The 144,179-nt window shown below is 35.8% G+C and overlaps 5 protein-coding genes across 8 annotated transcripts; 1 reads left to right on the plus strand and 4 right to left on the minus strand.

Annotated features, from left to right (window-relative positions):
• Nucleotides 1–1,340: 1,340 nt before the first annotated feature.
• LOC145582020 (pentatricopeptide repeat-containing protein At1g79540-like) lies at nucleotides 1,341–8,834 on the minus strand. 4 transcript variants are annotated; one of them, XM_081639058.1, is made up of 9 exons: nucleotides 6,032–8,834; nucleotides 5,550–5,619; nucleotides 4,054–4,183; nucleotides 3,295–3,380; nucleotides 2,826–3,006; nucleotides 2,652–2,727; nucleotides 2,176–2,244; nucleotides 1,858–1,922; nucleotides 1,341–1,751 (listed from the first exon to the last, which is right to left on the minus strand). In XM_081639058.1, the coding sequence occupies exon 1, from the start codon at nucleotides 8,481–8,483 to the stop codon at nucleotides 6,099–6,101; it is 2,385 nt and encodes a 794-aa protein (XP_081495184.1). In that variant the 5' UTR covers nucleotides 8,484–8,834; the 3' UTR covers nucleotides 1,341–1,751; nucleotides 1,858–1,922; nucleotides 2,176–2,244; nucleotides 2,652–2,727; nucleotides 2,826–3,006; nucleotides 3,295–3,380; nucleotides 4,054–4,183; nucleotides 5,550–5,619; nucleotides 6,032–6,098. The 4 variants fall into 4 exon arrangements, with proteins under 4 accessions (XP_081495184.1, XP_081495186.1, XP_081495185.1 ...); XM_081639060.1 differs by lacking the exon at nucleotides 4,054–4,183 and having other exon boundaries at nucleotides 3,295–3,349; XM_081639059.1 differs by lacking the exon at nucleotides 4,054–4,183 and having other exon boundaries at nucleotides 6,027–8,834.
• Nucleotides 8,835–20,499: 11,665 nt separating this feature from the next.
• Nucleotides 20,500–27,401, minus strand: LOC145582022 (uncharacterized). Its single transcript, XM_081639061.1, has 11 exons — nucleotides 27,121–27,401; nucleotides 26,996–27,043; nucleotides 26,742–26,912; nucleotides 26,586–26,652; nucleotides 25,750–25,814; nucleotides 22,515–22,593; nucleotides 22,100–22,218; nucleotides 21,921–22,000; nucleotides 21,136–21,205; nucleotides 20,801–20,878; nucleotides 20,500–20,685 (listed from the first exon to the last, which is right to left on the minus strand). Exons 1-11 carry the CDS (start codon nucleotides 27,370–27,372, stop codon nucleotides 20,620–20,622), a joined length of 1,095 nt encoding a protein of 364 aa, XP_081495187.1. The 5' UTR covers nucleotides 27,373–27,401; the 3' UTR covers nucleotides 20,500–20,619.
• Nucleotides 27,402–42,455: 15,054 nt separating this feature from the next.
• On the minus strand, nucleotides 42,456–54,677 carry LOC145582023 (protein phosphatase 2C 70-like). Its single transcript, XM_081639062.1, has 13 exons — nucleotides 54,391–54,677; nucleotides 52,089–52,275; nucleotides 51,203–51,388; nucleotides 50,904–51,079; nucleotides 50,640–50,798; nucleotides 49,874–50,017; nucleotides 49,709–49,770; nucleotides 46,315–46,450; nucleotides 45,642–45,736; nucleotides 44,661–44,776; nucleotides 44,378–44,507; nucleotides 43,607–43,661; nucleotides 42,456–43,484 (listed from the first exon to the last, which is right to left on the minus strand). The coding sequence occupies exons 1-13, from the start codon at nucleotides 54,526–54,528 to the stop codon at nucleotides 43,326–43,328; spliced, it is 1,743 nt and encodes a 580-aa protein (XP_081495188.1). The 5' UTR covers nucleotides 54,529–54,677; the 3' UTR covers nucleotides 42,456–43,325.
• Nucleotides 54,678–59,465: 4,788 nt separating this feature from the next.
• On the plus strand, nucleotides 59,466–60,616 carry LOC145580926 (serine/threonine-protein phosphatase 7 long form homolog). The gene is made up of 3 exons (XM_081638007.1): nucleotides 59,466–59,604; nucleotides 60,088–60,196; nucleotides 60,295–60,616. Exons 1-3 carry the CDS (start codon nucleotides 59,466–59,468, stop codon nucleotides 60,614–60,616), a joined length of 570 nt encoding a protein of 189 aa, XP_081494133.1.
• Nucleotides 60,617–66,073: 5,457 nt separating this feature from the next.
• On the minus strand, nucleotides 66,074–80,011 carry LOC145580928 (uncharacterized). Its single transcript, XM_081638008.1, has 5 exons — nucleotides 79,946–80,011; nucleotides 79,256–79,476; nucleotides 77,148–77,236; nucleotides 66,270–68,264; nucleotides 66,074–66,168 (listed from the first exon to the last, which is right to left on the minus strand). The coding sequence occupies exons 1-5, from the start codon at nucleotides 80,009–80,011 to the stop codon at nucleotides 66,074–66,076; spliced, it is 2,466 nt and encodes an 821-aa protein (XP_081494134.1).
• Between the last annotated feature and the right edge of the window lie 64,168 nt (nucleotides 80,012–144,179).

Genomic DNA, 144,179 nt, shown 5'->3' on the forward strand with positions numbered 1-144,179 from the left:
ATCCACTCACAATATTATATTACTCTCCTAAAACTCCGCGTATCACCAAGTAATGCAAATAAAAAAAAAGCGGAGGGAGTATTAAAATTACATATTAATAAAATACACATTAATACGAATCCAATAAAGCCGCATTTGATATATTTTTCCTTTATAGATTATCGTAAACCTAAAGTTAAAGTTTGGTCAAATTAGATCAAAATTAAATAAGCCCTAAGTCAATATCATCTACTTTGTATGAATCTATGATATTAGTATAAAACAAATAAATACGAAGTATATAAAAGTATAAAACATAGGCAACGTGTGCAATGAAAACTCTTCAAAAAGCAAATATTATTTTCGATTACTTTTATATGCAATTTTAGAATATTTTATATTTCTTAAATAATACTTCAAAGCGTATAAAAGTAATCGAAGGGTAGTAGAAACAATTTATGACATAGAAGAATTATTTTATTTCATCATCTCTTGTTGGTTAATTTTATTTTTTTTTTTTGAAAAAACGAAGAAAAAAGAAAAAAGGTTCCAGCCAACTATTCACGCTCTCAAAGTCTCAAAGAAACTTCATAATCTTCTTATGGTAATTCTTAATATGGCCCCAAATTCCTTTAGGATTCTCCAAGCTTTAGATGAAGCTAATCAAGCATTGATTCCATATTTTCTTCAAATACGAGGAATATAAAACCACCCCTAATGTGCTCACCATCACACTCAAAGAGCAGAAAGACTCTTAAAATTACAAACTTCAGATAAAACTAACTTCCAAGTTAAAATAAGAAATATCACTTCAAATGCAAGAGGCTACAACTAGGGGTGTCCATTATTCGGACTCCAGTCCAAAATCCAATCCAAATAAACTATTCAGATTGGACTTTTTTTTTTTTAATTTGGATTGAATAAGGACTCAAAAATTTTGAAATTCAGATTTTCGGATTGGATTTGGACTCAAATTTTTTAAGTCCAATCCAGTCCAAATAGTCCGAAATTATATATAATAATAATAATAATAATAATAATAATAATAATAATAATAATAATAAAAAATTAAACCTCAACCCATATAATATTAGTAAGCCCAAACCCAATACTTGCCCATTATGAATTTCTTAGGAATTTTTTTTTATTATTATTAATTCGTATTTGTTTTGTTTGTTGGAGTGATGATTCTTATGAATTTCTTAGGAAAATTTTTATTATTATTAATTCAAATTGAATCGAACTGGATTCGGATTATGAGATTTTTTAATTTGGATTGGATTGGATTTTGAAAACTTCGGATTTGGATTTGGACTATAAAATGAGAGTCCATATATTTTTCGAATTGGATTGGACTAGGCTTCACTCCAATCCAAAGTCCGAACAGACACCCCTAACTACAGCAGCAAACAAAGATAAGTTCAGACTGCAAAATAGGCAACCGCAACACTGCAATTATTTCATAATCTTAATTTCATTATGTTGACTATCAATGACACATCACGTCATTACAAATTGTATCAAAGTTATGCTCAAATTTAAGAAACAAGAAAAAAGCGATTTCGATAATTATTCCAAAAAAGAAAAAAGAAAAAAAAAAAAAAAAAGTTGCACATCAAGTCATTTTCCCATTTCATTCCCAAGAAGCTACCCTGTGTTAAGTGTTTCAGCTGGCTCTTCTAGCTTCATCAGCAAAAAGAACCAAGCAAAGTTTGATACAAAGCTCACTTGAGACCTTAGCCTTTCTGCAATGCCCAGTCAAACACTGCTTCCTGTTTTACAAAAGGTTCAGTAGTTTCAGAAGCGGACTTAACTACAATGATATTGCTTTGTCACTCTTCCATTTGAAGAAATAAACAATATAAAATGAAGATATACCTTTGATCTGCTTGTACAGCTCCCGGCCTCCCTTGATAGGGGCAGACCTCTTGTGCATTTTTTCCCTGATGAATTAGCAAATATCACTACCAAAACTGAAATATGAAATTTTACTTGCTAAGGAGTGAAGGCTCAATGAAAAGATATGAACAGGAACAACAATTCTAATCCCTTTTTCTTATAAAGATGAAATCTGTACTCCAATCTTAATGCTTGCAATCAAGCAGGAATGGACAGACTAAGCAACCAAGCAGAACTTATCAATGAAAGAAGTATATCCCAAATTCCCAACACACACTAATTATCATTAGACCTTACCTTTAATTTCTTGTCCTTCTGAATGCACTCTTTCAAACCAGCGAGACAACCAATGTGATCAAAAGGTGCCTGAATGTGAACCAGAGCTATAAGATTTGCAATTTGCATAATCTCACATTCTCACAAGTGACAAGACAATTTAATATGCAAAAATGGTTGAAAACAAAGAGTTCAGTTATAATTCATTGAGGCCTTCCAAATATGCTGAATGCCTGAAAGGAGAAAAAATACACAACTCCCACTTGTAGTATAAACCAATAAAAATAAATAACTCATTGAGCAAACCAATATCATCCTGCACAGTTTTTTTTTACATTGCAAGGTAGCATGAAACTAATTATAACAGCACAATGATGAAATAGCACATTACTTTTAACCCTATTTTTTTTATAATCAAGAGGAAATTATTTAAAACCTTTGTCAAATCTAAGTATCTAACAGCAACTAAAAGATTGAGATATTATCCAGAAACACACCTAAAAGCAGGTATACAAAGCTCAGATGACTTGAAAACTTCACCATGCTCTGCAGTTCCAATTGCATAGAACCACCCTACAAAGCAAAATAAACATTTTCAATTGAACGGAACAAAAGAACTAATAAGCCCTCTACAACTCTTCGAAACTTCGAAGAAACAAAATTACTAGTACCTCAAATGAGTAGTTTTCAATAACGGAGCTCAAATTTGAAGCATATCACACTTATATCCCTAGTAGATGCCCTCTTCTTCCTAAGGAGTAGTAGACTGGACACTGGACAACCTGGTGGAATGTCCCTTCAAAGGCCACATGATATCATGATCTTAGCAGCAATACATAGTCATAGAATAGTCTGCAAACAGGACCAAGGTGTAATGCAAGGATCAGTAACCTACTCTCAGATCACGCATAATAATTGTCAATCAACAACAGAGAAGACTAGCTGCTATAAGCATCATCAACTTGACAATTTCCTAAATATTATGAAGGAAAAAACTCGTGAATTTAATAAAAACCAAGGTAGTTAATTTGGATGGTGACCGAAAGCTATTACAGATATCAAAGACCGCAGACAAATTTATAAAATTTAAAGATTCAGAGATGCTAGATACGATGAAAGAATTACATAATGAATTAATACCAGAGCTCAATTATGATCATTCTCCATTGCTACCATGAGTCCATGACCCTAAATCCTGATCCAAGAACTTTATTAATGACAATATTCTGCAGCAAAGACAAAGACATAATTTAGAAGCATAAAAAAAGCCATGCACTTTGAAAATTGAGATCTTATTGCTCATTTTGAGATGTGCTGATGAGATACATAAATACTTTTCATATATCTTCAACAGTTAGCACCCATACATCAGACATTCAGAGGGGAATCATAAAGAAGTCAAAAATGTATGCAACCTTAATTAGTAAAATGTTTGTTCCCAGTAAACCAGTAGACATGAGGTCAGATAATGTGTATCTTCCTAATGCATCAGATGTGTCCTCAATTTTCACTTTATACTTGCAGAAAACATTTTGGTATTCAATCAACTGAATAGTTAGTACACCACCCAATCTTATCCAAATAACATCATGCATCATCTAAAGAGCAGTTGAACAAACACATGTAATAGTGAAAGAGCCGGGAGAGGCCAGATCATTTAACAGAAATGGAAGGCTTTCCTCATGATCGAGATCCTATTTCCAGACACCAAAATTTCAAACAAACTAAATTGCCGCAGACCACCACAATCAATATACATTTGCATTAAGTTAGATGGGTGAAACTTAGAGTCAGACATTTGCAGAAGAAAGAAAAAGATAGATATGGTTCTTCTCCCAGCTCTACATGCTTGTTTCTAGGGAAGTAATTCTAATTCCCAGGATATCACCTACCACTCACCTTTTTGCTATTCCCCAGACAACGTTTTGTGTTGGCATTCTTGGCAATCAATTGCCTAGATAAACTTAATACCTCCTGATCTTCCAGGCTTCTTAACTATATGTCAAACATCAAATGTACAACAGAAGACCTGCAGCACTCAGCACATGTAGCAACATGCAAATTAAAAGGGACCGGTATAAAAACCACAACTTTGACAAGTTTCAATTCCAGGAGCTAATTCACAACAGCCAAAGAAGACATTCTCATCTTTGTTGCACTATGCCTTCATCATTTTCAATCTCTAATTATGAATACAGTAAGATCATATGACTAATATTGAAGCATTGAAAGCTAAACACAACAGCCTTTTTAAAAGGACTTCTAGACCGATCCCAGAACCAACTGTACTGACATAATATAATCTAAAGCCTAAAGTTGCATTTAAGAAGCATGCGTCTATCGTACCATAATCTAAGTTGTAAAAAGACAGATTGAAGATGGATGAGGGTTGTAAAAATGCATGATGGATATCAAAGCAACAGGGAACCTAGCAACTAGGCATCAGGTGAGAGGTGAAGCCTTCGCAAGGCACAATTATTATCTAAAAGAAATATCCATTGAGAATCTTATGTTACTAAATAAGCAGCAAAATCACAAAACTTCTCCATAGCATTGTGTAGAATCCTACATACAAAGAGCACTGAAATTCCTAAACATTATAAAGGCAGTAGCAACATAGCATAACAAGCTACCAAGGTGCATATCTTTATTAACCAGCCTCAAAGCACCATAGAGCTAATCATCCTCAGCAACTTAGCACCCCATTACTGAAAAATTATTTGTTGCACCAGGGACCACACATGCTTTATGGTTCCGAATGGACAAATAATATATAACAATGAACATTTAGTTAACAAAGTTATGAATATGTAACTGGTATAATTCAATATTATGTACATTTGGTTCATATATTATGAACAAATAGTTAAGAGATTACGAACACTTTTGTTATTACTTCAGCAATGAATCGAAAATATAATTCATAATTATGAAAATTGAAAATATGGTCATATCATAATCATTGAAGTATATGTTCAATATATTAAAAGTTGAAACTATCTGTTCATCCAGGATCACAACATGATCTCAGGTGCAAGACATAATAGCTGCTCCATTTCTTATCTAATACTCCCTCCGTTTTTTAACAAGTATATGTTCAATATATTGAAAAACTATCCTCTTTCTTATCTAATACTCCCTCCGTTATTTGAAAAGTGCTCCATTTCTCTTAGGCGCATATGCCAATGCAAATCTTTGACCAATAATATCTTTAATTATCATTAAGTATAAATTATAACAATTGAAAATTAATAATTTATTCACTAATAAATTTATACATATTTTTTCTTATGTATAAATTACAAACATGGGTCAAAGTAGGTCAAGTGAATATTGCAAAAGGTGCTAATGGAGCACTTGTTAAAAACGGAGGAAGTATTGAGCATATAGCATACCTCATCAAGACCACATCTGATCTACCCAATGCAACAACAGAGCTGGGAGCTTATTCTTCCAAAGTCACACCTGTTACAGTTACCAAATTTGGAATAGAATTATATATCAAGACTTATAACTGATCAATTGATCAGATGCAGAAAACTTCCAGCACCAGTTTATCTATCATCATGAACAATGTTTATTGATACCTAATTTTTCTACAAAATTTATATAGCACCTGCACTTATGCAGAAGCTCTTAAGTAATATGATTCTCACTGGAAGTCCTGCTCAACAACAAAGTAGTGCCCTAAGCATTAGCCAAAGTAGCCCTTATAATGTGTGTACTAACTTAAGATTACCAGAAGTTTTATTGTAATTACTAGAAGTTTTATTGTAATTACTATAAGTTTTATTCTAAGTGTATGACAAAAGCAAAGTTTAAAAGCAAAGTTTAAAGATCAAGCATGAATAAGTATGGACTTATCAAAATACCTTACCAATTCAAAACACAAAGCTTCTGTTGATACACCGAACCTTCATTCGAGTGAATCCAAGGGGAACAAATTAGCCAGCCACCGCTGATTCCTGCATGTATAAATGATACTGCCAGAGTGACTTTGTTCTTTGTTCAAGATGAGTATCTAGGTCATAACCCATCGAATCCATTTTGCCCAGAATATCAAAAGCATGATTCACAAAGGCTTTAGAACGCAGGAGAGCGCAAAGTAATCTATTGCAAACTGATGGCTCCACCATTGTCCCTTTTTCTAGAGTATGAAGGAAAACATTTACAGCCAGATCCAATTTTGATTGTGAGCAGAGAGTCTGTATCAGCTTCCTACAACTCGATGAAGCCACAGTGACACCAAATTCTAGAAGAACATTAAAAATCTTCATAGCGTCATCTACTCTATCAACTCGACATAGCCCTATTAACCATGTTGTATATGGTCCCACGTCAAAGTTGTTCAACTTAAAATCCATTTCCAGCAACCCTCGGACTGCTTCCTCCAATTCTCCTCTCTCAAATTGTTCTTCAATCAGTTTAATTGCTTCATCATCCCGATTTTTAAGGCTTCTAAGGTAATCCAGCCACAGAGAAAAGGAAATTGAAACCTTCCTCTTGCGGGATAACCAAGTCATTATTGTCTTATAGACATCAGATTGGGGCAAACACCCACTCTTCATCATATCATTTAGCAAACGAATTGCTTCCTCTTCTCTATCAACTTTATAAAGCCCATCGATAAGGGTTCCATAAGTTACACAATCAGGAGATAATCCCTTGAATTGTAATTCTTTAAGAAGCTTGAAAGCTCCGTTAATGTTTTTATTCTTGCACAGATCATTTATGAGGATATTATAAGTAGTAATATCAGGTAAAACACAATTATCAGTCAGCTTTATTAAAATTCTATATGCCTTTAGATACAACCCTGAATCACATAACCTAGCAATCAAGTTCTGTAGGCTTTCTCTGTCCAGTGCACGGTCAGTGCATTGAGAAAGATGAAGAAACAAAGAAGGATTTGTACCTATCTCCATCTTATAAAACAAGAGACGTGCTTCCTCAAATTCTCCAGCCTTGCATAGCCCATCAATGAGTGTATTGAATGTTATAACAGAAGGAAAGCATCCAGCTTTCTCCATCTCTTCAAAGATTTGCTTAGCTTTCTCCACCTTTCCATTTCTGCAAGCGCCATATATGAGGTGGTTATAAGTACATGTGTCAGGGAAGCAATTGTTCTCTGACATCTCATGCTTAAGGGACTGTGCATCCTCCAAGAGACCCATTTCACAGAACCCTCTGATCAATGCATTATAACATTGAGTATCTGGAACTACACCTCTTTCCGTCATCTCTTGAACCATTGTCCAAGCATCCTTAATCTTTCCTGCCTCTGTAAAACCTTGAATCATAATAGTGTATACTTTAAGATCAGGAGTTATATTTTCCTCACATAGTTTCCGAAACCACGAGTTAGCTTCCTCGAATCTCCCAACTCTAAACAAAGCGTAAATAATACAGCTATAACTTTTAATCCCTAATGTATACCCTTGATCCTGAAACGACTTCAATAGCCCGAATACTTCATCAATCCCACCCGTCTTGCAAACCCCCGAAAGCATAGCATTATATGTAATTGAATCAGGAAGGCACCCACTACTTATCATTTTATTCAACAAAACTTGAGCATCATATGTCCTATTAGCTAAACACAAACCCGAAAGTACAATCGTATAAATTATGGTATCAGGAGATATCCCACTCTCTATCATTTTATCAAACATATTAAGGGCATCTTCGATCTTCCCAAGTTTACAGTAACAATCAATCAAAATGCTATAGGTAGCTACATTAGGACTACAATCTAACTTCAACATTTGATGATACAAAGATAATGCCAACAAAAACACCTGTTTTTGCACCATAATATGAATAATCGCATTGTAAGTATGAACATCAGGTTTGCAATCATAATCCTTCATCTTACCAAACGATTCGACCGCCTTTTCTGGATTGCCCGCCTTCCAATAGCCCGACATCAAAACGAAAAACACCTCAGCTGGGACATCAAACCCACATTGCTTAACCTCTTCTAGGGTTTCCCAACAAAGATCAAACCCACGATTCTCCTTCAAAATCATATCAATGACCAAATCATTCAAACTCCTAGCTCGAAGCGACCTCCGATTCATTGCCCAGATATAAAATCGAAACCCCACTTGAAAATTTGGGGGTTTTGTCATGATTGAAGACACAATACGATGATTGAGAATGTGGGCAACTGGATCAAGAAATTGTTCAATGGGGTTAGAATTCTCAAGAATTGAGATAATTTGGGTCAATGGGTCGGATTTTTCAGTGGATAAACGTGATTGAATTAGCTTGCTGAAAGATGCGAAATGCCCGAAAAAGGGACGTTGAATCAAAGTAGCTACTCTCATAGTAGAAAATCTAGGTTTTTGCAGAGGTTTTGGGATTAGAAAATTGATGAATGAGAGAAATTAGGGAAAATGGGGAATAAAGGTTGTTGATTCATGTTCGATTTCTGCCACCGAGAGTGAGCATTGCGACGGCGGTGGGCGGTGGGCGGTTGTGCGACGGTAGTTGGACGGAAATGGGGGCGGCGGAAGGTGGTGGCTGAGGTTTGGGGCAGAGAGCAAGTTAAGTGTTGGTGCTATTTTGGTAATGGAGAAGGGGGCTGGCCTTGTTCTAATGAAATCCTTGTTTTTAGCAGTGAAAGTAAGCCCATTTCAAAAAAAAAAAAAATGTAATGGAGCACTATTTGGAGTGGCATCTAGTTACAAAGGGGATTTTCTAAACCTCTAATATTGCGCGTACTTATGGACTCTAATAACCGATATTTTTACAGCTAAAGGATAGTATTAGTAACTATTAATGTTTTCTATGAAACTCTCTTCAAGCCTATCTTTCTCTTGTTTCCTACAATCCTTTATATAGCAAAGGATTCACACTCTCTATCGACACTCTATTATGACTTAGGACTTAACAGTTGCAAATTTTAAAACATGGCTATGTTATGCTCTAAATGCTTTGTGTTTTTCTATTTGTCTTCTCCTCTAGAGTCCTAGTGGACTCAAGTAGTTATAGTCCCTTTTTTTTTTTTTTGCATTCAGATTTGTCCTTAAACGTGGTTGACTTATCCCTTTTGTTAATGATCGATGAACGACTTACAAGATCCTTACAAGACTTGTTGGCGGCTACTATTTTATCCCTTGTCGCTAATAGTATTAGTCAAGACCACTCATATGCTTTCTGATAGATATTATAGTTGTGATAATATTTGTCAGATTAGGATAATATTTGTATATATTCTGTATTCTTATCGTACTAGATTTACGATATTTGTAAAACTCTATATATATTGATTAATGGTACATACTCCAATTAAGGGGTTTTTCCAAAATCCAACATGGTATCACAGCTTAGGTTTTAGATCTCAATTTTTATTTTTTCCAATTTTATTGGTTTTTTTGTTTTTATTGAGACCTTGCCTTCATCAAGCTTCTGCATTTTTAGTTTTGTTCTCTATTTCTCGCTGATTTCAGTATTCATCCTTGTAGCCTACGACACTTTTTTTTTTTTGTTCACTGCTACATTGAATTGTCATGGCCAAGGACGATGACCCCACTCCTCCACCACCCACGTCGGATTTTCACCCCGCTTTGGCAGTGAACAATATAAAAAAATGCAATTCCTCTTGTTCTTGATTATGAGAAGGTCCAATATTCTAATTGGGTTGAGCTTTTTGAGAACCATGCTTGCGCCTACAATGTGTTAGATCACGTTGACTCCACTGTTTCCCGTCCTTCGGATGTCTCGGACTCTTTGTGGACTCGTTTAGATGCAATTGTTAAACAGTGGATTTATGGCACCATCTCTACGGACCTCCTTGAGAAAATTTCTTCTAGGAAATCCACCGCTCAAGAAATTTGGAATCGCATTAAGGAGATTTTTCAAGATAACAAGAATTCTTGGAGCGTTTATCTTGAAACTCAATTTAATATGCTACATCTTAGCAATTTCTCTGCTGCAACGGCTTATTGTCATTGAAGAGCTTATCCAATAACTAGCTAACATTGATCACCCTATGTCGGAAGATAAGCTAGTTATTCAACTTGTCTCTAGGTTAGTCAACCCGGAATTCGACACCGTCGCTACACTCATTCAACAAACAGACCCACTACCTTCCTTTAACAACGCGAGATCTCGGTTGCTTTTAGAGGAGACTCGACGGGATAATGATCACAGTTTCGTATCAGACACCTCGTTTGTGGCACAACAAGAGCAATCCACAAGCTCTGGCAGTAATACGGCACAACAGCAGTCACGGCTCTGGTGGTGGTCGAGGTGCCGAACGTGGAGGTCGGACTCATGATCGGAGTAGCAATGGCTATAGCAAGGGCCGAGGACGTGGTCGCGGCAACAAGCAACCCAACAACACACAACAGTAACACCAAGCACCGACCCCTCAACAAGGTAAGTGGGCCGGCCCACAATATTGGCCTAGCTATGCAGCCCCACAACAATGCCAAGGAGGTTGGGCTTCTCCTCCTTGCCCTTACCCCACTACTCCTAACCTAATTGGGTAGCCCATGTGACAGCAAGCTTCTAGGGCTCCCCCACCAGCCCGTGGCCCAATGCAACAAGCCTACATGGCTAGTCTAGCATATTATGGTCAGCTATAACCACGGAGTTAGGATCGGCTTTCTCATTCATGAATTTGACAAATACAGACAACGGATGGTACATGAACTCGGGTGCGACCTCGCATATGACTCATAACTCAGGTACTCTCATGCCCTTGTTTAATTTCAGCAATAATTGTAATATTTTAGTTAGTAATGGTCATCGCATTCCAATTACTAGTTATGGTCACACCACTCTCCCAAACAACAAATTAGCTCTCCGTGATGTTCTTTAATTTTAGCTCCCCAAATCATTAAAAACTTATTTTCAGTTCGAAAATTTAATTCTGATAATTCAGTTTCTATTGAGTTTGACCCATATGATTTTTCTGTGAAAGACCATCAAACGGGGAGGATAATAACGAGATGCAATAGTTTGGGAGACCTTTACCCAGTCACCACCACCACTTCACCATCATCATGTCTTGCGTCAACTCTCATGGTCACTTCACCAACCACTTGGCATAGTCGTTTGGGATACCCCGGTGCCCATTCTTTGAGTTATCTTAGGAGTAATAATTTTATAGATTGTAATAAGGAGCGTGACTCCATGTTTTGCAATTCTTGTCAATTAGGAAAGCATGTTAGACAACCTTTTTATGATTCTACTAGTCATACTTCTTGTGCTTTTGATATTATATATTCATGCAGATTTATGGACATCTCCTATTTGAAGTATTGATGGTCATAATATTAATTATTTAGTTCTTATTGATGATTCCACTCACTTTGTGTGGACCATTCCTCTTAAATATAAATCTCAAGCTTTTTCCAATTTTGTTAATTTCCGAACTTATGTGCAAACACAATTTGAAAGACCCATTAAAGCCTTTCAAAGCAATCATGGCCGAGAATTCGATAATGATCCTTTCAAAAAGCAATGCTTAGATATCGGAATGGTTTTTAGGTTCTCATGCCCACATACCTCATCTCAAAATGGAAAAGGCCGAGCGTATGATCTGCACCATTATTAATAATGTCAAACGTATACTTCTCTTTCATGCCTCGTTGCCACCCATCGTTTGGATTTATGCTCTTGAGACCGCTACATACCTATTGAATATATTACCCACAAAAGCTCTCAAAAACATAAACCCTACTCATGCCTTGTTTCGAAAACAACCCTCATATGACCATTTGCAAGTGTTTGGGTGTCTTTGTTTTCCTAACCGTTCGGCTATTGCTCCACACAAGTTAGCTCCTCGTTCCACCCCATGTGTGTTCCTAGGGTACCCCCCGAACCATCGAGGTTATAGATGTCTCAACCTCACGTCAAACAAAATTATTTTTTCAAGGCATATCACGTTTGATGAAAGCACATATCCTTACACTAACTTGAGCAAAGTTAGTTTGGTGGACTATAATTCTTTTGGGTCATGATGACTCCTCACCATTACTCACCCATTTCTTGATGAGGTACAGTATGCCCAATAATCCACAAGCCCACCCAACTTCTCCATTAACTCCAAACAAAAATCAAACCCATTCACCATCTCACGCAACTACAAGTATACCCCGCAGGATACCTGCGGTAATACCTCCCCTGCCGCGACCCTACTACCACTCACCACTCCAGCCACCTCCCCTCCTATATACAGCCCACCCCCCATGTTTGGTATCCCCCCTCCCCCCTCAACCCACACGCACACCACCTCCCTTACCTTGAATTGCCCGTAGTCACCACGGGATATATAAGCCAAACCCAAAATACAACCAAGCCAATATTGTCACATCGGGTCCCCCTTTTCACAAATCTCCTCTTGTGAAAAATTATAAACAGGCCTTAAATGACCATAACTGGAATACGGCGATGAATGATGAGTATAATGCTTCAATTAAAACAGGGACATAGGATTTGGTGCCTAGGCCTGCGGGGGTGAATATTGTCAATTGTATATGGCTTTTTAAGCATAAATACAAGTCTAATGGTAACCTTGAAAGGCACAAATCTCGTCTTGTATGTGATGGCATGTCTTAGGAAATTGGTATGGATTGTAATGAAACTTTCAATTTGGTAGATAAACCGGCCACTATTCGTAGTATTCTCAGCTTATCTATGGCTAAAAAGTGTTCGATTCATCAATTAGATGTCAAAAATGCCTTTTTACATGGTGATTTGCAGGAAACTATTTATATGCATCAACCTTCAGGTTTTGTTGATCAGATAGCACCCTCTTATGTATGTCGACTTCGCAAGGCACTCTATGGTTTGAAACAAGCTCCTAGAGCTTGGAACCAACGATTTGCAAACTTTCTCATCAAATTGGGGTTTGTCATTGTTAAGAGTGTCAACTCTCTCTTTACTTTTTGGCAGGGTGATGATATGGCATATTTGCTTCTATATGTTGATATTTTATAAGCTACCTCCCCAATCATCTAGCAAGTTGCATGTAGGGATCATATCTCAAATGCAAACTGACTTCCTGTAGACACCTGGTTGTGTCTCCCCAAAAATCAAACACAATGGTGAGTACTTTTCACGTCATTGATTATCAGACAAGGTGAAATTTTGAAAAGTCTCGTGAATTTCCCTTTTTCTAAAATGTTTTAAATATTTCATTTCATATTTCGAAAATAATTCATTTCACGTCCTATTTATGAAAAACGTCCAATCCAGTTTAGTTTGGTCCATGATATGAGTCCAACAATTGTGTATTTGGATGGGGTTCGAAAAGAGGTTCCCAACGATATATTATAAGCCTAATTCCGAGTTATAACGAGGAAGTTATGGCCAAAATACTAAACTAGGCCTAAATCAAGCTTTATATGTGGACCCAATGATCATGTGGAGGGTCCATTAATTATAATTATATTTCTAAAATCATTAGGATTTGTCTTAATTTTCTAGAATTATCTAGAAAGTTATTTTGAGTTCTAAAGGCATTAGAATTGATAATTATAATTATTATTTATTTACTTTGAAAAGATAATGATCAAGAATTCTACATCGGATAAAACAAGTGTTTTAAAAAGGATTTTAAAACTGATTTAATAAAGATAAGTATGGACTTCGGCTAACCCAATTTGATTGGAAGTCGGATTCCGTACGAAATCTTATCATACGAAATCTATCGCACCGCGATAAGCTTATCGCTGTGCGATAACGCTATCGCGTCTCGATAACCTATCGTTCCGCGATAGAACCTGTTTTATTCCGAGTCGGATTCAGACTAATGATGAGCGTCGTTTATGGCGCTCAAAAGAATATGATTTAGGTTCATTTTCTTTATTTTCTTTCATCATTTTCATATAATTCTCTTAGTTTTATTTGATTTTCCATTTTTATAATTCACTTTGGTTCTCGATTAGTTTTACGAGTTTTTCATATTTTTAGTTGATAATTCATAGTTTTAGTTTTAGTTTTACTTTGTTATGCTTTCTCTCTTTGTTTTATTTGTGTTTTGTAGGTGAATAATCAAGTCAATTTGCTCATTTTGGGATTGCCTTGTTCGCGGGCATCATCTCGAGTGCACTGATGATGGGGATGCTCGGGAGCGCGGAGTTTGATCAAGCAAGCGAAGGAGCCAAGGCCTCGTGCACCACACAGGGGTGCGCGCGCGGCACAGGGGTGCGTGCGCACAGACCCAGCTGTGCGCGCGCGCGGCTGGTCTGTGTGTGCGCATGGCCCTGTGCGGCCCCCTTCGCTCGATTTTCCTATTTATAGCTTTTGACTTTCTTTTTTATGACAACTTAACTTTTGTACTTGAGAGAGAATTTTCCAAAAATAGTAGAGAGAGAAAGTAAAGAGAGAAGCTTAAGATTTACTTGTTTGTACTTGAATTTGATCTTAGATTTCAATTTGATCTTGAAATTCCTTTCAATTCAATGAAAGTTTGTAAGATTTCTTTCCTTTGATTTACTTTTAATGCAATTCCTTCTTGTTTCTTGAATTATTGATTGAAATTACATTCCTTGCTCTAGAATTTGTTGATTAATTGATTTTTTTTGATTAAGCTTGAATGAATATGAATTTGATTGAATTTGTTTTGTTCCTTAATTTCACCATGATTAGTGAGTAGATTAGTTGTTAGGGAGAAGGGGAAGCATGCTTGATTGATGATTTTTGCTAGTTGATGATGCTAAATTGATTTGAATGTTGCAATTAAATTGGTTGACATAGTTGTGCATGTGATTAATTAAACTAGGAGTGATCAACCTATAAGATTAATCTAGATTGCATTGCAAATTTCAATGACATGAACCCTTGATTTGAGGATTGCTTTAATTGATTGAATTTGATTGTGATTTTCCTTGTTAGCCATTCATAGTGAACCCTAGCTTGGCTTATAGGAGATAGCTTTTGGATTCCTTTGATTGCAACTAATGTTTGTCCCTTGTGATGTTGAATCGATTGAGCGATCTATAAATTAGCATAATCATCGAGCTTGCATGTGGAACCAATATCCCTAGTGTTTAGCATATTGAATTCTTCGATTTGTTTATCTTTTTGACATCTTAGTTACCAACCACAACCATTTATATTCTTCGAATTAGCTTGACATAGGCTATAGCATCGTTCCTACTCATTCCTTTGGATTCGACCCTTGACTTACCATATACTTGTATTAGGGTTGGTCGAGTGTTTACAAATTAAGTTTGGCTCTAGGGAGAGGTAGATAACGACCTACATTTTCCTCTTGTCAACTCATTTTTTTTTATCTTTTTCGTCCGTTTTCTCTATAAATAGGGGCGATTTTCCCCGTTTTCAATTCACCCACAATATCATCTCTTCTCTCTCTTTAAGCTAAAGCTTATTCTTTCTTTCTCTCTCTTTGATTTTCTATAACCATACAAACCCACATTCTTTTTGATCACGATTCCTCATTCACGAAATTTAGACACACCTAGCCAAGCTTGAAGTTGCCTTAGACCTCGACGTGAAAGGTTGATATTTCTAAGGTTTGGTCCCAAATCTATATTTCAATTAATATTATTTTAATTGTCTGATTTAATATTTTTATTGAAGTTACTAATTCGTGTATTATTTTAATAGAAAGAGGTACGAGGCATCAAAGTGAGTAATTTAATTGCTCTATTTCTTTAGGAATTATGCTTAGAATATTATTTTGTTTCCTAATATCATGTTAGGATGTCTTATTGCTTTCAAGTATCATGTTAGGATAAAGCTTTGATTTTTATTATCTAGTGACATGCTAGGATTTTTATTATCTAGTGACATGCTAGGATAAAGCTTTGATTTTTATTATCTAGTGACATGCTAGGATTTTTATTGTCTGATTTTTAATCATGTTAGTATCATGCCTAGGATCTCGCTCATAATATTATGCTTTGATGAGATTGTTATGATGATTTGTGGAGTTAATATTATCAATATTATTATGTTGCTTGATATTATTGTTATTGCTTGATCATGCCCTCTCTTGTAGGTTTAAAGGGAATCCGGACTTGAAATCACGCTTAATAAGATAATTAATAATTTGAATTAGGCTAACATGACTTTAATTCAAGTGAATACCAATAATAGATTTATTTGTGCATTAATAATCAACCAACATAGATTAAATATGTTTAGGATTAATTTATTGATTGTATGTTGATCGAAAAGCGCACATGAATATGAGAAAAACAAAGTAAAGACCTATTTAGGGCGAGTTCAATCTCTTTTAGGTTGGATTCGTACCATCATCCATGAATATCTAGTCATGGTTCAAGACCACTATGGAGTTAGCGATCTCTGTGATTGTGAATAAGGTGTAACCTTCACCTCGTGGACGGTTTACAAGTTCCTAAAACTTGTTGACGACTCTTTTACTCTAGCTTCCTTCCCTTTGAACACCACCATGCTTAAGTGCATGATCATAGTGGGGCTCAAAAGTTGGGTGCTTGAAATATTCCCTACAGTTCCCTATGACTCATTTGGGTCCTTTGAGCTACTTTTTAGGAATTGCGGTGACCCGTACTCCCTCCTATTTGCTACTTTCATAGGAAAAGTATGCAAAAGAGATTTTAGAGCATGCAGGTATGGGCTCTTGTAAACTTCCAGCCACTCCAGTTGACACTAAGTCCAAACTTAGTGTAGATGCAGGACTGATAAGTAACTTTTATGTCACTTTTAGGGGTGTTTTTAAAGTCGTTTTTCGGCTTATTTTCCAATAACTTTCCTTGTTTTAACCTTTATTTCACTTATTTTCATTCTTGTTCGCATCTTTTACCCTTAAATTTGGTCATTTTTGCATTTTTATTAGTTATTAGCTTAATTTTAGTTAATAATTTCTCATTTCTCTCATTTTCTTATTTTATTTTACTTTAACCTTTTATTTTACTTCGTTTTATTTTATTATATTATGTTCTACCCTCGTGTTTGTTGGTTGTAGGTGTTTTCGGGTCCTTGATCGAATTTCAAGTTCAAATCGAGTTCAAGGTCCAAGGTTTGAGGCAAATTCACTATGCTCCATGCTACTAATTGCTCCTTGCTGTCGCTCTTACCTACACCACTCTATTTCCCTATCCTACACCACAACTCCACCACGCATTCCAGCCCACAAAACCAACAGCAACAATCTGCAGCCCTCCACACTCAACCTCCATCTTCTCAATCACATTCCCCTACTCCTAATAACCATCGACCCACCACCAGACCACCTCCAATCACCACCGCAGCAACCCAGATTCGCAACTCCGACAAATCAAATCTTCGGCCTCACATCCCCTGTTCCCTCGCATCACCACCAACCTGCAACCGAAATCACCAGCACCGTCAGCCGCCAAAATCGTCAGCAGCAACCCCCAAAGTAGTGCAGCCCGTAATTTACCTCAAATCAGCACCAAAGTAGCAGCAAGGAGAAACCCATAGGCCATCGCGGGCGCGGACATGCGTTGTTCCTGCCCTTGCAAACTTCCTGTAAATGGCTGGGAGATGCCTAACCACGGGCACGGTCATCTGGTTGTGTAAAAACCGTATCACGAGCTTCTCACGTGATAATTAACGAGATTGAACGGTCAAGATTGATGCTGATTTACGGTGAAGATGATGGTTGATAATGATTAAATGGTGATGCTGAAAGAGAGCAGCTACGAAGAAAAGAATCAGGAGACTAAAACCCCTATTGGATTAGAGCAGCACGAAAGAAGAAAGAGGCTGATGGTTTTGGGGATTTTAATTCCTTTTCCCTTTTTAATTTATTTCTTTTAGTTTCTTTTCCTATTTTATTTTTATTGTTTTTATCTTTTGAGGATTTTTATTATTAGTTTGTAGTATAAATACCCTCTTTTGGGTTAAATACTGGAAAATCAACTTTCATTACCCAAAACTAGATTAGGATTAGTTTAGGCCTTTTTCTCTCTCTCAAGTTTAGCTTACTTTTAAGCTTCTTAGTTTTAGAGAGAGAAAGCTTGGATTTCAATGGAGATCTGAGATATTGAAGAAGCAACTTTGTGGACTCTATTCTCATCTATTCAATGAGCTTTTCTAACTTTCTCTCATCTTTATTACTTTCATTAATTCTTGTTTTTGCTTAATTGTTTGTTGATTTGAGTAGTTAATAAGTTTACTAGTTTGATTCTTGCTTTAATTCTTGTTTTAGCTTGTTTTTCATGTTTTTGTTCATTATATTTGCTTAGATTTTGTTCTAGGGAAATGAATGAAGGTTATGTTGATGAACTGAATGATTGATTGTGATTTGTATGCAATTGATTCTTGATTATTGTGTATGGATGATGCTTATATGGATTAGAATCTTTCTAGCTAATTGATTCTATGTTTATCATTGTGCTTTCAATCAATTGTGCGAAAGTGAGTTGGTTGAGAGTCTAGATTCTTCTGTACCTTTGCTAGGCTAGTTGTGCGGGAGTGAATTGGTTTAGTAGGATAATTAACATGCTTAATTACGCGGGAGTGAGTTAAATGTGTTGATTGTTCCTAATTGAGATCATGCTCTTCTAATTGCAAATTGGTGTTGAATTCTTTAATGTAATTGGATTCCACTTTCCCGAGTTTTCGTTGTTTGCTCTAAGTAGTGTTTTAGTTGTACCTCTCTCTATATCACGACCATCCTACTAGTTTAATTAGAATAAATTGATACACTTAGTCTTCGTAGTCGACCCTACACTTGCCACTAACTAGCTTGGTGTAAGTTTAGGTTTATAAATATCTAATTTGATTAGGGTAGTAGCCCAACGACCTACTCTCCTGCGATCAAGGACCAACTTTTCAGGATCCTACTTTGTATCGCAGTTTAGCAGGTGCTCTTCACTACCTCACTTTCACCAGGCCAGATATTGCCTATGCTGCACACAGGTGTGTCTTTTTATGCATGATCTCCAGGAATCTCATTATGATGCTTTGAAACGCATTCGGTGTTATGTTCAAGGTACCATTGATCATGGCTTACATTTATATCTGTCTGCTTCTCATCGTTTGATTACTTACACTGACGTTGACTGGGAAGGTTGTCCCGATACCCGTCATTCCACATCGGGTTATTGCTGCTTTCTTGGGGACAACCTCGTTTCTTAGTCATCTAAGCGTTAACATCCTTTATCTAAATCGAGTGCAGAAACAGAATATCGAGGCGTCGCAGATGTAGTCTCTAAGACACGTTGGCTTCATAATCTTTTACTTGAGTTTTATTGCCCTCTTCGATACGCTACTATTGTTTATTGTGATAATGTCAATGCTATCTACCTTTCTGGCAACCAAGTACAACACCAACACACCAAACACGTGGAGATGGATATTCATTTTGTTCGAGAAAAAGTTGCTTTGGGACAAGTTCGGGTTCTGCATGTTCCTTTTAGATATCAATTTGCGGACATTTTCATAAAAGGCTTGCCACAAGACTTATTTTTGGATTTTAGATCCAGTCTTAGCGTACGACCTCCTCCCGCATGACTGTGGTGTGTGATAGATGTTATAATATTGGTATATATTCTATATCTTATTGTACTAGGTTTACGATAATTGTAAAACTCTATATATATTGATCAATGGTACACACTCCAAATTGAGGAGTTTTTCCGAAATCCAACACTTTCAATTTAGCATAATGAAGCTTATCGTCTTTCTTGCTAAAGGTGCTAATGATACTTTTGCAGGTGGTAACATTATTGAAGCAAGAGATGATAATTTTTTTAAACATATTTCCCCTTTGATATCCTCTGTTTGTAATAACGATGTTCTATCTCTAGTTTTGCACCAGCTTAAAAAAAATAAAATAAAAAATATGCTCCTCCTTTGGCACCATAAATCCACAATTATGATCAACCAAGAAAAGGAAAAGAAAAAAAAAAAAGGAAAAGGACAAAAGGAAAATATTTCTGCTTAATTGTGTTAAATGTTTTTTTTAATTGAACCACCTTTAATTGATTGTACTTAATGTGTTGGAAGATGACCCTAAGACTAGCGACAAGGCAACAAGATTTGTTAATGCAGGTTTTTGGAAAAAGGTTGTTGATGAAGAACTTCGATCCTTAGTAATAACACTAAGGATGCAAGCCCAAAAATTAAATAAGAAATACCACTTCAAATGCGATAGACTATAGCAGGGATTCAAAGGATATCATACTACAAAATACGAAGTATGTAAGAAGGTAGCTGCAAGCCTGCAACACTGCATTAAGTTGAAACCTTAAGATCTATTAAATTGACTGTAAATGATGTCCACCTAAATAATGTTGCAGATACAATGCATCATTACAAGTGTAATCTCAAAGTGTAACTCAAATATAGGAAATAAGAAAAGCCTGATATTGATAAATATACAAAAAATAACCGTCAGATCACCAAGTTGTTTTCCTACTTTAACCCAAAACAAGCCGCCCGCACTGTGTTAAGTGTTTCAGTCTGGCTCCCCAGCTTCTTCAGCAAAAGACCGGAAACAAGCAAAGTTCAATACAAAGCTCACTTGAGACCCTAGCTTTTCTGCAAAGCCCGGTCAATTGGTTCTTGAAAATATTGAAGTGCTATAAATACTGCTTCCTGTTTTCCAAAAGTTACAGTTTCAGATGAAGAATGAATAACTACAATGATATTGCTGTCACTCTTTCCACCTTTGAGGCTTTGAGCAAGAAGTGATGGATATAAATATTTTTACCTCTGATCTAATTGTACGGCTTCCTTGATGGGGGCATAAATTCAGATATGAATGGAAGACCTCTTTTGCATCTTTTCCCTGTTGAAATGGTGATTAACATTACTAGAAATGAGATATGAACTCTTGCGTGCAAAGAAGCAAGGCTCAATGAAAGATATGAGTGTAAACCCAAGCTCTAATTTATTTATTTATTTATTTTTGTTTTTTGATGGAAACCCACACGCTGATCTTAATGCTTGCAATCAAGTAGAAATGGTCAAACCAAGCTAACAAACAGAGCTGATCGATGAAAGATATATATCCCAATACACAAGTAATTATCATATAGACCGTACCTTTAATTTCTTGTCCTTGTCAATGCATTCTTCCAAACCAGCGAGGCCACCAAATGTGATCAAAAGGTGCCTGAATATGAAACAGAGCAATGAGATTTGCATAATCTTACAAATGACAGGTTTGCATAATCTTACAAATCTGCAGACGTCCGTTCACCCAACAGCGTCCTCTTCTGAATTTTTGTTGGGTTCCGTCTCGTCTCCCCGTCCCAGGTTTCGAAGGAAAAATGTCACTCTGCAAAGTAGGTCTTCCGTGTTTTTTACTAACTCTTTGTTTTGTCGGTTAAGCGGCTCTAAAAGAATAGCATCTTGTCCCATCGGGTATACTTGGTTTCCTAATCATAAGAAGTTGTATGGTCCGACCCCCAATGTTCTATCGTGTAATCTTGCTTTCTTTACTTAGTTTAGGTTGTAATTTTGCTTTTCATTTAGATCTCTTTGTCAAAAAAAAAATAAATAAATAAATAAATAAAAAAATAAAAAAAAAAATCTTACAAATGACCAAGACAAATAAATAGCTGCGATTGTTGAAAACAAGAAAAGCCAGTTAATAATCATTGTTCCACATCCTGAATCGAAAAGAAGGATACAAGTACCATTCTTACTATCAGTTTGTTTCACATTGCATGATAAAAAGAAACCAATTATAAGGGTACCAAATAAAAGATGAAGTAGCCTTTGCTTTTATCCTATTGATTGCACCCTTATGATTAAGTAGAAGTTCTTTAAAACCTCTGTCAACTCTAAAACAAATGAAAGATTAAAAATCGAAAAAAGAAACACACCTAAACTCAGGTATACAAAGCTCAGATGACTTGACAACTTGGCCATGCTCTGAAGTTCCAATCACATAGTCATAACCACCCTACAGGCAAAGATAGAACGCAAACAATTACGATGAAACAAAAGACCTGATAGGCTTCCACAAGACCACAACTCTTCAAACAAACATAACTAGCAGTACCTCAAATGAGCAGTTTTCAATAACAGAGCTTAGATTTGGAGCATATCGCACTTTATATCCCCAGTACATGCCCTCTTCTTCTCTAGGAGTAGTAGATTGGACAACCTGGTGTAATGTCCCTTCAAAGACCACATGGTATCATAATCTTAAAAGCAATACATAGAAAAGTCTGCAAACAGGACCAAGGAATCTACATGAGCAGACGACTCTAAAAGCATCATCACCTAGTGATCTGACTAATTTCCTAATTATTATCAAGGAAAAAATTAATCTAATTCAAAGATGACTAAGGTAATTAAATTGCATGGTGACAGAAAGCTATTACAGATATCAAAGACCAAAGGCAATACAATAAAATATAAAGATTCAGCGATACTAGGTACAATGAACGAAAGACTACACAATGAATTAATACCAGTATTCAAATTACGGTCATTCCCCATGGCAACGGTGACTCTTATTCCAGGTCCAAGAACTTTATCAATGACAATATTCTGCATCAAAAACAGAATTAAATTAGAAGCATAACAAAGCCATGCACTTTGAAAATTGAGATCTTATTGCTCATATTGACATGCATCATTGAGATACATATATATATTTTTAATCTTATATCTTCAACAGTTTAGCGCCCATACATCAGAGATTCAGATGGGGATTCTAAAGAGGTAAAAAAATGAATGCAGCCTTAATTAGTAAAATAGTCATTCCCAGTACAAAAGAGGTCAGACCACAGAGTATATGTCAAGATCTTGCATCACATGTAGTCTCAATTCTCAGCTTATGTCAAGATCTTACTGGAAACATATGAGTATTCAAAGTCAACTGCATATTAGTACACCACCAACTCTTATGCAAATAACATCATGCATCATCTAAAGAGCTGTGAAACGAAGACATATACAATAGATCATGATCGAGATCTTATATTGAGGCATTAATTCTTCAGACCAAAACTAAATAGCCCCTGACTACCATAATAAACCCACAATTGCATTCAAATTTGAAACTTAGATTCAAACATATGCATAAGAATGAACAAGCTAATTATGGTTTTCCTTTCTGCTGTCCAGGCTTGTTTCTAGGGAGGTAATTCTATTTCCCAGGATATCACCTACCATTCACTTTTTTTGTTCTTTCCTTATAATGCACAATTAAGCTAAATGATAGCAAAAAAGAATTGTTCTTTCCTTATTCACCAAATTTGCACTTTTGCAGTGTGTAAATGGTATGTAAGTCAATAAAATTTTGAGATTTCACATAATTGATCTCTATGATAGATAGATGTTGAAAAAATGCGGTTGAGATTTGTGGTGGTACAAGGCCTCAGTACAGTATCGTCCTCTTGTTCAATACTGAATTTGCAACCATTGTTTTGGATCTTACATTGCAATGGCTATCCTACGATCACTACCTACAGCGGCCATTTAATATGTGGGATTAAAGGGAAGGTAATGCGAATCATATCCCAACATGACAAATTTCTTTGTTTGTTTTAAGGAAATGGTATATAAATCCGCCACCCCCCCCCCCCCCCCCTCAATTACCACATTCTATTACCTGGGGGTGCTGGTAATTGGGAAGGGAATTGAGAGGGTTGGAAAATGACAAAAATGTCATCAATGAGAAAAGGTGGAGGAAGGGGAAAGATAATTAGTGAGGGAAATGATGTAAATTTCTTATGAAATATCAATGTATTCCTAGCAACAACCAACAACCAAACATTGGATTTTTACTCACCTCCATCGATTCCCAATAACCAATTTCCATTCCCACTTGCCAAACGACCCAAAAGTGTCCACAATCTTTGAAAAACATTAATCTTGGAATTAAGTAGACAATAAATGTTGTTTCAGGAGTAAGTAAGCCAACATCATGCTAACAAAAATTATGAAGCAAAACTCAATGTCCTCTCTTCTTTTTATTTTTATTTTTATTTTTTGAAAATGTGACTCACTGCGGTCTAGCGCAACGTACTGCAAAAAACTCTGAGATGTTGGACTTATGTAATTCTTTCAGAGACATAGAAGCCACTATTTATAAATGGAAGGTTGTTTAGAGGCCCTTAAAAAGTTTGTTTTGATGACAATTGGCCTGATATTCAAATGCATGTTCCTAAGGGTTTACCTTAGAAGCTTAGTATTAACTTCCTTTAAATTTGCCTTATATATACTCCTATAGCCTGCTTTGTACTCAGATAGTTTTACGGTTTTTAGAAATATAATTTTATTCTCCCACTCTTCCAGGCCCCTTAACTATATGTCAAACATCATATGTACAACAGCAGACCTGCAGCACAAAGCACATGTAGCAACATGCAAATAAAAGGGACCTGTGTAAAAATCAAATTCACATGGAGAATGCAAAGTTACACACACCCACAACTTTGAAAATTTCACTTCCTGCAACTAATTCACAACCTCCAAAGACATTTTTATCTTTGTTGCACTTTGCTTTCACCATCAAGACCGCTTAAACATCTGTAGTGACAAAATAAAATTAAAAGCCTAAAGTTGCATGTAAGGTGCTAAAACATCCATCTCTCTCATAACACAATCCTAGTTTTGAACAAAGATTGAAGATGGATACGGGTTTTAAGATGCATGAAGCACATCGAAACAACACGGAACCAAGAACCTAGGCAATAGAAGAACAGTGAAACCTGGCAAGGCACAATTTGTTGCGGAGAGAAATAATCATTGAGAATCTCATTTAGCTAAATAAGCAGCTAAATCACAAAACTTTCCATAGCATTGTGTACACACATACATACAAAGTATACTAAATTCCATTTTATTTTATTTTTTTATTTTATTTTTTGTCTTTTTCTTTATTTTGGAACTTTAAAAAGGCAGCAGCATAAGAGGCGACCAGGGCTTAACGAGCATCAAAGCACCATAGAGGTAATCATCCTTAGCAACTTGGTACCCATGAGTAAAATTTTATCTTGCACCAAGGACCACAACACGCTATGTGGTTTCGAATGAAAAAATAGTTCACAAAATTATGAGCATGCAATTTGTGTAGTTCAAATAATGAACATTGGGATCATCTATTATGAACACATAGTTCCGAGATAACAAACACTTTTGTTATTACTTCATTACTTCAGCAATGAAATTAAGCATACAATTTTAAATTATGAAAGTTAAAGAAATGGTCTTGAAGTATATGTTCGTTATATTGAACTATCTGTTCATCCAGGATCACAATGGCATCGTGATCTCAGATGCAAGATATAATAACTGCTCCATGAAGGTCTTAGGTACTATTTTAAATATATTCTTCACAAAATTGGTTAAAACCTAACTTTTAATGATAAGATGTCTATAACTCTTCCAGTAATGGAAATAAAGTGATTGCTAAAGAGTAAATAGGGGAAAGAGGGGCATCACATCTATCAATGAAGATTTCGTAGCTAAGAGCGTCAAGTCTATGGTTTGATTACTCTTAATGAGCAACAAGATGTATTACTATGGTGTACAGAGAGAGAAAAGGCAGTAAGGAACAAAAGGCCAATGAAAAATCGCAGTTGGTAGAATTATGAGGCCTGGAGTAAAAACATGAATGCATAGTCAAGAAACAAGACATCTATGAATATCATTTTAAAAAATTTCTCCTTATCTAACTACATTGAACATAGAGCATACCTCATCAAGACCCACATCTACCAATGTACCAAAAGAGTTTGGAGCTTTTTCTTCCAAAGTCACACCTGTCATAGTTACCAAATAGAATTATATATCAGGAATCATATATTAAACAGCACATATATGAACGCAGGCATGCATACCCCCCCATAAAAAAAAAAAAAAAAAAAAAAAACACACACACACACACACACACAAAGACAACTCCCGGAGGCATAGACATGCCTAAGACAGAATCTTGTCACTGCAATTTGATCGATAAATCAAAGCAAACAATCATGAAATATGTCAAACTTTACTCAATATATCTAAAAAAGAGATTTAGAATCACATCTTCAAATGTCCAATTTTATGAATCCCAAAAGCAGCAATATTATCTTCATCACTTTTTTGCTGATTATGTGTACCTCTCTCCATGACTCCTATAGTTGAACATATAGGAATATAATGCCTTCTTACTACCCAATGCAACCTACATTAACATGATTGTCTTGGTTACACTCCTAACTACCCCTTTTAAACTATTTATTTGCAATTATCACCCTACTCCAAATGTAAACCCTTCTCAGAAACACATTGCAAGTATGACAAAGAATGCCAAGCCCATATCAAACAACTAACAACCATATAGAAACGGCAAAACCAACACAAACAATTCACATGAAATTCAAGATCAAAAGCATTTCTGCAAGTTAAACGTTTACAACATCCATTCTACTAAGTTAAACAACAATCACATATCCTCCAAAACAGAACAATCCAGAAATTCATGCAAAAGACCCATCTCAATTAAAACTTTTCAAATTACAAGATTACATCAAAGGCAATCCCATTACCTTCTCTATAGGAAGCCCATTCGTGCTTGCGAAGATGATGCGGCGCATCAAGTGGTGGTAACAAGCCCTAATCAAGATCATTTCATTTAGACAGCTACTTCAACAACAAATGCAGGTGCAAACTATGCAATGACAATCAACAAAAACAACTCTTACCACAAATCTTAAGCAACTATGTCTTGTAAAAAGTGTCTTTCTAAGATACTGTGGCGTTTCGAGGTAGCGTAAAATTCTAATAAAAAACGCTGCATTACTTTTATCCCCTTCTGAAGTTCCCACAGTAGTAGGATCATCCATTGAACTTCCATTATTATCAAATACCACAATCTATTCATACAAAACACAATTAAAACACCTAACATTCTCAATTAACTCGTAAAAAAACTCGAAAAATACAGGATGATTCAAACCTCATCAATTCGATAAATCGTGGCGGCTCGAGCAATTTGTCCTGCAAGCTGAAAAATACCCAAAAAAATTAGAGAAAAATTATAGTGAGACAAAAAGAGAACTATAGAGTAGGAGAAGGGAATACCCGAGTGGCGAGCTCGTGAGATTGAGCGTTTCCAATGATTGTACTAGGAATGGCGATGCTAACAGTGGGGATGGTTTTTTGTTGATGGGTATTTTGGATGTTGTCTTTCTTCCTTTTCTTTTTCTTCCTCTTTGGTTCTTCTTCAGGTTCGAAGTCGCCATTGATGAGCTTGGAGGTACCATTAAAGGGGCTCTCTTCTTGTTGTTGTTCAGCTTCATCTTGGGAATGGAGTTTTTCCTTTTTCTTCCCCATTTTCTGTTTACCTAAGAATGTAGAATGAATGTTGCAGTTTGAGTTGAGCAGGGGTTTTGGGTTTTGGAAACAACTCAAGGGGTTTTGGGGTTCTGGAGTGGACTTGATGCGATGGGCTGTCGAAGGGGGGAGGGGCTGGGGGGCTACGTGCCTTTGCTGTTAATCTGACGTTAAATAATCCCCTTAGTGGTTAGTTTATTAAATTTTTTTTTCTCATTTTGCATGTGGAAAAAGGTTCTTTTCAGATTTTAGGGGTCGATTTAGTCCTTTAATTTTCAAATTGAGCTCTGAATTAACATAAAAATAGCATAAACGACAAATAAATGACAAAAATACTTTGGTTTACGTGCCCTAAAATCGTCATCAAAGCTTTTATTTGGCCAAGGTTTTAGGGGTCATATTTCCATTAAGGGTTAAATTTGATCATAAAACATATCACTTTGCGTGCCAAGAAATGTATCAATTTGTATGTCATAGGCTAATTAGGGTTAAATATGGTCATTGAAGGGTTAATAGGATAGTTAAATGCTAATAAAGAATTAATAAGGTTAAAGAAACTAAAAAGAAAAAAAAATAAGGTGTCGTTTTCGGCTGATTAAGTGGTCGGCGATGTCATTAATGACACATGTCATAATACCCTATTATTTTTTTTCTGAATATTTGTGCCTCAACTCATATGCATGTACTTTTTAAATTTTATTTTTCATGTACTTAATTATTATTTGTATCTCACTCACATTTCTTGTACTTTTCTCCCTTTTTCAATGTACTTCATCTAGCTACTACATCCATTTCTTAATTTTCGTGAATTTTGGGAGAATGGAAAATATTAAGGGACAGAAAAAGTAAAAAAAATATTCTCAAAAGACTACTAAAACACTCATAAGTTACATGAAATTCATCTTTTGTAAGAACAAGGTACATTGCACATAACGAGATTTACTTTACACGGAAGTTATGGTAATAAAACTTATTGTAACCGCTAAAATATTTCAATCTTGAATGTCAATTTGCGCGCGATTTTACAAGTTTGCAAAATCTAATTATTGAAACTAATAGTGTAATTAATAGTTTAATTATTGAGCTAAAAAGTATCAATATGCAACTAATATGTGTAATCTTAAGTGTATAAGACCCTATTCTTTAAAGTTGCTCTGCGCTCCCTTGTTGAAATCTGCTCTGTTTTGCTGAAATCTGTTCAAAAGAGCAGGGCTAAGTGTATTATTGTGTAATATAATATGGACATGTGATTGTTGATATGTCATATGATGTACAAATCATATAAGATAAGCAAAATGAGTCATATTGTATTGTTGGCTAATAAGATAGCTATAATAGGTTTTACCTTTGACGAATTAGACAGTTTCAATACTCTCTTTGATCATATCGCATATATTTTGGTTATGGAACTAATTAACCACTACACAATTTTAAGTGTATTATTGTAGAATTTTCCTTGATTGCCTATTTGCAAGAATGTTGACAGATCTCCTAAACTCTAGCCTCTATTGTTAATTTTGAAGGGGCTTCCATCGGATTACTGGAGAAAAGCCCCAATCTTTATTTCTTTTAAGCTTTTTGTTTCTTAGGTTATCATAATGTCGATGTCCCTCGAAAAAAGGGTTTATTTCTTTCGAAAGACAAGGTTTTTCCGATCTCTATCGAAAGACAAGTTTTTTCGAACTCCTTCAAAAGACAAGATTTTTATTTGTGTTTAATTTGGTCTCCAGTTGTGCGAGGCTAAGATTGATTATGGTTTGAATTGAATTACGAAATCAGCACAAAAATTTTCTTTCTCATAAAATTGCGAAGCAACGATGGATACACTCAAAAAATTGTATGAGACCACGAATCAAGAATGTGCCGAATTGTATATATTTATGTATTTGGATTCTTAGCCCTTCCTTGATTAATTCTTGTTTGGTTTTAGTAATATCTGCACCAATAAAACCAGAGGAATGTAAATCAACCGATCAAGCCATTCTGGCCGTATTAATGCTTGGTCAATTTGTAGCTTATACGGAAAATATATATTGTATCCTTCGTGTCTATATCATTCAATCATACCCGACTCCAGGGTGGTCCATTCGGATCCACTGAACAGAGCTCCGAAATTTTGAACCTATTTTTTTTATTTGCTAAAGCCCAAATACAGTAATAAGGAATTATTAACCTTCTTCATCACATTCCCTCTAACAAATTAATAATTTATTAACCTCATTAAACTCTTTGACTTATTAATCTAATTTTTCATGTTTTGATTTCCAAGTAAGCCCATCCTAGTTAATATACTTTCATAATAATCATTTTTCTAAAACCCTTTAGTCAACTATATATATATATCCTTGATTTACTAATTTATTTTCTTATTCAAACTCTTAAATTCTTCTTAAGCAATCCACATAAATTAGAGTTTTCAATTGCCAAATTTTCATATTATATTATCAAGATATTTAAATCACAATCTCCTACATTCTACAAATTTGTTTTAGTTATTTACAAAAAGGATATGATCACTGCACTTTATCTCTTAAATTTCTCCGATTCCGGACAGTTTTTCAATTAACTTTTCATGTTTTTTTTTTATCTATTTTAATTTTAATATGTTTTAATAGTAATCGCTATTGTAAATTTCTAAATATTTGTGTAAGTTTATTAATTTTTTCATGTTAAAATAAAGAAATACTTCATATGATTTAAATCGTAAATACAAAATTAGAATAAAATTGAAGTCTTTTAAGTAAACACAAGTTTCTACTGAAAAATAACAATGGTGATATGGATCGGAGGATGTTGTAATTTTGAAATTAAAATTATTCTTGTATTGCTGATGACATGATTTTTATATTAGATAATTGTCTTTTAAATTATAGGGGACTCGTTAAAGAACATGATACAGGATATCTAAATATCTGGAAATAACTCATCATTTAACCTTTGGTTTAACAATAGCTTACTAGCGTCTCGAATGCCATGCTAAACAAATTTCAAATTAAACCAGAAGGATTACGGAGTAATAAGAGATTAATTTATATATAAGTCAATAACATAACACTTTTTTTTAAAATGTAAAATTATAAGTTCATGAAACATGAAACTTCTATTAAAATAGTTTATAAATTAACAAATTGCGTTATATATATATATATATATATATAATATATATATATATATATATATATATATATATATATATATATATATATATATATATATATATATATATATATATATATATATATATATATATATATATATATATATATATATATATATATATATATATATATATATATATATATATATATATATATATATTGTCAAATGAGAAGGGTCTTAAAATAAAAAGGGTGAGAAGGAATCTGACATGTTAATTTGTTTTGTAATCAATGGCCAGGATTTCATAAAAAAAAACCGGGTAAAATTTTTCATGTGCTATGTTCTTCTTTTTATTTCTCTTTCTCTCTCCTCTCCTTCTCCATATTCTAGCATATTCTAACATTCTCACTATATAATTTGCAAACAAGGAAGTGATTTTGCCATAAAAAATCTTTAAAATGCTCATCAAATTGGCTTCTCCATCCTTTTTTCGTGCTTCAATCCTTGAATTCTCGATCTCATCGTTCACTTTTTGAGCTCATAATTTAATTGGTAAGTGAATTTTTCTTCAATTATGTAATTTAGGGTTGAGATTTTGAGTTTTTTTTTTTGTTGTTTTTGTTGTAATTAATGTTTATATTTGCCAATCTACAAGTTTATTTTGTTATTTTTTACTTTGATTTTTCTAATCAATTTGTAATTGATCATTACGGTTTTTACATTTGTTTTTGATAATGATTTGTTTGAATTTCTCATATTGTTTCTAACATGCATATATATTGAGTTATATGTGCATATTTTTTGTACTAAAGGTGCAAAATTTTCCAATTATATGTGCATATTGCTAGCTGAACATTCTTTAAATAACGTCGTCGGTTGATTAATCCTTTTAATTAGGTTTTCATACAAGTTGTTCATGACCACTACTACTTTCTCTTCTCTAAAATTATAAGTACAATTAGAACTATTAATAAGCATTGATAATGGAGAGGGAGTGTTCAACACAACGAAGAGGAAAAACAATGAAAAAAGAAAAGTGAATTATGAATGTGCATAAATTTTGAGTCAAACATGCATAATTTTTAAGTCAAATGTGCATAATTTTTAGGAGAGAGAAAGAGAGATAAAAGAATGTGTATGAATCTAAGAAGAGAGATGTCGAGGAGGATAAATAAAAGGTTAAAAGTATCATATAAAAACTGAAAAAGGAAATGTGCATAATTTTCGAACTAATTGTGCATATATTTTAGACTAAATGTGCATAATTTTACAAAGATGAAATTTAACCGTTGGATTAAATACATGATCAAGATTCCTTCTCATTCTTCTCATTGGATCTCAACCTTATATATATATATATATATATATATATATATATATATATATATATATATATATATATATATATATATATATATATAGGGGAGGGATCCGGTAAGAACCCCTCCTTATATAAGAACCCTAGGTTATATAAGAACCAATCTCAGCCGTAGGATTAGATTGGGATAAGCGGTCAAGATTAAAAAAAAATTAAAACCAATTTAATATTTCCTAAAAAAAAAAAACAACCCACTTTCTCTCTGTTCGATTAATGTTCATGACTTTCTCTCTCCTTACCATAGAAGCTGCAATTTGAAGGATTTTCAACTTTTTTTCCTTTAATTTTTTTCATTAACTCAACAACAAGGATCACAAAACAAGTCAAATTGTTCAAGAAAAGTATAAATTTTTGTAATAAAATCCTAGATTTCACAATTTTCAAATTCAGGTATATATTCCTTCGATTTCGTTAGAAATCATTGTTTTTGTCTATACATTTTTTAGATTTCTTCGTTTTTTATTTTGATTTCTTTGTTTTTTATAGTTAGATTTTTGTGCGATTTTTTTAGGCAAACGATTTATGTGCGGTTTTTTGGGCAATTTATGTTTGATTTTTTTTTATTGGTGGTGTCGTTGTTGTGTAGGTATTGCAGCTGCTATATATGGTGGTGTGAATTTGGTGGTGGTTGTTCGGTGTGATTGGTGGCAGGAATGAGAAGGATAGTGATGTTGGCAGAGGTGGAGGGTTTTACATGAAGGAGCAGCAGGGGGTAGGCCGAATTAAGGTGGTTGCTAGTGAGGGGTGTGGATTGGAGATACAATGTAGGATAAGAGAGGGAGTGGTGAAGATTAAGTGGCTGAGCAGCAAGGAAGAACATAGAAAAAATTTTAGAGCACATGTTTTGAACATAGGAAAAAATTTAAAGCACATGTTTAGAACATAGGTAAAAGAAAATCTGAAGCATATGCTTAAAAAAATTTAAAACATAGGAAAAAAAAAATTAGAGTACAGGTTTAGAACATAGGAAAAAAATGTTTAGAATACAGGAAAACATTTAGAACATAGACAATAAATTAATTTAGAACATTAAAAATTCAGAGCACTGGTTTAGAACATAGGCAGTAGGAAATTTAGAACATAGGAATAAAAATAGATCATAGACAAAATAATTTAGAACATAGGAAAATAAACTTTAGAACATAGGTAGAAAAAATATAGAAGATAAGGAAAAAAAAAAAACACTCTAGAACATAAGTTTTCTTCTTTAGTAATAATAAATTGTTATTTTTTGCTAATATTTTTCAGAATTTTCTAAACTTCCTTGACCTTGTTGTTTTTCATGTTTCTGTCAATGAATTTTATGATTTATAAGTAGTAAAGTTAACTAGAAATTGCTAGATACAATAACCATGACCGAGAATATAAAATAAATTTGTATAATCATATACAAAGTATTATCTAATTTTTTTCCCTAATCCTATGTTCTAAATTTAGACTATTTATGTTCTAAAGTTTTTTTTTCCTATGTTCTAAATTTAAAGGTAAGTACATAAGTTTAGAACATAGGAAAAAAGCATTAAAATTCAGGTAAAAAATTAGAACATAAAACTTTAGAACATAGGTTAAATTTAGAATATGGGAAGAAAAATATAGAACATAGGGAAAAAAATATTATTGGAATATAGGCATAATAAAAAAATTTAGAGCATAAGTTTAGATTACAGGGAAAAAAAATTTAGTGCACAAGTTTAGAATATAGAAAAAAATTTAGAACATAGGTAGAAAAAATTTGGAACATATAAGCCAAAAAATTTGGAACACAGGAAAAAATTAGAATATGAGCAAAAAAAAAATTTAGAACATAGGAATTTTGAATATAGACAGAAAAAATTAGAACATAATAAAAATAAAAATAAAAAATTAGAACATAGGGAAAAAAATTACAACATATACATAGGGAAAAAAAATTAGAATAAGGAATAAGTTTAGAACATAGGAAAACTCTCAAACATAGATTTAGAATATAAAGGAAATTTTTTTTTTTAGAAAATATTCTTAACATTTTTTAGAAAATTGAAAAAAAGCTTAGAACATAGGGTTGAATTACAATACATTATTTAATCGTTGGGCATGCTAAAACCTATTAGCTCAAGTGGTAGAGCACTATGCAAATGCATACAGATGTAGGTTCGATTCCTACATAGTTATCAATGTCATGCGATAATTCCCCCCGAAAGTTAAAATTTTTGGTTGGCGTGCTCTTCACAATGGGCTGCCTATTCGGAGCTCTTTAGCTAAACTGGATATATGTAGTGATGATATTTGTCAGGTTTGTGGTGATGCTCTTGATTCTCTTATGCTAGAAATGGTCTTACAATTGCTGTTGAGGCAGGCTTGTAGAATATTGTACTTGAAACTGATTTGCTGAAGCTGTACTCCCACCTGCAGAACAACATCAGAGAAATTTGGCCCTTTGGTCTGATTGTGAACGATATTTTGTGCATTGCTAATTCTTGTTCTTCTTTTTCTGTCAGCCATGTTGGGAGGGAAGGGAATAGGGTGGCACATAAGTTTGCCTAATCTAGTAAGGAGTTTGATTGTATGAGAGTCTGGATTGAGGAGCTCCCTGCGAGTTTCATGTCTGCTGTTCTTTTTTATGCTCCTGTTGGGAGCTAATCAAATTCTGCTATGTTCTCCAGTAAAAAAAAAAAAAAAAAAACAAAAAAACAAGGAATAAGTTATACGAACAAAAAATACTTATGGAAACTATGTTAAAACAAAACTCTTTAAAGTCAAACATACACTTCTCTCCACATTACACAAATCAACCTACGTGGGATTTGAACCCACGTTTTTTGTGCATTTGCACAATACTCTAGCCGTTGAACTAGTAGGCTAATGTATATAAAATATTCAAATAAATATAAACCTTGAGCGTACCTAATGTATCAAATAAAAAATAATATAAGCAATTGTTAATTGGACAACAAGAGATTGGCCATGTTCGAGTTTACATCATGTAACTTCAATTTCTGCCAGTGGAAGACATTGACAAGGTTTATATTAAAAGCTTAGACAATCATGAGATTAATGACAGTAAAACATGTCTAAATATTTATCTTTATATGTGTCATTAACTCATTATCACTTTATTATCAAGTCACGCACTCTGCTAGCAATGCATCAGGTTAGTTAATAGGGAAGGTCACATTTAGGAAGTTCCTAATTATCAATATCAAAATCATCATCTTTCTTCTTTGGAGTATTAATATTATTCTATTTTGTAAGTCTTGGCGAGAAAAGACATAGGGACATGAACACAGAAATCATCACATACAAAATCCCATCACATCATAAAGGCAAACTGATATATAGTGTACCATACTTACACAAGTATGAACTAGCAAACATAAAACTAGGTTGCAGCTCTCAAATCTCACTAGGACAATGGATTCTAATTTGTTCTGATCATAAAAGGATAACTTTAGAACCTTTATAACATAGGAGAGTAAACTTTAAAATGAAAACTTTAGAACATAAAAGGATAACTTTAGAACCTTTGTAACATAGAGAGTAAACTTTAGAACATAAACAAAAACTTTAAAACATAAAAGGATAACTTTAGAACCTTTATAATATAGAGAGTAAACTTTAGAACATAAAGGATAACGTTAGAACATAGTAGATTTGATCCTATGATAATATTCAGAACCCAATCTTTTGTTTTATGAACTAGATTAGTTGTCCTTGTCCTTGGTCTCAAAACTCGAGCCGTCATTTGGCTTTCCCACTTTTGATCTAACATGAGTGCTACATGTTTAACATTTGTAAGTATTAGAGTTGGAAGGGATGACAAACTGTCTAGGCCATCATTATTATCTAATAGGGGGTTAGTGCAGAATGCATAGGTAAACTTTAAAATAATGTTGGAAAATTTAGAACATAGAATAAAAACTTTAGAACATGTAAGTAAACTTTAGAACATAGGAAGTAAGCTCAAATTAAAGCATTAAAAAAAACTAAAATTACCCGAATGAGTAATAGAGGAAGAAGGAGAATCATGTTCAACATCATCTAAATACATCAAAATGCAAATACCTAATTTAAAAAACGCAAATTGTATTTAAAAAAAAAGCAAAAGAAAAGAAAAATCACAAAATTAGGGAAAAAATATATATCTTTAAAGCAGGTCCTCGATATCCTTCCTATCTTTAAAGCAAGTCCTCGATATCCTTTCAATTTACTACACATATCAGGTAGTTTATTATAGCTTTAAATAGAGTAAAGATATATATTTAAATACATGCTATAATAAACTATACATATCAGGTCCTCGATATCCTTCTCATATATATCTTTCAAGCAGCAAGGAGCAGCATCATGAAGCTTGCTACACATCTCTAACTCATTCATCAAAAAAGCTCCACAATTCATTTAAACAGAGTATAAAATAGCATGTTCATGTTACACATAGAGAAGGTGTTTGGAAGCAGCTAAGATCTTTGGTTGGTAAAGTTCATAAACAACTAGTAAAGGCACATCATTATTCAAATGAATATCACAAAAATAAAATAAAAACAGAAAAAATCGAACATAAATCGTAGCAAAAAATTGAGAAATTAACGCATCAAAATCGCAGCATACAAAAATACAAAAAGCTGGAAAATTTGAGAAAAAATCGCAGCAAAATAACATCAAAATCGCAAAAGAAAACCAAACAAAAAAAATCAAAATTAGAACAAAAAAAATCAAACAATCGAACTATTAAAAAATCTAAAAAAATAAATATAAATCAAATAGAAAATCGCCAAAAACAAAAATCGAATAGAAAAATACCCAAAAATCGCCAAAAATTGCAAAAGTATTGACGAACACTTGAATTAATGAAGAATTTGCACAAAATTCTTGAGTTCCAAGCAAATTTGAATGAAGAATTTGATGAATCTTGCTTTGAAAGCTTTAAATGAATCCAAAAAGAGTTGCGAATTTGGGGAGAGAGCTTTAGAGAGAGAAAAAAGCTGTACCAGTTTTTAGAGAGAGAAAGAGCTGACAAATTTTTCTAAAATTTCTATTATACAATAAAAAGTTCATTAATTTACAATAGTGCCATTATTTTGATCCGGGTAAATGTAGAGCGTTAGATCTTAATTGATCAAATGGCTGAAAATGGTTCTTATATATAATAGGTTCTTATATAAAGGAGGGTTCTTATATGAGTCTTCCTCTAGTGAGAGAGACTCTAGTATTTTAGAGATAGAAAGTTACCTAATATTCAATTTCATCATTTGTAATCAAGATTTCTTCAAGTTTTCTTCAATTCAATGCAAGTATTTCATGCTTTCTTCATCAATTAAGCTTCATAGTAGTAATCTCTTTATTCATTATTTTTTGTTTGGTTTAATTGCTTTTGATAGTGTTGATTTCCATCTATTTCCTTGATTTTACTTGTTTGATTGTTTTTCCTTTGAAGTTGAATCATTTTTAATTAGCTTTGTTAAGATTGAATCCATGCTTAGGGTAAATAAAACCAAACAAAAATTAAACTATACACAAGAACCTAGCCTCAACACAAACTAATGAATGCCTTAGTCCCCGGCAACGACGCCATTTTGATAAGTAGGTGAAGGTTAGGTCGTTGACTAACATCCTGATATCAAACAATATTTATAAATCCTAACTAACCACTAAGCAAGCAGAGAGGCAAGTCCGGAGTCGAACCATGAGGACTAAGTGTATCAATTTGAGCTAATTAAACTAGTAGGAAAGATTGTGAGATAGAGAGAGGATCAACTGAAAAACTACTTAAAGCAATTAACAAAGTACTAGGGAAAGAGGAATCCAATTATATTCATGAATTCAACAACAAATTGCAATTAGATGGTCATGATCTCAATTAGGAACGATCAACACACTCAACTCAATCCCGCACAATTAAGCATGCTCATTATCCTACTAAGCTAATTCACTCCCGTGCAACTAGCCTAGCATAGGCATGGAAGAATTTAAACTCTCAATCGACTCACTTCCGTACAATTGATTGAAAGCACAATTATAAACATAGAATCAATTAGCTAAAAAGATTCTAATCCATGTAAGCATCATCCATAAAACAATATAATCAAGAATCAATTGCATACTAATCACAATTAATCACTGAATTCATCAACATAACCTTCATCCATTTCCCTATAACAAAATCTAAGCAAACATAATGAAGAAAAACATGAAAAAACAAGAATTAAAGTAAGAATCAAACAAGTAAACTAATTAACTATTCAAATCAACAAAGTATTAAGCAAAAACAAGAATTAAACAAAGCAATAAAGATGAGAGAAATTTAGCAAAGCTCATTGAATAATTAAGAAGAGAATCCACAAAGTTGCTTCTTCAAGCTCTCAAATCTCCATTGAAATCCAAGCTTTCTCTCTGTAAAATTACTCCTAAACTAGAGAGAGAAAATCCTAATCTAAGCCTAATCCTCATTAGAGGAGAGAGAAAATGTAAAAACTTCCTTTTTAAAGTCTAAGAAATCGTCCTATTTATAATACAAGAAGAGAAAGAAGGAAATCTGGAGATAAAACGCGAAAAAACACCCAGAAAAACCGCGCCCGTGGCGGCCGGATGCCAAGGAATACAAATTCTACTCAAATAATTCGTTCCCATGCAATTACTCAAGCAAATTGATGAACTAAATCAAACCTAAACTAGATCATTCCCATGCATCCAATTTAGAACTCAAATATTAGAATTAAAGGTGCACATCAATAACTCCAAGCAATTTAAGCACAAAATCATCAACTCAAGGCTAAATCCAATCAATCATCAATATATATAATCTCAATCAATCACGATCTTCACCCCCCTTTCCCTAGCTATATATATATACTTATAATTTTTTTTTGTTATCATTCGCATACTAAATAATTTGATATTTTTTCGTAAATATTCAACGCCATAAAGCTATGTTTGGATAGGAAACAAGGAAGGAGAGGAAGGAGAGGAAGAGGAAGGATAGAAGAGGAAGGGAAGAGAGAAGAAAGGGAGGGGGAGGTGAGCTCCATTTTCCCTCCAAATCTCTCCAAATTTGGAGAGATTATACTTATTAAAGAGAGGGAAAATGGATCCCTCCCTCTCCTTTCCCTTCCTTTCCCCAATCCTTTATCCAAACAAGAGAGTTTGTCCCCCTTTCTTTTCCTTCTATTTCCTTCTATCCAAACAAGGTGTAAGTAAAAGCTAAAATCTTATGTTGGCTAATGAAAAATAAATAAACATTTTGTTTTATAAATTAAAAAAAAAAAACAATTTCCATGTAAACAAAATTAACAAATAAAATTCGATAATTTAAATTCTATTATCACTTAAAAAAAAAAGAATAATGATTCAATTTTAAATTTATTTTAAAAATATATTTCGATATTAAGGATTTTAGCAAATTTTCCGACGAATACGATAAAAAATTTACAACTTATTTTAATTTAATAGATTCAAGTGTAACTAATAAAAATTATCATTTTTCTAATATTTTAAAATGTGCTAGAGTTATTATTTCAAGAAATGAAAAAAAATTGAGAGTTTAAAATGAAGTGTCACTTTAAAAATTGACTGATGATTTAAATTTCAATTTTCTAAAAAATATATAAAAAATAATCTAAGACGAATGAAAGAATGACTTTTAAATAAAGATTAAGATTTTATCTAAATATTCAATGAGAAAATGTTTTTAATATTAATTTAAATTTTAATAGATTCAACTACCATGTAAATAATATCAACTAAAGTACTATCTCTTTTAATAGTTATCTGCAACTTTGGAATATTTTATATCTTACAAATAATACCCCAAAGTTGCAGATAACAATTAACAGAGGTAGTATAAAAATTATCGATTTTTCAAAATATTCTAGAGTTATTATTACAACCATTAAATCGAAGTGTCACTTTAAAAAGAAAACAATATGACTGATAAGTAAAAATTTCAATTTCCTAACCATTAATATAATGTGCTTTTCTAATTCAAATGAGAATATGATTTTTAAATTATTTCATTTTTTTTTATATATATATTCAAGTGTCAATTTGCTAAAATATCAACAAATGAGATCTTATTTTTGTATTATATAAAAAGAAAAATTCAATAGCGATTTAATCAATTTTTTTTTAAAAAAAAACTGTGCTTAGCACGAACTTAGTAATATCCAACATATCAGTAGATTGTATGTCTACAACTAGACATGCATCTGTCGTAGAGTGTATAAAAGGACCCTAATTTTCATTGATTAAAGTCATATGACATCTATAATTGATGATTAACAAAAAAAAAATTGATTTAACAAAATTAAACAAGAATTAACTGCAGATGGACTAAGAATTCAAATCATATCATATCACTAATATATAAAAGCCGGTCTTGCAGGTAGGCCACGAGACAACGACACTTGGCATTCCAATTTTTTGCCAAGTGTTGCGCCACGTAGGCGAAAAATAGGTATGATTTTGACATATATGATATTAAGTACGCGATTTTTTGATAGATTTTTTAAGATAAAAATTGTTGTATAGTGTTTTATTATCGATAGTATTCTAATATTCCATACATACAAAGTTAATCATAACTTTTAATAAATATCCTAAGACTCTATTTTATTTCCATCATAAAATTAATTTTGTAGTTTCTTAAGATAAAAATGTTGTATAATGTTTTATTATCGATATACTTATAATATTTCATATATAAAAAATTAATTATAACTTTTAATATAAAATTAATTATAACTTTTAATATATATCTTATAACTCATTATTATTTTTATCATAAAATTCGTTTTAAAAAGTTCTTTAAAATAAGATCCACTTATAATACATTTTAATAATAATAATAAAAAAAATCTATAAAAATAAGTTTTAATCAGAAAATATAATTTTAATTTGGTAAAAATACTTTCAGCTCATTAGAAATAATTTAAATGCAATAAAAAATTACATCAAATTAAGGATTTTGAATAAAGTCTAAGAGTTCAAATTGTTAAATATCACTGGAACCATAAATTTAAATTACTCATCCAATTATGAACTTTTAAAGCAACAAAAGTTTCAAACGTGAATACATTTAGACATTAGTAATAATGTCTTTGAGAAAATAATTATTTTCTTTATAATATTTTATAAGTAGGCAATTAATGTAAGGATTTTTTAAACATAAAGATGTATATTGTGGAGGGAACCCAGGACATCGCCCGGGGTACGTAGTAGCACATAGATATAAGTACAATTCGGCACATTTTAGATTTGTTGTCCAATACAACTTTTTTGAGTGGATCCATCGTCGCTTCGTAATTTTTAGAGGAAGCAAATTCTTGTGACAATTTTGTATCCTGAATCAGAGTAACCAATATCAATCATAGCCCTGCACAACCTGATACTATTCCAAGCGCAAAAAGCACCTTGTCTTTCGAAGGAGTTCGAAAACCTTGTCTTTCGAAGGAGATTAAAAAAAAATCTTGTCTTTCGAAGGAAAAAAACCCTTTCTTTCGAGGGAGACAAGTTCCTCTTGAACGGAGGAACCATTATTATAAGCTAAAAATAAACAAAAGGCAAAATAAATAAATAAAATAAATAAATAAAATTAGATTGGGCTTTTCACTGAAAAAATCCGATGGAAACCCCTCAAAAATTAACAATGAAGGCTAGGGTTGAGGAGAAAGTAGAGAGATTAGGGTTTTTTTTTTGGAGAGGCAGTGTTACTATTCTTGCTTGTATACAACATTTTTTTTTTTTTTTTGAAAAAATTGTTTACATCTATTAAATTTTGTGTTTTCTTCTTCTTCATTTCTATGTTTTACAAAAATAAGATACTCCGTAAAACTATAAATATTTGAAGTTAATACATTTGGCATTAACACAAACAACGATTTTTTGGTGCAGCAGGTCACACCATGCGGCAGGGGTTACCCGAGTTTTTTTTATTAGGGGTTACTTAAGTTTTTCAGTCAGGGTTTACTTGAGTTTTTCAGTCAGGGGTTACTTGAGTTACTCGGTCAGGGGTTACTTGAGGGGTTCGGACAGGGGTTACTCGAGGGGTTCACTCGGTTAGGGTTACTCGGTTAGGGGTTACTCGAGATTCTCAGTCAGGGGTTACTCGAGTTTCTTGGTCAGGCCACATTCAAAAAATTGTGACTCGAGTAACCCATGACCGAGAAACTCGAGTAACCCTGCCAAATCGAGTAACCCTGACCGAAAAACGCGAGTAACCCCTAACTGAGAAACTCGAGTAACCCCGGAAACTCGAGTAACCCCTGACCGAGAAACTTAAGTAACCCCGAAAACTTGAGTAACCCCTGACCGAGAAACTCAAGTAACCCCTGATCGAGAAACTCAAGTAACCCCAAAAACTCAAGTAACCCCTGCCACACGGTATAATAGGCCGCATATAAAAATTTGCGTAACAGAAATTACAAAGAAATTTTCACTTTTTTACCTTCTTGGCGAAGGTGGCTCACATGGTGATAGCATTTCAAGACTCTGCTAGGCTTTACAGGAAGTCAAAGCCAAGCTGATCCAATGGAGTTGTTGATTTTGCTACATAGCGATTCTATTTTATTGTGAATTGTAAGTTTGTAACCGGAATAGTATTCATGAAAAGAATCCCAATAATTTCAATCAGGAATTTCAACGAGAAAATACATTGTTCATTAAATCACTCTTATGATTTCAAAAATTTTCATACATTAAAATCTTCTACTCGTACTTTTAAAAGGATTCCATGAGATCATAATAGTGAAACAAAATAATGTACCGATTCTCAAGGCCAAAGTCTATGGTACAGGGAATCAGTAGCAAAATATCCACCAAATTTACATTAGACTCCATCTAAAAATCAGTGTATCCAACTTAGCTGCATCACGCCAGTTAAAGGCTTATTTATGCACAGCACATATACAGCGTAACAGCGACTGAGTAGGCGAGTATACCCCATTGTAGACAATTGAAGAATTATTTCATATGGAAATCTACAGAACATTAATTCATAATCAATAAAACTCTGTTAAATTGCAGTTATAAGGTATATACCAAGCAACTCATAACTTGCCATAAGCAACTAATTTCCCATCTTCATAAATTCAGGCAGGCAATGGAGCTGTTAGGCAGGCCAGTGACAGACCATTTGCAGATGAAAAGGCCATATCCGCCTCTGATTTTCCACCATGAAAACCCATATAGCTTAATATGTTGAAGCGAGCAACTTCTTCCAGGGAATTTACATTTGAACTGGGAGAAGAATGAATCACGGAAATGTAAGCATTCCAAGCATGACTTGCTAGCCTGCATCAGTTGCCATATATTATTGACATGCATTAAGATTCTGTGCGGGAAATGCTGACTTCAAATCTCAGCAGTTTGATGGATCTGCCACCAATGTCCAGAGATTGAAGAAATACTGTGTTGCATTTATCACAGATGATGACCATCCAGGAATCAATTAACTTCTTCCGAATATTAGTAGATGATTATCTACTAAACCCTTAAATATTACATATCATGGCTCATATTTACACAAGGTTCTCAAAGCAGTGTCAAAATCTACATAAACTACGGAGGTGTTATCCTTTGTACGCAATTTTCTAGCCTCATTTAATAAAAAGTTAGCTATCTTCTGTGCAGAGCCCTTCCTATCGCTGGAGTATCTCTCCTTTGCCTGTGTCCAGCGAAAAATTTCAAGGTCATGATAGATTAAGGTTTTTTTTTTAAAATTATATTATCTTATGGTCTCACAGTCAAGAAGATTAGAAGTCATGATACTCATGAACAATATACTACCTGAAGAACAAACTGACTAGCCTTCTTTGCACTGATGACATCCCACAGACCGTCACTGTATAACAAAAGAATATGGTGAGATATCCAAAATTTAAGGTTAGTAGTTACAACGTCTACGAATTTAAGGGCACCTGCAAATGCATGTATGATTTTAACACATTTCTTTCATAAGTGATACACCATAGCTAAATGAAAAGACTTTCCACAGGCAACAGAGATCATCAATTATGTATTTGCAAATAAGACGGATTAAGTGCAGTAGCCATTTGGCCCATTAGCATATCCATATACTCCCTCCGTTTTTAAATATTTGCTCCATTTCTCCATGCGCAGAGTTTTAGGAGAAATTGGAGAGCGTATTAAAATATGGAGGTAGTGGGGTAGGTGGATAAAAAATTGTAAAAAACAAAAGTAGTTGAGTGAATTAGAGGAGGGAGAATATGAAATTTTAATAAGATATAATTTATGTTGGGTTCACTAGTTGAGAGAAAAGAATTTAATATTATAAAAGCTTTTCAGATAAGGAAAGGGAGCAAATATTTAAAAATGGCTGAAAATGGAAAGTGGAGCAAGTATTTAAAAACAGAGGGAGTAACTTGCAACAGTTCCATCATATCTCTTCAGATAGTTTAGCAAATTCAATGGTTTTTAGTATAATGATAGGGAGTTTTGGGACTATTGACTTTATATTGCAATAGTGGTACATGCTGAATTTACAAAAGGATGCAAAAGGAGAAGCTCCTGATCAAGTGTGGCAGATGGTAACGTTACCTTGCCAGCACTGCAAAGGCTTCACTTGCTTGACCAACACGGACAACTTGGCTTATATATGGCTCTGAACTAAATCGAGCATCCTGCTCCTTCAAAAATTTGTCACCAAGCATTCTCCCAAGATTAAGACCTGAAAATTGGCAATTAAGATGTTACGAAATTAAATGATATGGATTTCAACAAAAAAATACATTTAATTTTAGTTTTAGTGTGGTCAGTAAAAGAATATAAGTCATCAAACAATAGACCATAAAGATGACAGACAACATAATATTATGTTTACCACACAGGCGGGTGTCCCCATCCTTTAATGGATTTCCTGATTCACTGATACGTTGCCTCTCAGAGTAGCTAGATATCCTATGGTCTTCAGTCATCTTGATCTGTCTCCCATCAATGCTGCCAATGGATTGAGAACAAAACAATTAAACTAATAAATGAAGTTAAAAATAAAACATATTCAAGCACAGCTTAGAAAAGTCTAAATGATACAATAATATCCACCAGTAATCAATAACAATACGTAAAATAAACGCTCCAAAATAACCATCGTCTTAAATCCAAAAAATTTAGCCGAGGCTTAATTTGGTGCATTAGAAATTAATATTAAATAGGCACAATATCTTAAGACTACATGAGTGAGTAAACTCCATATTTTTTTTCAGTTTACATGTATCTATTTCACCACATGATAACTTTCAATGCCTAGTATGACTTTGTAAATCAAAAACAGAGATAAAGGGATGCATTACTTTGTGAGCTGAGTTTGACAAGGTTAAAAGCAAGCAAACTAATAAAGGTTTTGATCAATGTGAAGGCAATTACAGATAGTATCAATTTTCAAAGCTTAGCACCAAATAATAATTTCATAAAAATTCATATGGCACACAGATTTTTTTGGGCAAATTTACCTCTAACAAAAGCAGAAGAGTAAACTCAATACTTTTCAGTATACATGTAACTTTTTCACCATATGATAAAACACAATGCCAAGAATGACTTTGCAAACCAAAAATCAGAGGCAAAGTGATGCATTACTTTGTCAGCTGAGTTTGACAAGGTTGAAAACCAAACTTATAATGGCTGTTATCTATGTGACCAAAGCTAAGCATCATAACGAAACTGCATAAACACATACTTCGTGTGTGTGTATGTGTGTGTTGCTTTGGGGGGGGGGGGGGGAATTGAAGGTGGGCAGCCATGTGAAGGCAAATACATATGATATCAAAGCCAAGCACCATAAAAATATAGCATAAGGACATACTTCATGATGCAGGCTGAGTCTCCAACATTGGCACATTGAGCAAAGAAACTGTCATAACCATCACCCCAAACTAGAAGCACTGTTGCAGTACAACCCTGAAAGAACTACAGTTGTGAGCACTGAAACCACTAATGAGTCACAGAAATGGTGGATAGGATACAAAAGTCAATAACATTAATAGTTCAAGCCATGATAAGTGTGGAAGGCTTAAAATGCATACTTTATGATTTGCACGAAACCACACTAAGGTCAAGGAAGAGTAGTTCAGGCCTTAAAAGTCACATTGTGTCCAGTGTATGCCTACTGTATGGTAAGTTTGATAAAATTAGCTGATCATAAGAAAAATAAACTTGCATATGGTGGAATTTTCACAAGTGCCTCGTCATTTAATATATTAGATGCTATACAAAACATTTCCAAGAAAACTAGTGGATACAGTCATCCACAAAAAATATAAAAAATCTACAGCTTTTTTATGTCCAGAATTATATTAGATTATCAAATTGTCCTCTCAATGCTTAAATAGATTTTATTTTTATAGTAAAAACTTAATGGAACAAAAAATTAGTAGACAGAGACAGTGCGCCTGCAAGCATGTAAAATAATCCCATACAAAAATTTGATGCCTGAAAATAGTTCATATCCATGTTGAAGAAATGGCACAGAATAGAACCTCATAATAGTGATTTAAACAAGCTTCCGTTTGAAAAAGTGCTTCCCTCAGGACATCTGATGCATCTTGCCGTGAGAAAATCTTCTCCCTTCTTAATGAGTCCAATAAAATAGTTGCTATCGTCTCAGGAAGTATTCTAGAAAACAAATAGTAAAATATAATAATTAAAAAAAAACAAAAAAAAGCCATAAAAGCATGGGTAGCATAATACATTGCATTAAAAGACGCTAATACTGAAGTAGTTGTCCCATACAAAGTTGTAAATTTCTTAAGCAGCAGGCATAGGCAGATGACAGCAGTTTCACACATGTCAAATATCAACATCACTAATAATACAGGCTTAATTTAATTGATTAAAAATTATATTTGAAAAATTACAATAAAAAATAACATTGATTTGGTTTTGGGAACTTTCCAAGATCTAATTTCATGAGAGATCAATCAACAAAACCAGGCATTATGTTTAACAAGACTGAAAGATAAAAGAGGCATAGTAGCTACGCATTGTGTTTGTAATCTGGGTTAGGTGACTTAGGTCTATCCTATCTTAGTTAAAGCTAGGTTTATTTTTAGCAAGTGTAGTAGTACTGAATTAGAGAAAGATATGTTATGTCTTAACTGTTTAGAGTACTAGTTTGTCTTTCAAGTTTTAAGTTGGTTAATGTGTGCTAATTACATATTGACTAAAGTAGTTAATTAATGTGATCATAACCCATAAAATTTTTTTAAAAAGGTTGTTTGATTAGTCATTGAGAAAACTAATTGTCACACCAAAGCATAGGCAAGATTATCTGATATCCATCAATATTCAATCCAAAATTGCAGCAATTGTATATCATACGTTTTCTTATCATATACACAGATCAAATATATATCAATTTTTGTATCCGGTTATCCGATCTAAAACCAAATAATGAATTACAGAAGAAATAATAGCTACCCTCTCAAAGAATACTAAGTAACACATATAATTAGAGAAAAACAAGTGTGTGTGTTTGTGTGAGTGTGTTTGGCAGACCTCAGTCAAATGGCAAAAATTGAAAATTTAACCAAAATCAACCTGAAGCAGTAGTTAAAAGTACGAAAGAAGATGGCTGAAATGCGGATGCCAGAAGTGAGTTGGGGAAAACTAGGTTAAAGTTCAGAAGTGAGCACAACCACAAAGAAAAAGCAAGAAAGAACTAGAGCAGAGTCTGGTGGGTGGTTTAAGCAGTGAGGCTACCACACTGTTTTGAGGCTTTTGTCCAGGCAGGTGGTTTGTATAGTCTGTTTGGAAGTCTGGATATGCGAGGAAAAGTAAATGAAGGCTTGTCTATTTACTTGGGGGTAAAGTTTGGAAGCTTAATAAATCTTGAGTGAATGCCCAAGTACACTAGATGGCAAATGATTGGAAGTTAATGTTATGTGTGGATTTCCTAAAGTTCCCTTTAAAGGATTACTATGTTATTTATGTATCCATTGTAGGCCTATCTACAAAGGTCATTAGGAAATTATGGAAAGATAAGGTCGAGTTATCTTTGTATAGAAAAAGGTAAGAGGAAGAAATACAAATTGAAGATTGCTAAAAGTAGCTAAGTTTGTAACTGAGGCAATTATGGAATAGGAAGCAAGACTGCATGAGCTATGAGTGGCTAATGTGAAGAGCGAAGTGTTATCATCTCTTGCACTTGAAAAGATAACCAAATGTTTTGCTACATGAGGATTAGTCCGTAACCAAGTTTAAGGGTTATTAGTGAGGTAATAACAACTCAAGATTTTGTTTAGTATTAGCATTTAAACACCAGAATTGTTTGTGAGATTGTGTTTGTATTTTCCTCAAAAAAGTAAAAACCCTTACAGTATAGTTGACAGCAGAAAAGTTAGAGAAAATAAAGGTGTCCCAAGCTGAAAAATTAGCTGACTATAATAAAACTAATACTTCCTCCATTCAAGTAGTATTGCACCATGGGAGGAGGGCAAAATAATTTTGATAGTGGGAAAAAGGAAGAGAACAAAAGGAAAAAACAAATACAAAATTGTCCATGTGATTGTAAGCATAAACTACAGAAACAAGTGTTAAAAAGTAAGTTTGTATTGGGGAATTTAAGCTAGACGGATTTGTAAGTTACAGAAAATAAACTAATACTTCCTCCATTTAAGTAAGGGTATAAAGGTAAGTGGTGCAATTACAGCATAACGGAGGAAGTATAATAATCACAACCTAAAATATAAGCTGCTTTGAAAGGGGTGATTAAATTAACTAAAATTTAAGACAGCTGAGATGCTTGACAAACAGGACTAAAATTGATAAATTAGCCAAAACTAGTAATTAGGTCACTTGATGACATGATAAGTGCATGCCAAATAAAGCAGCTCAAGTCCAATCCAAAGAAAGCAGCTCAAGTGCATGCCAAACAAAACAGCTCAAGTGCATGTCAAACGAAGCAGCTTAATTCCTTGCCAAACACAGCAGCTAAATTAACTTGCAAATTCATCTAGCTTAAATTTAAGATAGCTAGACAAACAGGACTTAATTGAATTTAAAAATAAATAAATAAATAAATAAATAACAACAACAAGAAGAAAAAAACAAGGAAAAAAAAAGAAGCTAAAACCAGTAATTAGGTCATGCCATACAAAGCAGTTCAAGCGCATGTCAAACAAAGCAGCTCAAGCGCATGTCAAACAAAGCAGCTCAAGTGCATGCTAAATGAAGCAGCTCAAATGCATTCAAAATGAAGCAGCTCAAGTGCATACCAAATGAAGCAGCTTTAGTGCTTGCCAAATACAGGAGCTAAATTAACTTAGCAATTCATTTAACTACCGATTTCAGCTAAACATGTCATATTTAGTCAAGCTTGCAAACATTTCAGGTAGCTAATATTTCCTTCCAACTAATCGTTTTAGTAACCTTAATATTTCCACTATGCAAAACAAGCACAAACTAGCTAATTTTTCTTTTTCAGCTAAATTTAAAAGCATTTCAACTATCTTATCAATTTACATAACAGTGTAGCACATCAAATTCAGCTCATTTCACCCCGTTTTTAGCTAGATAATCACTACAGGTAATGTAAGTAAATTCTCAAAATCTGCAACTCTATAACATTTATGATTTATCCCTCTTTTTAAACAGCCTTCTCAGCTTCCAGCCAATTTTACCAAATACACGCTATCGACGAATATTTAAATTTCAATTACCAAATCCTGCCAACTTAACATCTTCAGCTAGCTTACCAAACACAGTCTAATAGTAATTTTAAGTAGCTTCTGTGACTGATGGTTAAGATTTCCAAAGAATTGACCATGTTTAATATGATCCTTATACATGATTGTACAATAGACCTTACCAATCATTTCAATCCAGCTCCTAGATAATAAAGAAAAACTTTAAACGAAAGGCATTTGTACTAACTTGCTTGCTGACAGAGCTGCAGCTGCTCCACCATGTCCATCACATATACCAAAAAGACCAAACTGTATAAAAAATTATAATAAAAAATAAAAATCTGATTACATTGATTATAAAAACTCAGAGTAGAAATGAGTCATATGACCATGACCAGCAATATTTATGCACCTGTTCTGCCCCAGGAAATGGCCATTGAAAATAGCAGACATCTTCCATCGGAAGTCGTTTTCCTCCACGCCGGGTAGACATGGGGTCTGATGCAATACCTACTCCAACTGGGTTCTCTGATTGAGTCAGGGGCGTAATTTGCACCTGCCACAAGGAACAAGGCACTAGAGACTTTAAAAAAGTGCCATTGATTTGTAATTTTCCCATCAAAAACAGATTTCATCCTTTAAAGCAACTTTAAAATTCAACAGCTTATCAAAAAAACACAAAGTGGTATGTATAGAGCAAGTGATTTTCAGCGGAAGTAATTGGCATATTGCTTACATCACTCCAAAGTCCAAATAATAGACAAATAGCTAAGCATGCCCACAATGCTAACAAGACTTGAGATCTACTAAATATATATAGCAAAAAAGCACAATAAGATACCTCCAAGTGCATTTTAAAAGGTCATTTCAAACGACAATGCTAACAAAACTAGAAGAATCGAACCAATAACTCATTTCAACAGACTATCAACATTACGAAATTTATTCGCAATTTTACTTCAATGCATGAAAAGCAATATGCTCATGGATGTTGGTTTTATCATGTTTTCCTTTTTTCTTTACAATCTGCCACCTTCATATAAGATTATGAAGCATGCACAATGTCACATACAAGGATTTGAATAGTCAACCAACAAAAGTCCAACAAAATAACTATTGCTACAGTTTTGATGTATTTACCAAAGACATGATTACCATATCACAACTGTAGAACTCACACTTATCTGGGAAGTGGTACCAAGAGTGATTACATCGCCACCAACAAGCTCCTTTGGCTCACCCCAAGTTCTGCTTCCAAAATCAGGATGATGTACAGCCTTTGTATTTAGAAGAGTTCCATTAAGACTACCCAAGTCCACTAGCTCCCACTTCAATTTCTGCAAGAACAAGCCAACAATAATTTACCCCTAAAGGAAACAAATAAAAGCAGTGCAAATGGAGGGGTAGTAAAGTCCTGTTCTTATAAAAGGAAAGAAAATTACATTAGAATTCCAGTTTATCATAGCATGCTTTCCAGAAACCTCTGAATCCTTCAGCAGCACCTCACTTGGCGGGACCCTTCCGAGAGTTAGTGGAAGCTTAGATGCATCAGTAGACCATACTGAACATCGAAGCCCACATGCAGGGCCAGTGATAACTTCAAGCGAGAGGCAGCTTCCTGCACCACTAACAGGAAGATATAATGATATGCATTACAGTTTCAATAAATTATAAATATATTTCTTTTCCAATAGTTCCTAGTCTTCTTACACATGTATAACTGGTATAAGGAACTAAGTACCTTGATCTCTGGTAAAACTATGCAACTTGACATCTTCTGGCTTAAACCTCGAGTCATGATTCGGGCCTTCCTTTGCATTGCATTTCTGCTCTTCAGGATTATGGCTAGTCAGCAAGGGACGCCTTAATGTTTGACCAACTACAAGGTCTTCTGCCTGATCACCTATGTCTAACACTAAACTGCCACCTGGAAGATGGGAAAGTTCTAAGTATTAGCTCCAGTAAATTGAAGTACGTAATTAAATAAGAAGCATAAAGGTTTGCAAATACATGCAAATTCTCTATCACAATATTCATTACAAGAGAAACATTCTCATGAAAGGTAGATGCTAACCATCTAGGTGATCTATCTAGATCAATACATAATATATTAATATGAGTGATACTTTAGGAACCCAGATTACTGGTCAATTTCAAATGAGTAGTACTTTAAGCATCACAAGTGTCCCTAACATGACATATCAAAATGAAAATTTTAGAGAAAGATACTAATACCAAAAGAAAAAGTTTTTATTAGATGATTGCTATCCTGAGTAAGGAAAAAACCATCGATAGATATCCTCTTGTTGTAACTTCCAAGTTTCAAATGCTTCAAATACAGACATGCACCAGGACTATAAATTTTACTCAATCAACCAACAGAAAGATGTGTACCAACAAAATGTACTTCAAATTCAAGAAAAATGAAAATTTGCAGGCTGATAGAAACATGACTTTACATCAAGCAAAAATCTGTACGCTAACATAATACTCGAATAAAAAAATAAAAATTAAATGTTTGAAGATGAAGAGGAAAGCAATCAGCTTTTAATCTTCTATAACATTACTATTAAATATACCAAAGCAAAAAGAGTTATTTGACAGGATGACAAAGAAAAGTAGCATGCCTTGTGTCAAGTGAGGTACAGGAGGAGGAAGCCTCTGTTTGTAAGTAAGGCTATGTGATCCAGGTGAGCTATAATTCCCTTCAGTTTGCAAATGTGAATCCTCTGGGGTGTGAAAATTCAATGGTTCATTTCTTGGGCTTGGGAGCTGATCAGAATCTTCTTGCACCAAAGGCCTCTCTTCATCAACCTATGCATGATACCGAAAAAAAATAATGTAAAAGTCAACAATTAACAACAATCAAAAACCAAATTAAACTGGATAAATATGATATGTGTCATTAGTAATAAACAATAGCTATGCAGCACAGGTATGGGTGGGCTTAACAAACATGGAGGCTTGAAGCTAAATTAGAGTACAAGGTTTTATCAAGCCTATATTGTCCAAATATTTAGCTTCGTTATTGTGTTCAGGAATATTAAAAAAAAAATAAAACCATTCCAAACTTGTTCAGGTTTCAAAAATGTAATCACAATATTTGTGATGTTTCTTTACTAAAATAAAATTAAAATAAAAAAGAGCAATCAGGGAGTTCAGAATGTTAAGGAAAGGAAGGCATCTAAATAAAAAAAATAAAAAAATAAAAAAAAAAAGACCAAATAGATAAATAATGTACATAATTAATTAGCAATAAGTGTGGATGAGATAATATGGTGCTACTTTTTAGATAATTAATGTAGCACTATCTATTATAAGCTCAAACAATTAACGAATCTATTTCAAGTATCGTTTCCTTAATATCTAGCAGGCTCCATGTTAGGAAAACCAACAATCTAAGGTATCTAGGAGGCATACATCATACATATAAGGCATAGTTTTCATACAACAATCATTGACATAAAAATGACAATAAACCGGTGTTTTCATACTGCTCCTTTGACATCCCTGCAATAATTCTAGTTTTTTTTTTTTTTTTTTTTTTTTTTTTTTTTTTTTTTTTTTTTTTTTTTTGTACCAAGAGCAAATTATAAAAACTTCAATCTTTCTTTAAAGCATTGAGTTTCAGAGGATTCTATATCTTCAATTAACAAAGGCTAGTCATCATAGAATTTTTTTTTTTTTTTTAAAAAAAAAACACAATCAGTACCTTTTCCATTTAACCATTTGGAAATGTCAATTAAGCCATACCCAAAACTTGTCTCTTCATACTAGAAAATTGAAGACAAGAATGACATTTTCCAACAAATTTTTTATCTACGAGACAGAAATGGTGACATTATGCAGATTATTTTAAGTTCTAGCCTAAAAAAGGTATAGAAGGACTAAAGGGAGCTCAATTAATCACGCCGCCAACCCTAAACATTATCACACCTATTTACCTTATAGGTGCACTCTATTACCATATACATCTAGCTTTAAGATTAATACCTAGATAATAATGCCCAATCAGAACAAATAATCAGCTCAGTAATTAAGAAACAGGCAGTGTGAAAGTGTAAATGAACTCTGGAAGTTGTTCTGCTAACACGATAACCTATGGCCTAAAAGTCTAGAATCAACTTATCCATAATGATAGCAATGCTCTTACTGAATAATTACAATTCTTTCCACTAAACGAGCTCAAACTTATGGTGTACATAAAGATAATCAAAGACTGATAACAACGAATAATGACGCATCTATATTACCATGATGATGGAGTTTTATAGAGTAAAACAGCAAGAAATAAATGGAGAACAAATCAATATTGAGGACAGCAGGGTGCTAACGCCAAGTATACCTCAGTCAAATAACAGTAACTCAATTACATCATACTCGGCGACAGCAAGAAGAAACAAATCACTACTAATACATAAGGAAATTCAGGAAACCACCTAAACACTACTCTTAAAATCAATTGATTCATATGATCCGAAAAATTTAATCTTCTTAGTGACACTGTTACATCCATAAAATCAACACCTAAGCTCACACTCAAATCGAGCAATGCTGACATGTTACAACAACATGTCCGAATACTCCAACATGATTATCCAATCCCCTCCCTCCAGATTCATGAATCATTTCACAGCTCTAAACCCCTTTCTACACACATATAAATTACTCAAAAACATTTCAAAATCAACAAAAATCACGAACAATCATTAAAAAACAAACAACAACAACAACAACAACAAAATCAAAACATCATCATCATCATTTCAAATCAACTAAACACGATCACCCTAACCTAATGCAACATCAAAATCAACCAAAAGCCACAAAATTCAAAATCAATCATTACCAAATGAACCCTAACAAAAGAAATTGAAATCAAATCAAATCAAATCAAATCAAAAAGCGGATAAGAGAGGAGAAACTGACCTTGGAAGGAGAAGGTAATTGATGACGAAAAGAGCGAGAGAAGAATCGCCATGGTTTACAAGCAAGGAGGATAAGAAGGATGAGGAGAAAAAGCATAATGAAGATGAAGACGACAATGGAGGTAGCTAGCATCGCCATCGCCTACGGGTTCTCTCTAGAGAGAGAAAGTGAGAAGAAGGTGATGATGATAGGGGGATACTGCGAGAATACCGCATTGATGAAATCGTCGCTTTTAAATCATTTTCATTTTTCAACGCTCTTAAAATACTTCATTTCTATACTACTCATACACAGGATTACACTCTCTTTTCTTTACTTTAATTGTTTTTTCTCAGTCTTGTTTATTTCTTACAAGTACATCGGAGGAAAGAGAGAGAAAAAGAGAAAACAAATATTACGTATATAATCCCTCCATTTTAAATACTTGTTCTATTTTTTTTTTTTTTTTGGTCGATTTTAAATACTTGTTACATTTTTTTATTTAGAAATCTCTTATAATATTTGATTCATTTCTCTTGAGCGATTTCCATGAATAATGTCAGAAGAGAACAAAATTCCATAAATACGTTACATTTTAATAAAATTACTGACGTACTGTCCACGTCAGCAAGTGTATTATTAATATTTTTTTTGCCAAATTTAAAACAAAACCACTAATTGAGGGCTTTTTTGGCATCATTTTTGGTTTTTAGTTTCCTGTCTTTTTCAAAACCAAAAACCAAAAACATGAAACAAGAAAAAGGTGTTTCCACTTTTCTGTTGTCAGTTTTAAAAAATATCATGATTTTAATAAGTTTAAATAATTTTTTATTCATTATGAGACATATATCATTACTTTTAAAAAACAAAAAAACAGAAAAACAGAAAACCACAGCAATGCCAAACGAATCATGAATTAGCGGTTTCATATAATGTAAAACCGCTAATTGAATTAGCGGTTTTATGTACTGTAATATTGATTGGCTTGCTTGAGTAAGCGGTTGAACAAATAAACCGCTAATTGAATTAGCAATTTAGTTTAATGAACCGCTAATTGAATTAGCGGTTTCAAACCTTTTTTTTAAAAAAATATCAGGTTTACAAAAGATGACGTGGACAGTACGGCGGGAATTTTATTAAAATGTAGCGTATTTATGGAATTTTATTCTCTTCTAACTTTATCTATGGAATCTCTCAATCCTACCGGATTTAACATAAATTATATTTTATTAATTTCATATTATCTTTCCTCATATTCTCTCAACTACTTTTGCTTTTTATACTCCCTCCGTTTTTTTTATTTGCATCACTTTTCTTTTTGGGGTGTTTTTTTAAAATGCATCACTTCTATATTTGGTAACTTTATGCTACGAGGTATATTTTATCATTTCTCTCTCTCTTACTTTAAACCCACTCAACTTATTTTATCATTTTTCTCTCTTCCATGGTCCCCATTAAAATAATAAAAATATATATCCTCTCTCACATATTTTCTCTTTCATGATCCCTATCTTACTTTTAATATAATAATTTATTCACCTACTCACAATATTTTATTACTCTCCTAAAACTTTGTGCAATCCAAAGTGATGCAAATAAAAAAAACAGAGGGAGTAATTTTTTATTTTTCCTCCTATCCCACTACCTCTATATTTTATTACTTTCTCCAAATTCTTTTAAAATTCTACGCATAGAGAAATAGAGCAAGTATTTAAAAACAGAAAGATTATATATAAAACATGTGTACATCTTTACTCACTTCTATTGATTGATCTTATTGATTATTGTTTCAACTAAGGTTTTGAATTTTTAAAATTTGGTTAGAGGTTCGTTTCAAGTTCCGTGATATTGAGGTGAACACATGACATGTTTTAGGGGATATTTAAATCTCGTCTTTTTGAATTGAAATTTAATGAATGAACTAAATTGATTAGAAATGACATAAGTAAATTATAACTCCTTATTAGTTATTAAATAAACAAATAATAATCTTTCAAAAAAAAAGTTAATAATAATAATAAAAAATAAATAAATAAATAAGTGATGAATAATAATAAATAATTATAATAACTCTTGAAAAGCTATAAGCGAGACTTTTATCATCAATGACTTCGTAAGTAGGGTATCCGTAAATCGGATTAAAATCGAAATCCAATCCAATCCAATCCAAACTAGATCGGATTGCAATTTTTTGAAAATTCGGATTTTCGAATTGGATCGGATTGATCCTAATTGGATCCAAACAAAATCGAAAATCGAATTTTAGAATTAAGCAGGTATAATATGGAAGTGTTGTTGTCTTAAGTCTTAAAATTGATATTCAATGCATGGAGTAATTGTTGTAATGGACCAGTGGTGTGGCCTTTTAGTTGTACTAGTTATTTTGAACAATTTATTTAGACTTGATGTTAAACAGTTTATGTTAATCATGACTATTTTCAAGATTTTTATTAATCTTTAGCATTAAACAAAATGTTATTTTTATAATTGCATTCTTATATTATCGTAATAATCTATTAGACGCTATAAATTAACGTATTATAATTCGAATTGGGTCGGACTGGATTGGGAAAGTAATTCGGATCGAATTGGATTGAAAATTTGGAAACCTAATTATATTTCGGATCGGATTGGATTTGGTCTAAATCCAAACCGAAAATTGAACGAACACCCCTATTCGTAAAACAAACACAATAATAAAAACCAACTTTTAAAAATGTAAATCAATTAATGTGATATCATGCAAGTAATTACTAATATTATTTAAACAATTAACCATATTATATAGTAAATTAATCATACCATCCAACATAGAAATCAAAGATATCATCCAAGTAATTACTAATATCATCCAGACAATTAACTATAGTATCCAACCAATTAATTATATCTGTGAATATAATGATACGGCTTACCCTAACACAGGTGTCGAGCTCTTATATATATATAGATAATACGTACAATAGTATAATTACTAGAATTGAATATCCTTATTATCCTCTATTACACCCACTCAATCTATGCAACCTTTTGTAAAAATGTCAACAATTTGTAGCTCAGTAGGAACATAACGAACAACTAGGTCACCATGAGCAACATGTTCCCTAACAAAATGATAATCTATAATAGGGATCGAATCTAAAGAGTGTCCTGCACCGTGTATGCAACATCACTATACTCTACTTCTGTGGAGGACTTGGATATTGTAGGTTGCTTCTTTGATCACTAGGAAATAAGATTGTCACCTAGAAAAATAGCTTAGCCAGTAGATATCATCCACATAGTTACTTATATCATCCATACAATTGATCATGTCATCCAACCAATTAATCTTATCATCCAACGTAACAATTAAAAACTCAACTCAACCATAACTTGCGAGAGAAATAAACTCTTTCTTTTATTAATACTTAAAATAATAACCATTGTTATGAGTACTCATAATTAAATAAAAAACAAACATCTCTGATCTAGGTGAAGCAAATACCTAGACTCTAATATGCTCAAATTAATGACTCCAGCTGAAAAATTCATCACTGCTTACCATTAAAGTAAACAAGGCAAACCAAAATAAAATAGGAAACACGAATTTGCCAAATATGGAAAATACATTTAAGTGCAAGATAAGTAAACTCAATTTATTAGCAAACAAACAAATCATGGAAACTTCAATGTTTATTTCAATAATTCCAATCTCATAGTTTCAAACCAATTCTCAAGTAACTCCAATAACTCAATAATTCAAATATTATTTCAAATAGTGAAAACCAATTCTCTTAAAACTCAATTCCTCTCTTAAGGATGCACACCCCCCAATTTAGTGTCTTTATATTGAAAGACTATCCTTGAGGAAAGACCCGGTCATACAAAATCCAAAGTCTTATCAACCAAATCCGCTTAGTGGGATTACTTTAATCAGAGCCCTTTCTCTAAATAATATTGGGAAATTATCTGATTCCCAAATTACAACTAATCTTTTTTTAATTCACACCGTACCGTCCACGTCACCGGTTCAGTGGGAATTTTTTTTAAAACGGGTTTATTAGAAAACCGCTACTTTAAGTAGCGGTGTGCTACTAAAAACCGCTACTTCAAGTAGCGGTTTATTAATTAGAAACCGCTACCTCAAGTAGCGGTTGGTATTTACTAAGTATATTTTTAACAAAATCACTTTCCCCTTTTCCCTTGTAAAATAATTCAACAGAATCATTCCCCCCCCCCCAAAAAAAAGTCGACACTCCTCAAACAACTTGTCAATGCATCAATCCCCCGTGCCGGAGAGTGGAGGAATCTAATGCTAAAACTGTTGTTGAGTGGAGGTTGTTACAGAGTACGGTACCAGGAACTTATGTTTTCCAACGAGTTTTTTGGGCATTCAAGCCATGTATTGATGGATTCCGTCATTGTAGGCCCCTTATCACCATTGATGGATCTTATTTATATGACAAATACAAAGGGACTCTACTTATTGCTATGGGAACCGATGCTAATTTTCAATTACTCCCCCTTGCGTTTGCGGTTGTTAAAGGAGAAAACAATGATAGTTGGTCTTGGTTCATGGCTTGTATTAGAGCTCGGGTAACAGCTAAAAAAGGTCTATGTGTGATATCTAATATACATGCTGGCATTTTAGCAGCAATGGATGAGGTTGGAAGTGGTTAGGAGGAGCCCAATGCCTATCACAAGTATTGCACACGTCACTTGGCTTCTAATGTGAATTCAAAATTTAAAGTGTCGTCATAAAGAACCTTTTTGGCAAAGCAGCTGCTGCAAGGCAGAAGAAGAAGTTTGATTACTACATCAACAAAATTGGTGACTTGAATGTAGAGACTCGTCGGTACTTGATGGAGATTCTATACTATAAGTGGTCCATGCACCATGATGTTGGTTTAAGGTTTGGTGTGAAGACTACAAACATGTCAGAAGTTTTTAGTGGAGTCTTAAAAGGGGCTCGTTGTCTCCTAATAACTGCCTTAGTGCAAATGACCTTTTTTCGAGTTAACTCCTATTTTACAACTAGATGAATTTGGAGTAAAAGAAGACTTGAAGAGGTCCATGAGTTATCAAAAAAGGCTACAAAGACAATAGAGGCCAACATGGAGAAAGCCATACACCATGAGCTTGTTGCTTTTGACTATGATGCTATAGGGTTGTATCAGGTTAGGACAGGTCGTGGAAGGAGAAAAGCTGGTAAAGGTGGTACTTCCCACACTGTGAATTTGATGGGAAAGACATGTACTTGTGAGAAGTTAAAAATATACAAGTTGCCATGCTCTCATGTCCTAGCAGTGTGTCGACATCGAAGCTTATCACACTCAGATTTTGTGGATTCTTTTTTTTAGGGCCGCTGAATACGGACTTTCATACTCGAAGTGTTTCACACCAGTTTCTCATCCTTGCCATTGGTCCACTTACAATGGGCCTAATGTTGTAGCCAACCCAAATCTAAAAAGAGGCCCAGGTCGATGGTCTACTAGAATCTGAAATGAAATGGATGAGCGTCCCTATCGTGTCAAGAAGGCATGCAGTGTTTGTCGGCGACCTGGGCATAACAAGAAGACATGTCCTATAATTAGTGGTGGTTTTGGATCATCTGGGTACGACCATTAAATAATACTAAAATGCCTAATTTGTGTTCTAAAATTTTAAAATCTTATTTATTTATATTTTTTTTCTTATGCATGCTTAAAATTAATTAAATTTCTTCTTATCATGCAGGTCTCATGGATCCGGTGATTCGACCAGGCCCAATTGATTCATCTGTTCTACGGTTGCAAACTTCCCATAGGAGTCATGATGTTTGGAGTGGCGTGGCTGATAGAGTTTTGTTAGTTAGGGAGCATGTGGTCAGCTTGGGACGTGAGTGGAGGTAGAGGGTGGAGTATTGGACTATGTGAAGCGTGTTGGGTTTTACGATGTGCATAGAATAGCAGGTGGAGGGTTTTTGCTTAACCGTTTTCTTCACACTGCGTTGGTTGAGAGGTGGAGGCAGGAGACACATACTTTCCATCTTGTGGTGGGAGAGGCCACCATTACTTTACATGATGTTGTCGTTTTGTTAGGTTTGAGAGTTCACGGCCCACTTGTCATTGGTCCTTCACTTGAGGGATGGCATGACTTTGTTGAGGAGTTGCTTGGAGTTCGACCTAGCGTTGATGATAAGGGTAAGCCGTTTCTTGAGGGATCTTCTTTGAAGTTGACATGGCTCAGACAACACTTCTCACAGATTCCAGAAAGAGCCGTGTAGAAACCTGATTATGTCTCCCCAAAAATCAAACCCAGTGATTAATTCCTTTCATTTCATTTGATTATCAAACGAGGTAAAATGTGGAAGGGTCTTGTGAATATCTCTGTTTTTAATAAAAATATTTCTTTCTGTTTTCGAAAATATTTCTTTTCGTACCTTATTTATGGAGAATGTCCAGTCCAATTTAGTTTGGTCCATGATATGGTTTCAATAATAGTGTAGTTGGATGGGGCTCGAAAAGAGATTTCCAACGATATATTATAAGCCCAATTCCGATGAATGATGAGGGAGTTATGGCCAAAATACTAAATTGGACCCAAAATGGTTTTATATGGCCTAATGATCAAGTGGAGGGCCCATTAATTATTATTCCTAAAGTTATTAGGAATTATTTTAATTTTCCAGAGTAATCTAGAATGTTATTTTAAATTCTAATAGAGTTAGGATTAATAATTATACTTTTATATTATTTAGAAAAGATCAAGATTCAATTTGGAATAAAACAAGTGTTATAAAAGATAAAACTGATTTTAATTAAGATAATTACGGAGTCTAATTACCTAATTATATTGGGAAAAGGACTATGTACAGGATTTTTATCCTGATCAAGCCATCGCGCTGCGGGAGAGCCTATCGCGGCATCGCATCATGATAGGGTCTGTCGCGTCGCGATAGGGTCTGTTTTACTTCGAGTCAAATTCTGACTCTTTTCGAAGTGTTTCGGATGTTTTCTCTATAAATAGGGGCATTATTTCCCCGTTTTCAATCATCAGCAATCATCTAATTCTATTCTCTTTCTCTCTCAAAGCTAGAAGCTTATTCTTTCTCCCTCTTTCTAAGCCTTCCCTTTTTTGAAATACAATACCGCATTCACGAGTCTTTGACGCCCTTAACCAAGCTCGAAGTTGACTTCGCCCTAGACATGAAAGGTTGATAAGTTTTGAGGGTTTGGTCCTAAATCCCTATTTCAATTATTTAAATTAATTGTTTGATTTAATACTTTCATTGAAGTTACTAAAGTGTGTATTGTTTTGATAGAAAGAGATACAAGGCAGCATAATAAGTTGTTTTATTGCTCTATTTCTTTAGAAAGCATGTTTAGATTATTTTAATTCCTAGTATCATGTTAGGGTGTTATTTATTGCTTCCTAGTATCATGTTTAAGTTGCTTCCTTTTTCTTCTATCATGCTAGTATCATGTTAGGGTTAAAGCTTTGATATTTATTGTTTAGTAACATGCTAGGGTTTGTTATTAATCTTGTTAGTATCATGCCTAGGATCTTGCTTATAATGTTATTATGCTTTATTGAGATTTTTTATGGTGATGATGATTTGTTGTCAATAATATTATTGTTGCTTGATATTATTGTTATTTCTTGATCACGCCCTTTCTTGCAGGTTTAAAGGGAATTTGTACTTGAAATCACGCTTAATAAGATAATTAATAATTTTGTTTAGGCTAATGTGATTTTAATTCAAGTGATCGCCAATAATAGATTTTTTTGTACATTAATATTCAACCAACATAGATTAAACAGGTTTAAGATTAATATATTGATTGTATGTTAGTCAGAAAGCGCACATGAATATGAGAAGAATAAAGTACGTAGAGGCCTATTTAGGGCAGGTTCAATCTCTTTTAGGTTGGATTTGTACCTTCACCCCCGAATATCCAGTCATGGTTCCAGACCATTATGGAGTTAACGATCTCATGGATCATGAAGGGGTGTAACCTTCACCCTGTGGACGGTTTACAAGTTCCTAAAACTTGTTGGCGACTCTTTTGCTCTACCTTCCTTCCCTTTGGACGCCACCATACTTAAGTGATCACAGTGGGGCTCAAGTGTGGGATGGTTGAAATATTCCCTACAGTTTTTTGGAGATTCCACTGGGGAGGATTTCTATTTTAATTCCTAAAATTTATTTTGACAATGACTTAGAATGAGTGGATGAGACTCGAAAAGTTCTAAGTATTCAGTGCGTAATTTTGATTGACATTATTGGCATAAGCATAAAAAAAAGGTCCGCATTGGATAGACCATCCGTAATGCGTCAAAAACATAGGCTTTTACACGTAGGAAATTTGGGAAATATCTTTCACAACTAGAATCGAAAAAATGCTGCGAAAACTGAAAAATTCTAAGAACAAAGAGAGCTGCTGAGGCATGTAGGAACTGGCGCTGAGAAAACAGTGCCCATCGCAGTGCGATGGCTCTGTCGCGACGCGATAGCAATATTGCGGCATGACAGGGCTATCGTCTCGTGATAGTCCCTGTTGTCTCGCGCTATGTTCTTCCAATACCGAGCCAGAAAATCTGCGTTCTTGCTTTGACCGTAACGCTCCATCTACCCAATCGAACGCTCATTGCAACGAAGGGTACATCCGAGTTTGTGAATTCAACATGGATACAAGTTTAACTTGTGGGGTCCCATCCATACGCGCCAACCCTTCCAAAGGTAAGGCTTCCGCGCGATGCATCCAGACTCATAACCATGGACCCTCTTTGACTAACCCTTATCCTTGAAATTTAGAGAACTAGAGCCATGGTTAGGTTGCAAACTCATTACATCATATTGTGCCTACTTGACTATTTGTTCATTCTTGCTTGCGCATAATCTAAATGTGTTTACAATAACCGTTTGTTTGACTTGTGTATAAGTTTAAATAAACTAATTAATGACTATATAAGACTTTGCTTAATTAATTAATTAATTAATTAATATGGTTAATTAAAGCCTAATAAATTGACTAAATATGACTTAGTACGACTACAGGCTTGACCTTTAAGGTAGAACACTGGAAACAGGTCCAAACCGACGTTTCAGTAATGACGCGAAGGTTTGACCTGTGGCGCGACACGAAGTGTCCATCGCGACGCGATACTTTTATCACGCCGCGATGGCCCTGGCGTTTCGTGACGGTTCCGTTGCTTCGGCGATGGTTCAGTTTTCTGCCTGAGTCCTCATGCCGAGTCTAATTAATCAGTTTATTAATAACTAAAGCTTTATTTAGTCCATTAATTGAGTCTAGGAATATAGTCCTATGGTCTTACACAAGTGTCAAAGCATGCCACTTTCACTCACTTTTTAAGCACACACTTTGTATATATGTTCACCATGACCATATCTAGAGAGTCTTGTGTGCACGTGTTTTCCGTCATTTTTTTAGGGGGGTAAGTCGGATATTATTCCTCCCAACATAACCTTGAACCCATACACGATTCCCAAAAATATGCACCCTATTTTTGCTTTTTAAACCCAATAAAGTCAAAGTCAATTTAAGTCAAGTCATTAAGTCAAAATGGTTTAATATTTATAGCGCTTGGTCAAGAAAGGAAGGGCGACTAATCAAAGACAATACTTTCGTCCAAGTCCTACTTTTTGATAAACCGTTTTGACAAAGAAGAAAGGCTAAGAAGAAAATGGCAACCGAAGAAGAAGTTAATGAACTAAGACAGAACATGGCTAGCTTGACCGAGATGTTCAAAACTCTCGCTCTTCAAGTCAATGACCCTGCGAAACAACAACAGCTCGAGCGAATGGAAGAGAGCTTGAGAAAAATCTCCAATGACTACAAGTTCCAAGGGATTAGCTCATAAGGGGTCTCTTTGGACAAGAAACTTCTTCCGCAGAAGTTCAATGCCAACGACATTCCTAAGTTCAAGCCAACTCATAATCCTTATTTTTATTTGAGAGCTTTTGAAACAATAATGAACATTAAGGGAATTGATAAGAAAGCTTTCCATTCGCTGTTCTCTTTATCTTCAGAAACTGTTTGTCAACAATGGTTTTTCTCCCTTGACAAGGAGAAAATCTCCTCTTGGGATTCTTTAACAAACGCTTTCATTAATAGATACAAATGCAACATTCAAGTTGAAACTGACCATAGGGAACTTGAGATGTTAAAACAAAAAGAGAACGAAGGATTCACTTCCTTTTTCAATAAGTGGAGGGAAACTTCCGCTAAAATGGTTGAGGTTCCCACTGAAAAAGAATCTGGGAGGTTGTTAGCAACTCTAACAGTGGATGGAAAGGAAAGAAGAACGACAATCCTTTTTCTTCCAAAACCACCCACTCAAACAATGTTAGCACCTTTAACTTAAACGAGGTCCTAGACATGGACAATCAAGGAGAAAAGAAGCCATTTAAGAGAAATTTCACACCTATTGGCATGAGTTATGACACCGCATTTGTCAAAAAGAGGACGGCTAGTTGGAACCCCAATGCAAATTGCAAGTACCATCAAGGCAGGGGCCATCTCACCGAGAACCGTTAGAAGTTGAAGGAAGCTATTCAAGACTTAATAATAGCAATAAACTCCCATTGCCTCCTGCAAGTAAGAAGCCAAGTATCAATAGTGCTCCACTTTCAGACTCCTTGGCAATTTCTGATAAGGAAGTCCATGCAGACCCATCACTCCTCATTAAACCGATTGAAGAAACTCATGCTATCGAAGAAGAGGAGGAAACCTTTTTCGATGCCATGAGCGATTCTCCCGCAGGAGAACAACCGGCCACTAAAATAGAGGTATGAATTCTCATAAACACCATGAGGGAAGCAATAGACATGTGCCGTGAGGCCCTCGACCATGCAAAGTTGGTACAAAGTAAGTGTGCCACTGAAAAAATCATGCACACAAAGATTACTGAGAGAAAACCATTATCTCTCAAAGTAGTTGAAACACCCAAAAGGTGTAACAAGGTATACACGGCTATTGGGACTTCTTATGCGAACATGTTTCAAATGCTCTTCGAGAATGGGAAGATTAAACCTCTTGAGCCAAGACCATTTGAATCGCTGAAAAGGACAGATAGGTTCTATTTTCCCTACCATCAATCAGGAGGACATACCATAGAGCACTGTTTTAAATTCAAGGACCTAGTCCAAGAATTAATTGACAGTAAGAAATTGGTTCAAATTCAACCAGAAAAAGATGTTAGCATCAATGGAGTGTGGGACAGTGATGATGAGGATGTTTACCTCAAGGATATAGAAGATACTCCACTTTCCTCAATTTATCCGGTTGATGATATTTGGGATGAAGAGGATTCCCCTATCCTATGTTACTCGGACACGGGTACGGGTATCCGATATTGGTACGGATCCGAGTGTCCGATACGTCATTTTTAAAAATTTAGGACACGGGGACACCGGCTAAACTTTGGACTCGGGTACGGATACGGCAATAAAATTTTTTAAGGAAAAAAACCGGATAATTAGTGCAACAAAATTAAAATATTCATGAAAATTGATTACATAAACTGATAAACACATAACAAAAGAAGTCTTAGAATAAAAACTTAATATCCCAAACAATACGGACTACATAACAAAAGAGTGAAAGACCAAATGTACTGAACAATATATCAAAAGATGTTCTTCAATTCTTCACTTCATAGTTTTAAACTTCCAAAATTCCTTCAGCAGCTCAAGGATGACTAAAAAAAACACTTCTTCTCAAAGGTCATTAAATGATATAGCTTCAAATTCTGGTTCATTGAGGGAAAGGTCAGCAACTTCTAACAAGCTATCTCCATCAATATTATCTCCCCCTTTAAAACCATGCAAACAACAAAAGTTAAAATAAATAAAATGAGACGTTATTTACAAGTTGAACATGAAAATAATAAATAAATAAATGTTACCAACTTACCAATATCCCAATATTTGCTTGGCCCCTCTGTGTAATCCTTTTGCTTTCTAGAGAGCAATCGTAAGTTGTTGTGAATATAGACAAGAATTTCCAAGCGTAGAGTATTAAGCTTGTTTCTTTTGATACTTTGGATGCCCCCATATGTGCTCCAATTCCTCTCACAACAAGAAGAAGAAGCGGGTTGTGATAGCAGCTTGAACGCAAGGCTTTGCAACATTGGAGCACCTGAGCCATAATTGGACCACCATGACATGGGATCTTCATATGCCCTTGCTGCCATGACATGAGGTTCATTAAAGAACCCTAAACCCCCAGAAAAAGCTCCATATTCAAGAAAGACTTTCCGAGCATCATCGGCATTTGGGAAAAGCCTTTGTAAACACGCGTTTCTGTTTCTTGAAACCTCTTCATCTTCATTAGGAGGTACTCTTGGAGTGCTGCCTCCCCCTTGAATCCATTCTTGAGTGTAGTATTTAGGAACTAAAGAATGTGCCAAGCAATGTAAAGGGGTATTGCTTTTGTTCCACCTACTCTCAATGACTTTTTGAATAGCATCATAAAATGGAGACTGCCCTGTGAGAAAATCAGCATCTTCATGATCGAAAATAACTTTTTTCACTTGTTCGATCATCGTATCCCACATGTCATACACCAAATGTAAGACACATGAGTCTGTATCAGCAGCCCTCAAGAAGTTCATCATGGGTAGTGTAAATTCAAGAAAATAATCAAGTCTATCCCACCATCCATCACTCACCAACAAATCCTTAACCTCCCTCGCCTTAAGTTCAACATAACCCTTCCCATTGACCTTAAATTTCTTCCAGTCAGCATCCATCACAGTTTTTTCAAGAGCATCCTTTACCTTTCTTAGCCTAGTTGCCATCACTATCTTAGACCCAAACCTAGTTTCAGCAACCTTTAAGAGTCTTAAATCAGAATAACGTTCAAAAATTGTTTTGGACAAACTATGATTTTGAATAAAATAATTAATTTCATCAACTTGCTTCACTAAATCTGAAATCCATTGACACTCTTTGTAATGGTCAGCTTTCTCACTAGGCTCACATATAGATTTCAAAACCAAGTTTAAGCAATGAACAACACAAGGTGTCCAAAAAATTTTAGGATATTTTTTTTCAATCGCACGACCAGCGGCTTTATAATTGGCAGCATTATCAGTTACAATCTGAACAACATTAGATTCTCCTACATCTTCAATAATTTCAGAGAACAAACCTGCCAGATATTCAGCGTCTTTTGTAAGGATTTCGCTTGCATCAAAAGCTTTCAAAAACATAGGGCCAGCAGTTGAGGCAGCCATTATGTTTATCAAAAGCTTTGATGTTAGATCTTGCCAACCGTCTGAGCAAATTGAAACTCCTTTCTTCACCCAACTGTCTCGAATTGGTTGGAGTAATTTGTCAACATGAGCTTTCAATTGAAATAGTAAAGTTGTTCGGAGTCTTTCATAAGTAGGAGGAACAAACCCATGCAAGTTTCCATTGGCTAGCCTTTGACAAAATTTTCTGAAGTAAGGATTTCTTGCTAAGTTGAAAGAGAGCATACCCGTATAAAACATCATAGCACATTCTTTGTCAGCTTCTTCCCTTTCTAACACATTGAAGGATAACTCCAATGTACCTTTTCTTTTCTTTGAATGAGCTAAATCCGAACCTTCGGGAAGAGAGATGTAATCCTTCTTTTGTTTGGCGCTTAAATTACGAGACCTTTTCTTCTGTTCAGCTTCATCATTTTCCCTCTTAATCTCTCGATATATGTCGTCTGCGATTGTGCAAGGTGAAACACCCAGGTTGGGAATTTTAAGCAAATGCCCTTTCACTTTAGAATAAGAACCACTGACTTCTTTGTTGCAATACTTGCATCTCCACTTCCTGTTACCACCTCCACCAGCAGACAATTGCAAAACTTCGACATGACTCCACAACGGTGTATCGTCAAACCCTTGATTCTTAGTTGGTCGAGGCATGAATGCTGGATACAATTATAAATTATAAGACAAAATTAAATTAATTAAATAATACAAATAAATAAGAAAGTATAAAAATTGATAATATATTTAGAAGATAATCATATATGTAATTAAAGATTATCAAAATAAAATTAATCAGGGGAATTTGATTCCTATGTACCTTATTATAATTGTAGATCTGATAATTTTTCTGGTAATTTCTCAATTTTGTGGAATGTTTCAGCATATCAAATTTGTGAAACATTTTATTTTGATGGGGTGTTTTATATAGAAGACTATGGAGTAAACTGTAAACCAGTAGGCAGTAGTTAATGAGGGAAGGGGAAGAGTCAAGGAGGAATAAGCATGAGTAGTCAGGGAAGAAGAAGGATTAGAAAGAATTTAAGACCAAAACCTTTTATTGTGCATTTGTGCATCACACGTGGGCTTTTCCCAAGGTTTTGGTCTTATCAAGATTTTTATTTTATTTTTAATTTTCAAAGTAAGGAAAAAAAAAACGTATCATCTATTTATCTATTAATCAAATTAATGTATTACCGATTAATCAAATTGATAATCAATAAATAATTTGATAATCAATCAATAAATTGATAAGTTATTGATCTTGTAACTTAGTAGTTAATCAATCGATAAATTGATAATACATTGATCTTGTAACTTCGTTCGACTTGATTCTAAATAGGTTAGCCAATAACTTAATATGAACAATTCCTTAGTTATTGATCAATCTAATCAATCAGTCGTAATACGATCGATCGATCAATAACTAAGGAATTATTCAATACTTAGTTATTGATCAATAAGTTAACCAATAACTCAAAATAAATAATATCTTTATTGTTGATTGTTGTTCTTATAGTCTTATAGATATTATTCACTACTTAGTTATTGATCAATCGATATATCGTGTTACATTGATTCGATTATTTCGTATTACATTGATTCTCAATAGGTTAGCTAATAACTCAATATAAACAATTTCTTTGTTGTTGATTGTTCTTATAGATATTATTCAATACTTAGTTTGATCAATCGATATATCGTATTACATTGATTTGGTTATTTCGTTCGACTTGATTCTCAATAGGTTAGCTAATAACTCAATATAAACAATTTCTTTGTTGTTGATTGTTCTTATAGATTTTATTCAATACTTAGTTATTGATCAATCGATATTCGTATTGCATTGATTGGGTTATTTCGTTCGACTTGATTCTCAATAGGTTAGCTAATAACTCAATATACTACCTCCGTTTCGTATTAGTTGCAACTTTGGGGTATTATTTGTGAGATATATAATATTCCAAAGTTGCAACTAATACGAAACGGAGGTAGTAAACAATTTCTTTGTTGTTGATTGTTCTTCCAGATATTATTCAATACTTAGTTATTGATCAGTCGATATATCGTGTTACATTGATTCGGTTATTTCGTATTACATTGATCTTAATAGGTTAGCCAATAACTTAGTATGAACAATACCTTTTTTGTTTATTGTTGTTTTTATAGAGTTGTTTCAATACTTAGTTATTGATCAATTGATAAATCGAGAATTTGTTGATTCGGTAATTTTGTTTTATTTGATTCTAAATATATTAGCCAATACTTTAATATGAATAATTCCTTTGTTGTGTATTGTTGTTCACTTGTTGTTATAGAGTTATTTGACTTATTTCAATACTTAGTTATTAGTCCATCGATAATACATTTCCTTATAACTTAGCTCGCTATATTAATCTTTAATAGGTTAATTGATTTGGAAAATTAATTGATCAACTATAAATTTTCTTCTTGACTCTACTAAATATTACAATTACTTAATTGATCTAAAGAATAAAAACAAATATTTACAATTGATTTATAACTAATAAAATAAAATCATATAAAAAATAGCGAAGATAACCTTTCTTTTTATGTCAATTGAAGTATAATTTTATAAATTTTTTTATTTAAATAATGTATAAGAGAACTGTGATTTTGATTAATAAATTAGATGTGATTTTACCACCAGTAAAGTGTCTCTATGTCATTTGAGCTTTTTTTTTAGACTAATAAATTACAATTGATTTGTACAATGGAATGTTTTTAAATTTATACATTAAAGCATGCAAAATATAAACAATATCCTTTTTTTTGTTTTTTTTTTACAATAGACTACTACAGTAGTAATTGAAATTCTAATTAATATATGTTCAAAAATTGTTTAAAAATACCTGGTAAAAAACATTCAAGAATTTTGAAGGTTGTTTTTTTTAAAGATAAACTTTCTTACTTTTTGTTCGCTATTTTATACGTCATTTTTTTAAATCTGTACTCCATCTATTTTTTATATAGTGTACCATATATTTTTTTTGAGTAATATTTAATTATTTATTCAAGTTGTTATACTTCATTTGGATTTTTTTTAAACAAAATGTATACTCCAGACTCCAGTTATATATACTCCGTATTGAAGTTTTTTCACCATAATATATCAAATATTTTCTTGATAATCAGAAATCTTTTTTTTTTATTTTTTTTATTTGGCAAAGATAAAAAAATTTATTGAGTCTATTTTTAACTAATTAAGATAAATAATATAATATTTAATTTACACAATACGAAGTATAAAACCTTGAGATAACTTTCTTAAAAAAAAAATACTTGGGATAGCTTGTTTGGGAAGCCAAACCATTATTATTAAAAAAACGAGTATCAGTGTACCACAAAACCTTTCTGTACCAATGTATTGGAAACCACAAAACCTTTTAAATGTACAGTACACTTCAATAAAAAATAAAAATAAATGTACATTTGTACAGTACAAAATTTTCTCCGCATCTCTTTCTTGGAAACCAGAAAATAAAACCCTAGATCTTCTTTAATGGCCGCATCTCTTCTCTGAGTTATCTTCTCCGCCTCTCTCCTCTTTCTCCGCCCTCTCTCTCCTCTTCTCAGTCTCACTCTATCTCCTTTCGTCTTCATCTCTTCTTTCTTCCGCCCTTTCTCAACTTTCACTCTCATCTCCTCTTTTCCCCACCAGCCCGCATCACCATCAACTAAGGTTTCGAGGTTTTTCGAACTCCATAAGGGCATCAACTAAGATTTTTCATTTCGAACACCATCAACTAAAGGGGTTTCATGTCAAATTCGGCCATGAAAACTCTAGATCTAGAGTTTTCATGGTCGAATTTGACCATTAAAACCCAAAACCGACGTTTTTTTGGTGTAATGTGAGGACGTGAGGTATGTTCTCTTTTTATTTCGTTTAATTTGGTTTAAGTTTTGTTTTTAAACTTTACTTTAATGGTGGTTTGTGATTGAAATTGTGGTGGTGGTAGGTAGTTATGGCCTTTTGGGTCGATCTGGGGATGAAGAGTGGTGAAATAAGGTGGGTTGTGGTAGGTGCGGAACTGCATATCTAGGTTAGAGGTGTGGTTTTGTTTGTTTGGTTTTTGATTGGTGTGGTTTGGTTCGGTATTTTTTGCTTCTTCATCTTCTTTTCTGCTCTAGCCGTACCCGAGAGCCAATCGGAGTATCCGGAACGGATTTCATACCCGAGTCCGTGTCGGGTCGTACCGACCCGGGTATGAGGCCAAAAATGGCGTGTCCGAGTAACATAGCCCCTATCGATGTCCTCATAAGATCAGGGAGAATGCAACCTCCCATCACAACGCAACCTATTCCTACCACTCAACAAGTTCCCATACCAATCATAGAAGACAACGATGTTGTTAAACAACTGAAAAAGACTAAGGTCAAGATGAACGTATGGAAACTCTTAGCTATATCCCATGAACATAGGCTCGCAGTAATGGATGCTTTAGCTAAAGTAGGAATAGACTCAGAAACCACGCCTGAGGGGTTGGCTAACTTTCTCACGAGTAATCTTCCTAGCCCAATCAATCTAATCACCTTTTCTGTCAAGGATTTACCTCTTAAAGGTGATAAATAGAATAAAGCCTTGAACCTCACAGTGTTGTGCAAACGAATGAATGTCCCAATGACCCTTGTGGATAATAGGTCGGCAATAAATGTTTGTCCACTTAGAACTGCGAGGATGCTAGGAATAAGGGATGAAGACTTGTCCCCATCAACATAAGGCATAAGAGCTTATGACAATACCCATCGCCAAGCTCTTGGAACTATTACTATGAATATTACAACAGGGGTCATCGAGCATGCTACTACTTTCAAGTGTAGACATCAAAGCCTCTTTCAATCTATTGTTGGGACGCCCTTGGCTTCACGACCTTAAGGCCGTCCCTTCATCTCTTCATCAACAAGTCAAAGCAATAGTTGGAGGACTTCCTGTAACAATTGACGCTTCTCCTATGAGGATCAAGGCAATTGATAAGCCTCTCATAATTGTGGAGCATGATGAGAATGATGAAGATTTATGGGGCTTCAATGCTGAAGAGGTCTCTTTCATTGAGGAAGATGAGAAGACCCCTCTTTGCTACGACCTCCATTCGAACATGATAGTCAATGGTATTCTCAGAAAACAAGGACACTTTTCTGGAATGACTTTAGGAAAGAAGAAGGGAGTAGCAACACAAATGGGATTGCCTGGCCCTCCTAAATTAGATACTTTCGGACTTGGTTTCGAATCGACTCCAAAAGACTATAAGCAAGCCCGGGAAAATATTAATGCACGGAGGAATGCTCGTACCCAAAAGAAAGTAACCCCAATGGATCGTTACCCTCTCACTCTGAATGGACAATTTGTAAAAGAGGGAGAGGATTATCCTTACTATGAATTTCCTGAACCCTTTGTCAAAGATGGAGTGAGACAATCAGGGTTCGAAATGTTTTTGGATTGCAAATTCCTAGATGAGATCCCAACTCCTATCCACAAGGAGAAAGCATCCCCATGCTTTGACTTTAATGTCATGGGACTACTCTTTGGCTACGAGAAGAATGAGCCTAAGCGCATCGACGATGATTCTGCGCTTATCTAAACGGTTTTACAAAGTGAAAACTTTGATCCTACAAAGCTCATTACTCCGGCAGAAGGATTAGTTCGAGGATGGCGAAAGATTGTGAAAGTGACTAAACCAAGTGGAAGAAAGATCTCCAATAACAACCGGATAAGTATCAATGTTCGATGAGTCTGAATCATCTGAGTCTGAATTCAAGTCTTCTGTAGTCGAGTCTTCTAAACTTTCTATAGTTAAATCTCCTTCTGTCCCTTCTAGTTCAAAATCTACTCCTAGGATAGTTAGTAGTCAAATCCCAACGGGCATTTCTTTATTTGATGTAATGGTTTCGAGTTTAATAACATGTCTTCATTTTCTTACTCCTCTGTGTCATTCTCTTATTCAAGATGACGAGCATTGCTTAACTAACAATGAAAATGACAAAGAAATAATTACAGTAGTGGAAACGCTTGAAAATAAAACACTTACCGAAACGATTAACATCTCAAAGGATCCAAATACCCCGAATGAGTTGCAAATGTGGTACTAGTCCCTTAATAAGATGGAAAGATATGAATGGGTGTCGACTATAGAAATTTAAATAAGGCAAGTCCAAAGGATGACTTCCCTTTACCACACATAGACATTTAGTAGATAATACAGCAAATCACGCACTCTTTTTATTCATGGATGGGTATGCAGGGTATAACCAGATTCTCATGGCTGAAGAAGACATGGAAAAGACTACATTCTAACACCTTGGGGCACTTACTATTACACGGTGATGCCATTCGGGTTGAAAAACGCGGGTGCCACTTACCAAAGAGCAGCGACTGCCTTGCTGCACGACATGATGCACAAAGAAGTTGAGGTGTATGTGGACGATATGATCGTAAAATCAAAGGACCGTCCAGGACATCAAATAGCCTTAAGAAAATTCTTCGAAAAACTAAGAAAATAGAACATGAGGTTAAATCCAGATAAGTGTGCTTTGGGAGTCACCTTAGGAAAAACTCTTAAGCTATGTCATTAGCTCTAGAGGAATAGAGATAGATCCAACCAAGATCAAAGAGATCATGTCAATGCCACCACCCAAGACCGAGAAACAGATTCGAGGATTTATTGGCCGGTTGCAATACATAAGTAGGTTCATATCTAAGCTAACAACAATAAGTGAACCAATATTAAGAAGCTCAAGAAGATTGTGCCAGTAATATGTGACGATGAGTGTCAAAAAGCCTTTGATAAGATCAAAGCCTATCTCGCTAATCCTCCTGTATTAGCACCAGCGCTTCCAGGAATCCCTCTTCGATTGTACTTAACAGTCACTAAAGAAACAATGGGAGCCATGCTTGCACAAGAAGTAGAAGGAAAAGAAAACGCCATCTACTACTTAAGTAAGAAGATGCTCAAGTATGAAGTACGCTACACACCGCTTGAGAAATTGTGCCTCGCATTAGTGTGGGCCATAACCAAGCTAAGACACTACATGCTCGTCCATACGGTCTATGTAGTATCTCGAATGGACCCACTTAAGTATTTGTTCGAGAAATCTACACTCACCAGGAGAATATCTAGATGGATAGTCAACTTAGCCCAATTCGATGTAAGGTTTATGTCTTAAAAGGCTATTAAAGGATCAGTAGTCTCGGACTTCTTGGCAGATTTTCCAATAGAAGATTCGACACCAGGCCAATACATGAGAATGATTTTCCAGATGAAGATTTGATGGCTAAGAAGATGATACTTGGACATTATACTTCGACGGAGCTTCCAGCCAAAAAGGATGTGGTGTAGGAGTATTATTAGTATCACCTAAAGAAGAACATGTCCCAATCTCAATAAAATTAGATTTCAACGTTACCAACAACGCTGCTGAATATGAAGCATGCGTGGTAGGCCTCGAAACAGCTTTGGCATTAGGAGTAAAGAAACTTCGAATATTTGGGGATTCTTCCTTAATCATCAACCAAATTTCCAAAAGATGGAAAGTAAGGAGTGAAGCCTAGCTCCTTATTAAACATATCTGGAAACTCTTATTGATCAACTCGAAAAGGTAGAATACACATATCTACCAAGAGAAGAAAATCAATGGTTAGAATTCCTTAGGAAATTGAGCAAATGCCTTTAGCAAGAGAAAAAAGGCATAAAGCGGTTTACATCCAAGCCATAGAAGATGACGAGGTAATTCAAGAAGAAGAAGAGGAAGAAGAACCTTGGTACACTGACATCCTCAACTATGTTACCAAAGGAGAATATCCACTCCACGCTGACAAGAGAGCGAAACGAGCTCTAAGGCTTTTGGCTTCCCAATATGTACTCATAAATGACGAGCTACATAAAAGGGTAACTAAAGGTAAGGCTCTCCTATGTGTAGGAAAAAAGGAAGCTCAAAGGGCAATGAGGATAATCCACGAATGAGTATGTGGAACTCATATGAATGGCAAAATGCTAGCCCAAAAAGTAATGCGTCAAGGGTATTATTGGACTACCATGAATAGGGATTGCCATTAGTATGTAAAAAGATTGCCTAAATGGCAAATATATGCTAACTTACAACATGTTCCTCCATTGCTTCTCTATACTTATACATTACCATGGCCCTTCTCAACATGGGAATAGACATTATTGGAAAAATCACCCCTCAGGAGGCCATGAATACATCCTTGTGGCAATTGATTACTTCACGAAATGGGTTAAAGCAGCATCATATGCAAAACTCACCACAAAACATGTAGCACTCTTTATCAAAAGAAACATTATACGTCGATATGGAGTCCCACATGAATGATAAGTGACAATGGAACTCACTTCCAAGTAGAATGTGAAGATTTGCTTCAAAATATGGCATTCAACACCATCATTCTTCCCCATATAGGCCTCAAGCAAATGGAACAGTAGAAGCAGCCAATAAAAACTTGAAAACTATCATCGAAAAAATGACAGAAAACAACAAGGATTGGCCTGATAAACTCCATTTCGCTCTTTGGGGTTACCGCACGTCAATTCGTTCATCCACAAGAAATACGCCATTTTCCTTAGTCTATGGAATGGATGCCGTACAACCTGTAGAACTAGAAATACCTTCCTTACGCATCGCTTTGGAAAGTAAACTCGATGAAGTTGAATGGACTAGAGCGAGATATGAGGAGCTAATTCTACTTGATGAAAAACGACTAGAAGCTCTACATCATACTCAATGCTATCAAACTCGCATGGCTAGATACTTTAACAAGAAGGTCAAGACAAGAAACATCAAAGTAGGAGACTTGGTGTTAAAAGCATTAAGGAAAAATGTTCTAAACCAAAGAGGTAAATTTAGGCCTAATTGGTCTGGACCATACATCGTCAAAATCATCTTATCAGGAGGTGACGCAAAACTAACTGATATGGACGGTAATGAGTTCTCAAACATGACGACCCTTGACCAACTTAAAAAGTTCTACCATGAAAACTTGAGTAGTATACTCAAAAGAGCTACGTTTGGCCTGATTCCAAAAGAAAGGATACGTAGGAAACCCTTTATAGGGCGCGACCACTTTAATTTTTACGAATCTCGCACTCCGGCATCAATTCGCTGAAGCAAAAAGAGCAACACATGATATTCAAGACCAGCGCGCCACGACAAGGCTGTCGCGCCACGACAGAATTATCGCACTATGACAGTGTTGTCGCGCCGTGATAGGTTCAAAATCCCAGCTCCAGTTTATTTTCGTTGATCTGGGCACATTTCGGTGTATTTCGGGAATTTTCGACTTCCGTACACGAATTATTTTTGAAATTTATTCAAGTCGTTTTCATTGCTTTTATAAAATAAATTGTTGTTTTTAATATAAAGAGTTAATTTAATTTAAAAAAGCTAAAAAATTGCATTAATAATTAATAAAATAAATTACATTATTGATGAAATTAAAAAGCTTAAAAAATAAAATTGAATTGAAAGTAAAATAAATGCCTAATAAATTGGAAGTAAAGCAATGCTCTAACCGTTCTTCTTTTTTTTAGCCCTCTCCCACTTTTTGTATGCTTCCTCTTCATCTTCCATCTCTTGCACCAATAGGGATCCCTTAGATGATCTGCATTCAATTTTTGTAGATCAAGATAGTTTCTCCTTTAGCCATTACACCATGCTTCTTTTCAACCCATACCTTCTTTTCTATAGAGTCGGCTTTCCTTTTGTCTTTGTTTTTTGCAACACTCTTTTTCTTAGGCATAATAGGAGTCTTGAATTCAACTCTTGCACCTAGGCGATCTTTAAGAGGAATTTTCTTATCTCCTAGGCGATCTTTAACACTAGTTTTGTACATGTTCCAGACTTTGTTCTTGTCCTTTTGAGACCAACCAAGTAGCCACTGCTTCACATCTCTAGACAAAGGAGGAGGAACTTTATGGGTAACAACTTCCCACAAAGGTCTAGTACACCAATAATTGTCAAACTTTTCTACATCTTGTGAAATAGGAAATTCATAAGGACGACGAAGATCCCCGGAAGGAATGGTTTGAGCAAGGCCATATTGTCTCCTTACTCTGCAAGGATAGTAGAAAGTTAACCTGGACAAGCTTGGAAGACAACAAGAGGGTTGAGTATTGACACCGATCATCTTCTCAAGTTTCCACTAAGGAACAACCCATTTAATAGAGAAGTCGCGAGTTTCAAAGACTCTACTCCACTCCCGATGACCCATCTTTATGGAAAAACGTTTCTTTCTTCTTATAAAACAATTTGGTGTATACTTTTCAATGTTGTCAGGAGGGCTAATTAATTCAAGCCTTTCCATTAGCCAAATCTGCAAAAATTCAATGCAAATAATTTCTATTACTATACAAAATTAAATATTTTTGATTTTTGAAATTAAAAATATTGATTTTCTACCTGTAATAAAATTGGAGAACCTTGAAGAGGTGCTTTAGGGTCCTTCTTTAATTCATCCAAACCAAGCATTGTTTCTCCAACAATTAATGGCATTGGATTTCTCCCTAAGTCAACTTGCTCCATGACAGATATCAAAATTGCTTGACCCTCATGAATGTTTCCACTAGTGAGGAGATATTGGCTAAACATGCAAAAGAGGAATGTCCTCCTCTTATAAACATGAAAAGATCGTGGTCTATCAAAATAAAAACGTGCAAATTCTTTCAAATTGATCACATTCCCATGCAAGACATCCTTCAAGTCCCTATCCCTAAGGTTGAGGAAACGCTCTAAATCTTTATAATAATATTCGCTCACCTTAGGAATTACCACAAGATCTAAAGAAGGAAAGCCAAGAATGGCACCAAATTCTTCCGATAAAGGACAAATTTCATCATAACCTTGTCTAAAGCAATGGGTATTTGAATACTAATATTCTGAGGCGGTATGAATAGAATCTATTTATAAACAGGGATTGACGCAAACCAAATCCTGAACGGATTCAGGAAAATAAAATTATCGCACCGCGATAAGGCTATCGCGCCGCGATAGCCTGCTCTTGCCTGCGTCAGCGTCACGCGCTATGCTGGCCGCGTCTTTTTCAACATTGACTCGATTTGTACTTTGACTTTACGGTTTTTGATCCTTTCAAAGCCTTATTCAATTCCATTTTTGGCAACTTTCTTTCAAATACATATTCCATATTAATTATTCTTAAGTTTAATTAATTAAGCTTATTTTTAATCAAACTTCATTTTATTTTTCAATTTTTCTTTTGGGGGAGAAAGTTGGATACCCTCCATTAGTAATAAAAATGACGGAATTTTTTGCGCAAAAATTTGTCCTAACTTTTTTCACACACTCACATGCACATAAAATAAAGAGTAAAAGGCAAAAAATTAGAATAGACATAATAATAAAAGTATGTATATACAATATGTCTAAACATAAGTGTCATAGAAAAGTCCTATACATGTCAAATAAAAAATGAACACAAGTACATCTATGATCCCGGAGGATGAATCCTGAATGTGTTGTAAAATCGCAAAGTTCGGGGAGTCACCTCCTGCCCAGCATTTGCCTCTCTAGTTGGAGGAAAAGAAAGAGTAGGGTCAGTCTAACCGGGCCCACCCTGCTAGGGCTCCTGATAAGGCGGTTGCTGCGACACGAGCCGACCTCGTACGTCCCATCATCCGTGAAAGGAATCGGCACCGAAGTATCCTGACTAGGGAGCTGCCTAACCTCCTCCTTAGTAGAGGAACCAGAACCCTCTATGACGATCGTGCGGTCCGACCCATCCCGTCCACCTTGATCCTCAGTTGAGGTGCGGCGACGTCTCGATCCAAATCCAGACCTCACTGTCCTACTCTCAGGTCTCGTGCGAGTACGCATCGGAGGGACATGCTGAAATAGACTAGTAAGAAAAGTTAAATAGAGAGATAAAATAAAAATAATTAAATGCAAGCAAAGAGACATACCTCTGCCACATCGCCGTCACGACGACACGACACCTGGTGGCTCAACCTCACAAGCTGGTAGCGGAAGGCGTCCTAGCACTCGCCGTCCTCGTCACCACCTCTCGAGAAACTACAAAAGTGAAAGTGGTTAAAAGTAGTTAAAAGAATGCATATAGCCAAGTATCAGAGATAGCTTACCGAAGTTTGACGGCGGAGAATCAATCTCTCCACCAGACGCCACTCCTCAAGGGCTGGGGGGTATCATCTCCTCTATGGGTCCAAAAGACCCCTGGTAGGTGATGGACATAGGAAGAGGTACAAACTCCGCAACAGCCGCCTCCTGCAAAATCAAACTCTAACGGTTAAGGTCATCAACGGCTATAGAAAGAGAAATAAATCAAGGAAATAAAGCATACCTCCTCCTCCTCCAATACATAAGGCGGTGGAGCCAATCGCGGCAAAAGCTTCCTAGCATAATACATGGACTGATGGATGTCTCTACCAACCATCACAAGTTGCAGATCTCTCCATGTGAGTCCGAAGAGCCTCCTGATCCATCATATGAGGTAGAGGACGTCGTGGAACTACGAAAAACTCCGTAGAGTGCTGAATCGCGACTCTCTCGCCCAAGTACACCACATCATCGTATGTCCCCTGGAAATAATGACGTTGGGCTAAATACGCGACAGCTAGCGCTGGAACGTCCAACTCAGCCCATGGACGGATGAGAGGCTCAGGCCCTTGTAAAAGAGATAGCCATGAGTTAGAATCCTATGGAACAGGACAAAATTGAAATGACAAATAACAATGCTTACCGAGAGAAGTGCCTCTCGAACAAGTCTGGTAGTTGTCAGGCCAGGATAACAGCCTCCCCAATTAGAAGCAACGGGGAGCCCTCGTGGCGAAGGCCTGGCTAGCGACAAAGATGGAAGTTACTCGTAGAATCACACCTGTAACGACGAGGAAGGGTCAGCGAAAGCTAAATGTGTGTCAAAAGAAAGCTTCTGAAAGCAGAATATACCTCTATGATCCTCCAGAAGCTGGAAAGTGTGACCTCCTCCTTATAGTCACGATGGCGACAGACGAGTCGCAATCCAAGAAGGAAGTCAGCGTAGGCCAAGCTGGCCCAGTCAAAAGTCCCGACCGCGCGTAGGTCGCGGAGAGCAGGCAAATAGTAGACTAGCGCTCGGCTACCCTTGTCAGGAGAAAAGGACCCTGACAGCAGTTGCAGAACAACGATGCGCACTCGTTGCTCAGGGGTGGTCACATTATCTCGAAAGGCCTCTGCGAGCAGAGATCGGCGGATGGATCGGCTGGTTATCTACACTGATCGCGACTCAGCATGGGCTCGAATAACAATAGTACCCAGCAGCTCGTCCACCTCTGGTGACAAAAAGGGTAATATCCTTACCCAAAGGAACCGTTGTCGACAGGAACTCTAGCCTAGTAATCACAAAGAAGTCGAGGGGAGTGACAATCATCTCACCCTAGGGAAAATGGAACTTGTTGGTTGTGTCCCAAAAGAACTCCACCAAACCACGTACGATGAAGCGGCTCGACCGTTAGGAGTACAGGGCCCAAGTGGCCTGTAGTAAAGGACTCAAGCCACATGACCCCAAAATGCGCGCAACTCTGCATTGTTGATGAAGTAAGTCTCGTACAAATGGACGATGGTATCGTTACCCGGACCGTGGCAACGAACCCGACCGATGGTATCGTTGCCCGAATCGTGGCAACGAACCCGTTCGTTGGTCAAACCGAGCCGCACACGCTTCTAAATTTGGAACCTGGGCACAAAGTAAAGAGTCTACCCATCCCACTCCGGGAACTCCCCCAGGCTAGTGGAAGTCCCCTCGCCTACGTCGACAGGCTCGTCCTCCCGGTGAGCCCCGCGAGATTGTTAGCCGAAACCTCGATGACGAGTCATGCTAATCATGTTCAAGAACATAAAAAGGGTAAATTGATGGTTCTATGGTATCTAAAGTTTGCCTAGCCGCATGATACTATGTTCGTCAAAAATAGAGTACGTAGTACTAAAACAGAGCATGTTTTTTATTCGACAATAACAAGCATTTTTGAGCAATCAAGCAATTTCTTGCAATATTATGGCAAATATTGTGACAAATTAAGCATGAAAAGCAAGCAAAAACATGAAGAACATGACACATTATGTTCACGAACTCAAGGTGTTCATTAATGGCAATTTGCTCGTTTTTTCACCAAACAAAGCAAAACAAGCAAAATTAATTTAGAAATTTTCAAAAATCAACGAATAAAAACACACCAAATTTGTCCAAAATAAAGTGAGTTTGGGGAAAACTTACCTAGATCGGCAAACTAGGGATTACAAGCTTTGATTTGCAAAAAACTCGAGCGAATTTCGTTGAGAAACGAAGGAGAACGAGCTGGGAGAAATTTTCGAGCGAAATGCGAAAAGATGAGGTGCAGGGGCGAAATGGAGAAGAAAAGGGGTTTTATTCCAAAATCTCGATTCCATCGCGACGCGATAAGCTTATCGCGCTGCGATAGGCCTATCGCATCGCGATAAGCCTGGCGCGTCGCGATGGCACGTGGCGGCAGGCGATGTCATCCTTTCCTCAGCGATGCAACTCCTTAGGCTCCATATTGGTTTATATGGACCTTTTACATCAAATTAGGTCCCTTGGTATGCTAGTTAGCCCTTATTAGCAAGTTGACATGATTAGTAGTCGGCTCGATTACAATCACCGTAAGTGATCGACCTGATATTAATCTCTCACTTAGCTTAAGTGCCTAACATTGGCTCATCGTAAGCGTCAAGATATTGGTTCATCGCAAGCACCAAGATATTGGGTCATGGCAAAATACAGCAAAAGCAACAGCACAACAGACATTCAAGCAAAGCATAGGCAAAACATTAGCAAACTGAGGATCGTTACAAGCGAAATGATCTTCGACGACATTCCCTAAGATGTGGAGGGTTGTCACAAATAGCTGAGGATTGTTACAAGCAGAATGATCTTCGACGATGTCCCTAAGATGTGGAGGGTTGTCACAAACAACTGAAGATGACTACAAGCAAAGTCACCTTCGCCAATGTTCCCTAGCTTAAGAAGAATTGTCAAGAAAATGGGAAGATGGATACAATCGGAGTTATCTTCGACTTTGTTCCCTAGCTTGCGGAACATGGTCACAAAATAGCAGAAGATCGCTACAAGCGAAGCAATCTTCGATGGTTTTCCCTAGCTTGCGAAAGACTGTCATAGCGGAAATGAAGGCAGCTACAAGCAGAGCGGTCTTCAGCGATATTCCCCTAGCTTGAGAAAGATCGTCACAAATGTTGAAAAATCGGTTACCCTAGAGACGAGTGCTCGACGGTGCAAGATACACGTTTCTAACTCTTTTATCTGTTTAACTAACGCTAGTTTGCAGGTATCGGCGTTATAAGAATGATTTGGGATCGCAAAACATTCTGAATCATTCTACGTCCCTATCGCTACTTTGACTTTTGTTTTCGAAACTTATGTTTCTCAAAACTCAGTCAAAGTGGGGGGATCTGTAGACACCTAATTGTGTCTCCCCAAAAACCAAACCCAGTGATGAATGCCTTTCATGTCATTTGATTATCGAACAAGGTGAAATGTGAAAGGGTCTCGTGAATCTCTCTGTTTTTAATAAAAATATTTCTTTCTGTTTTCGAAAATATTTCTTTTCGTACCTTATTTATGGATAATGTCTAGTCCAATTTAGTTTGGTCCATGATATGGGTCCAATAATAGTGTAGTTGGATAAGGCTCGAAAAGAGCTTTCCAACGATATATTATAAGCCCAATTCTGATAAATAATGAGGAAGTTATGGCCAAAATACTAAATTGGGCCCAAAATGGTTTTATATGGCTCAATGATCAAGTGGAGGCCCCATTAATTATTATTCCTAAAGTTATTAGGAATTACTTTAATTTTCTAGAGTAATCTAGAAGGTTATTTTAAATTCTAATAGAGTTAAGATTAATAATTATACTTTTATATTATTTAGAAAAGATTAAGAATTCAATTTGGAATAAAACAAGTGTTTTAAAAGATAAAACTGATTTTAATTAAGATAATTACGGAATGTAATTACCTAATTATATTAGGAAAAGGACTTCGTACATGATTTTTATCTTGATCAAGCCATCGCGCTGCGGAGAGCCTATCGCATCGCGATAGGGTCTGTCGCGTCAGGGTCTGTTTTACTTCGTGTCAAATTCTGACTCTTTTCGAAGCGTTCCGGATGTTTTCTCTATAAATAGGGGCATTATTTCCGCATTTTCAATCATCAACAATCATCTAATTCTATTCTCTTTCTCTCTCAAAGCTAGAAGCTTATTCTTTCTCCCTCTTTCTAAGACTTCTTTTCACTGGTAGAAAAATAAAGAAAGTTACCGACCCATGCCCACCGTTTTTTAAAAACCGGTGGGAAAAATTTGGCTGGTTAATGCTTTTTTTAATTACCACCGGTTTCAATCCAAACCGGTGGCATATGTTGTAAAGGCCATCGGCTCAAGCAAAACCGGTGCCAATAATAAAAGAAAATAACCAGCCCTTTTCTTTTCCCCTTTCCTTTTTCATTTTCACTCGACGAATAGCAGCACACAAAACCCTTCTCACTCTCACTACAATTCCGTCCTCCACCATTGCCGTCCCCTGCAACGCCGGCCACCACAGCTGCTGCCTCCTCCACCACTGTCGTCACTTGCAACTCCCTCCACCACTGACGCCAACTCTCTTCACTTTCACTGCATTCCTCACTCTGAAACCCCCTTCACCACTGATGCGACGCCTCCTCTGACTGGTACCCCTTGCCCCAGTGACGCCACTGTAGCCGCGGCGCTGCCGCTCTGCCGTCGAGTTTAGCCACAGCCCGTTTTCTTTCTCTTTCCCCTATTTTTTTTACTTATACAAAATGTTCTAACGGCAGCCAAGGAGGTTGGAGTTCCTCAATTTCTTCTATTGTGCCTAGCTCTAATTGTGCCTAGCTGATGTTCCCAAATTAGAAGAATGCTGGACTGATGAGGATTATTGTAGAAAGAATGCGGTAAGTTTTTTATTTTTATTTTATTTTTTTTATTACTCAAATTAATTTTATTATTACACTGGGTGAATTGTTTGATAAAGATATAGATTAGTGATATAATAATTTAAATCTGAAGTTATACTCCATTTTAATTCAGGAATTAAATTGGGGAATGTTACTGATTATTACTTTGGAAGTTTAGATTGAAAAATAATTACAAGTAGCATTTTTGGTTACTTTTATTAGTCTTGTATAAAGATATACTCCATATACAATATCCCTGGTATGTAATGATAAATTGACTCTATTATTTCTTAATTAGTTTAGTTCTGTCTTCTTCTCTAATTCCAACCCCCATTTTTTTAGATTTGACATTTTGTTGTTGGGTTTGCTATTTTTATTGGGAATATGATGTTGAGTTTGTTACTTCTTATTGAATTGATTGAAATGAAATTATATTTGTTGATTAAATTGATTATTAAAATGAACTGATTTATATTGATTTAATTGGTAAAATTGAATTTTTTAAAGTATAATAATGACTAAAGTTGATAGTGTCTGAATGATTTATTTCACAGTTGAGAAGTGAAAACAACAAGAACCTTAGCCAATTAGGGGGGTGCTCAAAGTTGTTCCCTCAGATCGAGCGCCATGGTTGCCCCACCGAAGAACTCCGCGCCTGCCTCTGCTAGTCCTTTGCCCTAATCCTTGCAATTTGTTGCCATTTCTCTGGTTTGTTCTTCTTTTCCCTCTTATTTATATATGTTTCTCTTTTTCTATCTTTACTAGTTTAATGTTCATTGAATTTTTTGGCAATTTCTTGGTTTGAATTAATTAATTCTATATATCCATTTAAGAAAAGTTTTTACCATGATATTACAACTTGTGTATTATTGGTTAATTACAAATAAATACAACAATATATAGAATGCTTGCATCATCATATGCCTAGATACCCGTTCAAGGCTTTCTCATTAGGAGAAAGTCTTGAATAGTCCCCGGTTGGGACTGTTCTTGAATGTTTACTCTCACTTAGGTGGTCAATGTATGACTTCTTTTCGATTTTAAGGAACATCTTGGCTTACCATTTCCTGACCATGTTCTCTGGGTACATATATGGGTAAGTAATTATCTACATCGTGTACTTGGAGAACTAGGGGGAAATGCTGCCGGATTTTCCTTAAAATTGGAAAGTTGACATACATTCACTAGTGAGAGAAATACATTCAAGGATGGGTTAGGTTGGAGTGATAAGGACACTTTGGAAACATGCATTTTTTCACTATATGAATGGTAAATTCACGGTGTGTACTTGAAATTGATTTACATAAAATATGTAGAAATTATACATTATTCATAATATGTTGCTATTTATGTTTAGAGACAACTTACTAAATGGAGAAGGATCGTGGTTGGATGTATGGTAGACGTGATACATTGGAATTTTGGAATGGGGTTCAAGAGTTTTGCGAGAGGGCTTTATCTTATCAACGCAAAATGGGTGACGAAGGCCTTTATTATCCTTGTGTTGATTGTAATAATGTGAAGGTGGTCAACAGTGTTGAAATCATTAGAGATCATGTATTTTGTCGTGGGTTTAGGATTAAATACCATGTGTGGATTTGGCACGGTGAAGATGGAGAGTGCAATGGGGATCTTGATGGGGATGATGTGCATGATAGAAGCAACGAGATTCATGTGGACGAGGAATACGAAAATGATGAATATATTCTTGATAATGGTGAGGATGGAGCTGAGGATGATCAGGTGGATGAGGTCGAGGATGAAGACGTCGATGAGATGTTGCATAGTGTTGAAGGTGGCGTGTTTGAGTTGTTATCGGAGGCTTCCAAAAAGCCTTTGTATCATGGGTGAAAAAAATACTCTAAACTATCAGCCTTGCTAACACTTTTTAACATTAAGTCGAAGTATAGGTGGACGGACATTAGTTTTACTTCTTTGTTGACCGCATTAAGTGAGATCTTGCCTAATGGGAATGAAATTCCTAAGTCTTACTATTATGCTAAGAAGCTCATGTGTCCATTTGGTTTTGAGTATAAGAAGATACATGCATGTCCTAATGATTGTATTCTTTATCAAAGTGAGTATGAAGAATTGAAGGAGTGTCCACGATGCAAGGAGCCGCGCTATAAGCGCATGAGTTGCAATCCTGATACGGAGGGACCTCTTGCTAAGGTGTTGTGGTGTCTTCCTATTATTCCAAGGTTTAAGCGTCTATTCTCAACACCAAAAGACGCTAAATACTTGAGGTGGCATGCAGAGGGAAGAAAGAAAAACACAATGCTGAAGCATCTAGTTGACTCCCCGTAATGGAAGAACATTGATTTGAAGTTTGGAAAATTCGGTGACAAAGTCAGAAATTTAAGGCTTGGGTTGTGCACGGATGGGATAAATCCATTTGGCACTCTTAGTACCCAACACAGCACATGGGCGGTACTATTAGTGATCTACAATTTGCCTCCTTGGTTGTGCATGAAACATAAGTATGTAATTCTTTCACTGCTAATAACGGGGCCTAGGCAACCTGGAAACGACATAGATGTTTACCTTGCGCCACTTATTGAAGATTTAAGAGAGATGTGGGACGAAGGGGTTTTCGTTTTTGATGCTCATAAGAACGAGATGTTCACATTGCGTGCAACTCTTATATGAACCATGAATGACTTCCCTGCATATGGCAACTTGTATGGGTACAAGGTCAAAGGAAAAAAAGCATGCCCCATATGTATTGATGACACATCAAGCATATACCTTAAGAATTCTCGCAAAGATGTCTATGTACGGACTCGAAGGTTCCAGAAAAAGGCTTTCGATGGGACAGTGGAAGAGGAGACTGCGCCTAGGCCATTGACTGGTGAGGAGTTTATGCTTGAGTTAAGGGTATACGAACGGTGTTTGGAAAATCAGAAAAAGCTACGGTCTCAACTGCTCTCTTTAAAAAAGAATCAATCTTTTGGAAGCTTCCGTACTGGAAAGAACATGACGTTAGGCATTTTCTTGATGTGATTCATATAGAGAAGAATGTGTGTGATGCACATGTGGGAACGCTGATGAATATTCAAGGCAAAACAAAGGATGGAAAGGGTGCACGGTTAGATTTGCAAGAGATGGGGGTTCGTCCAGAATTGTGGCCTCAGGATAAGGTTAGAAAGGGAAAGGAACCAGAAAAGGAAAATGTAAATGTTTCGAAAACAAGAAAGGCGAAGAGCAAGGGAAAGGGAAAGGCACTCATGCGTCAAAGAAGAAAGATGAGGGAAAAGGCAAGGATGAAAAGACTTATTTACCACCAGCTTGCTACACATTGTCAAGGGTAGAAAAACGGATGTTTTGTGCATGTCTGTACGACATTAAGGTTCCATCAAGTTAGAAAAACGGATGTTTAGGATAATGTGATTTTAATTCAAGTGATCACTAATAATAGATTTGTTTGTGCTTTAATATTCAACCAACATAGATTATACAGGTTTAGGATTAATATATTGATTGTATGTTAGTCAGAAAGCGCACATGAATATGAGAAGAATAAATTAGAGGCCTATTTAGGGCAGGTTCAATATCTTTTAGGTTGGATTTGTACCTTCATCCTCGAATATCCAGTCATGGTTCCAGACCACTATGGAGTTAGCGATCTCATGGATCGTGAAGGGGTGTAACCTTCACCCTGTGGACGGTTTACAAGTTCCTAAAACTTGTTGGAGACTCTTTTGCCCTAGCTTCCTTCCCTTTGGACGCCACCATACTTAAGTGTATGATCACAGTGGGGCTCAAGTGTGGGATGCTTGAAATATTCCCTACAAGCCGATGATGTTACTATTCAGCGACAAAGTTGCGCTTACATTTTTACTCTCATGGGATTTATTCTCTTCGTTGACAAGAGTGGCGATGCTGTGTCACTTTACTACTTGCCGTTACTTAGAGATTGGGAGACGGCTTCGACATATAGTTGGGGGAGTGCGACTCTTGGTTTTTTGTACCGTCAACTCTGTTGAGCATGTTAGAGAGGAGCATGTCAGATTGGAGGCCCACTTATCCTAGTGCAGTTGTGGTCGTGGGAGCACATTTGTATTGGTTGACCCTATGTAAGGAAGCCTCGAGATCCGCCGCAGGAGGACCTTTAGGAGGAGGATGACATTTTGGGGACTTAGCTTGAGCGAGGTGTTAACTCCTTAGCATGCAGGTAGTGTATTGCTTACAGTTTTAGTTCTTACATTGCTGTCCCCGAGAACTAAGAATTATTATTAACTATTTTTACAGTTGGTTACGTGTACATCTTTCATGTGCGCATACTACTTCTGGACTATCATACTATCGAGATGCGTTTGACCACCAGCATGAGAACCAGGTATAATTGGTGTTTTTTTATGCATTGGTATTCGTTAATTATAATAGTGATATTAACTTATACAAATAACATACCTATTTTGGGAATTAGATGATTTGACAACCATATACCGAGGCGGTGATGGAGCGAATTCCAGACATTTGTAGCTCTGACATTAACATTTGGCGTACACACCCTCTCTTATTTGCGAAGTCGTTAAGTTCCACCTTCCAGACCGAGTCATGTGTCAGTTTGGGTTAGAGCAGCCGATCCCAGAGGCAGTTGACACGGACGTTACTCTACATAAGAAGGATCGAAGGGGACATCGTAACTGGGAGATTCGACATTCGGAGCATGTACATGAGTGGGGTCGACAAGAGGAATTAGTAGTCTAGGATAACCTGTTCACTGAGACGTCTTCACTAGTCATGACAGAGTACATGGCTTGGTACCATTGCATCACGAGGTTGATCATTACTCCACCTTCGCAGCCACGCCCCCCCAAGTCATTACCAGCTTAGGGAATATTTCAAGCATCCCACACTTGAGCCCCACTGTGATCATACACTTAAGCATGGTGGTGTGCAAAGGGAAGGAAGTTAGAGCAAAAGAGTTGCCAACAAGTTCTAGGAACTTGTAAACCGTTCACAGGGTGAAGGTTACACCCCTTCATGATCCATGAGATCAGTAACTCCATTGTGGTCTGGAACCATGACTGGATATTCAAGGATAAAGGTACAAATCCAACCTAAAAGAGATTGAACCTGCCCTAAAAATAGGCCTCTACTTTATTCTTCTCATATTCATGTGCGCTTTCTGATTAACATACAATTAATATATTTATCCTAAACCTATTTAATCTATGTTGGTTGAACATTAATGCACAAACAAAACTATTATTGGCGATCACTTGAATTAAAATCATATTAGCCTAAATAAAATTATTAATTATCTTATTAAGCGTGGTTTCAAGTGCAAATTCCCTTTAAACTTGCAAGAGAGGGCGTGATCAAGCAATAACAATAATATATCAAGCAACAATAATAACAACAATCATCATCATCATAATATTAATATTCTCATCAAAGCATAATAATATTAGCAAGATCCTACGCATGATACTAATATGATTAATAATAAATCCTAGCATCTCACTAAACATTAAAGATCAAATCTTTAGCCCTAACATGATACTAACATGATAGAAGAAATAAGAAGCAACCTAAGCATGATACTATAAAGTAATAAATAACATCCTAACATGATACCAGGAATTAAAATAATCTAAGCATGCTTTCTACAAAGCAATAAAATTACTTACTTTGTTGCCTCATACCTCTTTCTATCAAAACAATACACACGTTAGTAACTTCATTGAAAATATTAAATCAAACAATTAATTTAAATAATTGAAATAGAGATTTGGGACCAAACCCTCAGAAATTATCAACCTTTCACGTCTAGGGTGAAGGAAACTTCGAGCTTGGCCATGTGTGTCTAAGTCTCGTGAATGCGGTATTTTATTTTGAAAATGGAAGGTTTAGAAAGAGGGAGAAAGAACAAGCTTCTAGCTTAAAGAGAGAAAATAATTAGAATTAGATGATTGTTGATGATTGTGAAAACGTGGAATAAAGACCCTATTTATAGAGAAAAATAGTCCCGAAACGATAAAAAAAGATCGAATTCGATTCGAAGTAAAACTACTTCAATCGTGCGCGCGACAGTGTCCATCGCGGCGCGATGGAGTTGTCGTTTCATGATGGTGAACTCGTTAATTTAAAACCGTATGGAGTCCTTAATCTAATTAAATTAGGCTAATTAACGTCCGTACTTATCCTTTAAAATCAGATTTACTCTTTTAAAACACTTATTTTATTCTAAATAAAATTCTTTATTTTCTAAAAAATATAATTATTAATCCTAACTCCACTAGAATTTAAAATAACCTTATAGAATAATCTAGAAAATTAAAGAAATTCCTAATGGTTTTAGGAATAATAATTAATGGGCCCTCCACTTGATCATTGGGCTGTATAAAATTATTTTGGGCCCAATTTAATATTTTAGCTATAACTTCCTTATTATTCATCGGAATTGGGCTTATAATATATTGTTGGAAAGCACTTTTCGAGCCCAATCCAACTACACCATTATTAGACCAACATCATGTACCAAGCTAAATTGGATTGGACATTCCCCATAAATAGAGTACGAAAAGAAATACTTTCGAAAACAGAAAGAAGTATTTTTATTAAAAACGACCGCATCACAAGACTTTTCACACTTCAGCTTGTTCGATAATCAATGACGTGAAAGATATTCATCATTGGGTTTTGGGGTGACACAATCAGGTGTCTACACCAGCCATCTTGCTCTGACCTAGTACTTGTATGAACTTCATTTCATTTCAATTATAATGTAGTTATTTCGTTTTTGAATTCATTGTACTAACATTAAAACTAACTTCAATGTATGCACATGCATGCAAAGCTATTGGGAGCTATTGAGACCATCTTTGATTTGCCACCAGACAAGGCTCTACCATTTGCCATATAGATGATACAGAGTCTTACATTATTTTTTTGGCAGACCTTGTCTAGGTTGGGGCATTCACACCTTATTGAGCAGCCTCGAGTGTCCACTTCGCTATCTTCTTCTGCTTCTATTATGCACACTTGGCCGAATAGACCACCACCTCATCGTGGTGGTCTTTCATCACGTGCCTTTCGTCCACCGACTCCCATTCGCTCTCCTTTACATGCTCCCACTCGCTCTCCCTTGCATGCTCCTTCCCCTCCCCCCTACATGCTCCTTCTCCCTCTTCTACAATTCGACATCCAATTGTTACTTCTGCTCCACTTTTTCCATCTTCCCTACCCCTCCTCCTCCTCTTCCTCCTAAAACTCTACTTGTTACTCCTCAACATACTATCGTCACATCTCCTCCAATAGTGCAACGCCAGTATCATAGAGTTCAATGGCGTGGCAATAGTGAGTCTCAGCTTGGAGTTGGAGTTGGAGTTGGCCTGCATGACATTCCAGAGGACGAGACAGCTACATCAACTTCATCATCAATTCATGGGAAGAAGCAACGTACGAGCTAGGTGTATATTTTGGTACCATTGACATATGCTTTTTTGCAAATGATTAGTATTTGAGATTTAGTTTATATTTTATTATTTTATAAGTATTTGACTTGCTCTTAGAATACCTTACTACAATTTGGACTACAATGGATTTGAATTTTTAAGTTCATTAACTTGTTATTTGTGGTGGTTGTGTTGAAGATATGGTATATGGACTTTGTAGGCTGAAAATAGTAGGTTTTAAGGTTTTACAGGTACACTTGCAGGTTTATTATTTGGCTGATTTATTGATATTTTGTTTTAAAAAAAATTTACAGAAAAAACCGCTACTTCAAGTAGCTGTGTAATGAGAATAAACCGTTATTTCAAGTATCGGTTTTAATTTCATAAATCGCTACTTGAAGTAGCGATGTTTTGAGAAAAACCGCCACTTCAAGTAGCGATTTATGAAATTTAAACCGCTACTTCAAATAGCGGTTTATTCTCATAATACCGCTACTTGAAGTAGCGGTTTGTTGCTGGACTGAGTAAAAAAAAAACCAGTTTGTTTTCCTTAGTTGATGTGGACGGTACGGTGGGAATTAAAAAAAGATTGGTTGTATTTTGGGAATTGTGTGTTTTCCCAACAATATTTAAGGAAAGGGCTCCTTTAATCATGCATGTAAAACTTAAATAATTCAATAATTCTCATGAAATTCTTCTTTTTGAATAAATCAACCTTTACAATAAAATAACTCCTCTTTATTTTATTCAACATACTTTCAAGCCAAACCTTTTAAACTAGATAAATAATTCAATCATTCAAAACATGATATTAAAATTAACTATCAAACATATTTAATTTAAAACATTAATTTCTCAAACTTATCTCATAAATCACAATTCATTTCAAATATCATTAAAATCACAGAGGGTGCCCCACCGCCCAGCCTTGCTCACCTTCGGGTCTTCTTGGTGCTTCTCTCTCACCCGGTGGGGTAAGTGTACAGGCCAGCTATGCTTGAGTCTTCTACTCTTCTTACGCCTTTCTCTCGCCCGGTTGGGCGAGTGCACCGAACCTTGTCTTGGGCTCCCCTTTTGCTTTTTGGGCTTATAGGTTGCATGGCTAATACTATCTATTCTGATCCATGAACATAAACTCAAACCTCTTCTTAACCAAGCCCTTAATTACCGAGCTCCATTACACTAACATAGTCTTGAGCTTCGGAAAACAGTCATATGATGTGAATTCGATGCTTTGTAGTGATTAATAAGCTCAGGGATTGCTACAAAATTCTCCAATTCTTATAAAACAATGACAACTCTACAAAAATTCTTGAAAACGCATATTAGTTAAAAAAAATAGCTATGAATAGCAAAAAAAAAAAAAAAAAAAAAAACTCCTAATTATGACTAAGGGACGGGGTAAAACACTATATAAAATAAACACATCACTACAAAAAAAAATTAGCACACATTTCAATCACATTCCATAAATAATGCTACTTTAAAAGAAAATTGTTCCAAAATTACACATACCATGAAGTGTATGGACCAATGTAACAATTTTAGCAACCTTCTTCTCAAAGTTCTCTTTATCTTTGTTTCTCTTCTTATCCATTCTAGAAATCATCTTAACTACTTGTTGCATGATCTCATCTTACTTGTGCATCCTTTTTAGGATGAGACCAATTGAAGCAACATTAGAGCTAATTCACTTCTTTTTCTCCCTCTTATCCATAGGGAAAGATCCCTTACTATAATAGAATATAAACTAGCTTGGCTCTAGAGACACTAATAACCTTTTAGGTTTGTATTTTCTTGGTGAACAATTGAGGGGTTATGCTCTCACCATTTATAGGAAACTTAGAGCTCCCTTTTTTGCAATCATATAAGAGATAATTGAGCCATAGAGAAAGGAGTAGAGCTGGCAATTTCACCCGAACTCGTGGATAACCGATCCACTCGACCCGATAAAAACCCGATTAAAGGCGGATTATAAATGGAGACGGGTGGATTGGGTGACGGATTCGAGTGGACCTTCATCCAACCCGTCACCTGATCCACCCATCCATCCACATATATATATTATTAGCCATTTAATAAATATAAACAAATATTAAAATAAATAAAAATATATATAGTATTTACTACATCTAGAAGCTACTGATAGAAGAGAAAATCAAATATAGTCTACTGTTTAATTCACGGGTGTTGATATTAGTGGACTACTTTTCTAAATCTGATTTTTTTTAAAAAAAAAAATTAGAATGCAAATAGAACTTGAATTTCACCCATTTATCACCTGATCTACCCGATTCATCCGTGGATGATGGATGGATCGGATATGGATGGAGTTTGGATCAGGTGACGGATGGTTCGAGTGATGGATGGGCATAGGCGGATGGATGCGGATGGAGCAAAATACGACCTGTACCCGATCCATTGCCAGCCCTAGAAAGGAGTGATGGGAAGAGGAGAAAAAAATACATACAAATGCTCAAAAGGATCAAACCAAGTAGATGAATTTTTAACTTCTTCATAAATAGATAGATCAACACCACAAATGTCCCTGATGCGAGCAATGCCTTGACCTTGACTTTTAGGAATTAACTTTTTATACGAGAGATCCAAAATTTTCAACCTTGTATCCTTTCTTTTTAAGGGAACCAATAAATAAGAAGGAACATATATACATCCTTTAGTGTTACCCCTGTCATTTGGGGTCAATCATCCCCAGGGGCAGAGAGAGGGCGGGGGGGGGGGGGGGGATAGCTCTCCCCCTACTTTTATAAAAAATTTCAGATTTTTTTATTTAAAAAAAAAAAACAAAACTTACTGTAGACACTTTAAAATGTCTCCCCAAAACCAAACCCGATGATGAACAACCTTTCACCACCATCTTGGAGTGCTTTAATCCATATCCAATCCTAATACATTTCATAAACCAACCCAATTCCTAGCCTATTTCCCCAAACCATAACTTATTTTCCTCTTTTCGTGCCTTTAAACCCTTAAAATCATTCATTTTGTGTCCTTTTTGTAAAAACGTTTAGACCAGCTTATTTTGGTCCAAAATTTGGGTCCAATGATTGAATATTTTGATGGGCCTTGAAAAGAGATTTTCAACGATATATTATAAGCCCAAATTCGAGTTATAACGAATAAGTTATGGCCAAAATACTAAACTTAGCCCAAAATGAACCTAAGCCCACCTTACCTACGATCCAATGATCATGTGGAGGGTCCAAAGGCTTTAATCAAATTCCTAAACCAATTAAGATTAATGAGAATTGAACCTTCTATAATTTTCTAAAAGTTAATAATTATCCTTTTTGAAAAGATAAGATTAAAGAGTTTGAAATTGAATAAAACTCCTCTTTTTGAAAAACCCAATTCTATTCTAATTGAAAGTCGTTCATAGATAGTCAGATATGATTTTTGTGCCTCATTATTTTTATCCAAATCTTAAATGGTTGTATAGCCCTTGAAACAATCTTTTCAATGATATATTATAATATTAATTACGAGTTATAACGAAAAAAATATAAAAGAAATACGAAACTCTATCCATAACTGACACAGTCCCACTATTTCGGCCATATATTTTATTATACAAATGATTTTAATATGATTCTAATTGTGTTAGAAAGAAGATTTCAAGAGATTTCCAATGACATATTATTTATCTCATTCCAATTTCTGGATCAAAAGATATGATAAAAACAAAAACCGCAAAAACTGTTGCCTATCGCAAGAGTATTATTCTGATTCGAATTCGGATCTTTTCTTGATTCTTCGAACCTTCTTTTTTCTTTATAAATAGAGGTCATATCATCCCTCTTTCAATCATTAACAAGATTGATCACCAAAAATCATTCTCTCTTCCTCTCTTATACACCAAAATCTTTCTCTTTTTCTCTCTTATGCTTTAGCCTAATACTAGCCTTCCATATTATCTCATCATACATCCCTTAAGCACTCCAAGGAGTCCATACAACACCTGAAGTTCTATACTTAAACCAAGGCGTGAAAAGTAGAATTGACTGAGTGTTTGGACCAAATCAACTCTGCTTTTTAATTTAATAATTTCAATTTGATTTATTTTTATTGAAGTTACTAACAGTTTATTCATGATGTAGCAATTCAAGGAAACGCGGAAAGTGAGTAATTAATCATTTAATTACTCTTGTTTTTATTCTTGTTGCTAGTATCATGATTAGGTTTATTATGATTTGAGTTGACTAACAATTTATTGTTAAATTGCTTCCAATATGATGTTGATTTTATTATATTTTTTGTTGATCACTATATTGCATGTTTGAAGGGAATATGTAATTGAAAATCACGACTAATAAGATAATTTGGACAACCGGTTTAGGTTCCTTTTTAATCTTGTTGTTTAATTAAAGTGATAACAATATTTTTGAATTATGTGTTGCATTAATATTAAACCAATTTAGCATAATATTAGTTTGGAGCAAATTGAATCTTTGTTTGTATGCCTTTGAGATCGCAATAATTACTTTTCACAATAAGAATCGAGTAGAGGCCAATACGGGCGAATGTGACTCCATGACTCACTTCGTACCATCATCCCCGATCCTCCTTTCGTGGTTCCGAACCATATGGAGTTAGTAATCTCATATTATGAATATGGTGTAACCTTCACGGGTCAATCGTTGTTACCTATCGTTGTCCCTTATTCGTGGTTGCCTTAAATGACCTGTGAACGGTTTAAAAGTTCCTTTAAAACTTGTTGGTGGCTCCCTACTTTTCTTTTTCCCTAATCGTGTTCCTAATCGTATATGTCAATTTCTAGTTTCTATGAGTGCCAAGCATATTCACAATATGCTTATGTAGGCGCGCTTCGAATGACGCCTACACTTACGAGACACACACTACTCAAAGCCTGGCTAAAATCCACAAAACAAAGAAAAACATACAGAGAAAAAGTGTGAAAGTGACAGGACTAACATCATATAAAACAAGAAATATAAATAATAAACCTTACTAAATGACAAACAATAAAAGTTAAAAAAGTACAAAGGTAATTAAGCCTTTCTAGTTTCTACACTGCCAATGTTCGTCAATTTCCACAACAGCCTGCCTCGCTATCCGACTGCTCGACTCCGACAATCAAGCAGCCTGACACCAGCGCCACCACCGCACCACCCCATACACTGCAAAATTCAATTTTCTTTGGACTTTTCCCCAATTCATTGTATGTAACTTCTAATTTTAAATTAACCCTCTGAACCCTAATTTTTTTTTTAATTGTTTAAGTGCTATTTTTTATTAAGTGTTAATTTTTAATTGTTTAAAATCTTGTTTTTTAATAGTTAATTTTTTGTATTCCAATGTTAGGTTAGGGTTCTCAAATCGTTCACTTTACAACTTCTTATTTGTGTTAAATTATTTGGTAATTTTGATTATATGATATGATGGTAATTGAATTATTATTGATTCATTGTTTTCATTTTTTTATTGCTTTGATTAGGACATGTCAAACAATTTTCAGGCAAAGGGAAATCAACCCGATCTTTGATAATTCTTGTTTAAAAGAATGAAATCTCAAGGAAATGAACCCACTTCATTTAGCTCCCCCCAAACTCAAGATAATGTTGAAGAAATTGGTGGTACAAGTACTAGTAATGTACCACGGGAGAAGGTTGAATTGATATATGATGTTGAACTTCTTCCTCATGACCCGAGAAAAAGAATGAAAATAATGGACTATCCCCCAAATCAAAGAAATGTGGTGAGCAGAGCTTATATATATTCTCAAAAAACCTTGCCAACCAAAAACTGACAACTTTTCTCAAAGACAAGTAGGAGGTTTGCGGCTTTTTAGTGTGAATTGGTTCAACAGATGGGATAGGTTTGAATATAGCGTTGAAAAAGATGCCGCATTGTGTTTTGTATGTTACTTGTTTAAAGGTGAAGTTGACAATAATATGGGGGGTGATGCATTTGTTGATGGGGGGTTTAGGAAATGGAATAAGTCGAAAAGATTTGAGAAGCATGTTGGTGGAATTAAGAGTGCTCATGATCTTGCTTATGAGAAGTATGTGAACTTGAAAATGGGAAAAATAATCAATTGTGAATATGTTTGAAAAGGCAAGTGTGGTAAAGTGAATATTATATTCCTTTAAATGCATCTATAACTTGTTTAAGGTTTCTTTTGGGAAAATGTATGACATTTCGCGGGGATGATGAAAGTGATGAGTCTTATAATAGGGGTAATTTCATTGAGCTATTGAAATGGTTAGGGGAAAAGGTACAGGAAGTAGGTGAGCATACTCTTGAAAATGCACCTGAAAATTGTCAAATGACTTGTCCACGATCCAAAAAGACATTATTAGTTATTGTGCAAAAGAAACAACTTAGTGCATAATTGAAGAATTTGGTGATGATTTGTCGATGAGTCAAGTGATGGTATCTCAAAAAGAGCAACTAGCTCTTATTTTGTGCTTTGTTGATAGAGATAGTGGAAAGATAATGGAGATATTTTTTAGCATTGTTCATGTTGGTGATATTACAACTTTATCTCTTAAAAATGCAATTATGTCAGTACTTGTGGAACATTTATTGAGTTCATCTTTATTAGAGGGCAATGTTATGATGCGGCTAGTAATATGAAGAGTGAAATAAATGGCTTTAAGACTTTAATTATGAATGATACTCCAAGAGCCTACTACATACATTGTTTAACTCATCAACTTCAACTCACACTAGTTGTCATTGCTAAAAGGAATGATAGTTGTGGTTGGCTTTTTGAAATATCAAACTTGTTGAATGTTGTTGGAGTTTCTTGCAAGAGAAGAGAAATGATTTGTGATAGTCAAGCTCTAGAACTTGCTCAAGCATTGGAGGCGGGGAAAATTTTGAGTGGATCGGGTTTGAATCAAGAACTTTGGTTTGAAGAGGGTTGGAGATACTCGTTGGGGATCTCATTATAACTGTCTTGTAAATATCATCCGCTCGTTTTCTACAATTGTTAAGGTTATTGTTCACATTGGGAAGCATGGTGCATCGGAAGATAAGGTTAAAGCTCAAATTGTTTTAGGACAATTAGAGTCATTTCATTTAATATTTTTGGCTTACTTGATGTTGACTATTTTTAGTTACACTAATGATTTGTGTATTTTTTTGCAAAGAAAGGAGCAAGATATTGTAAATTCCATGGAAATAGTTACTTTCATAAAAAGTGTGTTGCAGAAAATGAGGGAACAGGATGGGAGACTCTCTTAAACAAGGTTACTTTATTTTGCACTAAACATGACATTGATGTTCCCACCATGGATGCTCTTTATGTTCCTCAAGGAAGATCAAGACGCTTTGTCGAAAAAGCAATAAATCTAAGTCATTTTCGAGTTGAAATATTTTTGGGGGTAATTGATTTGCATTTTCAAGAACTAGATAATCGATTCAATGAGAGAAGCATGGAGCTTCTTAGTTGTATGACTTTCTTAAGTCTTAAAGATAACTTCTCATCTTTTGACAAACAAATGGTACTCAAACTTGCCTCTTTTTATCCCAAAGAATTTTCAAGTTTTGATCTGATGACACTTAAAGATCACTTAATATATTCATAGAAAATAAGCACAAAGATGAAAGATTTCAAAATTTGCGTGATCTTAACTCTCTTTCCATGATGCTTGTTAATACTAAGAAGGATAAGCCATATCCTCTTGTATAATTGCTTATCAAACCCGTTGCTACGACAAGTGTTGAAAGAGTACAGTGTTTTCCACAATGAATATGTTAAAACTAAGTTGTGAAATAACATGGGTTATTATCTTATGAAAGATTGCTTGGTCACTTTTATTGAGAAGGAAGTGTTCCTATAAGTTTCTGATGAAGAAATCATTGATCATTTTCAAAATATGAAGACTCAAAGGATGAAATTGTAATTTAATATTAAACTTTATGTAATTTTTTTCATCTTTTTTTTAATTGTAGGACAAATTACATATTGTGGTTTTTTAGTTGTAAAATTTTAACTATAAAACTATTTTATGTTTATTTTTTTAAAAAATATTTTTTTCAAATGATGCGATGTTTAGTTGTGGTCCCCCCTAGTTATATATTCCTGGCTTTGCCACTAAGCATCCTTGTTGTACCTAGCAAATCCATGTCTTGGCACATCCAATCACTTAACAACAATTATCTTAGAGACATTATTAACAACTACATCATTTATAGTAGAAGATAAAGACATATCTGGCATTTGTTCCAAATTAACATAGAACTCATAAGCTGGTTCTTTAAACGCATTACCAACATTCTCAAACAAACCTAGCCTACCTTTAAAACTCTAAATACTCTCTAACCTCAAACATAACTGGAAAATCAAAATGACTGTAGTAAAATAAGTGTTTCAAAGGCTACAAAAATAAAAGAATAATGTGTTTGTTTGATCAAAGGAAAATGGTGTGGCACGACATTTCATCACTGTATTCGAAAACGAATTATAGCGCAACTGGGGTGAACATTTTAGCACAAGGTTACACACCATTCTCACTCAAAGGCACTTTTGGGTGAGAGGTGGAACCATATAAACTTATGCCTAAAAGATGAAAAAATGTATTTAGCTCCTTCGATATGTATAATGTGTATGTAGTCTTATGTTTTCTGAAAAGATTCCAAGCCATATATAGACAATATAACACAAGGAGTATGAAGAGTCAAATGTAACCATTAAATGAGTGAAAATCAAAATAATGAAGATGATTAAATCACAATTAACAACCACTTGAATGGGGGGGGGGTTACATAAGAATAGCAAAAGACCACCAAGAAATCCAAGAGAAAGAGTAGAAAGCCAAAGAGCGAACCTAGACATGGAGAAAGTCTACTCCACAAACCACATGTGAACAAACGTGGTAGGCCATAACCTACTTGTGGAGTAAATTGATCATACTCTAAAAGAGCCACAAACCAACCGAGAAATATGACTTTTACTCTCTTTATTCCAACAATCCTCCACTAAAGGGAGGAAAAGCAAAACCGCAAAAGAAAGAAAAATGAGACACAACATATTGGGCATAAGAGGAGATTAGTACATAACACTTAGATATTACATAAGTAATTTGAAATCTAGTGTTTAGTGGTATGAGGCAATGAACTACAAGTTTATGGGTGGACAAACCTTGAAACCCATAAGACTCTTGATCATAGAGTGGACGAACCTTAAAACTCTAAAATTTAGTGCATGACCCCCACAACAACACATACATCACTCCAAAATTCATATGAACTCCGTGAAGAGATATGCTCTTTTACAGCAAAGCATATTCACTTTAGGTCTAGTGGAGGGTCTAAGAAATCCACCCAAGTTTTCCATAGAAGATGCCTAGTCTTCACAATCATATAGGTGAATCACAAGCTTTAGGGAATATTTCAAGCATCCCACACTTGAGCCCCATTGTGATCATACACTTAAGCATGCATGGTGGCGTCCAAAGGGAAGGAATCTAGAGTAAAAGAGTCGCCAACAAGTTTTTAGGAACTTGTAAACCGTTCACAGGGTGAAGGTTACACCCCTTCACGATCCATGAGATCGCTAACTCCAATAGGTCTGGAACCATGATTGGATGTTCGGGGATGAAGGTACAAATCCAACCTAAAAGAGATTGAATCTACCCTAAAAATAGGCCTCTACTTTATTCTTCTCATATCCATGTGCACTTTCTGACTAACATGCAATCAATAGATTAACCTTAAACCTGTTTAATCTATGTTGGTTGAATATTAATGCACAAACATAATTATTATTGGCGATCACTTGAATTATAATCATATTAGCTTAAACAAGATTATTAATTATCTTATTAAGCGTGATTACAAGTACAAATTCCCTTTAATCCTGTAAGAGAGGGCGTGATCAAGCAATAACAACAACAATATCAAGCAACATAATAACAATCATCATCATAATAATCTCAATAAAGCATAATAATAATAGCAAGATCGATACTAACAAGATTAATAACAAATTCTAGCATGTCACTAAACATTAAAGATCAAAGCTTTATCCCTAGCATGATACTAACATGATATTAGAAAGAATAGGAAGCATCATAAGCATACATGATATCAGAAATCTTAATTATTACCCTTAACATGATACTAGGAATCATAAAGACATCCTAACATGATACTAGGAATTAAAACAATCAAAGCATGATTTCTATATCAAAATAATAACAATTAAATTACTTACTTAGATGCCTTGTATCTCTTTCTAATAACAAAATACACGCGCTAGTAACTTCAAGGAAAATATTAAATCAAACAATTAATTTAAATAATTGAAATGAAGATTTGGGACTAAACCCTCAGAAATTATCAACCTTTCACGTCTAAGGCGAAGGCAACTTCGAACTTGGCTAGGTGTGTCTAGAACTAATGTATGCGGTATGGTGTTTGTGAAAAAGCTAGTTTAGAAAGCTAGAGAGAGAAAGAATAAGCTATTGCTTAAGAGAGAGAATTAGAGAATTTTGGGTGGTTTGAAAACGGAGGTCTAGGACCCTATTTATAAGAAAACTGTCCGAAAACGATAGAAAATACTTCAAGTTCTATACGGAATAAAACTGGCATCTGTCGCCAGACAACAGACATCAGCGCCAGGTGACAGGATTAGCGCCAGGCGACAGGCATTAGCCCCTGGCGACAGACTATGTCGTCTGGCGACAAACTCTGTCGTTTGGCGCTAATTAAAAGATAAAATGCGCTTTGTGCGGAATCCTTTTCCTAATATAATTAAGCAGCAAATTCCATGTTTATCAAATTAAAATCAGGTTTATCATAAAACACTTATTTTATTCCAAATAAAACTCTTTAAAAACATAATTATTAATCCTAATTCCATTAGAATTAAAAAGAACCTTCTAGATATTCTAGAAGATTAAAATCAATCCTAATAACTTTAGGAATGATAATTAATAGGCCCTCCTCTTGATCATTGGGCTGCATATAAAATTCATTTCGGGCCCAATTTAGTATTTTGACCACAACTTTCTCATTATTCATCGGAATTGGGCTTATAATATATCGTTGGAAAGCTCTTTTCGAGCCCAATCCAACTACACTATTATCTGACCCTTATCATGGACCAAACTAAATTGGACTGACTATTTTCATAAATAGGGTATAAAAAGAAATATTTTCAAAAACAGAAAGAGAGATATTTTAATAAAAACAACCGCATCACTAGACTTTTCACACTTTCACTTCGTTCGATAATCAAATGACGTGAAAGGTATTCATCACTGGGTTTGGTTTTGGGGAGACACATTTGGGTGTCTACACAAGCACTTCTCAATAGTTTTAATCTTTGGGTTTAAACTTGTTCACATGAAATCATCAACAAATACTACATTATAGCTATTAACCCCCACAAGACCATGGATTCATTAAGAGCATAATGCTCAACCTCACAAGTCACAACAATCATAAACATCGGTGATTCCAAAGTTTTAGTGCGTCCACCCAGACATTTTGATTCATTTAAAGTCTTAAGGACTCAACCTCAAAGGGTAGATCAATCAAGTGTGTCTTAAATAGCACCAACCCAAATGGTTTATGGTTTCATTATGAACTCAAAAGAGCTCAACCTCAATCAAACATTACAACACGTGCCATAGGGATAGGAAAGCAATGCTTTTAATCTTTCCACATGGGCTCAAGGCATATCCCCCTTAGCATTTTCATAAGTTATCAAGGATTGTGTCCCAAATTTCCTTACCATAGTGCACAATTATTTTTAGTAGAATACTTTTCATAAGGAAAACCAGCCTATTATCAACATTAACTTAATTTGCCCAAATGGTTAGAAAAAGATGTCACATTCATTATTAGATGAATAAAGTAACAAGACAACTCAAAACTTGAAAATAAAAAACTTACTGAATCAAGTCCAATGCTTGAAAATAACATAGCTATCTTAGTGAACTTACTTCATCAACACCAATCATTAACACTTGTCTTCTGAAAATTTTTGAACAACTTTTCCCAAGAGTTAGTGTATTTCACAACCTTTGTATCTAAAAAGATACTTACTAAAAGATTAAGCAAGTTTAAACAACGTTAGTCATTCACTAATAAATTTGTGAAATACTGCACTTCAACTATTTCACAAATGCTATGTTAATATAAAATGCAATGCATGTCACTATCACATTGCTAAATGTATTAGCATACACCAATCAAGACATACTTTAAGATCTCTTTAAAGTATACACAATTCATGCCAATACAAAATATATCCCACTTTAATGATGACATGAAGAATAAATACCATGTCATCAAAAAAATCTTCCCAATCACGAAACATGCACGACACTTTGGATAAACCAAAAGGTCATAATAATTATTATTCTCAAAATAATAAAACACATGTCATATTCAAATTTGTGAAAAATTCTTGATGAATTGGAAAGATAAGAAGTTTAAGAATGTTATTAACTACAAATACACATAATATTTTCAACATCACCTCATTACTCACATTGTAGAAATAACACAAAAATTAAAGGAAAAATACACTTTAATAATCCCAACTATTGTCGATTTACTTTTTATAATCTCAACTAAGGTTTAGTTTTTAATAATCCTAACTATGGGGTGAGTTTGCCTGTAGTAGTCCTAACCGGTCAACAAGTGGTTAACAACCTCTCATTACAGGTTACCAAGCCACGTGTTAACACGTGATTGGTCCAAAATAAATTGAAAAAAATAAAAGAAAAATTGAAAAAAACTTATGAAAAATTAAAAAAAACCTTAAAAAAAAGAACAAACAAACACCACGCCAGCCACCCCACTGCCACCACTCCCAAAAGCCTAACCTCCCTGCCCCCGGCGACGACTGGCGACCAAAACTTCCTCCCCAGGTCGCCGGCGCCTGTTATACCCCTAGCCTGACCACTGTAACCCCACTACCCACAATCTCTCTCCCCAACCCCAAACCTCGTCAGAACCCTAACCCACCTCCTAACCATTCTAGAAACCGATCGGCCAACCCCTCTTAACCACATAATACAGCCGATCGGTCCTCTATCACCATCCCCAACCCTGAATCACCCATCCACCGCTGAATCACTCATCCTAGATGTTATTCGTCATTATGTGCGATTGTTGCGGTTGACGAGTTGAACTGTTTTTGCGGTTTGGTGGGCGTTTGAGCTGGTAGGTGCGGCCAAAGTAGCATCAGCCACCGCAATGGCGCAACCGTAGCGGCAGCGGCAGCCACCGCAAAGGAGCAACTAAAGCAGCAGCCGCCACCGCAATGGTGTAACCAAAGTAGCGACAGCAACCAGCGGCAATCGCAACCCCTCCTGTTGCTACTTTGGTTGAAACCTAAATTCGCACCAATTGGTTGCGGTTATGGTTAGGGTTGTAATCTAGATTTGGTTCGGCCATTTTCGGAGGGCTAGGGAGGTGGTCAGCCAGTTTTGTAGTTGGTTGTGGGTGGGTAGGGTTTCACGGTGGGTTGGCTGGGATAAATTTCTTTTTTTTTAAAGATATTTTTTAATATTAGGCCAATCATGTGGTGACATGTGGCGTTAAAAAAAAATAGTTTACCCTTTCAGCATGTAACCGGTTTTTGGGTCTATTGGAGGCAAAGTCAACCCATAGTTAGGATTATTAAAAAATAAACCTTAGTTGGGATTATTAGAAATAAATCGACAATAATTGGGATTATTATTAAACTATATTTTTCCAAAATTAAATTACCTTGAAGCAAGTAGTGAGAAGCACACTTTTTCACAAATACTATATTCCCACAAGGTACTACCCAAACTCTTGTACCATCTCATAGGTAAAAGTCTCAACACAATTGAACTTTAACTCACATTTCTTATCTTCAAAATGGAACTCTCCAACCAAATCACTTAATTCACCACTTAGAAGGCTTACAAAACTTCAACCACTAGAGGAAAACTTATCATCAAGGACAATGATCCAAAATAATTAAGATATCTAAGTGAGACCTACATTGTTCCATTAAGACAAGAAAAACAAAGTAACCTTTACTAACAAGTTTAGCCTTGAATACTTCCAACAAAACTTGGTGAAAAGACATCAAAAACCTTTAGAAGAACGGTTTTTTCACCAAATGCCCTTGACCTTTCGAAAAATTCACCAAATACCACTAACGTTTGTTCTTATTAATACCGTGACCTCAAAATGCCCCTGACGTTAAAGGTCCGTTAGCAATAAAATTTAATTCACTAAATTCCCTAAATTTGTTAGATAATTCACCAAATGCCTTAGCTTCTAAGAGTACTCATACATTGAGGAAGATGATTTGGACATATAACACATGATGTTAAAATTATGGTTAAGCAAATAAGAGGACTGCTATGTGTTGAGTATTTATGCAAAAAAGGGTGAGAATCAAAGTTAACAGCTAGCTTAGTTTCATGAATTTTAAACTAGTCATTGTACCTCAAAAAATAGAGGGTATTTTGTGTAATTATTTAACAAATTTAGGGCATTTGGTGAATTAAATTTTATTGCTAACGGACCTTTAACGTCAGGGGTATTTTGTGGTCACAGTGTGAATAATAACAAACGTTGGTGGTATTTGGTGAATTTTGAAAAACTTGAGGGTATTTGGTGAATTTTGCAAAAGGTCAAGGGCATTTGATGAAAAAACCGTTAGAAGAACTATTAAGAAGCACACTCCTTAGAAGATTTTAAAGCTCTAAGTATGTTAGATGAGTTCTAACTTATTCTCAATGGTTTCTTCTAAGGTAATTGTTCACTCACGAAATTCACTAATTTATAAAGATACCCTCTTAACATCAAGACAAACAAATAATTATTGTTTTTAGCAAAGTTAGTCACTTTCATGCTTTGCAACATATAGAAGAGAAATTAAAAATTGATGCCTCTTATTCCTCTTATAGTCAAATTATTCACTCAATAAAGAAAATAAATACATAATAAGATAGGAATATAGTAATGAAGAGACATGATAATTACAATATGCATAGCCAAATCACTTATTATTTAAACATGGCATAAGCATAAAATTGCTAAAAACAAATTATTATAGTAAAGGATGCCAATGATTGTGGTGCATGGAGATAACCCAACATTTACACACAAAGGCATGGAGCATACAAAAAATTGCTTAAAAAGCAAAACTGAGATGTTTGACAACTAAAACCAAGACTTTGAGTCCAACACCTATTTTTATATTACACTTTTCTCCACATTGGACGCTAAAAGTCTTCAACTAAGTTTTGAAATTAGACATGGTAAACTCTACTCCTTTTACATGCACGGGGCACATAAGGACGAAATTCCTACTACGAAATTCTATACAATAATAGAATCACTACCCCCACATGCCAAAGTTAAGTCTAAAAAAAATTGTAGTTAATTATGGAGAAAAGAATATGCAAACATACATCCATGGTGCCTCTAATAATTTACCCTAGCAATCAATGATGAACAACCCAATGACCACCATTTGTTGTGATTGTGCATCCACTGAGTACTTTGAGCTCTTGAAGCACACTTAGATTCATGTTCTTTACTTGAATTATGTTAGACATAGTATCAAAAGAAATAAAATTCTTAAGAATCACTTTCCACACATAGAGAAATCGATAATGATTCTTTAAACAAATGCCAATACTAAACCAAATTGAACCAAGTAAGAACAAAAATGAGCAAAACATCCAATAAGAATTAATAACTTTTGAAACTAGCTATTTCTTAAGGTGACACTAATGAAATAAAATAATCTAACCATTGAATTAAAAATAATAATTCAAACATATTTTACTTTAAAATTTACCTCATAATGTTAACACAACTTTGTTTACACATTAAAAAAAATATTGTCACTCAAAGAATATCAAAAGTAAAATAAATTTGTAGTCAAGTTTCACCCAACAAGAGTTATGGAAGCTTAACACACCTAAGAGTCTCAAAAGCAACAACCATTAAAATAAATAGTATTCTTAAGTGACAAAGCGTATAACTCTTCACAAATAACATTGCATATGATTCTATTCAAACTTTCACTCACTCAAGAAATCGTAAAACTAATACAAGTTCATGAAATATCATAGATAAATGCAATGTAGGCATTTAGCATTGAGCATGAACAAAATTTCAACAAACATATACATATCAATGTATCATTCTCAATGTAACACAAAATTCATGGTAAAACTCACAAAACCTACAAATTAACAAGTCTTAAATAAACATGAATTATCTATCAACATAGGCATATAAACATTAGGTACTCAAAATATTGCTAATAGAAATTAATCTAAAACAATAGCATAACATTTATTTTCTCAATGAGCAAATGTTCAAAATACCAACAAATTGGTAAATAAAACCAACCAACATATTTCAGAGTACTAGGTTAAACCACAAGCATAGAACAAAGAGATAGAAATAATTATACCATGTAATATCACACATATATAACATGGATTATACTTTAGCCTATAAACTAATAATCATACAACAAATGATACATTATGGACAATATAATCATCCAACATTATAATGCCAAAAAATCACAACTCATATATTTGTAAATTAAGAGGATTATTAGATATTAAACCACAAGTTAAACATAATCAACATAAAAATTGATTTAGATTGGACCTCCCTTTAATTGATTTAAGAAATGTGTATTAGCATTCTCATAATACGCCTAAACATCCACTCCAAACACGCAACTCAAAGATGTCATCATAAATCCCAAATGTGAGCTGTTATAAACGATCTGACTGTTGAAATGAAGCCTTATATGTCCCGAAAAAGCTCCTAAAAGTTCAGCCAAAACCGACAACGAATGACCTTCGATCGGGGGTCATCTTCAGGAATGCTTTCAGAAAAACATGAACATAAACTTTTCCCAAAAAATTACTTTTCTTCACACCGTATAATCTTTCAATCAATACCCAATAAGTAGTCATTAAAAATTAATAATTTTTTTTCTAAATTTTTGTAAAATAAGTGTTTTAAAGGCAACAAAAATATAAGAATAATGTGTTTATTCGATCAACAGAAAATGGTGTAGCGTGATATTTCGTCACTGAATTTGAAAAAAAAATTCAGCGCAACCAGGGTGCACATTGTATCGCCGATACGTTTTCTAAGGTTACATACCACTCTCACTCAAAGACACTTTTGGGTGAGAGGTGGAGCTATATAAACTTACGCCCAAAAGAAGAAGAAATGTGTTTAGCTCTTTTGATATGTGTTTTGGGTGTTTTTGTCCCTCGAGAGAGTTACAACTCGAGGACCGATCCGACTGCGCCTATACCTGCAAAACAACGGAGACTCCGGGTGGTTGGAGTTCCGCCTCCGACGATCAAGTTAGTACTTGAATGTGAGTATGAGAATGTGCGGAAAATAAAAATGAGATCTTCTCGGATTTCGAGATCAGGTGTTTCTCTGATGTAAGAGAATGTAGGGTATGCTATAATAATTAATTCCTGTCCCGAAAATGGGGGAATCTCCCTATTTATAAGGTCATGGGGAAACGTGCCCCTGATTAGGTCAGTCTGACCTAGCTCTGCTGGGCTGCGCCGTATTACGGCTTTCTCGGGATTTGGGCCCTTAAAGGACGCTTTTTTCTCTCAAGCTCTAGGAGGGACACGTGTCGAATGGAGACTGGTCCAATTCGGACCAACCAGAGTATGACACGTGTCAGGACTTGATTGGCCCACGTGGCATGGGTAAAATTACCCAAAACATTTGCCCCTCACATATGTGACGTGGTGCGCCACGTGGCATCTGTGACACATGTCACTCAGCCATAGGAAATAGTTTTTTTTTTCCTTTTTTTTTGCTGTGAAAATTTAACCTTCACATTCCGGGGAAATTACAAGGATGCTCCTTTTTTTTACCCCTCTATAAATACACAATTTACCCTCCTCATTTTGGACGTTTGCAAAACATTCTAGAGAGAGAAAATCACCAATCCTAGAGAGAGAAAGTCTGTCGTCTGTCCGCGTACACACAAGCGTTGTTCATTTTCCGCCTGCCTCAGCCGGTTTATAACCGCCTGTGCCCCAATCAAGCAAAGTCGACTTCAGCAGCATCTTAGTCGGTCATCACCGTTTGCCCCCCTTTTAGAGACAAACGTAAGGTACTGCCTATACTCCCTTCCGCTCATTTACATTTGCTTCAATTCATTCAATAAATGGACTCATCACTAACACACACTGCACGACCTAGGTCAGTAGTCAGCTGGTCTCTTGGTACGACTGAGTCTAGGATTGGGAGTGTCGGCTCTGGGTGCATGGAGCAATTTTATACTCCTCAACCGACCATCTATGTATCTGTGCAGGACACGATGGCTAGAACTAAACAGACAGCCACCAAACGGCGTCAAAGAGACGGTACTTTGGAAGTGTCGTCTGATGAGGTAACCCCGGTTGAGGGGTTAGAGAGCAATGAAAGCTCAGGGGAATATTCCCCGTTTGGGATTCTTAGAACCCCAAGTGAAACAATCCTATACGATAAGGGTAGAGACGGGGAGGGAGCCGTCTCCCAGATGGACCTTGATGAAGCTGGCCTAGAAGATAGAGACGGGGAAGAGTCTGCATCGGGGTCATTCGGCGACAAGGGAGACGGTGAAAGCTCTGCCTCAGGGTCTAGCTCTGAGGATGATATTGATGCCCTCTTTCCCCGCTTGAGGATAGTGAGGCCGAAGAGAGGAAAAAATGGGAAGCAAAGGATAATCCCTTTCAGATCCATATCTCCGCTAAAGACAGGCGGGCAATGCTAAAAGGCATTGAAATCTTTGTACAAAAACAGCCTCTAGGAAATGGATATACTATCCAGGTGCCGCCTGAACTAGGCACCATCTCCTGGAAAGATGACCAGGAGAACGCCAATGCCTACTTTGGATGCTATGAGGCGGCATTCCTAGCAAGCCTTCGGTTCCCACTTCACCATGCTATGAGAGCCATACTCAGGGGTTATGGCCTGGGCGTCTGGCAGCTCTCCCCAAATTCATGGGCTAACATTCTGGGGTATGTTGCCTCCTGTGAGATGCAAGACTTGAATCCTAGCTGGGAGGCTTTTTCTTACATGCACTATCTCAGCCGCAACCCAGGCGGTTGGAGGGCGTGGTACACCTTGACCACTTTCCCTCAGTACCAAATGACATTGGACAAGGTGTCCAAATATGACGGTTGGAAAACCCGTTTCTACCTGCTTTCTGCCCCAATTCGTCGAGAGAACCGGGAGCTGCGCCGGTATAATAAAAAGCCCAACCTACTAGGTCGCAAATGTGCCCTTCCTCGGATTCCAGGGGACGACTATGACGTTATTATGGAAACCAAGTTTTTTGAGCTCCATACGGAGACACTCTCAATCGGGGAAGTAATAAAGGTCCCTAATAATTGGATTCCCATGTGCGCATAGTTTAGAGATGAGGCGTTCTTATCCGCCTGTGGGCTTAGCACGATGTTTCCAAAGCGTATGTTTGATACACATCCGGTTTAATTCCGCTTGTACTATTGTTAGCCAATTATGTTTTTGCACTAATCACGTGTTCATTATTTTTGCAGAAGAAGATTTAAACATGGTGGCTGACGAGAAGACTCCCAAACGGTCCTCTGCACAAATCCGGAGGGACCTGGAGAAGGCTATGGCCGCCAAACTGAAGGCTGAGGTAAAGAACTGTCTAACTCCTTGAGCTATTTTTTCCAACAGACATTGCCGGTTGTATATTTAATACTTCGCTAATTGCAGGGTAGAGAGGCACCTAGGTCCTTTACTAAGAACCTAGCCAAACGGGGACGGGATGAGACCACCTCCACCCAAACCAAGCCTGCAAAATCCACCAAAGCGGCTTCCGGTAAGATGGGCCCCGAAGGCTTTTTTGAGAGGAACTGCCTCCGCATCGGGGGGAGAAATGTCACCATCAGAGGCTTTAGAGTGGGTTTTGATATGGTCCCATCCGGCCTCTCTGCGCTTGGGGGTGGTGCAATCCCCCAAGCTCCTGAAGGTAAATACAATCCCTTCGAATCTTCGCCTGAGCTAGGATGGCCGTTGCGAGTGAAATCTCACTCTCAACAGACTTCTTCGTCCAACAGCCGGCATCAAGATGGTGCCGCCTATATAGCTCACTCACCCCCTTTCACATATGATGTAGATCAATCCCCCCGATGGCCGGACGTCCAGGCGCATGCCCGGTCCATGCTGGCTGCCGTTCCCAAGAAGGAGAAGGATGCCATCCCGGGCATTGAGACGTTTAATGTTGAACGTATCACTGCACTCCTGTCTGAGGTATACCTAATTCCCCTTTGTTGGAACTAAGTATAATATATCCCGCATGAATGACTCCGTTTGTGTCTACAGGCCATGCTCAGGGTTGATGGACTCAAACGGCCATATGCCCAAAAGAGGGAGGAGGTAAAGAGAGCCACTAGATTAGCTAGGGATTCTCAAGATTTTTCTGAATATCAATGTACAATTAACGAACTTGAAACTAAAGCCGAATTGATGCAACAAGCGGATCAGATCAAGGGCCTTCAAAAAGCCCTGGATGAGGCTAAGGAGGATGCTAACACGGCTGAAACCAACCTTAAGAAGGCGGAGGAAGACCTCAAGGCCTTGCAGGGTGCCTCCCAGGAGAATGTAAAGCTCAAGGCGGAGGTTGAGAGGCTGAAGAAGGATGCGGAGCGAGTTCAAATGAATATCAAGGCAACAATCAAGGTGAAGCAAGACCGCCTGATTGCTGAAAATGAAGCGGACTCCGACGCCCGGATGAAGATCGCCTGGGAAGCTCTCCACCCCAACAAGGACTATGGTTTGTCGGCTCTGGCATTTCAATATGCTGAAAATGTAGTGTATTTAAGAGAGAAAGGGGAACCGGAGCCCGAGTCCTTCGAGGCCTGGGCAAACAAAAAGCTTGAGGAACTTGCTAAGGAGCTCCCCGAAGAAGGAGAAGCCATTGAGCTCCAATCTGATGGGAAGAATCCCAAAGAGGAGAACCAGACGGCCCAGCCTTGATTTTTCTGCGGCAATATGCCAAATTTTAGCTTTTCCGACCTGCGTGTCGAGTATTTGTATATTTTTACCGACTGAGGAGTCGGGTGACAATATCTATTTTCTGTCCCGAATGTGATCCGGTTAACACTTATTCGGTTTTTACTGGCTTGAATGAAATTTACCGACTAAGTCGGTTTGATGAATTTGCTATTTTTTTTTTTGAATTTTTGCCCAACTTTTTATAGTATGCGGCAATTCAGATAGTATACCGGCCACTCTTGCCCCTGGCGGCTGTGTGGTTGGTTTCAGTACTTCTTTGATTGATTGACTTTGGAATGCTTGATACTTTAGAGAGTATGGAATATTCCTAAGTCAATCAATCACAATAGTGATTGCCCCAAACCAAGTACATAGCCGTCCACGACAGCCGTTTTACCCAACCGGGTGTTCGTATATAGTTTCTTTGTGAGCCAGACGGGAAATTGCCGCCTGACAGTTAATGGAGCAAGGAACATATTGTCCGCCTGTTTGATGGATCCTAGACAGCCTAACAGAGAACTTCAGTAATTAACCGACTGATGTCACTTGACATCCGCTGTTAAGCTTAATCATTCTTTTAGACTGTTGTGGTCAAACAGCTATGAGTTAACCAATTTGGTCGTTCAATCTTTGTCGTCTGCATAAGCTGGTAGAGCAAATGATCGAATGCCCTCTGCGACGATTGCACCCGGAGGGGCGTCGCCGGACGCCATACTCAAATAGGAGCAGACAAATTTATAAAATAAGTTGCATCCGGACATTGGCCTCGGTTTAAATATCATTTTAGCCACTAAGTCTTTTAACTTAGCTTAGTTTTATCCATTATCTGGGCCGTCTGTGCATTGCACTGACGATGGTCCATCAATTTTAAATATTAGGTTGCCGCTAAGTTTTTAACCTAGCTTATTTATTCAATAGACCGTCTGTGTGTCCTATAGGTGGTAGTATATTGTTGCGCATGTATATATACAAAACAATTAATTTTGAAAACAAAAAGCAACTTTGTATTGATAGGCTTTTTATTTACAAAAATTTACAAGTCTTAGAAGTAGTACTTTTTCAAGTTATCTACATTCCAAGTTCTTGGCAGCCGTCTGTCGTCTGTCGTCTGGAGTTTCCAGGCGGTAGGTGTCGTTTCTTACTTCTTCATAGATCCGGTAGGGGCCTTTCTAATTAGGATTAACTTTCCTTGCTCATTGGCCCTACCGGTTGCCTCCATTTTTCGTAACACAAAGTCCCCAACTTTCAAGGGCCGTTTGTGCACTCTCTTGTTATAGGCATGGGTCATTCTCAGACGGTAAATCTCATGACGCAAGGCGGCATTGCCCCTGCGCTTTGGGAGTGAGTCCAATGCTAGCCGCATGGCCTCCTAGTTGGCTTCTTCGTCGTATAGCATGACTCGTAGAATCGGCTCATAATGCTCGATGGGCAAGACGGCTTCCGCACCGTAAACCATCAGAAATGGGGTTTCACCGGTTGCCCCCTTTTCAGTTGTCTAGATGGCCCATAAGACATGAATCAACTCTTCAGCCCATAAACCACCGGCTCTTTCAATTTTCTTTTTGATACCGTCTGAGATGAGTTTGTTGAAGGCTTCAACTTGGCCGTTTGCTTGGGGTCGGCCGACTGATGCAAAACAATGTGAGATCCCTTGAACTCCCAACCAAGTTTTAAGCCGAGGCGTCTCAAATTGGGGTCCATTATTAAATACCATAGACATAGGTACCCCGAACCGGGTGATAACCTGGAAGGAGATGACATATTTTGTCTTGATGCCTTTTATCACCTCTGCTTCTACCCACTTAGTGAAATAATCCACATCCACAAGAATATAGCGCTTTCGGCCTGATGCAGGAGTATACGGACCTAGAATGTCCATGCCCCATTTAGCAAATGGGATTGGGCTGTGGATTGCCGTCAGATCAGTAGCCGGTCGATGGATGAGCTTGCCAAATCTTTGATACTTATCACATTTTCTAACAAATTCCATGGCATCTGACTCAAGAGTGGGCCAGAAGTAATGCCGCCTGGCCCTGACGACTAAGGATCTGCCGCCTGCATGAGAGGGGCAATATCCCGCATGCAACTCTTCGAGAACTTCTTTCCCCTTTTCCGGGGTAACACACTTCAATAGGGGCTTAAAAAACCCCGCCTTGAAGAGTTCTCCTTCTTTTATCTCGAAGTTTGCTGCCCGCTTCTTCAGCACGGCTGCCTCCTGAGGTGAATTAGGGAGCGTGTCGTCTGTCAGATTTGCCCGGATGCCCTCCATCCAAGTAGAACTTCGGTCCATCACTCTAATGGGTTCATTATCATATATGCTTTGTTTTTCCATTACTTCCCAAAAGACTGACCGAGGCGTATCACAGGAGGCGGAGGACGCCAACTTAGACAGAGCATCTGCCTGGTTGTTTTCGGACCGGGGCACCTGACTTAGATGAAATTGTTCAAGTGTCCCAGCCTCAGCTTTGACTGCCTGAAGGTATTTTATCATAGCCGGATGGGTGGCTTCATACTCACCATGGTATTGGCTAACGACCAACTGAGAATCAAAGTAGGCGTCAATTTTTGTTGCCCCTGCCGCCTTACAGATGCGGATGCCGGCTAGCAGGGCTTCATATTCCGCCTCATTGTTTGAGGCCTGAAATTTAAACCGTAGTGCATACTCATATTTATCTCCTTCCGGAGATTGACAGATTATGCCTGCACCACAGCCGTTCATAGTAGAGCTCCCGTCTACATGCACCTTCCAAACCTGATCAAGGTTATCCGAAGTAACCGACCTTGTCATTTCGACAATGAAGTTGGCAAACGTCTGGCCCTTCACTATCTTTCTTGGTTCACAGGTGATTTCAAGACTTTGCATTTCAATAGCCCATTTGAGCATTCTACCGAATGAGTCCAGGGTTGTCATTGGCCGCTTGAGGGGTTGATCTATGTAGATCACCACCGGATGTGCGAAGAAGTATGGTTTCAAATTCTTAACATCCATGTAAAGAGCAAGGCCAAATTTTTCAACCATGGGGTACCGACGTTCAGAATTTATGAGCACATGGCTAATGAAATAGACCGGGAGCTGATTGCCGTCTCTTTCAGCAAGGAAAACAGCACTAAGAGCATAATCTGAGACGGCTAGGTACATATAGAGCGTCTCCTTTGGCAGAGGGCTAACAAGCATTGGCAAGGAGTGTAAATGTTCTTTCGGTTTTTGAAAGGCCGCCTCAGCATCATCCCCCCTCTCAAACCGAGTGTTCTTCCTGATTGCTTGGAAGAAATAAAGGCACGTATCACCTGACCGGCTGAGGAATCTCCCAAGCGTAGCTAGACAACCGGTAAGCCTCTAAGCTTCCTTGACAGTGCGGGGTGAATTCATGTCAATCACCGCCTGTATCTTCTCGGGGTTAGCCTCTATCCCCCTTTGATCAATCAGGAATCCGAGAAACTTCCTAGACTCAACACTAAAAACACACTTTTTGGGATTTAACATGACCTTATGCCGCCTGAGTGTGGTGATGGTTTCTTGGAGATCAGCAAGGTGGTCCGTCTGTAGCTTGGATTTGACTATCATGTCATCAATGTACGCCTCTACATTCCTTCCAATCTGATTAATGAAGACTGTATTAATCATCCATTGGAAAGTAGCCGGTGCATTCTTCAAGCCAAACGGAATCACCGTATAACAGAATAACCCCTGATCAGTGACGAAGGCCATCTTTTCTTGATCTTTTTTCCACAGGGGTATCTGATGGAAGCCGAAGTAGGCATCCATAAAACTCATCAAGGCATGCCCGACTGTAGAGTGGACAAGGCTGTCGATCTTCGAAAGCGGGTAACTGTCCTTTGGACATGCCTTGTTCAAGTCAGTGTTGTCAACACACATGCGCCAAGTTCCATTCGGCTTCTTTACAAGCACCACGTTCGCAACCCAATCAGGGAAGTTACATGGCCAAATGAACCCGACGTCGAACAGCTTCTTGAACTCGACAGCTGCCGCCTGACTCCTTTCCTCGCCGTGATTTCTTTTCTTTTGCCTGATAGGCTTCTTTTTTGGACCCACGGTGAGCTTATGGACAGCGAGATCCGGGCTGATGCCTGGCATCTCTTCCACTTCAAAGGCAAATATGTCTTTGAATTCCTTCAACAGAAGGTGCAAGTCTGCACCAAGCCTTTCAAAGGAAGCCGTCCCCACCTTAACAGTCTGCTTTGGACGGCTGTCGTCCAGAGGAATAACAATGTGCTCACCACCCGGCTGGGGACATAGATCATCTGACCGTTCCCCGGTCAATGATTGCTATTTCTTCTCCTTCTTCACCTCCACCAGCTATTCAGTTTTTCTTTTCTTGGCGGCTGCTGGAGGGGTGAATCAGGGTTCTTGACGTCGTCAAGGTCTATTAGCTCCTTTGGTTGACCGGCTGTAGCAGTAGTCGGCTTGACTCTGAGAGATAGCACTCCCTTGCCGCCTTCTGATCCCCGTTGTGGGAGCCAATAGAGCCATCATCCTTTTCATACTTGAGAAGCATGAGAGCTGGGATGATAACGGCCTTGCACTCGTTCAGAGTGGGTCGGCCAAGAATGATGTTGTAGGGGGTCAGCTCTTTAACCACCAGGAACCGGACGACCATGTGCCGCCCCTTTCCCTTTTCCCCCAGCCGGATGGGTATGTCAATTTGTCCGACTGGGTGCACAACCCCTCCGCCAAAGCCAACTAGTGGATGGGAGACGTCACGCAGGCTATCCCGCTTGTAATTAAGCCGGGACAAACACTTGTAGCTGATGAGATCAGAGGAGCTACCCGTGTCTATGAGGACCCGGCCAACCAGCTGGTTGGCGACCTTGCATTCAATAACGACTGGGTTGTCATGCAGTCGGCGAACTTTGCCCCGGTCCTTCTCAGTCATGAGGACCTCTGGGAATGTTCCACTTGAGGACGTCTGTCCATCATCAACCGAGTGAATCATCCTCTTCAGATGATCCTTGGTGCCCCGGATGGTCGGGCCACCACATGCGAATCCGCCTGCTATAGTGTAGAACGGATCCTTGTCGGTATCCGAACTACTAGTAGACTGCTCCGGATTTGTCTTAGAAGTCCCTTTAGACTTCATGACATAGGACTTCAGCAAGCCCTTGTCAGCCAGACGGTCTAACGTCCGCTTGAGGCTATAGTAGTCGTTGGCGTCATGGCCCAAATCCTGATTGAAGTGACAAAATTTATTCTTGTTCCGCGACCGAACGAAACTCTTCATAGGATTCGGCTTCTCAATGGTCAGCCAGTCCTTCACCTCTGTAAAGATGGTGTAACAGTCTTTATTGAATTCATACCGTGAGACATATGGTTTGAATTCCTTCTTCTTTTTGGACGCCTAATCAGGTCCCTCAACTGCCCAGACTTCTTTTCTCTTTTTGCTCTCCAGCTTTCTAAGCCGGCTGAGCAGACCGACCCTCTTTTTGCTTGTCGAACTTCCTAGAGTCCGACTGATGGCTAGACGAGCAGCGGTCGGTGGCTTGAATAAAGCTCTCCGCCTCTATCAACGCCTCTTGGAGGGTGAAAACCCTCTTTCGGACAAGGTCGAACTTAAAGGTTGACCCGTCCTTCAGACCCTTGAAGAAGTCTATATAGGCTACCTCGTCAGACAGCCCCTGGATTTGAATCCTCACCAAGTTGAACCGCCTGACATAGGAGCGAAGCCCTTCTCTGTCTCCCTGCCGGATGGTACTCAAGTCAAGACTTGTTTTCTTGGCAGGGATGTTCATTGAGAAGTTCGAGGCAAACAGGAAGGCAAGCTTCTTGAAGCTGTCGATACATCCGGCTGGCAAGTTGCCAAACCATTGTTGGGCAATGCCCTTCAATGTATCCAGGAAGCACCGACACCACATAGCATCCTCTAGCCCCTGCATGTGCATAAGGTTAGAGTAGGCCATGAGGTGGTCCTCAGGGTTGGTGGTAACATCATAAGCACCAACCAACACATTCTTAACCTTGGCCGGCTGTGCCGCCTCGGTTATCTCCTTAGTGAACGTAGAAGTCTGTTCACCAATTTTGAGCAGACGGAGCTGCCAGTCCAAAGGTTGGACGTTATATGCCGCCTAACCCCCAAAGAGGGTCGGCTGCATGAAGTGAGGAGAATACGGACCGTAGACCATAAGGGGTACATACGGTGCATTCCCAATCATTTGAGAGCCGAAATGGACGGTATTACCGCCTGTATGGCTTTCACGCAAGGATTGAATGTTCCCTGCAGATGTGTTTTTGAAGCTGTATGGAAAGCTCGAGGTAGAGGCTGACTCAGATAGCTACTGACTTCTCCTGCGCTCGATGATTTATCGGGCGTCAGGGGTAGATTTTTTGTTACCCACCGGTTGATTCTCCCGGCGAGGACTTCTTAGACCCTTCTGGGGCAGAAGGATCTTGGACCAGTCAAGGGTTGCAGTTGCCTTGTCCTTTGGATGTGGAGTCAGCTTCCTGTCCCTGACTGACTTCTTCCTCGCAGTTCGAGGAGACTTCTTGGCCGGCTGACTCTTGCTAGAGCCAGCCGTTTTCTTTTCGATCAGATCCTTGATCTCACCCTTGAAACTCGTCTTGAATTTCATGAGCTCGTCTCTGGTGACTGGAGCCTAACCTCTTGCCGACTAGGTCTCCCCTTCCGGCTGACCAGGGGGCCTACTGGTACTCGCCTTGCTTTCGCCTCGTTCCAGAGTGTCTCTGGGATGGATGCGCTTAGTGATGAGAGAGCCAGCTTTGGCTATGTATGTTTCGACTTGAGGGTCATCATCCTCATCATCTATAAAGAACTCTAGCTGGTTAGCCTTGGGGTCAGGAGGCGGTACAGACTCTTGAACCATCCTTACTCTCCCCACAATCGGCGCCAAATGTTTTGGGTGTTTTTGTCCCTCGAAAGAGTTACAGCTCGAGGACTAATCCGACTGCGCCTGTACCTGCAAAACAGCAGAGACTCCGGGTAGTTGGAGTTCCGCCTCCGACGATCAAGTTAGTTTTGAATGTGGGTAGGAGAATGTGCGGAAAATAAAAATGAGATCTTCTTGGATTTCAAGATCAGGTGTTTCTCTGATGTAAGAGAATGTAGGGTATGCTGTAATAATTAATTCTTGTTCCGAAAATGGGGGAATCTCCCTATTTATAAGGTCATGGGGAAACGTGCCCTTGATTAGGTCACTTTGACCTAGCTCTGCTGGGCTACGCCGTATTACGGCTTTCTCGGGATTTGGGCCCTTGAAGGCCACTTTTTTCTCCCAAGCTCTAGGAGGGACACATGTCGAATGGAGACCGGTCCAATTCGAACCAACTAGAGTACGACACGTGTCAGGACTTGATTGCCCCACGTGGCATGGGTAAAATTACCCAAAACAATATGTATATGTGTATCTAGTCTTATGCTTTCTGAAAAGGTAGGTTCCAAGCCATATATAGACAATGCAAAGAGTATGATGAGTCAAATGTAACCATCAAATGAGTGACTAAATAAGTTTAATGAGGATGATTTTAATCACAACAAACAACCATTTAAATGAGGGGGTTACATAAGAATAACAAAAGACCATCAAGGGATCCAAGAGAATGAAAGAGTAGAAAGACAAAGAGTGAATCTAGACATGGAAAAAGTCTACTCCACAACCCATCTATGGGTAAACAAGGTAAGCCACAACCTACTTATGGAGTAAACGGATCATACTCTAGAAAAGCCACAAACCAACTAAGAAATATGACTTTTACTCTCTTTATTGCAACAATAACCATCCGCAATACCATTTCTAGACAAAAAAGCTTAGTACGCTTATCTAAAGGAGTCGCACAAGTTTTAGGTGTAGTAGTTGACTTACATTCTACAGATTTGGACACATTAGATATGAAAACAACAACATCAAAACTCTTTTTGGTACCCTCTCTGAAAACACTAGGAGGCTGTTCACTAACTTTCATCTCAGACTTAAAACCTTTTAATAATTCTACTATGGTCATTCTTAAAATGACCATTCCTATTCTCGAATCCTATTAGTTGATTTTTCCTTTATTCCCAATGTTTTTTTTTTATTTTTTTTTCTTTTTTTTAACCATTTTCTATTTTTGAAAATTAAATTTTGTTTTTTTGAAAATATTTTTTTTCTTAATTATGTAATTAAAATCACTTAATAATAAAATCCAAAAAATAATATTAAATTAAAAAAAATCCTTCTTCATTGTTCATCAACCTTCATCATTGTTCTTAAACGTTCTTCCAGGTTCTTCATCCATGAATGAAATTACCCCCAATTCATTATCTTTATCTTATAAATACACTCATGCAATAACAAAGATTGAAATTATGACCGATCTACATAGGTTTACAAAAAAAATTAGTTTTCTAAAATTGGGGTTTTTGTAAATTTGTGTTGGCTTTAAATTCTAGAATAATATTTTTTAATTTTATAATCTCAGTTAAGGGATGGAAAATAGACAATTATATGTAAATGAAAATTAAAAAATTTCACTTATTCTATAATCAGGGTTCGTCAGGAAAATCTCGCAAGAAACCGCAAAATATTTTTGTGAAATCCCGCTCGATCAAAAAAACTAATATGATATTATAAATCTTGTTTTTATATAAGGAATTTAACCAAATACTCATAAGACATTACCGATGATACACATCTTTGTTGATTATTGCCTACGAGGCTACGACCATATGTCCATACTTTGTCATACTTTGTGTTTAATGTTATTCAAATATTCAATAATATTTCGTTTTTTTAAATATTTTGGTGTTAACCTATAATTATTTGGAACTACATTTTTTTTAATAGATTTAGAATATTACATTTTTGAATGCGTTTGATATGTCAAAGATTCTTGCTTAACAATTGCCTAATTTATAGCCAACATAACCCTATTTTGTTAATAGAAAAAAAGTATTCAATTTTACAAGAAACAAAATAAAAATAAATTGAATAGTCACTGTTATAAGAAAAAAAAAAGATTTAGTTAGTTATGTTTTTTAAAAACATTATATATATCCTTTATGGTAGTTATTGTTTGTAGTGTTATATATTAATAGTATCATAATAGACTAATGATTTGACGTGTTCATATGAACCGAATCAGTTGTGTTATTGAACTAATAGACTATTGCTCTCAAGCTTGTAGAGTTGTAGGTTTCAGCCATGAATTCAATGAATTGCTCTTGTGGACATTGTGGTTATGCATAGTTTCTTAGTGAAACTGTGAAAGTGGATGTTACTTCCAAAAAAAAAAAAAAAAGGAATCATTAACATTTAAATTATGCTATGTTTTTTAAATTCAATTTTTTTTTTCATAAATTAAGCTAATCGTAATATACCGAATAAATTATTTTCCTTATTAAACATATATTAATATGAAAATTATTTTGGTAAACAATTTTAAAGGATAAGTAAGTATATTCATTTGCATAGTTAGTATTTTTAGAATATATGAGAATATATATTTTGATCTTGTAAATGTGATATACATGTTAGCTGTATAATTAGCTCCTTAGAATTAGCTAATCAGTTTTGTAAGATTAGAATATATTTCATACTCATATATTCTAATAAGTGAAGTATTCACATCATATTATATTTACAACATCAAAATATACTCTCATATATTCTAACAAGTATATTCTAAGTGTCTTTTCACTTGTATATATTTATAGACTGTATTATCTTATGTATATTATATAGGATATATAAAGTATATGTAAGCTAAGTATGTAACTATATGTTAAAATATACTGATCATATAATTATAAGCTAATAAAATTTTTAACTTTGTATAAGAGATAATCAACTAACATGTATTAGGTCATAATATACATCATAATTATATAGTTTACATTATTTTAGTCAAATTATATGCACCTTAGTTATTGCAAGTCATTCATTGACTTAAATTTTCAAAGTTCATATATTATCAAAAGCCTGATTATAAGCCAATTATGTACATTTGGTCTTAGGCAATAATTAATAAAGATGTGTGTCACGGGTAATGTCCTATAAATACTTGGGTAAATTTCTTACAAAAACAAGATTTATAATTTCATATTCTTTTTTTTTTTTTTTGATCAAATAGGATTTCAAAGTAAATATTTTGCGATTTCTTGCGAGATTTGCCTAACGAACCCATATTATAGAATTATTGATTTTTTTTTTTTTTATTTTCGTTTACATGTAATTGTTTATTTTGCATCCCTTGACCGAGATTGTCCAATTAAAAAGTAAAATTCTAAGATTTAAAACCAACCCAGATTTGAAAAGAATCCCAATTTTCAAAAACTAAAACTTTTCACAGATGCTGTGTAGATCGAGCATAATTTCAATCTTCATTGTTGCTTGAATGTATTTATGGGATAAAGATTATGAATTTATGGTTAATTTTATTCATGGATGAAGAAGCTTGAAGAACATTGAATAACAATGAAGAACGTTGATGAATGATGAAGAACAATTTTTGGATTTTAAGTTTTTAATTAAACTTATTTTTGGATTTTACTAAAAAGTGATTTTAATGAAATAATTAAGAAAATAATAAAAGTTTTTAAAAAAATTAATATTAAGAAAATAGAAAATGTTTTTTAAAAAGAAAAAAAATAAAAAGAGGTTTGACCAAGCATTTAAAATAAAGGAAAAATCAACCAATATGTTTTAAGAATAGGGATGGTCATTTTAAGGATGACCATAGTAGAAACATTTAAAACCTTTTTCCTTATTTCTTAGTACAGACCTAGTGTTGACACCTACTTTTGGCCTCCTTTCCCGACGGGAAGTGTGATGATGTTTAGAGGTGATCATAAATCGGTCCGGACCGAAAAAATGGACCGGAGCAACTCGGACCGAACTCGGACCGAACTCGGACCAAATTAATCAGTCCGGTCTTTGGGTCTTGAAATTCATTTTTTCGGTATTCAGTCTGGTCCGGTCCAAAGCCCTATAAAAACCGGTCTTGGACCGGACCGATTTTTTTAGTAAAAATATGTGTGAAACCTTAAATAATGGTTACAATTATCCTTAATAAACTTAGAAAACTTTAACTTTATAAGTTTTTTTGTACTAAACATACAAAAAAAGACGTAAAAATGACGTTAAAATATACTTTTTCCTTTACTTTTTTCGTATTTTTCATAACTTTAATTAAAAGTTTAGTATTCTTTTTTAAAAAAATTCTTAAATTGGTCCAAAGCGGTCCGGTTCAGGTTTTGGACCGATTCTTTCGGTCCGGTCCGGGTTCGGTCCTAGTTTCATCGGTCCAGTCTTCGGTTCTTAAAATTCTATTTTTCGGTCTTCGGTCCAATCCGGGTCGGTCCGGTCCGGTCCGGTCTTGGATCGATGAACAACATGTTATTAAAACCCGTTCTTCATGCTAAATGAAAGTTGAAGTGTTTATGGATTCTGAAACTCATTATGAATAATTAAGCGTAAAGGTATCGCAATCACAATTGATCTATCTTCCTTCTTCTTCAATTCTTTTATTTATATTTGAGTTTTTTTCGTATGTAGCTTAAATTAGTCAAATAATCTAAATTTTCTAGAGTTAATATTTTCTTATAATTTTAGTAGAATTTTGTTAGGGTTTTGTAGACACCTGATTGTGTCTCCCCAAACACCAAACCCAGTGATGAATGCCTTTTCACGGTATTGATTGACAAGTTTGGCAAGGAGTCAAAAGGTCTCGCAAAGTTTCCTTAAACCTGGGGCATCTTTCTAACCTTACTCTAAATGTCTTTAACACAAAAAGATTCATTTTGTGCCCTTAAGTTCAAAAACATTCATTTCGTGCCTATAACCATGAAAACGTCCAACTTGATTATTTTGGTCCATTTTCTCAGTCCAATTATTTTTAGTTGGATGGGTTTTGAAAAGAGTTTTCCGACGATATATTATAAGCCCAAATCCAATTTAAAACAAATGAGATATGACCAAAATACTAAACCGAGCCAAACCGAACCTAGACCCATCTTTAGTACAGCCTAATGCTTATATGGAGCCCAAGTATTTTATTTAGGTCCCATATAATCATATACCTAACCCTTAGAATATTCTATAATAATCTAGAAGGTTCTAATTTATCCTCTCCGAAATATAAAGATTAAGAATTTGAGTTTGAATAGAACTTTTCATACAATAAACCTTAAATTTTCAGATTGTAAGGCATTTTGGATAGATTTTGCAAAGATACCCCCAGAAACAAAGTCCGTACAAGCAACTTCAATCTTATGAACCATTGTGCAGCGATGGGTTCATCACAATGCAGGCAAACCTTGTTGCGATGCGATGTGCTTGTCAAGCCGCTATGAAATTTTGGATAAACTTCTGAATTTCCACACGTATTCTCCATCGCTGCGCGTTACTCCTATCGTTGCACGTTACTCCTATCGCATTACGATAATGGCCATTGCAATGCGACAACCTTGTCGCGTCATGATGAAATTTTAATCATAATTCTTTTCCTCTGATCTTTTTCTGATCGTCTGACCCTATTTTTCCCTATTAATAGAGGTTGTTTTTCCCAATTTCGATACATCCAAATACAGAGATACATAGAGAAATGGAGAGCTAAAACTCAATAAACCTGAAATTTCTAAATTACATGTTCTTAGGCTAAACATACATCCTATAAACACCTCCCAATCATTCACCATACTTCCTTTGCGCAATTCTAATACTCCAAGCCATACTCGACGTCATCTTCGATCTCGACTTAAAAGGTTGATATTTCTTAGGGTTTGGGCCCAAATCCATATTTCTATTCCTAATTAATTTAATTTATTATTTACTTTAATCATTTAATTTCTTGAAGTTTACTAACGTGTGTATTATTCTTGTAGAAAGAAAGTCAAAGCATTAAAGTAAGTATCATGCATAGGATCTTACTACTAACGATGTTTTTATGATGATGATCGTCATGATAATTATATGTTGCTTGACAATCAATGATTTGGTTCTATTGCTTGATCACGCCCTTTTTTGCACGTTTAAAGGGAATTTGTAATTGAAATCACGCCTAATAAGATAATTAAGAATCAGATTTAGTTTCAACATGATTTTAATTAAGGTGATCATTAGTATTAGATTTAAATTTTTTTTTGAAAGAATTAGTATTAGATTTACCTGTGCATTAATAACCAACACACGTAGATTAAACATGTTTAGGACTATATTGATGTTTGTACGTTGATCAAAAAGCATGCATGAATGTCAATAAGGATCAATTAGAGGCATATTTTAGGGCGGGCTCGACTTCTTTGAAAGTCAAGTTTGTACCATCATCCCTAAACATCCAGTCATGGTTCCAAACCACTTTGGATTTAGCAATCTCTATGATTGTGAATGGGGTGTAACCTTCACAATCGTGAATGGTTTACAGGTTCCTTAAACTTGTTGGCGACTCTTTTTCTCTAACATCTTTCCTAGGATCGTCAGCACACCTAAAAACATGACCCATAGTAGGGCGAGGAAAAATTCCTGATGGAGGATCTAAACATGTCGTCAAATGCTAAAAATGTCACCAACAAAATTTATAAACTCAACCAATCCTAAACAAAGTATAGGGCAAGTCGAGGTCGAACCGTGAGGAATGGGAGAATGATTGTTATAGTCTAATGTTAAGCTAAATCGAAGACTAGAAAAGAGTTTGGAGTAGAACTAAGGATTCAAACAACTAATCAAATATGGGAAGCACTAGGTACTTAGGATCCACATACACTTAAAATAGAAATGCTAGTTGGAGGGGAGATTGATCAATCAAACGTTGCAAAGGAAAATAGTAATTGCAATCAAGAGAACTTAAAAACCTATCTCCTATAAATCAAACTAGGGTTCACTAAGGATGACTAACAAGGAAAATCACAAATCAAAAAATCAATGGTTCGTGTCATTAGAGATCTTAATGCAATCTAACTTGAAAATCAAGGTTAGCTACTCCTTAATAATTCAAACACATGCACAATTTATCAACCAATTTAATCACAACATCAAATCAATCAAAATCCACCAATTAGCTATGATCTATCATTCATGCATGCTTCACCATATCCCTAGCAAGGAATCAACTCACTAAACATGGTGGAAATGAAGAACAAAACTAGACTAATCATCATAATCATCATCATCATTTCAAACAAACTATTAAAATCAAATCAATCAATAAACTTGAAAATGCAACTAATTAATCAAAGTCGAATGTCAAAGATTAAATTAAGAATAATAAGATTCTTACAAACTTTGATTAAATCAAAGGAAATGTGCTTGAATTCAAAGAAGAAGGAAATCAAATGTAGAAATCATCAAATTCTCTCAAGTTTCTCTCTCTAAAATCTAAGAGCTTCTTTCTCTAAAATCTAAGAGCTTTTCTCTCTAAAATCTAGTTATAAAATATCTTCTAAAACTTCTACACTCTAAAAATAGAAGAAAATCCAATATATTTTAAAACTAAGGAGAAATAAGATGGCCGTCCAAAAGAGACCCGTACAGGTGCGCCCTCACTCTAGAATGCGCAATTGCAAAGAAAAGGGTACGGAACAGGAACCTAGGTGGCGCGCCCGCGCCACTATGTTGCATGTCTGCTCCCCTGGATCAGGGGATCTCCTCCGAGCGTCCATCAATGCAAGTAGTGCGCTCCTCTTAATTGCCATTGGGTATGGCAGTCCTAAAATGAGTTGACGGTGGGTTTAACATCACATTTTCATGTGAGAGCAACATGAGAGCACAAGCATCAAGTCTTGGAGCAAGCCATTCCTTGCTTTGTAAGCCATAAAGGAGCATCTACCTTACACTTTAAGAATCTTCTATCCCGAGGAATCACCATGAAAGGCCTTAGACTTCATCTTTCTCCTGAAAATAAAGAAAAATAACCAAATAAAATAGAAAAAGCAATAAAAACAGCAAAAATACAAGAAAAAGGAAGAAACAACTAGAAATAGACCAACTAGAGAATAAAAGACTAAAACTAAGGAAAAAGACATAAAGAAAGCTATAAAAGTGAATAAAATCATTCAAAAGTAACGCTATTTGAGTTCCATAAATGACACTCATCAAACTCTCCCAAACTAAACTTTTGCTCGTCCTCGAGAAAAAATAAAAGCAAGTAGGAATAAGATGAACGACTTATTCAAAAAGGGAAAGGAAATAAAGGGATAAGAATGTACACTAAGACTCACTTCGTAAGAATCACGGTTGTTTTTAGCTACAACAAGCCCTTAAAACCTTAAAGTTGCCTATGAGGACGAGTGAGGTCGTAAGGTTCCCAAAGAGCTTAACCCATAACTCTTAAAAATAAAATGAGGCAAAGCATAAAAGGAAAATAAAATCAAAAAGGAAAAAAAGAAAACAAAAGCTTTTGAAATGGACTTTTGCAAATGACCAAATACAAATGAATAAACAACTTTCTAGACAAATAAGGGTGTGCACATTCCAAGATATCCGAGGTTGATTGAAACATAAAATATGTTAAGCATAGAGAACTAAAAAGACACAATTCACCTTTATCCAAAACAATCTTACCGTGTTCTCCCTACTAGTTTCAATTCCACCTCTAGTGAGCATCTCAATGATTTCTCGAAGGAACCGGAAAATAAGGGATTTTAGGGCTACTCGACATCTTGACTATTGTAGACACCCATTTGTGTCCCCCCAAAACCAAACTCAGTGATGAATACCTTTTGCGTCGAATGATAATCGAATAAAGTGAAAGTGTGAAAGGTCAGGTGTTGTGGTTAGTTTTTATTAAAAATTCTTTCTTTCTGTTTTCGAAAAACAACTCTATTTTGTGAAAATAGCCAATCTAGTTTAGTTTGGTCCACGAAAAGGGTCCAATAATAGTGTATTTGGATGGGGCTTGCAAAGAGCTTTCCAACGATATATTATAAGCCCAATTCCGATGAATAATGAGGAAGTTATGGCCAAAATACTAAATTGGGCCCGGTTTGATCTTTACATGCGGTTCGATGATCTAGGGGAGGGCCCAATGTTAATTATTATTCCTAAAGTTATTAGAATTAATTATAGTCTTCTAGAATTCTCTAGAAGGTTCTCTTAAGTCCTAATAAAATTAGAATTAATAATTATATTTTGATAAGTTTTACTTGGAATAAAATATTATTTTATGAAAAATACGATTTCAGTTTTCATACGGACTTTGCAAGTCAATTTTGATTGATAAGTGGACTCCGTGTTTGAAAGCGCGTAGGACTCCAGACTGTCGCCAAACGACAGGCCTGTCGCTACTCGACAAGTTTGGTTTTCCGGCAACAGCGTGGAGTTTTATTCCTTGTCAAATTCTACCTATTTCCGGACTGTTTTCTTATAAATAGGGTCTTGAACCTCCGTTTTTATTCATCTACAATCTACAATCTACAATCAACAATCATCAATTTATGATCTACAATCAACAATCAATCTATTCTCTAAATTCTCTCTAAGCTCTCATCTCTCTAGCTTTTCACAAACACAATTCCGCATACACGAGATCTAGAAGCACCTAACTAAGTTCGAAGTTGCCTTCGCCCTAGACGTGAAAGGTTATAATTTCTGAGGGTTTGGTCCCAAATCCAGTCTAAACTTTTTAATCTTTATTTAATTTAATTGTTTGATTTTATACTTTTCCTTGAAGTTACTAACGTGTGTGTTTTGTTATTAGAAAGAGATACGAGGCATCCAAGTAAGTACTTTAATTGTTTCATTGATATTATGATATAGAAATCATGTTTAGGTTCATATTTTGTTTCCTAATATTATGTTTAGGGAAAAGGTTATAATATCAAATATGCTTATTATGATTCCTGCGACGCCTTTTATTGTCTTTTCTAATATCATGTTAGTACCATGTTAGGGTTAAAGCTTTGATCTTTATCGTTTGGTGACATGCTAGGGTTTGTTATTAATCTTGTTAGTATCATGCCTAGGATTTTGCTATTAATATTATGCTTTAACATGATTATGATAATTATGATTATTATAATTGTTATTATGATTATAATTATGATTGATGATTATTATGTTGCTTGATGTTATATATTATTGTTATTGCTTGATCACGCCTTTTATGCATGTTTAAAGGGAATTTGTACTTGAAATCACGCTTAATAAGATAATTAATAATTTGGTTTAGGCTAATATGATTTTAATTCAAGTGATTACCAATAACAGTGTTCTTGTGCATTAAATTCAACCAACATAGATTAAACAGGTTTAGGGTTAATCCTATTGATTGCATGTTAGTCAGAAAGCGCACATGAATACGAGAAGAATAAAGTAGAGGCCTATTATTAGGGCAATTTCAATCTCTTTTAGGTTGGATTTGTACCTTCATCCCCGAACACCAGTCTTGGTTCCAGACCTATTGGAGTTGACGATCTTATGGATCGTTAAGGGGTGTAATCTTCACCCTGTGAACGGTTTACAAGTTCCTAAAACTTGTTGGCGACTCTTTTGCTCTCTTTTCTTTCCCTTTGGACGCCACAATGCTTAAGTGTATGATCACAGTGGGGTTCAAGTTTGGGGTAATGCTTGAAATATTCCCTACAACTATACAAACCGCTCCATAGGCTTAACTCACATCTCCTTCCACCGACTTGTGACTCAACCACAAAGGTCAAAAGGTCTTGGAAAGGGTTGTAATGTATGGGAGAAAAGGGTAAAGGTGGGCTAAAATTTGAAATTTGGTGGTATACCTAATTTGTGAAGCAAAGGGTGATCAATCCTCAACACCATAATCAAATGAACACCAAACATAAACACCAAAATCCCCAAGCTTATTCATAGCAAAAATCACAAATATATATATACAGAAAGTGTAAGAATGCTTCCCCCCAAGCTTAAATGGAGCATTGTCCTTAATGCTCTAAACTAGGGAGATCACACTTACATCAAAATATTTTTGAGTTTTTCATTTTTCTCGTTTTTCTTCTTCTTCTTCTTCTTCTTTTTTTTTTTTTTTTTTTTTTTTTTTTTTTGTTTTTTCGTTTTTCATTCGTTATCAAAGCATTTGCTTTGCTTTTCTTCTCTTTTTTGAACTTTATTGCATTGTCCTTGCCTCTTTTAACTATGGACGGCTTTTTCAACTTTGCATTTGCCTTTAATTCACACAATATACACAACACAAACTTGCTTTTATCAAAAGAACCAAATATCCACTTATACACCATAAGCTCCAACAAAAGAAAGACCAATTGCTTCACAAAAACCAAGAATGGAAACAAAAATGAAACAAATGGCTCAAAAGCTAATAATATGGCTTGAAAAGAAGGTATAAGGCCCAAATGGTTAGTAAGAAGGCAAATGTAAACCCAAAACCAAAAAGATAAATTCTATCCCAAAAAAGGAAAAATTTCCAACCTGAAAAGATGCCTTTGTCCTTCCTAAATAGAGTTGTCGATCCGGGTAAGCGGGTCGGGTTTGGGTCGGGTAAGAGTGGGTTGGGTCAACTCGGGTTGGGTTAATTCGGGTTAATGTTGTAACCTATGCGGGTCAGGTTTGGGTTGGATCATGCTTGAGTCGGGTCATACATCTTATCGGGTTTGGGTCGGGTTTAGGTCGGTTAATAATAGATCGGGTTGCATTTGGGTCGGGTGAATAATAGGTCGAGTTTAATTCAGGTTTTCACGGGTTAAATTGGGTTAGGGTAATTCTCGGGTTCGAGTCGGGTTCGGTTCAAGTCAATAATTTGTGGGTTAGAATCAGGTCGGGTCATTCTCGGGTTTGAGTTGGGTTCGGTTCAAGTCAATAATTTGCGGGTTTTAATCAGGTCGGGTTATTTCCAAGTTGGGTCATTCTCGGGTTCAAGTCGGGTTCGGTTCAAGTCAATAATTTGTGGCTTATAATCAGATTGCGTCATTTCCAAGTCGAGTCATTCTGGGGTTCAAGTTGGGTTCGATTCAAGTTAATAATTTGCGAGTTACAATCAGGTCGGGTCATTTCCAAGTCGGGTCATGTTCGGGTTCAAATCGGGTTTGATTCAAGTCAATAATTTGCTGGTTATGATCAGGTCGAGTCATTTCCAACTCAGGTCATGATCGGGTTTAGGTCTCAAATTTTGGGTTAATTTGGGTTTCTGGTTGATTTCGGTTCGAGTCATCTTGGGTTCGAGCACATTTTTTAAGTCGGTTTGTTAACCGGTCATGTAACGACGTTCACGTTAAGTCATTATCAATTATTTCATTTATTGTAAGATAAATAATTTTAGATAAGTTTAAATTAAAGCTAATAAGTTTAGATAAGATCTACGTATTAAGTTCATAATAATTCTTGTAAGATAGGTTTAGTTTAGATTTTTAGAAGATAATTTCAAACCCTATTCTAATCTATTCACATTGATTCCACTCATTTTAGGGATAAGAATTTCAGATAAGTTTATATTCGACATGACATGTTCATATAAGTTTAGATAAAATACAATAAGTTCATATAAATTCGGTTAAAATAGGTTTGGTTTAGTTATGTTAAAATACAATAACTTTTTTTCTCCTAAACTTATTTTATTTGAAATTATCTAAACTTGTTTATTTTTTATAAGTTTATATCCGAGTTCACTTTTTTTTTAACGGCATTTTTTTGAAACATTTGAATGACATCATTTAAAGTGTTTAAATAAGATTAAATAGGCAAATGAATAATGAAATTAGAAAAATAAAAGTCCAATAAAAGCCTTTTAACAACTCTAGTTCGGGTCACCACTTTGTCGAGTCCAAACAAGTTAAGTCATAATCGGGTTCAGGTAAATTATTCGTGTTAGATTATCATCGGGTAATTGTCATATACTTATGCTCGCATTCAATCATTATCACGTTCAATTCAATCATTATCCGAAATTATTATTTTTTTTTTAATTTTTTTTATTAGAAATTATAATTTTTTTTTATACAATATAAGATAAAACAAACAAGTCTAAGGTCTAATAGTATTTGCAAACCGTAATTGACTACATTTAGAATGCACATGCACCTACAAAGTAGTAGTATTCGTAAACTGTAATTGCTTGATTGAAATATAGAATGAACTTGCACCTAAAGAGTAGTAGTATTCGTAAATCGTAATTACTAAATTTAAATAAAGAATGTACATGCCTTTGTCAATCATTATAGGATAAACTCTAACTAACTATAAATAGATAATTATAATTTTTATCAAGCTAATTATTTCCTTTGACTATATAACAATATACATGGAAACATACTAGAGAACTGTAGCCTATAATTTAGGAAGATAATTATCTCCTTTGACCATACAACAAATATATACTATATTTAAATCTAAAATTTGGGGATGATGCTTCTTTCTTTTGCTGGCCTGGACCGACTTGGTCTCCCTAGACAAATGCTTTGATTAATAATAATAATAAGGTAGTCCAAATTGAATTTAAGGTGATTTAAAATCGGGTCAGGAGCACCTTGGGTTGAATTTAGGTCGGGTCAATAACAAGTCGTGTTGATTTTGGGTCGGGTTAGTAACAGATCGGGTTGATTTTTGGGTCGGGTTAGTAATAGGTCGGGTAAAATTCGGGTCGGGTTAATAACAAGTCGGGTTGAATTTGGGTCGGGTCAATAACAAGTCGGCTTGATTTCAGGTCGGGTAACAGGTCAGGTTGAATTTCGAGTCGGCTTAGTAACGGGTCGGGTAAAATTCGGGCCGGGTTAGGAACAAGTCGGGTTGTTAGTAACATGTCGGGTTAAATTCAGGTTTTAACGAGTTAAAACGGGTTAGGGTCAATTTCGGTTCAAGTCGGGTTCGGTTCAAGTCAATAATTTATGGGTTATATTCGGGTAAGGTCATTTCCAAATCGGTTCATGTTTGGGTTCGGGTCTCAAATACTCGGGTCAACTCGGGTCTAGGGTTGGTTTCAGGTCAGGTCAGGTCAGGTCAGGTCGGGTTCAGCCGTTCAGCTCACCATTTTTCGGGTTTAGACGAGTTGGTTAATAGTCGGGTAAGGGTCGGGTCAACTTTTGACAGCTCTATTCCTAAATGGTTCGCTCGCGATCTCGGGAGATAAAAGTCAAATTCTAGATAAAGTAAGTGATAGTCAAGGATCCCTGAGCCGTTCATGCAAGATATGTTGAAAGCTAGAAAAAGTGAAACCTCACATAGTTTTAGAAAAAACTCACTATTAGCTTCAAATCCACTATAGTAAGTAACACCTTACCACAAACAAGTAGACTAGGGCTTTATGGTGTTGGGTTTCGATAAGTCTAACTCACCGCGGAAATAAAACCCGAGCCTAAGGAAAAACTTACAATTAATATAACCAAAAGACATAAATAACAAGATTAGAAAAAAGACTAAATTACCCTTGTAGCGTGCCATAGCTGTTGCGGCTATGCGAGTGCCCAGCTAGCATGTTGGCGCGCCATAGCTGCTGCTGCTATGTGCGTGCAATGCTAGCATTTGCGCGCCAACAGGGTTGGCCTTGCACCAAGCCCGCACATGTGCAGCAAGCCACGCACGCATATGTTGGTTGCTATTGCCTTGTGCGCGGCTGGTGCTTGCTAGCCATGTGCACCTAGCACCATTACCTAGGTGTGGTGCACATGCTAGCACCAACTACCAAGCATTAGGGGAACTCCACAAATACAACATTAAAATTCAAAAAGTTCAACACATAATCAAATAAACCAGTAGTACACCAAAAGTAGATGATTCTAATTAAAAAGTAAATAAAGAAGCACAAAAAGTAAATAAAAAAAATAATAAGAATGTAGCAGCTAAAATCAATAAAAAAAAAAAAATGAAACATAACTAAAAGAACACATAATCAAGTAAACCACTAATACAAAAGTATAAATACAGAAAATTCAACACATATTCAAAATACCAGTAGTACACCAAGAGTAGATGATTAAAATTGAAAAGTAAATAAAACATCACAAAAAAGTAAATCAAATTTGTACAGGTCAATTGAAAGGTCTTTTTTTAGAAAAAATTGGCTATATAACAAGCTGCAGGTAGGGGTGTGCAAAAAAACCATAACCGTTTACCGTAACCGTTAACCGGTGTAACCGGCTCATTTAAACAGTTAATTTACCGAACCGTTTAAATTAAACGGTTACGGTTAACCGTACCGCTAAATATAGCGGTTAACGGTTACGGTTACAGTTACAAGTTTTAGTAAACGGTTAACCATCGATTAACCGTTAAAATAATAAATATATTTTTTAAAAAAAATTTATAGGGAAAATATATAATGGTAACCCAATCTTAGAGTTGTGATCTTCAAGCTTGCTGCCAGTCTGCTGCCATGGTCTTATTTTGAAGAGGATCACTTAATATTTGAGTTATTACTTATTATGCTTTTAAAAAAAAAACTTAGTACTAATTAAAACTTTGTAATGTATTTGGTTTGTGGATTTGTAATCTTAATTAGAACATGAATTTTATTGTTTATTACTTTATTTTTAAGTTTATATTAGAGTTGGACGTTTGGAACTATTGGAAGTAATGCAGGGATTAAAATTTATTAAACGGTTAATGGTTAACCTGTAACCGTACCGTTAAGGAACGGTTAACCGCTAGCGGTTAACCGTTCCTTAACGGTACGGTTACGGTTCGAAATTTTAAGTAACCGACATAACGGTTAACCGTACCGTTAAGGCCTAACGGTACGGTTAACCTATTGTGCACAGCCCTAGCTGCAGGCCTTATAAAAAATATGTTCAGCACCATATATTTTTGTACAAGTTCTGTTATAGTAAAAAGCAACTCCAAGCCCTTATTCTAAACCCCATTCTAAGAGCAACTATAATCAAATTAGTATATAGATACATACATACCCAAAATTAAACTTTAAGTTGTAATTAGGTTCACCAACTTCCAGTAATTCACCTATCACAAAACCCAAAATTAGACACCCAATCAAGCCATCAACACACCATAACCCTACTCCTTGACCACAAAGAGCCACACCACTCAACAACATCAACAACATCCAGTCGATACCACAACCCCGCTCCCTGACTACAAAGAGCCACACCATTCACATAACACCCAAGGCCACAACAAAAATTTTCAGAACCCTTGCTGCTACTACCAAACAACAACTCTCTAGGGGGCAACCATAACATCAACACCACACAACAAAATGCAAAATTTAATCATTATCAACTCAAAAACTAAATAATATAAGCACAAAAGTAAATATCATTATCAACAAATTAAAGCACAAAAAAAACACAACTAACCTTTCTGATATTCATATTCAAAATTAAGGACAAACACCAAAATTATCACATAATCTCAAAAGTAAATAATATAAGCTTAAAATTAAATTATATAAGCTCAAAAGTTTGGTTTTAGTTATCACATAAGCTATTATTAAGTGACATAAACTTACAACTCTGAAATTAATGACAACATCTAATTTATAGCAAAGAATTGAAGCTACCCAAGGCACTAAATAGTTAGAAGAGACTACAATTGCATACGACCAAAACAATGAAGGAGTGCTTCAAATGACCAATTCTAACAACGAAAATAGCAGAAATCAAACACTAAATTGTATAGAATAAATCAGAGAACAATTAATAAGTAACAATTGATAAAAATTACAATAAAAAACCCTAAATCGTAAAAATAAAGCCCTAAACCAAACACTAAATTGTATAGAATAAATCAGAGAACAATTAATAAGTAACAATTGATAAAAATTACAATAAAAAACCCTAAATCGGAAAAACTCGTAATGAGATAAACAATGAAATTAAAATAAACAACGAAAATAGAAATATAATCAGAAACACAAGAACATTACCTCAAAGAATGGAAAAGATCGAAGAATACGAAGTAATTGAAGATCAAAATCGCAGAGTTGGACAAATAAATTCGCACAAGCGAATAATGCAAATCGAAGAAAATAGAATTCGAGAGAATTCGAAGGTAAAGAGAGAAAATGCGGAAGCGAAGAGAGAGAAAGAAAATGAAGCGGAGCCTGAAAAGAAGGGAGGTCATTCAATGGACGAAATTACGAAAATACCCTTAATAAAAATGAAAAAGGCGGGTGAAGCATGAGCCGTTGGATTGAGAGTGATCAACGGTCAGGATGAGTTCCTAGTTCCTATTATAGGACTTGGTTATCACATGATCCCATTTCTATATATATATATATATATATATATATATATATATATATATATATATATATATATATATATATAAATTGTTTCGAAAATGTCAATTGATTCAAATAAAAATGAACATTGCATACGGAAGATCCAAAAGGATGGACTTTCAAAATCATTAGATTATGAATCTATTGATATATGTAAACATCCTTCTAATTTGTAAATTTTGACAAAGTCATCGTTTAGAGAAATGATGACGTGAACTCGAGGTCAAACACGTATTGATGTAAGAAAACCTAAGGTTCAGTAATTAGAGACAGACAATGAAACTTAATTTGCGATATGATCACTTATGCTTAGTTGAAGCATGAGATTGAAAGTTTTGAAAAATTTAAAAGTCTAGTATGAAGTTCACAATCAAATTGACAAAATAATATATACATTACAATATGATTGTAATGATGAAAACTTGAGTCAAGACATTTAATTACTTGGCAATATATTCAAAGTATTGCGATATGATCGTAATAATGAGAATTTGAGCCAAGATCTTGATAAGCATCCAAGAGTTGTGAAATTGTTTTAAAACAAACTCCGAAAGAAAACCTTGTGAACTGTCTATGGTAGGAGCTATCAATCTATATAAGATATATTTTGATAATGGCTGAAAATACACTATCTTCGAACCATTATTCAAGGGATATACATTTAAAATAAGCTACAAAACTAAACTAAACTACATACGTCAAATCAAAACGTAGCAAAGGCTTCACATGTGATATGGATAAGGAAAGTTCTAATAAAGTCTTTCTACAGAGCAAGGGATAAAAGTTGTATTAAATCATTTAATACACGTTCGATTCCTATACAGAGCATGGGGTACTACTACACAAGTCACATACTTACCACAAAATGTTTGTTGCTCAAGTAAATGGCCTTATGGAAAAGATGTCATTTCTACAAGGTCAAGTGGGAGTAGTATAAATCTCGAAAGAGTTTGAGTAAAGCAACTAACAAACATGGTTCAAACCATGGTTGGTTCACCCTATGCTAAATGTGACTCTTCAAAAGGAAAGTGGGAGTATATGAATCTCGAAGATGTTCAAGAGCCTCAAAAGAGTTTGAGAAAAGTTAATTTGAAAATCTTGAAGAAACTCGAGAGGTAATCGAATAAAAGCAACAATACGAGCATGATTCACCTCATGTTATAAAATGACAATGCATGGTCTCATTAAGTGTAATGGGAGTACTAACCATGTATTGAAGGTAGTAGGTTTTGTTGATCTAAGCAATGCTGCGAAGGTATACAAGCTTAAGAAGTCCATTTATGGGTTAAATCAAGCAAGCAGAAGTTGGAATTTGCGATTTGCCGAAGCCATCAATAAGTTTGGTTTTATTAAAAATCCAGACGAGTCTGGTGTTTACAAGAAGGTCAGTGTGAGTGACATCGCATTTCTCGTCTTATATGTCGATGACATATTGCTCATTAGAAACAACGTTCCAATGTTAGAGTCTGTAAAGACTTGGCTTGGAAAATGTTTTTCAATGAAAGACTTGGGAGAGGCACGGTACATATTGGGCATCAAGATCTATAGGGATAGATCTAATAGGATGATTGGATTGAGCCAAAGTACTTACATCAATAAAAAAAAACTGGCCTAATTCAATATGGCGGAGCCAAAAGAGGCCACCTGCCCATGTCTCATGGTATAACTCTCAGCAAGAAATAGTGTCTTTAGACACCTGATAAGCGAGAAAGGATGAATCAGATTTCATATGCTTCGCTTATTGGATAGATAATGTATGCCATGATATGTACTTGGCCGGATGTATCATATATCTTGAGTGCTACGAGCCGATACCAATCAGACCTAGGAGAGGCGCATTGGATTGCGGCCAAGAATATCCTAAAGTACCTGAAATGGAACAAGGATAAATTTCTGGTCTATGGTGGGAGTAATGATTTGGTTATTGAAGGTTACACCGATGCAAGCTTCCAAACAGACATAGATGACTTCAAGTCGTAATCAGGGTAAATATTTAGTCTAAATGGAGGAGAGTTTAGTTGGAAGAGTGCTAAGCAAAGCACAACAGCAGATTCTACGACTAAAAACGAATACTTTGCAGCTTCAGAAGCAACTAAGGAGGCAGTTTGGATTCGCAACTTCGTTGGTGAACTTGGTGTTGTAACATCCATCAAGGGTCCAATAGATCTCTATTATGACAACAATGGAGTTATTGCTCAGGCCAAAGAGCCAAGGGAACATCAGAAGGTCAAACATGTCAAGAGGCGATTTTACAAGATAAGGGAATGGAAGTTCGAGGGTGAAATCAGAATTTGTAAAATTGGAATAAAGATGACAATGTAGGCAATCCAGTCACTAAACCTTTTCCTCAGGTGATACACAACAAGCACATTGAGGCAATGGGAATTAGGCACGTTGGAGATTGTCTGTGATTTCCCTGTTCATGTGTTTTAATTAATTTTAAATATTTTAATGTAAAACACTATATTGAACCATTCAGTTTTTAGAGTAATTTAATTTTTATGCAAATTATCATCACTCCATTTCTATTTAATTGTGGTTTAGAATTAAATAATGAGTCCATTCAATGTGAGAATATTCAAAATAGGGTATCAAGACAATGTCTTGGATAAAGAAACACCTATTAAGTGAACATTGAATATTATAATCGAAAATTATCCCTAATCAAGGTCATTTAAGTGTTGGACGATTATGACCACTTGAGATTAATGTGTAGTATGATTTATAGCACCGTTTCTTGTGCTACAAGGCTATAATTGTCATAAATCATTTGCATAGGTATTGGTTTAGAACCATACTGGATCGACCTATGAGAATACTTTAAGAGTTTTAAAATTTTCATAAGTATATTTCTCATTATGGCTATCGGAACCTCTTTCCTCAATCATGAGTATTGTAAGTTCTCTTGTTTAAGTACTAGTCCGTTTTGATTTTATCAAACGTTTTTCGTACAAGGGAATTATAACGGCAACACTCGGGCGGCTAGGTCCTCTTAGTAAGGGAAGCTAACAATATAAGACTAGGAATATCCCCCTATTAACAATTGGGAACATGTCTTTGTTGTTTATAAGGCCTCTCGAAGAACAAGACTGTGAAAATGCATGGCCGTGCTCAGATGGATTTTATAAATCATCTTCTTATTGACAGTCGTACTCGGAAATCAAGAAACACTTCCGAACGTAATAAGGATGACGAAGAATCTTACCTTATAGTTCATGAAGAAGCATTAAATGACATAGAAAACAGGCTATACACTAATAGTGCACTTGTCCGGAAGGACAAGTGGGAGATTAAAAGGAATGGTGTCCTTCGAACAAGTGTATCATTCCGATAAAGGGTTCGGAATCAATTACGGAGTTAATTATTCAGTGAAGTCAAGTGATCGGAAAATCGGGCCAGAGGCCATCTCCGATCAGTGAGATTAATTATATTAATCTCACAGCTTTACCTAACTGAACCCTTCAGGTTACACCCAAGCGTGCAACCAAACTAAGGCGACAAATTAAGCCAAAGTCCTTAATACGTCAAACAAGAAAAAATAAACTCCAATGTCAGATTCCGATCTTAGAGCGTCGAAACCGAACGTCGGATGTCGAGTCGATTCTAGGAATCAGCAAGACGAGAAAATAATTAAGACAACATGTCGTTAAGCAAGACCTTGAGTCGTAGCCTCGCAATTGTCTCGAAAAAGCACTAGCCATGCGAGGTCTATGCCATTAAGGGTTGCCTAGTAAAATGGCTAGCAAGGGTCGCATGCTCAAGCTAACAGCAGCAGTCGTAGCATGGCCCAGCTCGCTGCTGGCCGCGTGCCCATCTCGGCATGCTGGTCCTTGAGCGCCGCTGGCCAGCATGGGCTGCCAGCCAAGCAACAATAAGGCTTGCTGGCCTTGGGCGCCAAGGCTGCCAGCAAGGCAAAGCCTTGGTCCCCAAGGCTGGCTGCCCGGTCAACTGCCCAAGTTGCCCTGGGTTGGTAAGACTTGCCTATTAAGGTTTTGCTTGCTCTCCAAGGCCTTTTAGTGGTCCTCTCACCTACCCTTGGTGTGTGAGTGTCAAGTGTTGTTTAGTTATTTATTCTAGCTATTTAATTTATTTTAGAATTAAATTAAATTAAATACTAGCTTTTCTTAACTTTGCAAAAGTCTCACATTGCTTGGAAATCAAAGGGGTGGAGATGCTTCTCCTATAAATACCCAAGGCCTCCCTTGGGAATTTTTTGCAAAAGTTGAACTCAATAAAAGGCATCTCCATTAAGAAAACCTTATAAAGAGATCCTCTTGTTAGTAGTGTTAATATTACCCTAGCCGATAATATTAGCCAAGTTTGGGCGCGCGTGTGGACTTTGTTGGAGGGGTCACACTTTGGGCCTTTTTGCTGTTCTTGAGTCCGTGTTCGTGCTGGTGGAATCACACGAGGAGGGTATGAATGTTCTCTCTCTCTCTAGTTAATTAATTATGTATTTTATTAATATGCATGTTTTAGATGTTTTAATATGTGTGTGGGTCATGGGATGGGTTTTTGTTCCGCGTGATGTCGGACATCACAAAACATAACATCGTAGGCCTCAAGGAAAGGTTCAGTCCTTGGAGTTACCCATGTGGAAATGGGATTCGATTTCTATGGATTTTTTTGGAGCCTTTCCAAAGACCAAGGCAAGGAATGACAATATTTGGGTAATAGTGGACAGGTTGACTAAGTCAGTAGCATTCATACCCATGAGAAGTACTTGGACCATGGATCAGTTGGGAAGAGCTTACGTGAAGTTTGTGGTGAAGTACTATGGGGTACCTACGGATATTATTTTGGATAGAGATTCAAGATTCCTGTCTAACTTTTGGCAGAGTTCGCAAAGGGCGATGGGAACGAAGTTATTGATGAGCACAACATTTCATCTTGCGACGGATGGTCAGACTGAAAGAACTATTTAGACATTGGAGGATATGTTAAGAGCTTGTGTGATGGAGTATCAAGGGTCTTTGGAAGACCACTTGGATTTGATAGAGTTCTCTTACAAAAACAGCTACCATACAAGTATTGGAATGGTACCGTTTGAAGCTTTGTATAATCAGAAGAGTAGAAGCCCAGTTTGTTGGAATGATATAAGTGAGACTATGGTACTTGGGCCAGAGATGATAGAGGATATGGTGAAACAAGTTAAGTTAATCCAGGAAAAGATTAAAGCAGCCCAAGATCGGCAGAAAAGTTATGATGATTTAAAAAGGAGGGAGGAGGAATATGAAGTGGGAAAGAAAGTTTTGTTAAAATTTTCACCCATGAAAGGTGTAATGAGGTTTGGAAAGAAGGGAAAGCTGAGCCCAAAGTACATAGGGCCATATGAGATCATCCAGAAGTGGGAAAAGTGACTTATAAGTTGGATTATCACAATGTGTTCCATGTGAGCCAAATTCAAAAGTATATTCCTGACGTGACACATGTGTTGCAACCAGAAACCATTGAGATTGATGAGAATTTGACCTATGAGGAAAGACCAATGAAGATTCTGGATTCTAAAATGAGGAGTATAAGGAACAAGGATGTGAGTATTGTGAATGTGTTGTGGTCGAATTAGAAAACTAAGGAGGCTACATAGGAAGCTGAGACTAATATGAGGAAACGTTACCCAGTGTAGACACCTAAAAATGTCTCCCCAAAACCAAACTTGATGATGAACAGTCTTTCACCACCATTATTGGTCAGGTTCAGTATTTAATCCCGAGAGTGCTTAAAAAATCGTATTTGATTGAAAATCAGTTTTAATAATCCATGGATCAGTCTTGATGTTTAGTCAAAGCATAATTTTGGCCCAAACCTTTTTATTTTATTTATTTTCCTTTATTTTATTATTTTAGCCCAAACCTTTTTATTTTTATTTTCCTTTAATTTTATTATTTTAGCCCAATTAATAAATAATAAATCAGAAATGGCCCAAAATTATCAATCGACACTTAAAAAGGCTGAACGAAATTAGGGCAAAAATGAATTTAAATGGAAAATGGACGCACAGTTTCCCGCGTCACGACAAAAGCACCGCGTCACGGGGCTCAATGCCGCGCCACGGTGTGCATTCCCGTGACACGGTGCCAGTGCTGTGACACGGGGCATCTCTGTGTCCTTTCCGCGTAAACCCTTCACGTGTTTTATCTCCCGTAACCTAATTATTTCCCGCGTCACTCTGTTTTCCACCGTGTCACGGGAGTTTGCCCCGTCTGACGGTGTCTGGCACCGTGTCACGGTGTCCTCTGCCATGTCGCGGTGTTATTTTTTTAGGGTTTTTATCTTTTTAGGGTTCCGTGTGTTCCCTCTACTCATTTTCCCTATAAATACTCCTCATTTCTGATGTACGAGGCATTAATGAATTCTCTTTTTCTCTCTTCTATGCTCTAGCCTAAACACTAGCCTACCTTTCTTCTTTCAAAATTCCCTCTTCAAGCACTCCAAGGAGTCCATACTTTACTCGAGGTTATGTCCTTAAACCAAGGCGTGAAAGGTAGAACTGTTTGAGGGTTTGGCCCCAAATCAACTCTATTTAATTTAATTTAATTTAATTATTGTTTGATTAATTTTCCTTGAAGTTACTAACTCGTTTATTATTTTATAGTTGCAAGAAAACAGAATCAAAGTAATAATTATGTTCCTTTTATTTCAATTATCTTTCTAACGATTTTATATTGTTAGATTCATTGAAAATTGCTTCCAATATTAATGCTTATTATTTATTTATTGATCACCATATTGCATGTTTAAAGGGAATATATAATTGAAAATCACGCCTAATAAAATAATTTGGACAACCGGTTTAGCTTCCTTTTTAATCTTATTGTTTAATCAAGTGATCACTAATATTTTAGAATTATATGTTGCATTAATATTAAACCAATTTAGCTTAATATTAATTTGGAGCAAATTGAATCTTTGTTTGTATGCCTTTGAGATCGCAGGAATGTTTTTCACTATAAGAATCGAGTAGAGGCCAATACGGGCGAACGTGACTCCATGACTCACTTCGTACCATCATCCCGATTCTCCTTTCGTGGTTTCGAACCATATGGAGTTAGTAATCTCATGGATTATGAATGGGGTGTAAC

Source organism: Chenopodium album, chromosome 15 (genome assembly GCF_948465745.1).
Source record: "Chenopodium album chromosome 15, dcCheAlbu1.1, whole genome shotgun sequence".
In the NCBI taxonomy this organism is placed as follows: domain Eukaryota; kingdom Viridiplantae; phylum Streptophyta; class Magnoliopsida; order Caryophyllales; family Amaranthaceae; genus Chenopodium; species Chenopodium album.

Bases quoted from the DNA above. Each gene is read 5' to 3' on its own strand.
- LOC145580926 (XM_081638007.1), top strand. From the start codon at position 59,466: ATGGAGAAAGCCATACACCATGAGCTTGTTGCTTTTGACTATGATGCT. The intron at 59,605-60,087 runs GTACTTGTGAGA...CTTATCATGCAG, and splicing joins GAATTTGATGGGAAAGACAT to GTCTCATGGATCCGGTGATT. The intron at 60,197-60,294 runs GTTAGTTAGGGA...CGATGTGCATAG, and splicing joins GGCGTGGCTGATAGAGTTTT to AATAGCAGGTGGAGGGTTTT.
- LOC145580928 (XM_081638008.1), bottom strand. From the start codon at position 80,011: ATGTATTATGCTAGGAAGCTTTTGCCGCGATTGGCTCCACCGCCTTAT. The intron at 77,237-79,255 runs GTACGAGGTCGG...AATTGAATGCAG, and splicing joins CCTTTCACGGATGATGGGAC to ATCATCTAAGGGATCCCTAT. The intron at 68,265-77,147 runs GTTAGAGCATTG...AATTGTATCCAG, and splicing joins GGCTAAAAAAAAGAAGAACG to CATTCATGCCTCGACCAACT.
- LOC145582022 (XM_081639061.1), bottom strand. From the start codon at position 27,372: ATGGGGAAGAAAAAGGAAAAACTCCATTCCCAAGATGAAGCTGAACAA. The intron at 22,219-22,514 runs GTATTAATTCAT...TGGTCTTTGAAG, and splicing joins TGACCGTAATTTGAATACTG to GGACATTACACCAGGTTGTC. The intron at 22,001-22,099 runs GTACTGCTAGTT...CTTTGCCTGTAG, and splicing joins TTGAAAACTGCTCATTTGAG to GGTGGTTATGACTATGTGAT.
- LOC145582020 (XM_081639060.1), bottom strand. From the start codon at position 8,483: ATGAGAGTAGCTACTTTGATTCAACGTCCCTTTTTCGGGCATTTCGCA.
- LOC145582023 (XM_081639062.1), bottom strand. From the start codon at position 54,528: ATGGCGATGCTAGCTACCTCCATTGTCGTCTTCATCTTCATTATGCTT. The intron at 46,451-49,708 runs GTTAGTACAAAT...TTTGTTTTCTAG, and splicing joins GCAGCTCTGTCAGCAAGCAA to AATACTTCCTGAGACGATAG. The intron at 43,662-44,377 runs GTAACGTTACCA...TTTGTTATACAG, and splicing joins GCCTTTGCAGTGCTGGCAAG to TGACGGTCTGTGGGATGTCA.